Source organism: Protomyctophum parallelum, assembly GCF_964188405.1.
Source record: "Protomyctophum parallelum genome assembly, chromosome: 14".
NCBI lineage: Eukaryota > Metazoa > Chordata > Actinopteri > Myctophiformes > Myctophidae > Protomyctophum > Protomyctophum parallelum.
In genome coordinates this window covers 50,105,743-50,249,921 of record NC_139709.1, presented here as the reverse complement: position 1 = coordinate 50,249,921, position 144,179 = coordinate 50,105,743, and the positions used below count along the sequence as shown (strand labels likewise).

Genomic DNA, 144,179 nt, shown 5'->3' with positions numbered 1-144,179 from the left:
TTAGTGCACAACGTCCCTAGACCAGCTGACTAAGGTTTAGTGCATAAAGTCCCTAGACCAGCTGACTAAGGTTTAGTGCACAACGTCCCTAGACCAGCTGACTAAGGTTTAGTGCATAAAGTCCCTAGACCAGCTGACTAAGGTTTAGTGCACAACGTCCCTAGACCAGCTGACTAAGGTTTAGTGCACAACGTCCCTAGACCAGCTGACTAAGGTTTAGTGCATAAAGTCCCTAGACCAGCTGACTAAGGTTTAGTGCCTAAAGTCCCTAGACCAACTAAGGTTTAGTACACAGAGTCCCTAGAAATACAACTAAATGTGTAATATGAAGTGAAATAAACCAGAATATATATATCCATGATATGCACAATACTATGGCAACAGTAATTCTACAATGACAGTCCAATTAATAATTAATGGTATACTTGTACCATGTGACCACAGAAAATATGTGCTTGTGATTGGCTAACGAATGTCTGTTAATATTTTATAATTGTGTACACGACAGTTGCAGGACACTTCTATAGTCGTCTACCAGGCGATCCTACCCTTTAATTCCAAACGATTATTTCGGAGGTTATTATTTCTCATTCAGAAGAAATAACCCAAAAAGAGTTTAAATTCCTTTGTGTGCAAAATCCCAGAATTCCGGTGTTTTATACCATTCCTAAGGTCCACAAGAATCCCACACAACCTCCTGGGCGCCCCATAGTGTCAGGCATCGATTCTCTAACCTCTAATATCTCTGCTTTTGTAGATTATTTTATCAGACCTATAGCCTAAGAGCTCCCTTCTTTTGTAAAAGATACTGGTCATTTAATTGCAATGTTGGAGTCCCTGGCCCCACTACCCTCAGATTGTATATTGGTGACTTTTGTTGTGGAAGCGCTATACACAAATGTTCCACATGATGGAGGCATTCAGGCTCTTGAGCATTTCTTAGAGTCACAGTGCTCCTTCTACACCATAAAGTCATAGCATCACCACCCTCGCTGAGTTGGTGACGTTAACCCACAATTATTTTTGTTTCAGGATGAATTTGTCCTACAGAGGAAACAAGTGTAATGCTTGTTTGGGTCGTCCACTCACAGTCTTTATATTGAGTTGTGCTTCAATTGTACTGTAATTCTGCAAACTGTTATATATTTCAATCCATCAATCAATCAATATATACATGATTTGAAGATGCCTGAGAATTTGACATCTAAGGCCCAATTACATTTCTTGTGGGTATCCAGTCATTATGACAAATATAGACAGAGCAGATCAGAGGCAGGAACGTAGGGACACGCAGCTAGCCAGTCCCGGTGCTGGAGGCGGTACAGTCAATAGAATTTCAGTAATAGTACGGCAGATAAGCAAACCTATTGTGCATTTTATGACTAAAGCATGAAACTTTCAGCATATCATCTACACACCTAAAGGTTTGTTTTCAGACGTGGAACCACTTCTGAGTTGATGGCTGTAAGTCGTTAGAGGCTGTACACATACTGTACACATATCGGGTTGTCAAAAACATGCATTTTTCCCTTTTTTGCAGGCACAAAGACAGTATATCAATAAGAAGAGTTATGGAACCCACTAGTCATCATCAAATTGCTTTAATAGGTTAAATTAACAGTAGGAGATATGTCAATTGGGTTTCATGGGTCATTAGGTCACACAAACACCTCACATAAACACAGACACAAAAATCGGATTTTCAACCATTTGTGTTCAATTGGATTGAGCATTTGACATCTCTTCTTTTATGACTAAAGCATGAAACTTTCTACAGTGTTTCTATATACTATGAAGTTTGTTTTCAGACGTGGAACCACTTCTGAGTTGATGTCTGTAACTTGTTAGAGGCTGTACACATATCGGGTTGTCAAAAACATGCATTTTTCCCTTTTTTGCAGGCACAAAGACAGTATATCAATAAGAAGAGTTCTGGAACCCACTAGTCATCATCAAATTGCTTTAATAGGTTAAATTAACAGTAGAAGATATGTCAATTGGGTTTCATGGGTCATTAGGTCACACAAACACCTCACATAAACACAGACACAAAAATCGGATTTTCAACCTTTTGTGTTCAATTGGATTGAGCATTTGACATCTCTTCTTAACATATCCTATTTGCAGTAAAGAGTGTCTACCATGCAATGACATTATTAGAGAGGCCTAACAGTCTCCTGAGCATGAACAAAGGGCAGTACACTTGAGGGCAGACTTTTTGCACTTGCATCGCTTCGTGCACCCTTTCTTGCAACCACAATGTATCAGTTCATAGCAGCTCTGTGAGGCTTCTGGAAGGGTGGACCACAGTGGCTGCCATCCCAATTTTTCTTTCACCCAGCCCCAATCAGAAGGGCTAGGCTGGATGAAGGGAATGGCATAGAAGCCACATTGATGACCAACAGTGCACAGTGGCACAAGTCCTGTCGAGTAAGATACAATCAAACCAAACTGCAGCGACGGCGGAAGTCTCTTTTGGCCTTGGTGAACATGATCCTGGATGGGGCCAACATCAAACACCAGACTCAGCTTCTGGAAAAAGGAACTTCTACCGCTGCTCTTTCAATCTCACAGCTGTTGGTTTTCAGTGTCAAACATACACGAGCAGAAAAGTCATCACGTACAGTACGTCACAACCGTAACCGTGAAACTCCACTTCCTCTGTATGTGGCAATGAAAGTCCATGCTGTCACACGCAATAGAGGGCTAATTGACACTCTCTTCAGTCTGGGTATGTGTGTGGCATATGATCGCCTGCTGCAGGTGTCAGCTGACATTGCCAATGGAGTCTGCCAGCGTTTCATAACCGTGAAACTCCACTTCCTCTGTATGTGGCAATGAAAGTCCATGCTGTCACACGCAATAGAGGGTTATTGCGTGTGCTGCTCTGATGAGGTCCATTGAATGTCTTATCATGGCAGCAGAGTTTGCGTTGTCCAGGAATAAAGGCAATAGTGCATTGATGGCTGCAGGGGGGATTACTGTCTGCTGGATGTGAGCATGATAGGCAGACCATGACACCCAGGTTGCCTGGTTGGTTTCTGGATCATCCAAGGCTGCCTTCACAGTTCTCAACCACCCATCTTCTTCTTCTCTTGTTCTTGCTATCAAGACTTTGATACTGGGCCTTTTACTGGAGGGGCTCTGAAGGTCTTTGTCTCCGAGAAACTGGTGGCACATTGGTGTAGGCTTGTGGCAGTGGCATGAATGACCTAGTGGATAGAGTGGACTGGTTAATCACAAGCACACCACGGGGTGCTGCATCAAGGAGATCCCAGTGCCATAAAAGGAGTCCTTTGCTGTTCCAGAGCTCGGATTGTTGTCCTCCGCAGCTGTTGTGAAGAGTCCATTGCGCATTTCTTGCGGGCACACAACATCTTCTGCCATGAAACGCTGGCAGACTCGATTGGCAATGTCAGCTGACACCTGCAGCAGGCGATCATATGCCACACACATACCCAGACTGAAGAGAGTGTCAATTAGCCCTCTATTGTGTGTGACAGCATGGACTTTCATTGCCACATACAGAGGAAGTGGAGTTCCACGGTTACGGTTGTGACGTACTGTAGGCCTACCTGATGACTTTTCTGCTCGTGTATGTTTGACACTGTTGAAAACCAACAGCTGTGAGATTGAAAGAGCAGCGGTAGAAGTTCCTTTTCCAGAACTGAGTCTGGTGTTTGATGTTGGCCCCATCCAGGATCATGTTCACCAAGGCCAAAAGAGATGTAGGTACAGACTCCTTCTGACAGTTAGGATGGAATGAGCCATCAAAGTTTAACTTCTTGGAAAACATCTCTCTCCGTACCACTTGTGCTGCTCTCACTAAATGCATGGCGTCACGGTAGTGATCACAGGCCTTCTTTTTTTTTATATATATTTATTTATTCAGGGAGGTGTACAAAGTTAGTTTCACATAGTCATTGTTGTTGGTGACATTCCCGCCCTTTTTTCTTTTTTTTTGTGCAACCCTTCCCCTTGGGCTGGGCAGAGTGACCAAAAGTGGTCACGGTTGCTCAGCCCACCCTCCCGTTCACCCTCCCACCCTCCCATGGGTCACAGGGGAGGCAGAACACAAGGACCAAAATAAATGTAAATACAACACAATAAGGAGAAAACAAATAGTAAAGTAAGCAAGGTAAACAAAAAAGAACAACGAATGAACAAAATAGAAAATAAATAAAAAACTAAAAAATAATAAAGGAACGTGACAGACAAAAAATAAGATACAAACATTATAATATAGCCTACTGCATACCTCCCTGGGACGTTGAAATTGATGCTGGGCAGTTAAATAAAATAGATAAAATTACGACTGATCGCTCGGGAGTGTTACCAAGCTGTTGAAGTATGTTATGAAGGGCTGCCATCTAGTATGGAATTTCCCGATTGAGCCTCTAGTTTTGAATTTGAATTTTTCGAGCTTTATGAAAAACATCACGTCTACCAGCCAGGTGGATATAGGTGGGGGGGAAGGGGATTTCCACATGAGCAGAATCCTCCTTCTTGCCAAAAGGGAGGTGAATGCGATTACATCTGCATGGGTGGATTGAAGGATTAGTGTGTCACTGGGGACCCCAAAGATGGCTATGCGAGGGCATGGTTGGATGTCCAGTGCCAGGACATCTGATAGGATTTTAAAGAAAGAGACCCAAAATATATATAGTTTAGGGCAAAAAAAGAACATATGACTAAGATCAGCAGGGGCGTGGTTACATCGGTCACATCTGTTGTTCACATTAGGATATATCTCTGCTAGTCGGGCTTTGGAGTAATGGATCCTGTGGAGGACTTTAAACTGTATAAGACTCAATCGTGCACACGAAGTGGAAGAATTAACCCTTTCAATTGCCTTACCCCACCAATTGTCCGAGAAGGTTGTGTTAATTTCATTCTCACAGGCGGCTCTGTTCTTAATTGTATTTGTATTACTGTTGAGGGATGTAATGCTAGTGTAAATATTAGAGATGAGTGAGTTCTGATTGGGGTTAAGTTTTAGTATTTTTTCCCATGGTTGAAAAGTTGGTAATGATGGGAAACAGGGAAATTGTGTGGAGATATAGTGTCGCACCTGAAAGTAGCGAAACAGGTGTGTACTTGGAAGGTTGTATTTATTTGATAAAAGTGCAAAGCTAGAAAATATATTGTCATGATAAAGATCTTGGAAACTAGTGATTCCTTTTAGTTTCCACAGTAAAAATGAAGCGTCTAAAACAGAGGGGGGGAATCTGTGATTATTAGTGATAGGACCTAGAATGGAAGCAGAACTGAATTTGAAGTGTCGCCGAAACTGGAACCAAATTTTTAATGAGGTTAGGACAACCTGGTTTTTTGTAAACTGAGATAGAGATATTGGGTAAGGTGAACACAGTAAGGCCGGGAGGGATGTAGAGATACAGGAGTTGGCTTCAGTCGGGTGCCAGGAAGTATTGATATCATGTAACCAGTAGAGTGTTTTTTGGATATTTGCAGCCCAGTAATAATGCATAAAATTTGGGAGAGCGAGGCCTCCTTCTGCCTTGCTTTCCTGTAGTGCATTTTTACTGATTCTGGGATGCTTCCCTGCCCAAATGAATGTTGTAATCAGTTTGTTTAGCGATTGAAAAAAAGATTTGGGTAGATATAACGGAATAGTTTGAAATAAGTACAAAAATTTAGGCAGGATGGACATTTTAATAACGTTAATACGACCCGTTAGTGTTAGAGGAAGGTTCTTCCATCTCTGAAAATCTGAATTTGTTTGAGACATTAACGGTGTAAAGTTAGCAGAGAGTAGAGCCGACTGGGAGCGAGTAACATGGACCCCTAAGTATTTAAATCCTGACTGGGTGATCTTAAAAGGTAAGTTAAGTTGTTGAAGTTGGGAATCAGTTATGTTAAGGGGGAAGCATTCGCTTTTTTGGAGATTGAGTTTGTAGCCTGAGAAAGAGCTAAAGTCATGTAAGATGGAAATAATATTGGGAATCGCAACAGTAGGGTTTGTGATATACAGATGTATGTACAGGCCTTCTTGAGAGCATCTCCGATATCATCCTGAAATGTTAATAGTGTGTCCCTTCCTTGTGTACAAGCCGTTAAATCAGGTAACTGAGACATAAGCCGGTTCTTCAGTCTGGTTGTGTGGACACGATAATCTACTGTAGCACCGAGCTGTTTAAGTCGTTCTTGGTACAGTTTACCCAGGTTTGCCAGTTTGAATACTGGGGCGCAGTCATCACCTTATACTTTCCTCCATAAAGGCCAATAACTCTGCGAAAGCAATACCATGCACCTGAGTCTCTTCCTCATGTCCATCCTTTGAATGAGCCTGTCTTGATTTGTTGTAGAGCATCCGGAGGCAGTTTCGATGATACTTTGCCTCGAGGGCTATCATGTCCCCAGGTGCAAGTTTGCCTAGTAACTCAGTGTCTTCCGTTTCCAAAGCAGCTTGTCTAACATTGAAGTCCAACTGTTTTGTTGAAGCCTCATGTACGTAGCACTTTTCTGAGTTTTTTTTTTTTTTTAGAGCCTGCTAACTTGTTGCAGAAGAAGCACACCCTGTCCTTAGTACAGACATGGCTGTCAGTGTCAGTAGACCGAGTGTGAACTTTGGGTACTACAGACTGTTTCACCTCTTCTGGCAACTTCCGCCGTCGCTGCAGTTTGGTTTGATTGTATCTTACTCGACAGGACTTGTGCCAATGTGCCCTGTTGGTCATCAATGTGGCTTCTATGCCATTCCCTTCATCCAGCCTAGCCCTTCTGATTGGGGTGAAAGAAGAATTGGGATGGCAGCCACTGTGGACCACCCTTCCAGAAGCCTCACAGAGCTGCTATGAACTGATACATTGTGGTTGTAAGAAAGGGTGCACGAAGCGATGCAAGTGCAAAAATTCTGCCCTTTGTTCATGCTCAGGAGACTGTTAGGCCTCTCTAATAATGTCATTGCATTGTAGACACTCTTTACTGCAAATAGGATATGTTAAGAAGAGATGTCAAATGCTCAATCCAATTGAAAATCCGATTTTTGTGTCTGTGTTTATGTGAGGTGTTTGTGTGACCTAATGACCCATGAAACCCAATTGACATATCTTCTACTGTTAGTTTAACCTACTAAAGCAATTTGATGACTAGTGGGTTCCAGAACTCTTCTTATTGATATACTGTCTTTGTGCCTGCAAAAAAGGGAAAAATGCATGTTTTTGGCAACCCAATATGTGTACAGCCTCTAACGAGTTACAGACATCAACTCAGAAGTGGTTCCACGTCTGAAAACAAACTTCATAGTATATAGAAACACTGTAGAAAGTTTCATGCTTTAGTCATAAAAGAAGAGATGTCAAATGCTCAATCCAATTGAACACAAATGGTTGAAAATCCGATTTTTGTGTCTGTGTTTATGTGAGGTGTTTGTGTGACCTAATGACCCATGAAACCCAATTGACATATCTTCTACTGTTAATTTAACCTATTAAAGCAATTTGATGATGACTAGTGGGTTCCAGAACTCTTCTTATTGATATACTGTCTTTGTGCCTGCAAAAAAGGGAAAAATGCATGTTTTTGACAACCCGATATGTGTACAGCCTCTAACGAGTTACAGACATCAACTCAGAAGTGGTTCCACGTCTGAAAACAAACTTCATAGTATATAGAAACACTGTAGAAAGTTTCATGCTTTAGTCATAAAATGCACAATACCTTCCATATGATGAGCCTATCTGCCGCAGTCCGAATTTCAGAAACTTTATGGAGGGTGCCGAGAGGGGCTAACCATGGACCAGAGCTAAGTCCTGACTCTGGTCACTCCTAGGGCTACTCCTACGGTACGTGATATTTTTTTGGTTAAAACAAAAAGTGTTTTGTTAAATCACTTCATGCGTTTCAAATGTAGTTCTACACCTGCCATGTTGGGGACACACGGGTGTATCAGTTTGTCTGATTGTAGAACATAGTTTTATCATGCCAATCAGACACATTTGAAACACCTGTGTTGATCCCAATATTGCAGGCGTAAGACCACATTTGAAACTCATGAATATTCGGATAGTGGCCATAATCATTGCTATAGACTAGAGTGTTTGTTCAGTAACAGGGGTCTCCCTGTCTCTCCAGCTCTTTAATAAACAGAAAATACATTTCTCGTTTCAGCCAATCAAGAGAGAGTAGCCATTTATCAGCTTAATTTTTAATGTTCAAGTTCCAATGCTCTCTGCTCAATTCTTTGTCACTTTAGAATTACACTTGTTTAATCTGTAAATTGTGTGTGTGTGTATATATCTTTTTTTATATTGTAATCAACACTGTACAACAGGCTCCAGTAAGGCCTGCCACTAACTCAACATCCGGGGGGGTCACTCCCTGGAGTTCTTTTGTCTTCCACTCCGCAGTTCCGTGGACCATGGAGCCAACTGACTGTCGAGTGTGACCGTGCCTCTTCACAGAGCCCATCAGCCCACGTTGGCCGGCCTGCAGCCTTGGGCCTCGTCCAGGCGGTCCAGCATGCAGCCTCGGGCATCGTTCAGCTCTCCACCAGCCGGTCTGACACGTTCTGGAAGCATGGTGTGGAAATGGCTGACCAATAGCATGCAAAGACCCAGCCAGAGACATCGTGGATGAGGCTTGGGACTACTAGCCCCTTTCGGGACCCTCGGTTACCTTTTCTGTAATTTAGACGGCGGTACCCTAGGGTCCCTTGAAAGTTAATCCACTCTCAAATAGACGGAGTGCTGATGAGATGTTTCAAAGATGTATAGAGTAGCAGGAGAGCGTGGAAACGTGTGCGAAGCGTTAATCGCAACTCCTCTATTAGGCTCTGGGCTCAGACATTTTAGAAACACAGTTTTAAAGAGGAAACTGTTTCAGAACATGATGAATGGGGATTCATGAGATAATGATTATCTCTGACTTGTCGAGGACTGCAATCCTCTTCAAGATCCAATTCTGATTTCTGAAAAAAGTTGGGAAGAGAGAATTTCAGAGAAGCGGCAACGCCGATTAACGCTCATTCGCACACGTTCCCGCGGTCTCCTACTGCTACTCTGCATCTAAACATCTCAAACACACTCAAGCGGTGTCCGTGACCAGACAGTGGTACAGCTGCGTCTATTTGAGAGTGGATTAACTTTCAAGGGACCCTAACTTACGGTACCCGCCGTCCAAAATACAGAAAAGGTAACCGAGGGTCCCGAAAGGGGCTAGCTTGTACTGACTCCTGAGGCTTTGTGGCCTTGGCTTGCCCTTTACTGAATGCTGTACAGAACAGACTCTGCAACAGGCCCATACTGTCATACACCTTTGCATTTACTGGCATGTCTCAACATTAGGGCCGGGACTAATTGCGATTAATTACGATTAATTAACTACAGAAAAATTAATGCATTCCAAAAATTTACGCATTTTTATCGCACTATTTTCTTCATCGCGGAACGTTGTCACTGGACAGTTTTCAGACGGACCTGCGCACCAAGTGTCCGTGTCCTCTTCAGACAATAACACCACCAGAAACAGCAGACAGTTCACCAGACTGGGGGAAGCCGCTGAGATCACTTTGCTTGTCCCCGTGGATTGGAAATAGGATTTAAAAGGCTATCCGATGGTAGCGTGGATTACAGCACAGTTGTGTGCAATTATTCAATAAAGAATTATTACCCCTATTACTACAAAAACAATGTTGTATTGCTTAAACTTATGTATTCACTATTCCTTGATTCACTAGTATACCAAAATCCATTTGAAAAAATTGCTTTCTCACTGTTCTCGGGTCAAATAATGATATGCGATTAAAATGCGATTAATCTAGATTAATTAATCGCAAAGCCTCTGATTAATTAGATTTTTTTTTTTAATCGAGTCCCAGCTCTACTCAACATGGAACAAGATTAAAGGGTTAGTTAGTTTTTTTTTTTTACTTTAAGCTGTGTAGATAATACCTGCCATTAGTGGTCGCATTAATTGATTGATAAAAATAAATTTGTTTTCCAAGATGACAAGCAGCTCTTAAGGACCTCTGCTACAGGTTGGTTTGGTGCCTTTTCAGCAGGAAGTGGATCTTGGAGGCATAGATCTTGTGCCTCCACATGTGCTAGGCCTCACAGAGAAACTTGACACTGTATCTCTACTCTATAGGGTTTAACTTTTAACATCAAGTAATAATAGTCAGAGAAAACGAATAAATAAAACCCCCTCTCTCTCCACAGAGCAGCAGAACGGAACAGTATTCTGACCAGTATTGCATCAACAAAAAAAAGTAATGTCTGTCTGTTTGCCTGTCTGTTTTCTGCACTAACTAGTTTGTCCGCAGGTTTCTACTGACGGAGTCTTGCGTGCTGATCATCGTCACCAGTCAGTTGGCCTCGCGTCTGGTGGGCTAGCTTGAGGTGCCCTTCAACCCTGTGATGGTCACTGGCCTTGGCGTCTTGCGGGGCCAGGCTCTAGGTTGCGTCTTGCAACGTCTGCCTATGGGGCGTCTGGGTGTGGTAAGAGGTAAAGTACTCGCCCACCACTGCAGCATTAACTACGGTGCCTCCAACTTGGCCTGTTGCTCCATCAAACACAACCTGTTCTGTGCAGGTGGATGAGGAGCAGTTTACTACATCAGCAGTGGGAAGGAGGAGCCAAGCTGATGTGTGGACTGGGGAGGAGGCGTGGCCATCCAGCCCACCGTGTTTGGAGACTTCCATGACAACATGACCATCGCTGGGGCAGACATTTTTATTTCATACCTTACACATATAGAATTGTATGGATTAATACAGAATGCTTTTATTAGTAGCCTACTTTCATGGGAGGATTACATTTTGTGTAAAGTTTAAGCACTTGAACTTCTATGAGAGAATTCGATTGTATTTTAAGGTTAGGCACTTGGAGCCAGTTGCACCACCTCAAACTAAGTTCAAACTTAGTCTAGTTATAGCTTAATGGCTTGACTTAAAAGCCATATTTAGACCTGAGGATGATTCTACAAATGCCTTCTAAATCCTGACAGTTTTCTGAAAAACCCATGTTTCTATGTCAGTGGTTCTCAAACTATTTCATGTCAAGGACCTCCAGAATTATCTGTATTTGGCCGCTGACCCCCATCTGAAAATTATGTAGTTCCAGGGACACCCCCAGAAGCAAAGGTTTGAATTAAAACGTTTGCTCTGAAAGAACATATAGTCAAAGATTTTTTGCCACATTTTCACAATTTTTCAAAAATGGCAGATCTACAAGCTCGTATTGCGGCAGATCTGCTATTTTCCAATAGCTAAAGTATAACATAATGCTTAAAACACCAAAAGGGGTTCCCATCCAAAATGGATTAATGGGAAGTCAATTTCTTCAAGTACATTGAGGCCCAGACACATAAGGGTCTATTCATTGGGTACCTAAACAGAATCATTAAAAAAAACACCTGTGTGAAGTAAGGGGCGCTCTTATCATTATACATCAGCTCATGAACAACTGAATTGATGTGATTGGAAAGCCGATTTGCTAGTCTACATATTTACATACTTGATTTGACATCTATGCATGTGCACGTTTGTAATTGTGTATCTATCTCATGTCGTCAAAGCATTTTACTGCATGTGCATACAGTATATGTAATAGTTTGTTTTAGATTTTTGATTTTAGATTTTTGATCTATGTCCACTATATGAGTACCATGATGCATTAAGTGCCTTATTTTCTGGGTGGTTAGGTGGGGTGGGAGCGGCCAGCTTGGGAGAGCTTTCTGTTTTGTTTTGTAACGTATGCATGGATGTACTTGTTGTAACGTTTCTGTCTAATGTATTGCTCTGTATTTGCTGTATGTTGCTGGACCCCCTCGAAAACGAGATGATACATCTCAAGGGGATATCCTTTCTCAATAAAGGTTCATATATATATATGACTTAAATTTCCCCTTCAAAGGCATTTAATGTTTGTGTTGCCACAAATTTATGTCATATTTGAGGCACATTATGACCTCATTTCTCCTTTCATTGAACTGAATACAGTATGTGATTGGTTAGCCGATTTGCTCGTCTACATACATTATCGTTGCTGTTGGGAGGAAACCTCATAACGTTTTACATTATTTAATAAGTGTAAAACGTTATGAGGTTTCCTCCCAGTAATATAATTTAATAACAAAACACTAATAGTGTTCTGTTATTAAATTATATTGTGATCAATTCAGGTGCCAGTGGTGGAATGTAAGTAGGCACATTTAATTTGTACTATTATTGGGCACAATGTATTTCTACTTTACTGAGTATTTTACTTCTACTCCACAGCCACTACATCTCGGAGGCAAATTGTAACTGCTGTAATTTGTTTTGTATTTAATTTCAGTTTTTGTTCATATATGCAAGAAGTTAAGAACTATTCAATGTATGTCAAAGTTGGGCCGGAAGTGCCATTGTTTTGGCCGTCTGGTGTCGGTATAGACATAGGTGCACACCTGTCACTTGACAAATGTTTTGTATGTATTTTCTTTAATTTATGATTAGCCTATGTGCTGTATTAGGTTTATGCCATGTTAGTCTCAGCATTTGTGTATTTTTGTGTTACCAGTTCAACGTTGGTTTCAATAAATCCAGCAGAACAACTGATTCATTTTTTAACAAGAGCTGAGGGAGTGATACAAATGATCTTAATTGTTTGAAAACTTTAGTTATAGCTACTTTGTAGATTTTGATTATTAGCTCTGATCAGATCTTCAATCTCACTTCGGCTACTTTTACTCAAGTAAATTTTGATGACTGGACTCTTACTTTAACAGAGTATTTCTACAATCTGGTTGGTACTTTTACTTCGTAAAACATGTGAGTACATTTTCCACCACTGTATAGGAGCAGGAGGCATCTTTCATGATACAGAATGTGGGGAAGCAGTAATTGCTCACAGTAATTGCCCATAGACCAGAGCCAGGGGGTGCACTGGAGACCTTCGGTTTCCCAGACGGCCTCTTTACCCATTCACCATTTTGATCATTCCACATGCGGCACATTGGTCACAGTGTCAATTCTATTCAACCCTATACTGTAGTTAACTTGTTTCTCAAACCATTTAATGTTAAAAGTCCATAGATTTGGCTGCCACATGACGTCACTTGGCTGCCACATGATGTAATAACGAAAGCCAGATGTCGGAGGGAATAGCACCCCTCAAAAACTAGGGTGCCAAAATAATTCTAATCATGTGGATCAACATGGGAACATTGTGGCTCCAGCGTGCATCTGAGACTTGATGTCGCCAGCCGCTGATGGTGTCGTCTATATGGACTATATCTCTGCTGTCGGGAGGAAACTCCAAAATGTTCATTTTTCAGGAAATTAAGAACCTTCATTTTGAAAACAAAGCAATACTGCCTCAAAGTTGGTGTGACTTTATATATTGTCAATGACTTCCATGAGAGGGGGAGAGGTGGTGGAGTTAGTTGCTTTAGCAGACATTTTGAGGGTCCAATTTAGTTAAGTGGTTTTGTCCAAAGCACTTTTTTACTACTTTCCATTTGTTCAATATTGGTCCCCCATATTTTCAACATGTTCTTTGGTGGAAGAATGCAGAGACAAGGTAAGAATGTAAACAGATCATACCGGGCATTATTAAGACCCTACATATTGTTTGAAGTTCACATTGACAAAGGAATGAGTATTCACCAGCTCTTTAGTAGGCCTAAACTAAAACAGAAATTATGTCCAACTCTGCTTGGGAGTGATACATGGTGCAGTAACTGCACAGGTCCAGTAGGTGGAAACAATGTTCTATTTAAAGAGAAGGTATGGGGAATGAGTATTGTTGTCACTATTGTTTTGTTTTTAGTTGATGTAGCATAATATGGGGTCATATTTCATGCTTCGTTTCATGTCCACATCAGCTGCAAACATATTCTATTTCTATGTTCTCACTAGAGCAGTGGTTTTCAACCAGTGGTCCAGGGACCACTTGAGGAGATAAAAAGTGTTTTCTCTTCATAGCCAAAATATTGCAATAGAATAATTAACTTTCACTGTTGAAAGTAATACTATAGGAATATAATATATCTGACTACATTGTTTCTATAAAATATGAATATGAAGTATGCAAAGGTAAATTTTAGATTCATTGTAGCCTACACTACACGTACAGTATCACATGCTGTTCTCATTCAGCCCAGTCATTTCAAGTTCATGTCACTTCAGTGGATCGATGTATGGCGCGCCGTCCTGAGGATAAAGCATGAGTAAGTAAGCCTACCGTTAACTATTTTATGGCAGACTTTGGACAAATAACAGAGGTTGAATGATGATGCTTAATATTGGGGGAAGGGGTCATACGTCATATTCTTGGCATCTGATGGCATAGATATGCAAGCTTCACCGTCACTCCTCGGTGCTATAGTAGGCACTTTATTAAAGAACGTGATAGACTCCAGGTGGACTTCATTGGCTTAGAAAGGGGGCCTTGCCTGTGTTCTAGTGGAATGGATATGAAGTCCGTCAACGCGTTAGTGTTTGGCAGAGGAGAGAAAGACCCACTAACAGCCCAGATCAGACTGTCAGAGGCGTGGATGGTGATGCTGAAACTGCGATAAAAGTGCCTTGTTGTGACCACGACTACTGCACAGCCCCTGAACCTGCCGCTGTTGGCCTGGCATCGAGTGAGAGGGATGAGATGAAGGATGAAATCACTCGACTGAAGAAACGGGTGGAGGACTTGAAGTTGTCACTGAAATGTAGGTTTGGGCTACATCGATTTGAAGGCTGACTCACAGATTAGAAACTTCACAAGGTGAGAATGACTTGCATAAAGGCTAAAGCATACCAATTTCATAATTATGCATTATTAATTTATGTAAATGTCATTACATGAAAGTGTATACCTTGCTCATCATCAAATCAAATCATCATCATCAAACTATAATTAACTCAATGTCTGAATGAATGTCTGTCTGTGTCAGAAACACTGTCGTAGCTCCTGCACCAATCACTCTCACTTTTCACACAGGCATTGAGCATAATATTATGGAGGTCGTAAGCGCCTTTTTCCATTTCACAAATGTAACATTAATAATTACTTTATTAGTTAATTAAAATGCGCAACCTCCGCCTCCGCGACACCTGCATCACAGGCCACCGTTCTCGCTGTTACCCCACTGGCATGCTTCCTCTAGCTACCGCCGCAACACAACAAACAGTGGCCTATACAATGTTGCGCCGCATACATCAGGCAGGTTCCACAGCTTAATGCACACGTTGCCTTGGCTTCCACCACTTCCGAAGTTCCGAGCCTGTGTGTGTGTGTGTGTGTGTGTGTGTGTGTGCGTGTGCGTGTGCGTGTGCGTGTGTGTGTGCGTGTGTGTGTGTGCGCGTGCTACGCCAGGCCCTGGAAATAAATCCCAATGCATTTTTCCCATAGACATTTCAAAACGTATTTTTTTAAAGACCTTATAAGCCAAAGACAAAGCCAACTCGAGTTGTGACAAATCATGACAACAAACAAATAATTTGGACCAAACAAATAATTACAAAGAAGAAAAACAACAAAAATGTGTTGTAACCTGCCGTTTTCTTCTTTTTCTAATTATTTGTTCGGCCTGACAAATTGTGTTTGTTGTCATGATTTGTCACAACTCGAGTTGGCTTAAATTTGTACGAGGCTTAAAAGGTTTTTAAATAAATACTGTTTGAAATGTCTATGAGGAAAATGAACGGGGAATCATTTCCTGGGCCCTGGTAGGGGCGGGACTGCGACGCTCTAGTATTCAATTTATCAACAAAACCGAAAAATGGTTAAAACACTAAAGTAAACAGGGATACAACTGCTGTCCTGTGCAGTTAGGTAGTAGGTAGAAGTATACGGTTATACCAACCCTATACTATATGAAAAAAAAATATATATATAAATATATATATATATTAATGCTGGGCCGTTATCAGCGTTAACGTGCTGCGTTAACGCGACAAAAAAATTATCGCCATTAATCTATTCTCAAAGTTGGGTCTGGGAGCTGGGTCTGCATTGACTGCATGAAGCGAGCAAACTAGGAATTTCACTTTGATAGTTTTACCTGGCGGAATTACTCTGTGGGAGGGAGAAGTCCTAACCTAACAGGGACAAGGTGAAATAAATTACTCTGAGAGCGGGGTGGTAACAAATCCTAACCTAACCGGACACAGGTGAAATTAATGAACAGTGCGGCGTGCCACATCAAACGTCAGCATGCAGGACTCTGTGAACCCGGGTTTGCTTCAGGGGAAATTTCTTTACAAGAAGCTTCCCAATGGAAACCTCGGTGCAATCCGCAGTAAATAAAGGAAATGAAGCAAACAATGTGCAGTGCAGTGTAATTAATAGTATTATAGCCTACAGAATATTCTGTCTGTCTGTGCGTGCCGTAAACATGGAGTGCTGTCACTGTGTGGGGACTGGAACTTTCATCTCAATAAACTGTAAACATAGAGGCATCTCCAGCCTCCGGCCCGCTGCCTGCCGCCTGGCTGCTGCTCGTTGTACGACGTTGTTGTTGTTGCTGTTATGAGAACTATGAATGTCACAGTGTTCACTGTCAAAGTGTTGTTTTATAATAATTATTATAATAATTATAATAAACTTTTTTTTTTTTTTTTTTTTAAAGCAAAGCAACTAAATAAATCTCCTACAAACTTTTTTAACACCAAGCAGGAAGTGTGACCAGTGTTGCCAGGTTGTGTGGTTGCGTGAAAGAAATAAGCAGCTAGGTCCATGGATTTGATTGATTAACAGTTTGCAGAATTACAATACATTTCAAGCACAAACTCAATACAAAGACTGTTAACTGTGAGTGGACGACAACAAGACCACTCGCCCCGTTTTTGTTTTCCTCCCAGAATTTTCCCCAGTGAGGGGTGGGCTGGACTTTGAATTTCTCTAACTATAAACTTTCATGACAGCAGAACAGCCTAAGTACAAATATAATTTATGAAAAGCTAGTACAGTGAAGTCTGTTCACAGATTGTTCTAGGATATGTGGGGATTATCTGACGAGGTACCATTTGAGTGGGCAAAACCTTACATAATACTAAATTGTTTATAGGGTCCATATAAGTAAAATAATATGGCCTTTCCACAGGAGTATCTTTTTATATTTTTCCAAAAAGAATACAAACAGCCAATAGCATAATTACAAAGTTATCCCCCTCACTGGGGAAAATTCCGGGAGGAAAAACGGGCAAGCACCGGGGCGAGTGGTCCAGTATTCGAGTGGACGACCCAATAAAGCATTACACTTGTTTACAACAGGGTCCACCTTGTTCAATTCATCATAACATTTAGAGACGTACAAATATACACTGATATTTAAAAAATAAGGAAATCATCCAAAAACAATCCCAAAAAGATGCGACTAATATGATAATTGAAAATATCTAATACCCCAACATTTTGATTTTGGAAAATATCCGATCTACAAGCTCACAACGCGTCGCGATGTGAGCTTGTAGATCGATATTTTCCAAAAACAAAATCTTGGGGGGTAAAAAGAACTAGCCATGGGGAAAAAAACGAACACATTTTGTGGAATATTTTAATACATTTAATGTGGAGGTACTTGACATGGAAATGTATGAGAATCACTGTTTTAAACAACATTATAGGAAACAAGACTAAATAAACAACTACACTTTAGAAACAAGACCCCCAAAAAAATACACTTTAGAAACAAGACCCAAATAAACAACTACACTTTAGAAACAAGACCAAATAAACAACTACACTTTAGAAACAAGACCAAATAGACAACTACACTTTAGAAACAAGACCAAATAGACAACTACACTTTAGAAACAAGACCAAAATAAACAACTACACTTTAGAAACAAGACCAAATAAACAACTACACTTTAGAAACAAGACCCAAATAAACAACTACACTTTAGAAACAAGACCAAATAGACAACTACACTTTAGAAACAAGACCAAATAGACAACTACACTTTATAAACAAGACAAAATAGACAACTACACTTTAGAAACTAGACCAAATAAACAACTACACTTTAGAAACAAGACCAAATAGACAACTACACTTTAGAAACAAGACCAAATAAACAACTACACTTTAGAAACAAGACCAAATAAACAACTACACTTTAGAAACAAGACCAAATAAACAACTACACTTTAGAAACAAGAACCAAATAAACAACTACACTTTAGAAACTAGACCACGATTCAAATGAGCCCACCCCCGTCCAAAACGGTAGAGAAATGACAGAGTTACCATTTGGGAGGCCCTGGGGGTCCCTGGGGGTCCCCGAACCTTGAGACCCCCAAAGACGCCCCCAGGAAGTGAAAAAAAAAAACTATAAAAAAAAAAGAAAATGTCATCCCCTCCAAAAAATATATATTTCCCCTTTAAAAACATTTTCATCTCCTAAATTTTTTTTGTCATCCCCTCAAAACAATATATCTTTCCCCTTTAAAAACATTTTCATCTCCTAAAAAAAATTTGTCATCCCCTCCAAAAGAAATATCTTTCCACTTTAAAAACATTTTCATCTCCTAAAAAAAAAAGTCACAGCCTTGATTTATTTTTGTCACCCCCTCCAAAATTGTCATCCCCTCCAAAAAAAATATCTTTCCCCTTTCAAAACATTTTCATCTCCTAAATTTTTTTTGTCATCCCCTCAAAACAATATATCTTTCCCCTTTAAAAACATTTTCATCTCCTAAAAAAAAATTGTCATCCCCTCCAAAAGAAATATCTTTCTACTTTAAAAACATTTTCATCTCCTAAAAAAAAAAGTCACAGCCTTGATTTATTTTTGTCACCCCGTCCAAAATTGTCATCCCCTCCAAAAAAAATATCTTTCCCCTTTCAAAACATTTCCATCTCCTAAAAGAAAAATGTTATAGCCTTGTTTTTTTTCTGCCAACATCTAAAATGTTTTTCCATACCAGAAAACATAAACCACCATCTCTTAACCCATTCTGAACGGGCACCCATTTTGGTGTTGGCATCATGTTATGCTTTAGCTATTGAAAAATAGCAGATCTACAAGCTCGTATCGCGCCACCGAGTGGCGCGATACGAGCTTGTAGGTCTGCTATTTTTTTTAAATCGAAGAACGACTGACGTAGAAACATAGCTTTTTCAGAAAACTGTCAGGATGTAGAAGACGTTTATAGAATCTGATCTCAGGTCAGAATGGGTTAAATAATCTACCTAGGAATGTCCCCTAAGGGGTTCCGTACTTTAGAAACAAGACCAAATAAACAACTACACTTTAGAAACAGGACCAAATAAACAACTACACTTTAGAAACAAAAGCCGCAACCATCTATAATTTACAGGCAACTTTAAAGGAAAAAACAAGCCCAAAGTCGCTTATAATAAACGGACATGGCAACAGTGAGTGTGACCAGAGCAAAGCAGTCACATGACCGTGTGGAGAACATAGAGCTGGATTATGATAGATCGACCACGACGCACAGTATAAACAAATCACACCTGTGTGAAGTGAGAGGCACTGTTATCATATATATCATATATGTATATATATATATATATATATATATATACATATGTATACATAAACATATCATACTGTATACATATACACTGCCTGCCTGCCTGCCTGTCTGTCTGTCTGTCTGTCTGTCTGTCTGTCTGCCTGTCTGCCTGTCTGCCTGTCTGAATATGTCTGTCTGCCTGCCTGTCTGCCTGCCTCATGTCTGCCCGGGGCTAATCTTGTGAACCGTTGCAATGATCAGTGAAAATTCCTTGGCCTTCGCTGCCTGCCAGTAAAACATAGAAGTGCTCTCAGTGGCCAGACGCAAATCTGCGAAGACCGTACGGTGGACTCCATGTTGCTCTCTGGAAGGACAGAAGACCATTCTCAGAATCCATTCTCTTCGGATCTAATAGTAATCTCAGCAAGGCAGGTGGCTTCTTGGTTAGAGTGGGTGACAATAGTATCACACGAAAAGATGAAATTACCTACCTAGGTTCCATCCTGGAGGCTAATCTTTCCGGTGATAAAATGGCCACCAACGTAATCAAAAAAGTCAATCAAAGAACAAGATTCCTTTACAGGATCTCCTCACTGGTCAACAAAAACACCTTGAAGACCTTAACAGGAGCCCTCGTACAAGGTTTCTTTGACTATGCATCCACCTCTTGGTACCACAGCACCTCCTCCTGTCTACATGTCGAAGTGTCCTTGAGCAAAGACACTGAACCCCAAATTGCTCCCGATGTGCTGGTTGGTGCCTTGCATGGCTTCTGCTGCAATCGGTGTATGAATGGGTGAATGTAATGCACAGTCTATATGTAAAGGTGTATGAATGTGTGTGTGAATGGCTGAATGTAATGCACAGTCTATGTAAAGGTGTATGAATGTGTGTGTGTGTGTGAATGGATGAATGTAATGCACAATCTATGTAAAGGTGTATGAATGTGTGTGTGAATGGGTGAATGTAATGCACAGTCTATGTAAAGGTGTGTGAATGTGTGTGTGAATGGGTGAATGTAATGCACAATCTATGTAAAGGTGTGTGAATGTGTGTGTGAATGGGTGAATGTAATGCACAATATATGTAAAGGTGTATGAATGTGTGTGTGAATGGCTGAATGTAATGCACAGTCTATGTAAAGTTGTATGAATGTGTGTGTGAATGGGTGAATGTAATGCACAGTATATGTAAAGGTGTATGAATGTGTGTGTGAATGGGTGAATGTAATGCACAATCTATGTAAAGGTGTATGAATGTGTGTGTGAATGGGTGAATGTAATGCACAATCTATGTAAAGGTGTATGCATGTGTGTGTGAATGGGTGAATGTAATGCACAATCTATGTAAAGTTGTATGAATGTGTGTGTGAATGGGTGAATGTAATGTGCAGTCTATGTAAAGGTGTGTGAATGTGTGTGTGTGAATGGGTGAATGTAATGCACAATCTATGTAAAGTTGTATGAATGTGTGTGTGAATGGGTGAATGTAATGCACAGTCTATGTAAAGGTGTGTGAATGTGTGTGTGAATGGGTGAATGTAATGCACAATCTATGTAAAGGTGTATGCATGTGTGTGTGTGAATGGGTGAATGTAATGCACAATCTATGTAAAGGTGTATGAATGTGTGTGTGAATGGTTGAATGTAATGCACAATCTATGTAAAGGTGTATGAATGTGTGTGTGAATGGGTGAATGTAATGTACAATCTCTGTAAAGGTGTGTGTGTGTGTGTGTGTGTGTGTGTGTGTGTGTGTGTGTGTGTGTGTGTGTGTGTGTGTGTGTGTGTGTGTGTGTGTGTGTGTGTGTGTGTGTGTGTGTGTGTGAATGGGTTAATGTAATGCACAATCTATGTAAAGGTGTGTGAATGTGTGTGTGAATGGGTGAATGTAATGTACAATCTCTGTAAAGGTGTGTGTGTGTGTGAATGGGTGAATGTAATGCACATTCTATGTAAAGCGCCTTGGATAAAGGCGCTATATAAATGCACCATTTACAGTGCAGACAGACGTAGGGTGACCAGATGTCCCCCTTGGCGTGGGACAGTCCCTCGTTGCCAGGACTTTTCAGGCGTCCCACAGATTGAGACCATGTCCCACAATGTGACTGACAGGCATCAGTGTTCAAATGCCCTAATAGTTTAGTCCCCTAATAGTTGGCTTTCTGTTGTAAAGCTCTCATTGCCTCTTTCCTGCAAAATGTAGCCTACTATTAAGTGAAATCTGTTAAAATAACATGAGAAATATCCCCTAGGCTGTACGGTACCAAGTCAGCCCATGATACTACCCATGACCAGAATTTGCATTTAAAACCAAACCAAAGTGAGATCAGAGTGGTTTAATAATAAAATGATAGGCATTATTATAGGCCTATGGTAGAATATGACATCAACGCATTTGAGTAATAAGTTGCTAACCACGCCTCCCCCCCCGCCCCTGGTCATCCTAAAAGGGCATCAGCAGCTACAGAACAACAACAGGTATAAGTGCTTGTCTTTGAAGTCTATGAAACAGCAGTGCAGGGTGACAGGTTTGAACATGTATTCTCAGTTGAGATTCTGGTTGGTTTACAATGGCTGTTGCTGTGTCACCCCTCCCCTCCCCTCCACCCCCCCCCCCCTCTCTCTCTCTCTGTCACCCCTCCCCTCCCCCCCCCCCCCCTCTCTCTCTCTCTCTCTGTCACCCCTCCCCTCCCCTCCCCCCCCCCTCTCTCTCTCTCTCTCTCTCTGTCACCCCTCCCCTCCCCCCCCTCTCTCTCTCTCTCTCTCTCTCACCCCTCTCTCTCTCTCTCTCTGTCACCCCTCCCCCCCCTCTCTCTCTCCTCTCTCTGTCACCCCTCCTCCTCCCCCTCGGCCCCTCCCCCCCCTCTCTCTCTCTCTCTCTCTCTCTCTCCCTCCATACAGTTAGGCTCCCATCTGTGCTGACAGACAGACATCAAGACATTCTCCTGTGACTGAACAACACAACAGACACAACAGACCTCCTGAGACACCGGCTGACACTGTAAGGTAGGACAACAAACTATAGATCTAATAAATGTATAGATACCTGTTTGCACTGTAAGGACAACAAACTATAGATCTAGTGAATGTAAACTTGTACACTGAGTTGACCCACATCACTTTAGTTTAGTGTGGATGACATTTGAACTCATTAAGGACTGAATCCATGTTGGCTAAAGTTACAGATTATAGACCAATATGTGGCTCTTTAGCCCATTTCGGGCGGGAACCCCTTTTGGTGTTAGCATGTTATGCTTTAGCTATTGAAAAATAGCAGACCTACACTTTTCTTTAGAAAAATTGAAGAACCACTGACATATAGAAACATAGCTTTTTCAGAAAACTGTCAGGATGTAGAAGACCTTTTTAGAATCTGATCTCAGGTGAAAATGGGGAATCCATGTTGGGTAAAGTTCTACAGATCATAGAGCAACATGTGTGGGCTCTTTTTGGAAGTTTTTCCATAAAACTTATAGACCGATTCCGTACCGGTTTCATGGTCGCAGCCTACGTATTTCCTGTAGGCGGACTCGACGTAGCTGCGGGGGTAAAACCCTCACCAGGCGCACCTCTTCCACTACAGTGAACGGCAGAGTGACTGATGTTAGTTTGCCTCAAACTTTACTCCTTTACCTGCTTTTTTACTAACACTAACATTACAAAGATGCCCAGAACATCGAGATGAACCTGTGTAGTTTATGGCTGCTCCAACAGTAGTGGCAACATAAAAAATAAAAAAAACGGAATGTCAAAATATCCACCGTTGTGGCTGAGACCAGAGCCATTGAGTAATGGTTGAGACAAAGCAGTGAAGGGTCCTGAAAGATACATAATTTCAGTCTTACCCAATACCCAATCTTTCTGTTTTATGAACACAAGGCAGCTGTATTTTATACCTCATACTAAGCATTTAAAGTATGAGGTATAAAGTACAGCAGCCTTGTGTTAATAAAACAGAAATATTTGGTATTGGGTAAGACTGGCGTTATGTATCTTTCACTGCTTCTTCTCAACCATTACTCAATGGCTCTGGTCTCCGCCATCGCGGTGGATATTAGACATTCCGTTTTTATTTTATTTTTATGTTGCCACTACTGTTGGAGCAGCCATAAACTACACAGGTTCATCTCGATGTTCTGGGCATCTTTGTAATGTTAGTGTTAGTAAAAAAGCAGGTAAAGGAGTAAAGTTTGAGGCAAACTAACATCAGTCACTCTGCCGTTCACTGTAGTGGAAGAGGTGCGCCTGGTGAGGGTTTTACTCCCGCAGCTATGTCGAGTCCGCCTACAGGAAATACGTAGGCTGCGACCATGAAACCGGTACGGAATCGGTCTATAGAAGCCATTTTTCTCCTACTTTACTTTCACTTCTGTCATGTTGTCGTTGCTGAACAAGATGTGCAGCAGCCTTCTTTGTGACTGTGTTCACTTCCTGTTGAGCCATGATGTTCTCCCTCGGTGATCACATCCTGTTGCGCTGTTCTCTCTACACAGAGCTACAGTTACATCATGTACTACCCCCCCCCCTCCCAGTGCGTGTGCGTGTGTGTGTGTGCGTGTGTGTGTGCGTGCGTGCGTGCGTCCGTGCGGCCTTGTGAGGCAGATTCTAAAGTGGAAGCCCAAACCACACTTGCTACAACATGCAAGGGTCACTGTGGTTGCAACGAGATGCAACTATGTGTAACTCCTCTCGACAGGGACCCCCATCTGAAAATAGGTTGTTCCAGGGACCCCCATCTGAAAATAGGTTGTTCCAGGGACCCCCATCTGAAAATATGTTGTTCCAGGGACCCCCATCTGATAATATGTTGTTCCAGGGACCCCCCATCTGAAAATATGTTGTTCCAGGGACCCCCATCTGATAATATGTTGTTCCAGGGACACCCATCTGAAAATATGTTGTTCCAGGGACCCCCCATCTGAAAATATGTTGTTCCAGGGACCCCCCCCCATCTGATATGTTTTTCCAGGGACCCCCATCTGATAATATGTTGTTCCAGGGACCCCCATCTGATAATATGTTGTTCCAGGGCCCCCCATCTGATAATATGTTGTTCCAGGGACCCCTCCATCTGTAAATATGTTGTTCCAGGGACCCCCATCTGAAAATATGTTGTTCCAGGGACCCCCATCTGATAATATGTTAATTGTTCCAGGGACCCCCATCTGAAAATAGGTTGTTCCAGGGACCCCCATCTGAAAATATGTTGTTCCAGGGACCCCCATCTGATACTATGTTGTTCCAGGGACCCCCATCTGAAAATATGTTGTTCCAGGGACCCCCCATCTGAAAATATGTTGTTCCAGGGACCCCCCTCCCCATCTGATATGTTGTTCCAGGGACCCCCATCTGATAATATGTTGTTCCAGGGCCCCCCATCTGATAATATGTTGTTCCAGGGACCCCTCCATCTGTAAATATGTTGTTCCAGGGACCCCCATCTGAAAATATGTTGTTCCAGGGACCCCCATCTGATAATATGTTAATTGTTCCAGGGACCCCCATCTGAAAATAGGTTGTTCCAGGGACCCCCATCTGATAATATGTTGTTCCAGGGCCCCCCATCTGATAATATGTTGTTCCAGGGCCCCCCATCTGATAATATGTTAATTGTTCCAGGGACCCCCATCTGAAAATAGGTTGTTCCAGGGACCCCCATCTGATAATATGTTGTTCCAGGGCCCCCCATCTGATAATATGTTGTTCCAGGGACCCCCATCTGATAATATGTTGTTCCAGGGACACCCATCTGAAAATATGTTGTTCCAGGGACCCCCATCCAGGGATCTACAAGCTCGTAGAACTACGAGCATGTAGATCTGCTATTTTTCAACAGCTAAAGTACATAATGCTTAAAACACCAGAAGGGGTTAACTCTGTATAAGTGTATTATTATTATTATTATTATTATTATTATTACATGGCTACCTAACATAAATTAATACATTGACCCAAAACACAACAAAAAAAGTATTCCATAATTTGCGCTGGCTGCATCTGGCCAGCTGCAGGGCTGGAGCACGTGTAGACAATATGGAGGTTATGCTATGCATGAATATTCATGGTTCTCATAACTTTAAATGTGTCAAAAGGAACTTAGTCTGCTATAAAGTACTATAAATATACTGTATTTGAATGATAGAATGATATAGTTTGGACACTTGGACACATACATTTTCCTGTACTTTGTCTCCCTCTAGATTTCGGTGAGAGATGGCAGAGAGTGGCAAAGGGCCAATTGGAGACGACAGTCTGGAGGACTGGGAATTCATGGGCTCAGGGAGCTTTGGGTTGGTCCTTAAGGCCACACACAAGCTCCTGGGCAAAGTGGCCATAAAGCTGCTTAATCATGATGACAGGTATGATGACAATGAGCTACATAATGTATCTATTGATAATTATCTTCATTCACACTATTATTTTATTCATGATCTTAGTCAGTTTTACATAATTATAACATTATATATTATTATAACATTTTGGGTTCTAACTGCTGTCTTTCCCCTCCTAAACTGACCCCGTACTGCAGCTCTGGTACGTTGTATGCTGCCTTGTGTCTCGAGGCAAGACACATGGAAGATGCAGAGCAGTTTGTTCCCAGGGTCTATGGGATGTACCGCGGCCGGCCCCCCATGATGGGCAGAGAGATGCAGGGTATAGTGATGGAGCTGATGGAGGGAGGCTGCCTGGAGTCCTTTCTGCTCACCAAGGTCTTTATAATTCAACTGAAACTAACTAAATAACCACAACTAAAACTGAAAACGCATCTTCGTCAACTGAACTAAATCAAAACTAGAATAAAAAAACAAAGACGTTAACTAACTGAAAGTGTGTTTACAAATTGTTTGAAATGATAGACACAATGTCCTTAGTTTTAGTTTTTTTCCTTTACATTTTTTAAATCTTTTTGGTGGTTCCCAAACTGTGGTGCGTGCACCCCTTGTGGTGCGCATTAATAATAATAATAATATATACGATTTATATAGCGCTTTTCTAGGTACCCAAAGTCGCTTTACAGAAAGAAGTACAGACATATGTATTAGAAAACAAATTAAAAGGTTTAAAAGGTTAAAAACTAGAAATAAAAATCAAAAGAGGAGCAAACAAGAAGGGTGTGTGTGTGTGTGTGTGTGTGTGTGTGTGTGTGTGTGTGTGTGGGGGGGGGGGGTTATGTAGGGAAAGCCAGTTTGAAAAGGTGCGTTTTGAGTGTGCTTTTGAACATTTCGAAGGTGGGGGCAGCTCTGATGTGGGTTGGGAGTGAGTTCCAAAGAGAAGGGGCAGCCACTGCGAAGGCCCTGTCTCCCCATGTCCGTTTGTTGGATCTGTGGGGTTCCAGTTGGTTGGCAGTGCTTGACCTGAGGGAGCGGGAGGGGACATGGCGGTTGATGAGTTCAGAGACTTAGAGGGGGGCCTGGTTGTTGAGGGTTTTGTAGGTGATGGTGAGTATTTTGAATTCAATTCTGGACTTGACTGGGAGCCAGTGGAGTTCGCGGAGGATGGGTGTGATGTGGTCCCTGGATCTGGTTCTGGTGAGTAGGTGGGCGGCGGAATTTTGAACATATTGTAGTTTTTTGAGGACCTTGGTGGTGACGCCATACAGGAGGCTATTGCAGTAGTCGAGTCTGGATGTGATGAAGGCATGAATGAGTGTTTCAGCGGCCGTGTGGGATAGCTTGGGACGAAGGCGGGCAATGTTACGGAGGTGGAAAAAGGCGGTTTTGGTGATCTGGTTGACATGGGGCTGGAAGGAGAGGGTGGGGTCAAGGATGACACCAAGGTTGCGGACTCGGGTGGAGGGGGTGACAGTGGAGCCATCAATGGTGAGGGAGAAGTCATGGGAGGAGCGGGTGAGTGAGTCAGGGCCAATGATGAGGATTTCAGATTTATTGCAGTTGAGTTTTAGGAAGTTTGTTTGCATCCATGTTTTGATGTCAGTCAGGCAGGAGGTGAGAGTGGAGTGGGTGATGGCGGTGATGGTTTTGGCAGGGAGATACAGTTGAGTGTCATCGGCATAACAGTGGAAGCGGAGACCATGAGTGCGGAGTATCTGGCCAAGGGGGAGCATGTAGAGGATGAAGAGGAGGGGACCAAGTACTGAACCTTGGGGGACGCCGTGGGTGACAGGTGACGTGAGTGATTGGCAGTTATTGATGGAAATAAAATGCTGTCTGTCAGTGAGATATGATTGGAACCAGGAGAGGGCAGTGTCAGTGATTCCGAGGGTGGATTTGAGGCGTGAGATGAGTATGGAGTGGTGAATGGTGTCGAAGGCGGCACTGAGGTCAAGGAGGATGAGGATGTTGAGTGAACCGGTGTCAGCAGATAGCAGGAGATCGTTGGTGACTCTGAGGAGGGCAGTTTCAGTGCTGTGTTTGGTGCGGAAGCCGGATTGAAATTGTTCATATAGGTGGTTTGTTTCCAGGTATGCAGTGATTTGGTTTGTGACGACTCGTTCCAGAATTTTTGACAGAAATGGGAGGTTTGAGATGGGCCGATAGTTATTGGGGGAGTCAGGGTCGAGGTGTGATGGATCGATGTGATGGAGGCAAGTGGAGGCAAGTTTTAGGGAAGGGGGAACGAAACAGGAGATGGAGATGGCGTCAGAGAGGGATACGGAGAGAGACAAGGGTTTGATGGATTTTAACTTCCGGAACTTTATGGTGCGTTTTAGCTTCTCGTGGGGGGTGGGGGTGTCAATGTGGAAGTCTATGGCAAAGTGATCTGAGATGGTGGCACCAACATTGGTGCTAGATATTTGGCTGATACTGGAGTTGGTGGAGCAGACTAGGTCAAGGGTATGGCCTTTAACATGGGTGGGGAAATCGATGTGTTGAGTGAAATTGAACAGTGTCAGGATGTCCATAAATTCGGAAGCAGCTGTGCAAGTGGATTTTTCCACATGGAAATTGAAGTCACCCAGGAGTGTGACAGATGGGGATATGGAACACAGTTGTGTGAGAAATCCTGATAGGTCGGAGAGAAAAGATGGGTTGGGCTTAATATGACTGCGATGACCAGGGGTTTGGGGCCGGATAGTTTGAAAGTGAGGGATTCGAATGATGGTGGGGCCTGGATGGGGATTTTGGTTAATTTGATGTTAAGCCGGTGGATGACAGCAATACCACCACCGGCACGTCCGTCCAGGCGAGGATTGTCCATATAGGAATAGCCGGAGGGGGTAGATTTGTTAAGTGTGATGTATTCCTGAGGTTTTTGCCAGGTTTCAGTGATGAATATAAAATCCAGATGTAGTTATTGATAATGGATTCCTTGAGGTTGAGAGAACGGGAGTTAAACAGTGCGCATTTGAGATGAGATGGTATGCAAGAACCTTCTAGGGGGTGCGTGACATGAAAAGGCTAATGGTGGTGCTATGGTTTTATTTAAAATATATAAACATATTGTGGCAAGTAGGCCTATATGTATAATATAGCCTATGCTGCATTATATATGCCATATTCAGGTTCATATTATGTGCATATAGGAAATATATGTCTCTATATAGCTTATGCAATTTTTATTTCCATGTGGGGGTGCGTCAGCTAGGTCAGGAGGTAACAGGGGGTGCATGGCCAGAAAAGTTTGGGAACCACTGCCCTAGTACACGACAGGCCTACTTACTCTGACCGTTATGAATCCTGCTGCTGGGGGTGGATAATAACAAAGAACTAAAGCTAACACTAAATCCAAAACTATTCTTAACCTTTCTACAGACCCAGTCTAAACCTCCACCCTGGCCCCTGGCGTTCCGTCTAGCCCACCAGGTGGCACTAGCCATGGACTTCCTCCACTGTAAGAAGAACCTTGTGCACATGGACCTGAAACCAGCCAATATCCTGCTGGATGCCGACTTCAATGCCAAGGTACACAATATACAATAATTATACATCCAGCAGAACTAAATGTCAGGGAGGGACTAGTGGAGAAGAGATCCAGTAGAACTAAATGTCAGGGAGGGACTAGTGGAGGAGAGATCAAGTAGAACTAAATGTCAGGGAGGGACTAGTGGAGAAGAGATCCAGTAGAACTAAATGTCAGGGAGGGACTAGTGGAGAAGAGATCCAGTAGAACTAAATGTCAGGGAGGGACTAGTGGAGAAGAGATCCAGTAGAACTAAATGTCAGGGAGGGACTAGTGGAGAAGAGATCCAGTAGAACTAAATGTTAGGGAGGGACTAGTGGAGAAGAGATCCAGTAAAACTAAACGTGAGGGAAGAGATCCAGTGAAACTAAATGTCAGGGAGGGACTAGTGGAGAAGAGATCAAACATTTCACGTGACTAAAATCTGACAAAAACTAAATGAAACTGTATTCAAAGGACTGGCTAAAACTAAATCCAAATTTGCTCTTGAAATGAACAGTTCTCGTCACTGCATGTCCCGCTTAAACAACATCATAAACGCCTCCTCTTTCTGTCAACAGATAGCAGATTTTGGCCTGTCTACGGTGACCAACAGTGTCAAGTCGACCAACCATACAAACAAAGGAGGCACTGCCTCCTACACCCCCCCTGAGGGTTTTGGACCGACATACCGCCGTGTTCGCTCCTACGATGTTTACAGGTGACTAACTATATCTAGATACTTACCACCATGTTCACTATGATGTTACAGGTGAATTCTGTTGCTACTACATCAGTCATAAATACAATGAAGTTTTTATAGTGTGAAAACCTCTTTCTAATGCTTGGATGTTTCCCGTCTTTTTATTAGCTACGGCATACTTCTCTGGACCATTCTCACTGGAGAGAGTCCCTATCCAGCTGGTAAACTATTTGCGCGCGCACACACACACACGCACGCACGCACGCACGCACGCACGCACGCACGCACGCACGCACACACACACACACACACACACACACACACACACACACACACACACACACACACACACACACACACACACACACACACACACACACACACACACACACACACGTAATAAAATGTTCCTCTATTTTATGTAGGGGTGGGTCGGACCATGTTGGAGTTCCACATTTGCGAGAGGGGAGCGAGACCAGATCTTTGTAAAATCGATGTCCAGAAAGCAGCTGGATTAGAAGATCTGGTGGAGCTCATGCAGAGATGCTGGGACTCTGAGCCCAACAAGAGGCCTTCGTTTGCAGGTAAATCTATTCATGCAGAGATGCTGGGACTCTGAGCCCAACAAGAGACCTTCGTTTGCAGGTAAATCTATTCATGCAGATGCTGGGACTCTGAGCCCAACAAGAGACCTTCGTTTGCAGATAAATCTACCTGTCACTGCACCAGTGAGAAGGTCTATTGAAATCACAAAAGATTATTCTTTGCACTAATGAAAAGCGTTTTTGTTTTTGAGGCACTAAACTTACTCGAAAAGTTGCGCAGCTTTTTGCACACACATCACAAGTTTGTGCTTGAAGCCCCACAATACATGTATGAAGATCGGTACACACCTGTATTATGTCCACACTTACAAAAACGTCTCTTGGCGTCATGACCGAAACCAAACAGGAAGTCAGCCATTTTGAATTTATTGTCATTCTGTTAACCTGACTCCGCCAGATGGTGGCAGTATTGAGTTCACCGGTTCCCTCCTCCTGCCTCCATCTGGTCTCTCTCAAGCAGAAACGATGAACCCGTAAGCAGCGGGACAATAATTTTGAGTTGTAGTCTTGTTAGGTTGTTTACATTTGCGCTGTGTCACAGCTTCAATACGTCATAAGTCTCACGTTGATCCCGCCTCTAGCGCCCGCAACTCTTAAATACGTGAGGACTTGGCCTGGGCTGGCCTAGCGGTCCAGGCACCCTAGGGTGGTATTCAGCGTGTCGAGGGTTCAAGTCCTGAGCCCGGCGACCTTTGCTACGTGTCTTCCCGCATCTTTGTCCCCCTTTCCTGTCAAACTACTGTAAAACCTATCAATAACTTTAGGCAAAAGGCTCCCAATAATATCTTATAAAAAAAGTGATTCTTTCATGTTTTTTCATTTCAGTATGCGTTGAAGTGACAAGTTGTGTTTTTTCAAGACATGAGGAGGGAATCTCTGCTGCCTGTGACCTCCTGAATCCCCCTCCTTCTGTTTCTGCTCCTCCTGGTGCTCCAGGGCTCACCATCAGAAAGGCCTTTTTAAAACGTGAGTCCATGTTGATACACAGCTTTTACACAGTGGAACTGTTTGGATATCAGTATACAATGTACATAGTCAAATACCAGCTCAGCCTTAAAGACGTAATTAAATAAAGAGAGAGAGAGAGAGAGAGAGAGAGAGAGAGAGAGAGAGAGAGAGAGAGAGAGAGAGAGAGAGAGAGAGAGAGAGAGAGAGAGAGAGCGAGAGAGCGCAAGAGAGAGAAAGACACAACTGCCTACAGCTGCTATAGCTACACGCACGCGCAATGAGACAGTTTTTACAAGTTATGTTGTGACGTGGAAACGTGTCCACGCTTGTCAGTCTTTACACACACACACACACAAAGTTTGTTGTGACGTTGAAACGTGCGCATGCGTCAGTCAATTTCATCATGTGTACATACTGTTTTCTCTAACAGATTCCTCTCCTCTGTCATTGGATCCAAACACAGCGAAGAGAACCCTCGTCCTGTCAGAGAACAACAGGAAGGTGACTGAAACAGATGTAGACCAACCTTATGCAGATAATCCTCTGAGATTTACCTCTAGGTCTAATGTGTTGAGTAAAGAATGTATATCTGAACCGCGTTACTTTGAAGTGGAATGGAGTGGAAAGTGGGTTGGTATAGCAGTGTGTCAGGATGACATCAACAGAAAGAATTGGGGTCCATCATGCTTTGGATCCACTCCTCAGTCATCGATGTTATATTACTCTGATTGTTATAAACGCTACATGTCCAATCACAACAACATTGACACTGAAGTGTCAGGAACTGTTCCCTCCACAAGGGGGAGCCACAGGGTGGGGGTGTATGTAGATCCACCAGCAGGTGTTGTGTGTTTCTACCATGTGTGTGGAAACACAATGAGTCTCCTTCATACAGAGAGGATGACCTTCACACGACCTCTGTATGCAGGGATATATGTTGTTGCTGCTACAGCAGAGGTCTGTGAGATCTGGTAAACATGTTGAACCCAGGGGGGCAGTCAGACAGATATTTTGTGAATCGTACCAAAACCTAACGTTCTCATGGAAGACAGTTGACTGGCCCTTAAATAGGCTACCCGCTGCTATAGGCCTATTATTGTTATATATCATTGACCTAAATGGCGTTATATCATTATCAACAATGATAGTGTGATTTATTAAAAAAGGGTTATTCTTATGTCTTTTTCATAAATTGCTTTGGACATGTGGAAAACGTAGTTAAACATGTGACACATTAGGCCTATAGTTAATACTTTACCTGGATAACATCATCTTTTCGTTTTGACATGAAATAATAATCCTGTACAGTCACCATGTAGCGTTTGGTTTCATTAGCGTGATTGTGACAAAAAAGCCTGCAGCTGCTGCTGCCCTCAGAGCATACATGAACGGTAAAGATACCAAGGATTGGACAGTGCTATACGCAACATGGAAGTAACACTGACTCGAAGCCGTTTATAAATCACAGTCAGTGAACAGACGAGTCAACTTTTCACCGCCGTTTGGTGTGTCGTCGTCACCGTCGTCCGTCCGCCCCCCGCCGCATAATCAGAAGCGGGAAAACTTGGAATTCCCCTCTCGCGTACCACTAGTGGCACGTGTCCTGCGGACCGGCACTGGTCCGCATACCGGTGGTTGGGAACCTCAGCTGAGCGGGTTCTCCAGGGCTCTGTACAATTTAGGCATTTAGCAGACGCTCTTAATCCAGAGCGACTTACATTAAGCAAGAACAAAAAAGCATGGGAATACATCACATAAAAAGCATTTATCATGCAACATGCGTAAGCTAAGAACGTAACAGTGGAATATCTATATAATGAAACTATACATATAAACTATACATATATATACTATACTATGCTATACATAATGTACTATGACGTGCTAGGACTACCTACAATGCAATTATAGTGCTGTCTACATAACATGCTATACAGACGCTATAAGTCTGTATCAAATGCTATCTAAGTCTACTCTGTACTTGGAACTGTCTAGGAAAATGTGTAATTTCCTTCGTTTTTAAAGCGGGTTTTGGCAGGTTTAGTTTAGATTTGGTGAAAATGCTAAATTCAGATTTTTTTAAGTTTTAGTTTAAGTTTTTATGTAATGTATTGGTGCCACGATCAGGGGCATTCAAAAAAGCAAAATAAATAAAATACAATAAAATATCAGATCAGCCTCGTTTGACATCTTTTTTTTCTGTGTTTAAATGTTGAAAAAATTAATATTTTATTTAAGGTTTAGCATTATTGATTGATTTATCATGGAGATAACGATATAAATTATTATTAAGCCTATTAAACTCACAAATTCATACAGCTTATTTACATAAAGTATATACACTTGGAGGTACAGCATTGTGTAAACAAAGTCTATACAGTGGGAGGTACAGCATTGTGTAAACATAAAGTATACAGTTGGAGGAGGTACAGCATTGTGTAAACATAAAGTATATACAGTTGGAGCATTGCATTGTTTGATACATGTTGGGAATAAAGTATTTTTAACAAATAGCAGCATATCTTTCCTCTAGATATACAACATAAAAAGAGACTCAAATTAAAGATAAAGCAGAGGAAAACAAAAACAATCCTCAGGAGCTCTGGAAGCTGCTAAACAACCACGGCTGCGGTCAGAAACTAAAACCAGGTTTGCAAACATAATCAAATCGAACGACACCCTCATCACTGGCAAGCTTGACGTAGCCAACTACTTAAACATCTTCTTCACAAACATTGCCACAACCTGGTTAACAAACTGCCCTCCCACTCTGGGCGTTTTGGTGTAGAGCACATCAAAGCCTCCTAGGTGTTTGTAAAGATGATTTTAAGCTGACAATGGTAACAACTGAGGAGGTACTTAAAAAACTGAGTGCCCTTCAACCCCACAAGGCCACTGGCCATGACAATATTCCCTCTACATTTCTCAGAGACTCAGCCATAGCTCCAATCCACCGGCTCTTTTAAGAGCCACCAAATGTGTTATTTGAACAGAAATTATTCATTTGATATAGACTAGCCATGCACTTTAAACTAACATGACTTAGTTGATGTAACTCCCTCAAGTGGTTTCCTCATACTGATTTATTTGAAAGCTTCTAATCAATCCTCCTAATCCACCGTGAAAACTAAACTATGACAAAATACACCCATGTTACAATTAACATAAAACGACAGCATGTACGGTAGAGGCAAACATTTTACGTAACTTTATATAACTGCCTTTATAAAATCGCAGAGAGAACTTGATTTTGTTAGAGAACACTTTCACCTCTATGAGCAGGTCGCGGGGGCCAAGCTAAACAGACCAAAACGGAATGTATTTGGATAGGAGAGGAGGATCGGAGGCCGGCCCTGCTCATGGAGGTGAAAGAGGAAATGAAAATACTTGGCATTTTCTTTGCTAATAGGGACTGTGCTAAAAATAATTGGGACAGAAAATAAACTGAAATACATGCCGAAGTTGAAAAATGGAAAGTTAGGGACACAACTTATAAATCGAGAATAGGGATTGTAAAAACATTTATTTTATCAAAGTTATTGTTCCTGGCCACCATTTTTCCGCCACCTGAGAAGTGCATAACAAGAATTAATAGGATGTGTGTACGTTTGATTTGGGGAAACAACCGGGAGGTTACCAAAAGGATTTTTATGTTTAAAAGTGTCAAAGAGGGAGGCCTTGGCGCAATGGACGTCGGCAGCAAAATAATGATTGCATTCTGTAAAAATGTGGCTAGGGGCATTCTGTGTGGAGCAGCTTGGGTAGGAGACCTCAAAACATGGAGAAAACAGAGGGGCAGGGGCAGACTGTCACTGCCATACTATAAATTGGCATATGGGGATTTCACCACAAAACATAGCAATTTAAATATTAACTGGGGAACCCAATCAAATAAAATAATATATAATTTAATAAGTAATAAGATATATGGAGGTATGGTACGTTTTAAACACTGCTCCTTTGAAGAAAGTAAAAACCTAGTAAATAATTTTAACAGCGGCCTCGTCACTGGAAACATGCAGGACGTTATGTGGCTAACTGCCCACGGTAGACTTCCAACTAGAGCAGTGGTTAAATGGAGTTGCTTTGTGACCACAACGGAATGCCCCATGCCAGACTGTGAAGAGCTAGAGACCATATGGCACTTGCTCATCGACTGCAATAGGTCAAAAGCAATCTGGAGCAAGATGCACGATATAGGCCTGAGGGTGCCATGCCACAGAGACATTTTGTACGGTATTTTTAACTGCGGAAAAGAAAATTATGATATATTTTGGGTTTGTATTAGCGTGACAATTTTTAAGATTTGGAAGACTCGGTGCAAAATGTCAATGGACAACGTGGTAATTGACGCAAACACTGTTTTTAAACATATTAAAACCGAACTTAAAAGGAAAAAAACAATGGACCTGAAGAGACTGCACACGCACCTAAACTGGCCCACCTTGGCACTGTAGTAATTCTAGAACAGCCCAGACAAATAGTAATATCCTGATGTGACCCCCGGTTGCGTCTACATGTTTTATACTTTTAAATGTTCATGCTGAGTGTGTGGCTCTGGGGGTCTTGCTGCATGCCAGCGGATAGACACACATGGCACCAAAGCATGGTGCTATTTGTTGGCGGGTGGCGAGGCCTTCAGAACAGCACATGCAGGTGCAGGCATTTGGGCGTTAGGGGGTGCTGCGGATAGTACACATGGCACCAAAGCATGGTGCTGTTCGCTCGCGCTCTCTGGCGCCTAGGTGTCTGTGCTTTTTGATGTATGTATTATGTATTATGATGTATGTATTTGATGTGATGTATTTATATGATGACAAGCAGCATATTATCTGTATGGATCTCTAAACGTTGATATATGAAATGTGATGACTTGTAACTTTGTGGAAATTTAATAAAATACTTAGAAAAAAAAAAAAGCAAACATTTTACCAAAGTAAAATACAGACAGAAACGAACAACATACCCGGTTGGCTGCGCGCAAAACAAAAGGGGTATCTCTTCAGTCTTCAGGACCTTATAACCCTTCTTATGACTTTAGTTAGACATGCAGGGCTGTATTTTGCGTGTCTTAAGTACCAGGTCTTATTCCCTAACTTGAGTAAACTAAAGACCTGGAGGCGTGATCAATGCCATTTGGCTATTCTGAGTGGCCAAAGAGCATTGATCACGCCTCCAGGTCTTTAGTTTACTCAAGTTAGGGAATAAGACCTGGTACTTAAGACACACAAAATACAGCCCGCAGTCTCTTGTGACCTTTTAACTTTAAAAGTCTTTGTGTGCGCAGTGTGAAACGGAGCTTCTGCACCTTGCTGCTTCTAGATGCTTGTTGCTTGATTGCTTATACAAAAGTCCTGTGTACCCCATTAACATGAGAGCAAACCAAACGAGATACAGAACATGACTTTGACTCTTCAAAATAAAAGCATTACAACAACTTGACACAAAAATAATAATGTTTTAAACATAAATGTGACTTAAACTATGAACTTCTTAATTATGAACTTAGACCCTTTAGAAATATAAAAAACAATTATGAATTTATTTTAGCCTTATTATGAACTTGGTCATAGAGAAATAAAGAAAAATATATTACTCATAAATAATCCTGCTTCATTTCGACTGAACAAACTCCAAAGGCTCTTTTAAGAGCCACCCAACTGTTTCTATATTAGTCATTTCCAATATCCCCGTCAAAGTAAGCTCACTTTATAAGGGCATCGCTATTACGCTTCCTAGTTCATAATACATACTTTAAATGTATGTTGTCACAGTCTGACCATGTCTCCATTACCCTTCCTAGTTCATAAAACATACCATACTTTAAATGTATCTTGTCACAGTCTGACTGTCTGCATTACCAGCAGTGTTTTATTAATGTCTTTGTTCTGATGTAATTAAAAGTTGGCCTAATTTAATTCGATAATTGATTCTCATTCGTGTGCTCAATTGATCCTGTAAACATGTGGGGGCTAAATACATTTATGCTACATGTACACAAGGTTTTATTTTTCATTGATCCTGTCAGTGTGCCAAAAAATGCAGCTCGTCTTCTATAAGCATGAGCATTTAAATCACAATGATAGATGTTTAAACATACTGCACCTTAACTTGGGTGGATAACATTCTACTTGAATCTACACATATTGAAGCTATATGCAATTGAAATATGAATCTATACATGTCCACAAGCCCCTTCATAAACATAAGACATCCATTCTGTTGCTTATTAATTAAACAATGCCCATTACTTATTACCCAATGTATGACTGGTTTATCTGCGAGACTGTGATATCCTTCTAGTATCAGAATAAACGCTTTCTTGGAAAAGATGGGTGGTCCTTAAAAGGACCGTTGTGTTTAGAGCAGACAGAACGGTTTACTTGGAGCTGGTGTACTTGGTCACAGCCTTGGTGCCTTCAGACACGGCGTGCTTGGCCAGCTCACCGGGGAGCAGCAGGCGGACGGCGGTCTGAATCTCCCTGGATGAGATGGTGCGGCGCTTGTTGTAGTTAGCCAGTTTGGAGGCTTCACCGGCGATGCGCTCGAAGATGTCGTTGACGAAGGAGTTCATGATGCCCATGGCCTTGGAAGAGATACCGGTGTCGGGGTGGACCTGCTTCAGGACCTTGTAGGCCTACACGTAGATGGCGTAGCTCTGCTTCCTGGACTTTCTGCGCTTCTTGCCGCCCTTCGCGGCGGTCTTGGTGACGGCTTTCTTGGAGCCTTTCTTGGGCGCTGGTTTCGCTACTTCAGGCATCGTGGTTGTATTCAATAGAACAGTTCAGATGCAGTGAAGAGGTCTGAGGGTGCTCTCTCTCGTACCACTATTTATACAGAGCCAATGCAAATGAAGTGTGTGGCTCCCAGCATATGATTGGCTTATCCTGCCACAAAGAGTGAGTCTTTGGGTGCGTTCGGAAATGCGCACCGGGAGCGCACTCGCCTATTAGTTTGCATTGCACAGTGCGCTCAGTGCGCTATTTCCGAACGCGCCCTTTGTTTTCTGTCGGGTGCTCTATTGTCCTCATTGTGAGGGACATTCATTTCATGGTAAATGTATCATTTAAAGCCCCTTTTTATCATAATGTGTTTTGTTTTGTTTTTGCATTGATCCTCCTTTATGACACGCACATTTCCCCATGATAAAGGTATATCTATATCTGCATATTCATTGAGACACCATATTCCCTGCGTTAGTATAATATAATAATAAGTTAATGAATTGTTACTATTATGACTTCTAAAGCCAGAATAGAGAGCTCAGAGCTGGCAGGTGTGTTCTTATGTCATTCCTAGCCTGTTTATAAAACAATGAAAGATGATGGTTCTCATCACTCCAGGGAAACACTGTATTCTGAATATTGTACATGTCCAGGCCTCAGGTCCTACCTGACAGAAACCGACCTGCTGAAACCAGGAACCGGATTAACTACTACATGTTCTTTATTGGCACCAAATTTCATTCATCCCGAGAGCTTAACCAGAAGTAATAGAAACTGTTGTTTTGATAGTTGTTTTTAGCCACTCCTATAATGTTTGTTTTTAGTTCAATGTTTGTTTTAAAAACGCCATTGACAATAAAGATAATTTAATGTTTGTTTTGTCAACGTTTGTTTCACATCATTACATCACCTAATCATAGCAACATGAGTTAGATGATAAGAGCGCCCCTGACTTCACACGGGTGTGATTTTTAATATACAGAGCGGTCCTCTTGTCTGGAATTATAAGAAACATCTAAATGCATAGTTATGCAATGATGTTTCCCAATACATTTGAGACTACTGTCTTCTTAACCTCTATATTTGGAAGGTTGAACTGAGTTGGCTTTGTACTTGTTCTCCTCCACCCCGTCTGCTCTTAATTCCCTGTAGGTCTACATCTGCTTTAATGTGTTGCACTGTCAGCTTGTAGATCTGCCATTATATTCTCTATCTAAACTATTGTATTCGTTACCCGTGTTCAACAACAGTCTTATTGTAACACCACATGAAATAGACGAACAAGTTAGCTCAATAGACTATAATATTTGGTAATACTCTTTAAATATAAAGATTAAATATCAAATCAACCCGGCCCCGGTACATGAAAGTTATCAAAACTACAATTAAAGATATATTATCCATTACTATACAAATCCAAGGCAAAGAACTCTGTAGAGAAAATATGGGTGGCTCTTAAAAGAGCCTTTGGGTTGTTGGTAGATCAAGTCAGCATCATTAACCTCCGAAGCCGTACAGAGTGCGTCCCTGTCTCTTCAGAGCATAGACAACATCCATGGCGGTCACGGTCTTTCTCTTGGCGTGCTCGGTGTAGGTGACGGCGTCACGGATCACGTTCTCCAGGAACACCTTGAGGACACCGCGGGTCTCCTCGTAGATCAGACCGGAGATGCGCTTCACGCCGCCACGGCGAGCCAGACGGCGGATAGCAGGCTTGGTGATTCCCTGGATGTTATCACGAAGAACCTTGCGATGGCGCTTGGCGCCACCTTTTCCAAGACCTTTTCCTCCCTTGCCTCGACCTGACATTTTGAGCAGTAGTGTAGTTGAAGATAGAAAATTTAATGACTTTGAGAGCTCAGAGCCTTGCCTTTTTATGTGTGTTCTGAGGACGTAAGGGAGGACTGGCAAAGAGAGAGCTACGTGGGCGTTGCCAATGTGCACCCCCCCCCCCACACACACACACACACACTCCTCCCCCATGGTCACATCACCCATTTGTTTTTACAGTAATATTGCTATTCAACTCTATAATCATATAATTGCTGTTATTTTTGGTCAATATCTTTGCCACTCCAATATTGCTTTCCCTGTTTTTATTAGTTTTATTCCTTGGCATTATTATTATTATTATAATGGGTTTGTATAGGAAGGGGGCGGGGCAGATACAATTAATATCAAATATCTAAATTCTTCATCAAGCAACTTAGGAACTTCCCTTTACATAAAACTGAGTAGATGATGAAATGACCAAAAGTTTTTCTGAAAGTGAAATATCCCTTGAACTCCTCTATAGCATATACAGTAAATGCTGTTAATTTAAAGCATATTCAATGTTTTGTCAATCCAAGAGACTGATACAATATTGTAGGCCTATATGTGCATTTGCTGTTACCATTTGTACAGCATTAATAACTCCATGACTTGCTTATTTGAGATGATGTAGAGGTGGTTACTATTTATAATAATGTGTGTGATGTGGAGCTATATGCCCACTATTCAATGGTCATTTTGAACCAAACAGTGATTTATGGTAAATGTAGCACAATTTGTTTTGTGAGAGAAATGGCCAGATTATAATACAGGTCAGCTGCCTTCCTGTCCTGCAGAAATGTTTAACTAATACATAATCAGTTTGTCTCATCTCTTTATGAACCATTTGTGATATTTGACTATTAGTAAACAAACTGGTTATTATTCCAGTGCAATGCTGTATAAAGTGAGGATACTCTTATAGAACAACCATTCTGACCTGAGATCAGATTCATACGAGGTTTCCACTGGACACACACTGGTCTGATGAACCCATTCTGACCTGAGATCAGATTATAAAAATGTCAGTCGTTCTTCGATTTTTCAAAAATAGCAGACCTACAAGCTCGTATGAGCTTGTAGATCTGCTATTTTTCAATAGCTAAAGCATAACATGATGCTAACACCAAAATGGGTTCCCGTTCAGAATGGGTTAAAAGCATAGACTGTAAAAAATATGGACAAAGCGTTCGCCGGGTCTAACATGGACGTAAAATGAAGCCTGTTATTCCTGCACTGTAAGTCGCCATCTTTCTAGATCCGTTTGGTACCAGCTGGCCATTGGCTGGCTCCGTTTTGGACCAGCTGGCCATTGGCTGCCCAGACAACGAGGCGGGACTTCCCCCCCTTCTTCTCCGTTGGTTTTTATTTTGACTCGAGTGGGAGGGGAATCCCGATCATAGACTGTAATGGTAGCCACGCCCCTCAGAACATACGCGATGTTTTTTTTTCTTTATGGTCATTTTTTTAATTAATGGGACCATCATTTTCCAAAAAGAATATTATGACATTAGAAATGAGACTTTAAACTAGTGACTGGAAGCAGAAAGTATTCATGACCATGTTTATTAAGGTAATACAGTCTAGGTGAAGTTGGGCCAAAATACATGGGCCTCTATGGAGCTATGGGGCTTTTTGGGTCCAGTCCAGCGCCACAACAGGCCATTATTATGAACTACCGATTTCAAATGAGGCTTCACGAAATATCTGGCTGACTGCCCCCCTGGTTAAAAGAGCCTTTGGTGGGTATACAGATGTAGCAGTTTACTTATTTTTGGGTGCTGCCTTGGGTTTGGCAACCTTCTTGGCTGGAGTGGGCTTCTTAGCCACTTTCTTGGGGCTCTTGGTGGCCTTCTAGCTACTACTTTCTTAGCAGCAGGCTTGCACACACACACGAAAAAATACTACTTATAAGTAACCCTTTCTCAACAGTGATATCAAAGTACATTATAGTAGTAATGGCAGTGCATATTTAGGTGAGGTGACTTCGAGACAAGCTTGGGGACACGCCAGGTGTCATTTCACCTTTACTTTAATCAGAAAACCAAAATAAATCATATTGCTGAATCATGTTGTAACCAGGATGTCAAAAATGCATAATTTAAATAGTTCAGTAAAACCAAATTAATATTCATGCAAAAATGGTGGCACCGGGATAGTTTACCAGGCTAGCAGAATGGTACATTGATTCTATATTTTACGAGGCAGCTATGTAGAAATAGATAGACCAACAGTAGACCCTTAGCATTAGCCAAAACAATTCAAAAGTAAGTTTAGGAGTAGCCGCCGCCACCTCCACCGTAGCTTCCATCTCCTCCACCAACCTCAATCTCCACCGTTCTTGTCACTGGCGTCCACGACCTGCACAAATATGAGTGGGGGAGAAAATAAAGTCAACATGACATTGATTAAGAATAAATGTGCCAGAGATGGGAAATCCAAATTCAATGATTTGGGGGTAAAAAGCCCATCACTACCTCTTTTCCTTGAGCCATGGCCACGACCTCTGCCACCACCTCCGGAACCACCTCTGGAACGTTCCCCAGCACAAACATGGATCTCACTGCCTTCAAACTCCTGCCATTGTGTCAATAGTATGTACATTAGTACAGCTAACCATTGTCAGTTGTGTAGTATTCGGTGCAGTACCGCGTTGTGTCACCAGGCCACCAAGTGCCTTACAAAATGGCTTCCATCAAACCATCTGTGATATATCATCAACTCACCATTCCATCCATGTTATTAATTGCTTCCATTGCATGCTCTGCCGAATCCAGTGCGTAGTTTAACTGTAGACACAAAGTGTAAAAAGAACATTGAAGAGAATTGAAAAAAATATATACAAGATGAATAAAAGCATGAATGTGAATGGATTTGTGGTTGCCCATATGGATCGCAAGTCGACCGTTTACCATCGACAAGGTTTCCGTATGTGGAGAAACGATTCTTCAACGATTCTTCTGTGGTGACGTTGCTCAGCCCATGAATGAACAGCACATTACAATCCTCTGACTCAGTTTGTCTAAAGAGAACAAAAAAACGGTCACATTTCTGACTCAACCCTTTCCATTGTGTGAAATGTGCTCTAAATAAGCAGATAAAGCTCTGTTATAATCCTGATGTGGGAACACAACCTGACAGAAATCAGAAAGGGACAAAATAGTCTGCCTACTTACCCTACAATCAGCAGAGAGGAGATCAGAACAGCTGTATAACAGCTGAAGAGTGGGAAAGCAGCAGGACCAGATAACATCCCAGCAGAAGGCATAAAGGCAGAGAGCACTGTGAGCTTGTTGCAGCCACTCTTAAAAATGATCTGGAAAGAGGGCCTTAAGTTATTAACATTAAGCTCCCAAAGAAAGGAGACCTGTGCAACTGCAACAACTATAGAGGGATCAACCGGACCTACTCTGTGGCAGGGGAAGTACTAGCCCTGGAACATGACTGCCATGATAATTATCATGACAGTCATGCAGTAACTTTGCCCTGTTTTTTGCAGTCGCTGCATTTACAAGATTTCCGTATATATAAACATTCAGATTTCAAATATAAAGTACTCACAAAGTGTCCCACGGGTGTTAGTTAGTAGCAGCGCGAGCGATTAGAATTGCTGCGTCCCGCGTTGTTTAATAAAAAGCATTTTTGTCCGAGCTCTCCGGCTACTTTTTTCAAACGGGGTTCGTTTGGGAAATCCACAGTTGCACACCGGGAGCGCACTCGCCTATTAGTCTGTATTGGCAGGGCGGTCAGCGTACATATATCGAACACACCGAGTGCCACCCTCCTCCCGACCGATAGGGGCGCGTAGTTGAAAGCCAATGGCAAAATAACACCTCGGATAAAAATGCTTTTTATTAAACAACGCGGGATGCAGAAATTCTAATCGCTGGCGCTGCTACTAACTAACACCCGTGGGACACTTTGTGAGTACTTTATATTTGAAATGCGAATGTTTATATATTTTTATTATTTGTAAATGTAGCGTCTGCAAAGACCAGGGTGAAGTTGCGTCATGACTCTCGTATGAATACGAGAGTCATGTTTACAGGGCTAGGGAAGTACGTGCTAAATGGAGCTCTCCTGGTAAGAATGAAGGACACATAGGATGTGACGGTTTCCGGTTCAACCGGAACGATCCGGTTTCATCTAGTAAACCGGATTAATTTATTTAAACCGACCGAACCGTATTTTTATGTTTGCCGACGGAAGCGGTCGCAACGCTCGCCGCGGTGCTCAGGCTCACTGCTGGCTGCCTGTTGTAGCCTGCAGAGCGGCCAGCAGCCCAGCACACACACAACAGGTGTCAGGTTTCAAGTGAATGGGGGCAGGGGGGTGGAGCTGGGTGGACCACGCAGTGTTGTTTGTTTACAATAAAGTTTCAATAGTCACTGTACAATAATTTTTGTCATGTTGCACACAATCAATTTGGTCATAGCAGCCGCCTGTAGAAACCCCTCATCTCCCGAAGCAGCAGCCCACAGAGACCGCACAGCGAGAATGCTATAGCATTGCAAGAAGCTAAGGCTTAGCTGCTAAGCTAACACAACACCAGCCATGGTGGTGGTGATGTTAGCTAACTTAGCTAATAGCTTAGCGTAGCTTGCTGCTGCTTGGCAGTTCCTTCATCTCTGCCTGTAATTTCTTATTTTGTTACCCCGACACCGGCGCTGCAAAAACAGACAGATCTACAAGCTCTACAATCTCAACTACAATCTCAACTCTTAAACTCCTGCTAGTCCCACTCCGCTTAACTCCAGGCTGCATGAACAGTGCTCGAGCGCTCAGTTTCTGCCCCCTCAATGTCGCAAATCTGGGAATCTTCAATGGCTCTTCTGCACAGCGCAGCAGTAGCTTTGCGTTAGTCAAAACTAAACAGACAGCGAGACGAGCATGTCGACCGTAGCAATGAATGGAGAGACTTATTTGGAATGATTAAATCCATTATTGGCCTGGAGAAAGTTACAGCCGCGCTGCCTCCTCCTCCTCCCTGGCACATTAGCCATGTGCTATATGACGTTTTGTTTACCCTGCGACAGGGGCGAGGGGTTTCTCGTCAGCGAAAAGTCAAGCGGCCAGTGGCTTTAAACAGTAGGTACAGTTGCTCACATTTGGACTGGACACTGGACACGACAGCGATATGTTTTGGACTCTCATGGACCCTATATATCTGGCCTGCCGCCTGGTGCAGATGCATCACGATGCGTTGCCGTTAATTGTTTAATACAAATACAATGCTTAAATAATTGATCCCAAGTAGGCAAGAAAACACTATGGCTTGTTTCCATTTGTGTGAGCATTGAGAAATAAAGACAAATGTGTTAAATCTGTCACTTTGTTGTTCAAATTATGGTCTTTACACCGCTATGGAAAAAAACGAAAATGACTCAAGTGCGCCCTCCAGTGTCCAAAGTCGGTTTTACCGTTTCGGTCGGTTTTTTATTCAATATCGACCCGGTTTTGTAATTTTCAAACCGTCACATCCGACCACCACCTAAGGGACCATGCAGCAAGGAATAAATGTCTCATGTGTCGACCAGATTGCCACTCTTTGCATATTAATCATAGAGCAGGCATTAAACTCCCCACTCTGTCAAATGCCTTCTTGTAGTTGTAAAGTTGATAGAGTGCCCACTAAGCTAGTGAACGTCAACAGCTATTCTGGAATGGCCTGTAGATCGATACACGATGGACAGCTAACAAACCAATTTGAAAAGCAGACCAGGGTCAGAAAAGGGTTGTCCCATTCCTGTTTGACAGAACAAAATAAAGAAATAATGGAATCTGACATTATGGACACAGCTAGATGACTTAGAGTCTAAGTCATCTAGCTGTGTCCATAAAGTCTTAGACGACCTGGCACTACTTTCACTTAGTCACATTCTTGAAAGAAAATGGGGGGGAAAAAAATCAATATTACTATAATGCATTTAGTAAATTATGGTCTCATTAATTTTTTTAATTAATTTGAAATAGGGTATGTTTGTGTTTCTACTGGTTCTACCAAGTGAAGACCTGGCCACCCCAACTGCATTCATTTCACTGCATTAGTTTGCATTTCAGACTGGATATAGAAACATGAAGGATTTGAAATTGAGGCGTGGACATACGCCATCCCATTATTTTTGTGCGGCCTATGGTTCGAATCACCTGCGTCATGGAAGATGTTCCTCGACATGAAAATGTTTGAGAACCGCTGGTTTAACAACATTTGGAAGCAAGCCCAAATAAGCACACTCACGGAACGCAAAGCAGACGTGTACACTAATTACCTTTAGTTGGTTTTCAGAAGAGACTGCAGTGATGATAAGGTCTTGCTGCTGCTTGGTGAGGGAACTGGAATCAGGAAATGCTCTGCTTTTGACTGCAACCTATTCAAATAGACTCAGTGGGCGGGGCCAGTCCCATGCATTCCACAGAAGGCAAGATAGGTGGGCACTATACGGACATCTGGGCACCATAGTTGTCCAGTTGCCCAGTTATCTCTCCCCCTAGGTGACCAGTTCTCCAAGTGCCCTGTTATGCACCTTCGTCTAGGGTGAAGGGATATAACATAATGTGCGAGGAGACAGGGTTGAAAATAACTTTAGTTTATTTGTAGTAGCTCTTTTTTGTTCATTAGCAGAGACAAAGTTTACATTTCTTGTTCTGAGGAGCTCGAGGAGTTGACCCCGTAGTTGAACCTGGTTGACGCGCTGTTTAAATGCCATACTGTTTGTTCTGTGTGTCAGCCCCACAATGCGATAATAAACACACAGGCAGGCAGCTCTTGCCTTTGACACGTTTATTTCCAAGCAGTGAGTAGTAGTACGGCATCAGTATCTGCGATTTCAAAATGAAACAATAATCAGTATAGACACAAACAAGGAATATTCTCTGACAGGCATTTCTCCACACAGCATTTGACAGTGGTAGCATACCTGCGGTCGAAACCATTTGCCCCTTCCGGGTCAATCCTCCCTCTCACCATACCCGTGAACTTGATACTTAAAGGACCACTTCACCACTTTTCAACCTATCTTCATATAATAGGTCCTCACTAATAATCATGAAAAAATGGCGCAATTTTTTTCTACTCGGTCTGTGTCTCATAGGAGGGCTGTGGGCAGTTCATAAACCGTCTTCCAGTGACATCATCGATGGGGAATACAAGCTAATAGAAACTGCAGGCTTTCTAGTCCTGAAAAGTTGCAATGCGAAAATGGAAGCCATCGTTTTCACGATAATGAAAATCTAAACATTTTTGTAAAAAAATCTTGTTTAAAAGAAATCTGCCTAATGATGATGTCACTGGAAGACGGTTTCTAAACTGCCCACACAGCCCTCCTATATGAGACACAGACTGAGTAGAAAAAAATCGTGCCATTTTATCATGATTATTAGTGAGGACCTATTATATGAAGATAGGTTGAAAAGTGGTGAAGTGGTCCTTTAACCCATTCTGACCGGGCACCCATTTTGGTGTTAGCATCATGTTATGCTTTATCTATTTAAAAATAGCAGATCTACAAGCTCATATCGCGCCACCGAGTGGCGCGATACAAGCTTGTAGGTCTGTTATTTTATCAGACCAGTGTGTGTCCAGTGGAAACCTCGTTATGAATCTGATCTCAGGTCAGAATGGGTTAAGTAAACAACAGCGCCACGCCAAGGTTACATGAATGTGCTTGACCTTGGTACTCATTTGGCCCTTACATCATGCTTTAAGTAGCATGTGACGTGTCAAACTAGGGGGTTTTCATTATGCTGAATCCATTCCAAGCATTATTTTTGCACAACAAACAGTCCTCGGACTTAACGGCCTTACACAAAAGTGATGATGTCAGCACTTTGGGCAAGTGGCTCTGGTCGTTTCAAGCCCAATGAGTGTTTTATTTTGCAAAACGAATGCTTGGAATGGATTCAGCATCATGAAAACCCCCTAGTTTGACATGTCACATGCTACTTAAAGCATGATGAAATGTTGAATGTTTTGCCTTCTATAGGTTGTTAATGGTATTGTCACATATTTAAATTGTGAAAATTGCTCAACATATGCAAGTTAGCATCCAACAGTTTCTACATGCTGGGGGACCCATACTCAACATTTCTAACATAAAACCTTGTGTACTCAACATGTCCTGCTTCACAATGGGGTTCTATGGGCTGGCAAGTATAGACTAAAGTGCAGTTGTCCAGGTGCCCACTCATTAAAAATCACACCCGTGTGAACCGAGTGGTGCAACTCCCCCCTCTCTCTCTCTCTCTCATTAGCAGGCAACAGTGCAGTACTCTCTCTCTCTCTGCATGGCACAACAGCGCCCCTATTGGTACTCATACATAGGTGAACAACTGAACACATGTGTACACAGACATTGCTGGTTGTATGACTGGTTGCACCACTAAAAAAAAAAGTGCCCACATATCCCTTGTGTGTGTGTGTGTAAACATGCACACTTCTGCTTTCCAAGCACAGAAGAGTAGAATGAATCAATAAAAATGCATCAACACATAGGTGTACAGTTGTACACGGACATTGCTGGTTGTACCACTCAAAAAAAGTGCCCACATATCCCGTGTGTGTGTGCCATTCAGTCATTATTTTGTTGCTTATGAATTAATGGTTACATTGTTATTCAGATTAGTGTGAGACTACTGACATGGACTAACCGGTTTAGCTGACAGGCTCTGTAATGGCCATTTGCTGCCTTATACTATTTGAATAATCTCTTCTTGGAAAAGATTGGGTGGTCCTTAAAAGGACCGTTGTGTTTTAATAGCAGACAATGCAGTTTACTTGGAGCTGGTGTACTTGGTCACAGCCTTGGTGCCTTCAGACACGGCGTGCTTGGCCAGCTCACCGGGGAGCAGCAGGCGGACGGCAGTCTGAATCTCCCTGGATGAGATGGTGCGGCGCTTGTTGTAGTTAGCCAGTTTGGAGGCTTCACCGGCGATGCGCTCGAAGATGTCGTTGACGAAGGAGTTCATGATGCCCATACACTTTGCCTACACATCAGTTGGCGTGTCAAGTGGTCAGTGTGCAATTTCATAGCATATCAAGCTAGACTTTAGAATCAATAAAATACTTTAACCAATCTGTAAAATTGCAGCCTCATCCTTAAATTAGGGGAAATGAGCCCATAGGCAACTAGGAGCTACTGTACCAGCATCTTGGCAAAATATCTTTAGGAATAATTTCACAGACATGGGACCACTCCAAAGTTAAAGACAAAATTACCCAAGTAGTATGACAAATTACTTTATTACAAAAAACATTTAAAAGCTCAACAGAACAACTTCAAACGGAACAAACATTTGTAACAGCACAGGCGTTCTCCAGGGCTGCTCAGCGGCGACGGGAGCCTGATGCTTTAGGCAGACGTGACACTCGCTCCTCCTCCACAGCAGCCTGCAGAGCCTCCACAGCAGCTACATGGTGACAGAGGAAAACACAGTTATGAAATCATACCTTGATCAACTACAGCATCAAAAGTAGCAGATCTGCAAGCTCGAAACGCAGCAGAGACGTGTTGCTTGCCATGTTTTTACATTTGAATACTGAAAACAGTTTGACACATTAGGGGCGCGTTCGGAAATAACGCACCGGAGCCCACTCGCCCATTAGTCTGCATCGCACAGTGCGCCATTTCCGAACGTGCCCCAGGTTTCCACCCGACAGACATGTCAGTTTGAATTTGTCTGTGCCTCGACCTTTTTGTGTTTAGTCTTTATTTTCTAGCAAAGACGAGAAATGATAGCATTCAGTGAGCCAATGTTGATATGGTGCGATAAAGTTGCTACACCCTCAGTCATGTTGGGCAGATACTAGACCAGCTTAAGACCACCGAGCGGCGAGCTCGAGCAGTGCCGTTGAGTCACACGGGGAAGAAAAATAAACAAACGTGTGAACCTACCACATTCCGTGCTACAAAGACAAACACACAAGCTGTGCATAGGAGGGGCTGGTGCCCCTCAATCATGTGAACCCTAGCATCCTTATTCTGGGGGAATTAGCAATGTCCTTGCAGAGATTTAGTTTAAAGCAAGGGCAAAGTAAAACACCAACTCATATCCACTAAGAAGTATATAGGTTTTCAATGGCACAGTACCAGTGACACTGCCGGGTTCCCTTCTGATTTTGGTGACCGCCAACCGCCCCCCACTCCCCCCCCTACCATATACTTCCTACTTCAGCAAACAATATCACTGCCGTCAGATAGAAACCTAATTTGTTACAAAATTGTTACCTTCAGGAAATGGTAAGACAAAAACTAAACAAAAAAAACTGTTCCAAGGAGCCAATATAGGTCACAAGCTCTACTTTTTATAAGACCAACTGACAAAAACAAGAGTATTTAAATGACAAGATCACAATACTTTGCTACTTTTGCATGTTCTAGGACCAGCATTAATTCCCCCCCCATAAAACAGAAGTTGAAATATGGATACAAGGTTTCTGTCAGACAGCAACGATATGCCCTCACTAGCCCATTCATGAGAAAAATGAATTTTTGGCCGTCACCATGGCTTGCATATGCAATGCTTTTGGTCACAAGAAGTATCATGACACTCAATCTAAAGAGTGCAATAAATAACTCCAACCTTGCAGACTGCTGGAATATTCCTGCACACGTCTCGAGTAGTCCAGCAGATCAGGGAGGGCAACCGCCACGTCATATGAGATGTGCTTCATTGGTTCAAGAACCTCACTGGCTCTCTGAGACACTTGACTAAATCTCTGGAAAACAATCAAATCAAGATGCAATTTTATGAACCATACGCATCCCTCTTCTTGATCAAGATGCGATTTTATGAGCCATACGAGTCCCTCTTCTGGACATACAATTAACGATTGATAACATTGGCAAAAATTGCATTATGAGCTTAGGCATTTTGGGAGAGAATTGGTAATGGAAAAGAGGGGAAAGTATACCCAGGTCACCTAACATGTATTTAGAATTCCAACGGCCAAATTCCAACGCAGCTATGACTTGAAGCGTCAAACACCAAGCCGGAAACCGTCTCAAAAAGTAACAAGGACATGTAATTAGTCAAGGGAAATTCTACCTGTATCTCGCCCTGGACCTTGTCCTCTAGCTCCGTCACCAGGGCGTAGGGGTCAGACTGGATCGAGTCCTGCAGAGGAAAACAATCAATGAAATGTCAGAGACTAGTATGACTTATTATTTCAGTCAGGATATCTGGGAGCCGTGTCCAATCTGACCTCCTCCTCCTCTTCCTCTTCCTCTGATGAGGAGCTGCCGTTTATGGGTTTTGCTGCATTGGCAGGTCGCGGGGCCTTGGGACCGTTCAACTCCTTCACCCTAATAGAAATTACAAGAAAACCCAATCAAGAGGTGAATTGCATCTGCATGGACATTCTCTGTATATGCATGGTAAGGGTCAGGTGTAACGATACGCATTACAATACATGGTTGGTGACACAATAAACGTCTACCTGTCCGCATAGCGCAGCGTATTCATGGTGTAGTCACATGAAGCCATGCTTGGAGACAACAGTGCGATCTGGCGAGAAGGAGGAAAGGTGCCGGTACGTTATTATTCATGTTTAACCAACTGAGCACCAGTCATTTGCATGGTTTTAAAGCATTTTTCATCCGTCAGGTCTTTACTTTTCTCCAATCTGTTGGAGAAAGACCCAAATACCAGTGCATTTGTAATTTTGTAGGTTGTGGGCACTTCCACGTAGAGAAGTCCTAGGCCAACATAATTGCTAGCCTATGGTGCTTTATAGAGCCTATACAAAACTTCTAGCCAGGAGTAATTTCTAGCATACATTTTTATTGCTGCCACCATTATCGACAGTCATCATTTGCAAAAACAAAGTGGCCCCGATTCCTTTGTCTGCGTATTGTAAATAAGTCTGTTATTTATAGAAAATTTAAATCCATTTGCAAAAACAAAGTAGGAACTAACAGTGACTGTTTTATTTTTTGTAGAGTAAACCGCAGTAGGAGAAATGGTGCAACAGTCATGACTTTTGCACAATTATTTCTTTATCACGTGTCTCAATGGCATATTGTAGTCGTGCATGTTATTACTGAAGGAAGGTTGCCTTTTGCATTGATTGACATGCACCTAAATATTTAAAACGCATTGCTTTTACTAAATGTATTTATTCCGAAACACACTGGATGCCAGTAGGCATTTTAATGGTTCCATGTTTGTATACATACCATGCAGGTCCTGGACTTCTCACCAATGAAGGAGTCTCTGAGTACCTTCGTCAAGGTGCTCAGTCTGAACGGCACATGGTCCCCGTTCCTCCCCAAGGAGCGAATGCATTCCTGTGGGAGTGAGAGAAACACTATTCATTAAGAGCCCAGAGTACAAATTACTGGAGAAAAAAAAGTTACAATAAATAGAGTGCATGTGTAACTAATATATATATTGAGCATCAATATTTTGAAGTGCATTTTAGAATAGTCTACCGTATTTTGCAGCTCATGGATTCATAATAATATCCGATCACTGCCTTTAGAGGTCACTAAAGGACAACTGAGATATGTCAGCTTTAACTCAGCTTTTAAAACAGTAAGCCGTCAAGAAATAACTTCTGGGGAACTCCGATCAGAGTCTGCCATACCTTTGTACGGAAGTAAAATAGGGTTGGCTAGTTATGTTGCATATTTAGATTATTAATCTGCTTTAGTTAACATGAATGTTATTTAACATGAATGTTATTTAGTAAAATATTCATATAATTTCCAAAACTGTCACTTCTCAGTCAGCATTCAAACTCTGTGAGTGTGTAGATCTATTTTTGAGTGGTGCAACCACTCAAAAATAGAACAGCAATGTCCGTGTCCGCCCATGTATGTGACGTTAATGAGGCTAAATGAGCACGAGTATGACTATTAGTACCAGTAGGGGCGCTGTTGTGCCAGAAACAGAGAGAGATCGTTTTTATATCCATACCTTCAGGGCCAGCAGGCTGCGGTTGATCTCATTAGTTTCCATCATCGTGGCACGGTCGTTGCTGCTGACGTCCGAGCCCCGCTCGTTCCCAGCCAGGTCGATCAGAGAGAACTTTCCGTGCAAGGTCCGTGCGCGGTTGTTGCATCGCAGGACAATCTGGAGGATGGCGTGGGAGCGGGACGAGTTGGCATTCGCAGACGTCTGGCCAGACGTCCTATAGGAGTGACAGAAGAGAACAGTCTGTCTGTGTCGGCTTAGCTTTTACCCATTTATTTGTAACTTTAGCTGTTGAAAAATAGCCATTAAAAAAAAAAAAAAAAAAAAATCTGGGAAAAAGGTGCAAATATTTGAAAATTTCTCAGTGAACATTTTTAACTCAAATATTTGCTTCTGGGGTGCCTGGAAAATATATATTTTCAGATGGGGGTCTGTGGCCAAATAAAGATAATTCAGTTGGTCCTTGACATGTATCGGTGCACTGGTGCTCAAACCTTTTCATTTTTCAGAAAACGGTCAGGATTTGGAAGACATTTTGTAGACTATGGTCTCAGGTCTTAATGGGTTAAAAATGGAAGTAGATTGGCTTGTAGATCTGCCATTGTTGAAAACAAAGCCTTCACAAACATGGGGGACATTGTTCAGCATTAATATACTGTAGCCTACCTGCAAGCACTGCCGACTTCTATGATCTTGATGACGTCCTCCGCTGCAGAGACACCCACTTCCTGCAGGCCGACCACCTGAACCTGCTGCCGATCATCCTCCAGAACACGCAGTTGGGTCTTGTCGTTCAATAAATCATAGACCTGAAATGACAAAACACAAGTTCACTCGATCCTACCAGAACACTTTGTCATGTTGTATTCTAATTGGTGGGGAAGTGTGGACCAAATGAACCATTACATGGCTTTGTTTAATGCTTTATTCCGATTGGTCAATCGCTTAATTAAGCAGTCTGTTATTTCTGGATAATGACCGCTCCGCTCTATAACAGACCAATGACTAATACCCTCGGAGCACCAGCTGCGCCCCACTGATTTACTGCCGTTTCCAACATGACAGCCATGTAAACACACACACACACAATGTCATTTGCAGCTAAACATTGCTCTAAAAAGTCTGAAAATATTTGAGTGAGAAATAGACGAAGCAGTACCCGAAAATGGATTCCATTTGATCAACTCACTTCCTCGTTTTCCGACAGTGCTCCAGCCCTGCAGCTGGGCACGGAGTTCCAGCCAGATATTATCGCTTTTAATTTGTATCTTTTGTGGTGAAGCACTGATCAATTCTGGTTGTTAAAATGTGCTATATAAATAATAGGTTGATTTCTGCCGATATACAGAGGACCACAATGGAAACAACCCTAGGCCCAAAGCCTCTTAATATAGTATTTAATAAATAGCTTCTCATTCAGTAGTCATTCAGTTGTGAAAACAGACACTTGGAAAAGAGTACACAGAAGTAAAGATTTTACAACAAATTTGATTAGGCTTTTGTTCTAGAAAAGTTTGATTTATATTGAAGGAAAAATGTAAATCTATCAATGAGTTCATTTACTATTTTTGCTGGTGAAAACCAATTCAATAATCTGGATCATTTTGAGACAGTTCCGATATGGCATTTTTCTGGCCAATTATCAGTAGGGTTGCACGGTATCGTAATCAGATTATATCGTAGTGATAATTGGTCACCAACAAAATTGTACAATTTCTGGACAGTCAGAAACCGGTCGACCAATGGCATCACCAGTAGGCAGGTTTGGCAAGTATAATTTCATTTCAGCATACCAACTTCCCAGAAGACAATGACTTTGGAGGCTCCAAGTTAATACAAACTGCATAGAGCACCGAAGTCTGACGTCACTTTCAGTAGAGGGCGTCAGTCCCCAGGTTCATGTATTTGTTTAGTTGCATTGAAATCCCCATTGAGGCGATTTTAGATCGCCTCATATAACAACTGTGTTTGAAAAATAAACATGTCACCTCGGCCGCTTCACTCATGGATATGAAGAATCAACTGACTGAGAGAAAACGCTAATGTTACTGCTATTGAATTAGTTAGATTTTCGCTAGAAGCAGACTATCATATATGAGTGACTGACTGTTGCAAACGATACAGAGACACCTCCCTGACAATAACGCAGAGACAGCTTGTTTATTTTTGGACCACAACACTTATAGTAGACGATATTAAGATCACCCCATGTTTTTCTCCATAGAGAAATTACTTCCGCGAACCAGGGGAATCGTCGGGATGAGCGAGTTACGTCAGGACTTCGGTGCTCTATTGTGTCCATACTTAGCCCACCAATAAGTGAAACAGCGCGAGTAGACAGACACTGTGTCATCTTATTAATGAGCATTGAGGGCCGATACAAAGATTAGGTTGAAAATGTAAGTGATCGCTACACATTTGGGTACAACAGCACATGTTTATTAGATTAATAGTTTTCATACCTTGCCATTGTAGATCTCAAAGAAGGAGACGTATGGACAGAGATCCAAGTGGGCATACCTCCGGCTGGTAATTAGGCTGAACACATCGTGGGCTGTGTAAGGGACAACATTTTTTTTAAGTTGACCCATTTCTGCCCCATATAGCAGATCTACAAGCTCACAGCGCAATGTGAACAGTCAGCGATATTCAGCTAAGAATCAGATTTTCAGTGAAGCTAGGGAACCCCATCAACAAAATATACAGGATTAAGTGGTTTAACACCCAACTAGCCTAGTGGGGGTCACATGGATTAAAGCAATAAAAAAGAAATCTGATTACTGAAAGATGTTGCTAGTAAGTCCTAGTGTCCAAACCAATCGGTTTGTGAATTAGCACCTTTTCATAAACAATTAGCATAATTATGTTTTGGTAACATGCCATAGTCAACCAGTTGAAGATTGACCTTTGCTTACATGAGCTCATTAGGAACATTGAAGTTGCATTTATTCCAAGTTTTAATGCAAAATAATTAAAACCAGCAATGAGCCATCTACAAGCATACAATGTGTGGTGCCGCGATGCATTTTATGCTTGACTGCGACCTTTAATCCATGAGGTAGCCATTTTTAAGACATGGTTTTTGGTATGGAAATTGTATGAGTATGGTTTACCTGCCAAGGCATAGATGCCTTTAGTGCTGTTCTGGCGCTTCCCAGAGAAGTCACCTCCCATGGTCTGGAAATAAGTAAAGTGACATACCATAAGCACATGGTACATTTTAACTACTGCATTAGTAGGCTCAGATTCAACCCATAGTGCATCAAATGTGTGATCTTGTGTTCTCCGGCACTATGAACAGACACACTTACATGGGTCTTTCCACTGCCCGTTTGTCCATACGCAAAGCAAGTTGCCATGGCACCATCAAAGATCGACTGGACCAGGGGTTTGGCTGTGAACCTATGGGGGGGGGGATATAATTAACCCATTCTGACCTGAGATCAGATTCATACGAGGTTTCCGCCGGACACACACTGGTCTGATGAACCCATTCTGACCTGAGATCAGATTCTAAAAATGTCAGTCGTTCTTCGATTTTTCAATAGCTAAAGCATAACATGATGCCAACACCAAAATGGGTGCCCGGTCAGAATGGGTTAATACTGTCCTTTTAACCACTTCTGCTGAATGTTGGCCCAGAACAGGGATGATTCCAGTGGTTAATTGCAGTCTAAAAGGGAAATAGGTCCCACAAAGTCACAATACCTGAGCATAGTAGTGATGCACCGAATATTCGGCCACAGAAAATATTCGGCAGAAAATGCATTTTCGGCCAATTCGATTTCGGCCCGAATAGGCAGGAAAAAAAATATATATATATCACAGAATAGTGTATGCAATGAATGCATTCAAAAGAGCTGGATAAATGTTTTATGGACCCATAATAGTGATTATTATTTAAGTTTTGCCATAAATCAGGTAGGATTAAGGTTAAGGTAAAACCATGGTAGGAAAAAAATATATATACAATATTAATCATATTCGGATAGTCGTTTTCGGCCAACTTTTTCTATATTCGGTTTCGGCCAAGAATTTCCCTTTCGGTGCATCCCTAGAGCATAGAGTAGGGAACTGCTAAGATCTAAAGGCCTCGTCTGGTGCATTTCAAACTGAAAGGTAATTCAGACCAATGAAAGTCATCTGCAAGATTCTGCTTAAAAACGCATGCTGTCGTATGGAGCATGAGCTGGTCTTTTGTTTCACCTCATGGCAAGAGTGAAAAATAAATGAATAAATTAGACCGTCCGTGGCTGTATACAGTAGAACATTGGGGTTTGAGAAGCACTGGAGTAAAGAAATAGGCCACAGGATTACCTGTAGACCATGTCATTAGTGGCGCTCTCGTCAAAGGAGTAATCAAAGTGAAACTCCTGATTCTCCAGGTACTTTGTGAGGTCCACCTTGGTCTTGGGTTCGTGGACCAGCACAGTTCCATTGCCGGGCACAGACACTACATCAATCTCCCTTCTAGCCAGTTCTGGGAATATGACAGATCAGGGAAAATAAATAATCAGCCGTCAAGTGAAAACCTCATGTCGCAGTAACATTTGTTAAGTACTCATTTAAAGTCATACTGTATGGGACATGCATTTTAGTGTAATATTCTGTTTTGGCAACACCTCATGGCTCCGCAGGGTAGAGGATACCAACAATGATTTACTCCATTCCATGAGGTTGCCTACAGCGACCTCATAGGAACAAAGTATAGGATGTAAGTGGTAAAGGTCAGAAACATGGGAGCACCGAGATGACCAAGAGATATAGCACATTTAGTAGTGTACAATTTATTCCAAGCAAAACTGATGACAGGTTTTGATTAGGGATGGGTATCGTTTGGATTTTTGCGAATCCGGTACAGATTCCGGTTCTGCTTATCGATTCCGGTTCTTAACGGTTCCTTATTTCGGTTTCAAAATGGTATGAGATCAAATGTTTGTTTAACAAAAAAGCTCAATGTCAATTTAAGACGAAGTATAATGAATAGTATTACATCCTCTCCTTTATTGAGCCATTTGTGGATAATAGTGATTATTTAATTTAAATATAATATCTATTCTGTATAATACAAGTGTTCCTCCTTTTTAGTGTTGTGGGCTTTTTCTCTTATTATCAATAACAAATAAAAGCATGTCTGAGATCTGAGAGCAACACACACGATTGGCTGGGAAAATTAGCATCGCTAATGAAGTGGGGGGGGGAGGGGCAGCGCTACTAACAGAAATGTGCATTGCAAACTGGCAAGCTCTAAACTGACTGGGCCTCTGAACCCTACGCCATGTACACACACACACACGGGGGGGGGGGGGGTGCGCATTCGAAGTGAGTGCACCAACGCTTTCTCTCTCCTCTCTCGTCTCATGTTGATTCAATGCTGCGCACGTATGCAGTGAAGACTCAGGCAAGGCGCAAGATTCCTGTCCCCTCTTAAAAGTTTCCTCCCATAAACTTCACAAAAATGCAGAGATAGCTCCGCCTCTGCAAGCCACAAGACGTCGCTGATGCAACACGTGTGGGCTTGTAGATCAGCTCTGTTCCCTGCGCGTCTATTAAGGGAAGAAAATAAAGAAATATCGTGTGACTGCGTGTTTGTGGGAACCGATAGACGTTCGGTTCGGTACATACTTGGTCCCGAGGTTCGGGACCCACCCCTAGTTTTGATAACATGTTTCTTCTTTAAACATTGTTGAATGGCCCGCTTACCTTTATTGTTTAATGGCCGCTTGCGGATGCACACGCATAACTTTTGATCTTCTACCTGTACAAAGAAATTAAGATCAGAATTGAGAAACTGAGATCAGCGATAAGCCATCAAAGATGTGCTAAGCTGACATACTAGGTCGTAGGTAGGGCTACAAAATATGGAACATAATCCATTAAAATGCACGCACAGTTGCACACCTGGGTTCTATGTGAGCAGCAAACTGGATCATATTCTCACAAAATTGATACAGCATGCACCCATTGAGCAAAAAAACCAAAACAAATTAACATCTTACTTCATCCATAGGTTTGGGAGGGTTCATGTCCAGGGTCTCTCTGAACTCCTGGATCATGTCATAAAACCTCTGGTTGGGCCGGGAGACCTCTCCAAACTGCAGGAAACAAATGGGAATTAAACCAAAGGACAAATGGAGTCTACCAGCACGCCTCAGACCTAAATCTGCCAGTCCAGTGAGTCACAGTAGCAGGGACAACAGTTGCAGAAGGCATAGCCACTGGAGCAGCTTTGACATTTTTTTTTCAGGTGCTACAAGAAATGACTGACGTGACAATCTTGCGCTCAGAGGAATTACCAAATTTGAGTCCAGCTACTTTCACCTGCAACTACTGTGGTTAAATAAAATATATACACATGCTTGTGCTCAAGGGAGGGCAAAACATTCCCGAGATTCCTTGCGAAGCCCCGCGGAAGCATGCGTCACAGAGCGCATGTTCGGGTCTGTAAGTCCCGGAAAAGATGCTTGGCCAGTAATCACTTGAGTGGCAGTGTGACAACGTGCCTTCCACAGTTCCCGTTGTACTTCCTCTCCCAGTGGAAATTCTTCCACCCCTCCTTCAACACACACTGCTACAACGGCCAATGAGGCATCTATTTCTTTTTAAATATCTATGGGGTCTGAAGAGGTGAGTTTTCAGATTAAGGCATTGTAGGGTTAGCTCAGACTTTGAAGACAAGTGTAGCGACCTCTTATCCCTTTAACATGTTACTAGCCTAGCCTTAGACGATTGACTGGATTCCTTTGGCACAATTCCTAGGCAATTTGTCTCACCTTCCCCTTCTTGGTTTGAGCATCGGGGGGCTTCATTACACCAGACCGTTTGTTGGGTTTGATTTTATCCTTTGGAGCCATGGATGCTCTTGGGCCTGTGTGCAGAATATGCAACATTAGGGTCAGTTAAAAAAAAAATATATATATATAGTCCTTTGCCAAGAAACATTTTCTTGTTTAACACAATGGTTCATAGCCAGTTGTAGTTTAGCTAGTGGACAGTGAATATGATTCCACCCCCAATCCTGACCTTTGACCATGTTGTTTACAATGTCCTGGGCCTCGTCGTTCTCCTTCGCCTCCTCACGGGGACGATTATAGCCGCCGGCATCCTTCCTCACCTTTTTGGTGGCCACTAAGGAGAGAGAGATAAGAGTTAGTTATAAATGTACAGATGCATGTTAGTCTTATGTAGCCAGATCAGGGGGTGAAGTAAATACCAACCAGTTCCAGTTGAGGGGAGGGCAGAGTTTGGATGAGTTGGCTCTACGGATGTGGATTGAAGTGGCGCCACAAGCATACACGTTTTCCTTGTCGAAGGCCTGGAAACTAAAGAAGTGAAATGCAAGTCAAACAGCAAGCCGAGTTGTGATAGTAATGATTGAACTTGACTTTTACACAATGTGGGAAAGGAGATTATTCCAAAGTAAACTACAGCATGCACTTGGGGAGAGAAACAAAGACTTTGTGCTGGAACGGCAGTCTACAGTAAGTGTCATCAGAATGTCAGAGCTCCATCACAGATTTAACAGTCTGGTTAAATCGGCAGGGCTGCCCTTAAAGACTGACATGCACCCCAACCGAAAAGTGAAAGGCTAAGCTCAGCAGGTATTAAAAGACTGAAACAAAAAGCACATTAAATCCCATTTGGTGATCATTACGTTATCAATTGAAGAGAAATTAACAGTTTTCACATTAACACATCTAAATATAATAATAGCTTATGGCCAACTCTGGCACATTTATGCCCTACCAACAGTCATTAAGGCATGTGAATCCCTTGACTCCTTCAAAACCGCTCTCAAAGGGCACCTACGGATGGCTGCAATTCGAAACTGGCCTCTGTAAAATCTGAATCTGAATGCTTAAGGTGATTGTCAGCTTTACAAAGAGAAACATGTATACCTGTCTGTTCAGCCACAACGGCTGCTGGAACAGAGGCTTTTGTTTTTAAAAATAAAGAAATTTGGGAGAAAACAGTCAATATATATACAAATGCCAAAATGGATGTGAAGCAGAAGTGTAGTGAAAATCAATTTGCATACCAGTTGGAGGAGCAGGAATCCTGGACGAGGGCAGGCGGCTAAGGTATTTCTGCAAAGGGAAAGAAAAGAGACAGGTGTACAGTTATCATGACACTATGAGCTCATGCAACAAGCCATATCACTCATGGACAACTTAATCCATATAGTGGTCCTCATTAATGCTCATGATAAGTACCCATTTGTTTCTACTTCGTGTTTCATAGCAGCGATTTAACAGACCACCATTAGGCAGTTTTTTTCCCCCAGCAAACAATTTCAATGTTTTAGATCAAGTACAATGGATTCCATTACAGCATGCCAACTTTCCAGTAATATAAACTAGAAAGCATGAGTTTCTATTAGATTAATCATCGATTATGTCTCTGGTAAGCAGGTTTTTGACGTGTCTAGTCCTCCGAGCCACAGTAGACAAAATTATTATGAAAATTAGTGAGGACCAATTATATGAAGCACACACCTATGAATGCAGTTTCAGGGAGGGGGGGGGGGGGGGGGTACATATCAGCACAAACAAGGCTAGGGACATCTCCAGTGCAGGCCACCAATCAGTTTCACGTTACGGGAAAAGCCAAAATTGTCAATATATTGATTGCATGGAAACCGTGTTCACTTGCCTTGTCTTTGGACGGAGTCTCTTTCACAACCAAAGAGGTGAGGTGAAGCAGCAGCTCCTTGTTGTGGGCGTTCAGGTCTTCAAAATCCACCTGTACACCACAGATGAACATGGGTAGAGGTTAGGCAGGGTTTCTGTGAAACATTTGTCAACCAAGGGTGAATACTTGTTGACCTGGCCGACTTAACAAATCCATAAACACTTAAACACCAAGAGAAAAAACATGGTTAATGTTGGACAGGCAGTATACTGTAGTTCGTTAACCCATTAAGACCAGGAAAAGCTATACGGTTGTAGTTATTCCCATTTTTTTTTAACAATCCTGTTGCTATACAGAAACATCTAAATGACACTGATGCTTTCCCAGTTTTAATATTTTGGAATTTTCCAAAAGAAAGTTAGGATTTAGAAGGCGTTTTTCAAATTGGCCTCAGGTCTAAATTAGTCGTTATAGTGGACTTGATGGGCTATAAGGTTGCCATATAAATTACATCTGGCTTTGACACTTGCCTCCTTCCTTTTGGCTGCATTCCTCTCCATCCACTCAACCATAACCGTGCCTTTGGCTTCATCCACAGACATCACCACTGAAGAATGAACTCGGCCTGGTTGCATATAGATTCATGAAATGGGTATGATGAACATACATTTCATACAGTGGAGTTAAAAATTCCAGAGATGGTCAACTGGATGATTCACTCACTAAGAAGACATAGGTTTATCATGGCAAAGATATTACAGTAGACTCAAACTCAGGAATATGTTCTTTAATAGTAATACCATGTCATATTCAATCATTGTGGAACATATGTCTTCAGTCGTTTTTTTCCTGGCTTACACAAGTCTATCACATAGCCTACCCAAAGCCTATAATAAACTCATACAAATCATGCTTCAGGTGTGAGACGTAGGCTACTACTACTTGGGAAGGGCTGAATACTAATAGCCGCTACCGAGGAAGGCATAGCCTATAGCTGAACAATTTGCTGAGTGAACAGTTGACGATAAAATACCCATTTTAAAAGAAATGACATGGACTGACCATTGCTCCTGCTTATGTTCACAGTCTCGCCGAGCAGACTCCCAACAATATGTGCCTCCATTTCTTCGAGGTAAGTATATTTCTGCCTGCGCCGAAAACACTGTAAAGTAACAAACAGTCGTTAGCCGAACATGACTTTTTGCGACATTAAACTTACAATGAACATTTTAGCCATGCATCATGGCCTTTATCCAGATCGACTGTCAGACTGTTGGAATAAGCATGATTCCTGTCAAAGTTCTCCACGTCGCATTGGAGTGCCGAGAGAACAACATCTAGTGGTGCCTCGAATAAACTAGACACCGCAGACAAAATATTGCATTTGTCTAAACAACTGCATGGCCATCTAAATAACATTAACATTTGGTCAAGAAAACAAGAACAGCATTGGATTACCGTACTTAACACTAATAGTATTTTTTTGCAACAAAAACACACCTGTTTGCCTGCGTTTCGTTTGAATCAAAGTAAGTATGTATCAAACCGTTCTTCTTCTTTGGCATTTTATCAGCATTTGGAACACCAGATTGGTCGAATAACAGGAAGTTGTCATGATCAGACTGCATGATGGCGTTTGGTTTGACTGGGGCAAATTCAATCAATATAATGATTGATTGATTGATTACTTTCAGCTTGCAGAAAAAAGCACAGGAATTTAAAACCCAAGAAAGCCTACGGCTTGTTTCCAACTTTCCACTGTGGTCCTTTATTCAATATGATTATTTCAATTTGAAATTATGTTATGTTATTAATTAATAATATAAAGACCCACAAGCCCATGCAAACCACATAGTCCTACGGAATTAATTTTGATTTTGGATTTAATAGGCAGAATTATCAACATAAAGCATTGTTTTTCTTTTTGTATTCAATGAAGCAGTAATTGTGCAATATCATGCTTCACCACACTGTGGTAGTGTCGGAACATTTTTACACCATGGATGAACTCCAAACACAAGCGCACGGTGCCGCAAGCCCGCAACCATCACAGTCAGACGGTCCACGTCCACATGCTGAATATCCTAGGTTTCCCAGTGTGCATCATCTCAAACAGTATGTTTCTGGAGTGTTATTTTTTACTTCATGTCTTCTGGAATCTTCTGCCCGGCTGCTGTCATCTGTGGTAGTCGTAGACATCCAGCAGAGCATGAGGGGCCTCGATGCTCCCAACAAACCCAGAAGCAGTGCTACCCAATTAATTACCAAACCTTTTGGGGATGTGATGTATTTTAAGGTTAGCCAATGGAATACAATGGACAGTCGTAGCCTATAGGCCTATGTATTATGTACCAACTACCAAGTAGACCTCTGCCAGTGGTTTTCAACCAGTGGAAAGTACTCTTCAAATAAAGCCTCGGCTTCAGGCTACACCTTTTTGGTTACATATAAATTATATGTTTAAAGCACTGGCTGTGAATAAAGGACATGTTTTTTGTAAGTGATGCAAAGTGTCATGAATGGCGGACTCATCTTCTCATCTTCAAAGTGCTGTCCCATTCCTTTCACAACAATTTGGAGCTCTTGCAGCCTCTCACTGGTCAACAAAAACATGCATCTTGAAGACCTTAACAGGAGCCCTCGTACAAGGTTTCTTTGACTATGCATGCATGCACCTCTTGGTACCACAGCACCTCAAAGGCCCTTAAAACAAGGCTCCAGACCTCCCAAAACAAACTGGTCAGGCTCCTACTTGGCCTCACCCCCCGAACCCACCTCACCCCTGCCCACTTTGACAGGCTGGGATGGCTTAGGGTCGACGACAGAGTACAGCATCTTGCAATGGGTCTGGTCCACAAGATTCGATACACCACCAAGATACCCATGTACCTGTCTAAATACTTCCTTAGTGTAAACGAAGTCCACACCCACAACACCAGAGGGAGTACAACAAACCATGTACAACCCAGATTCGGCACAAACAAGGGACTAAATTATTTTCGCTCCTATGCCACCAAAATGTGGAACGCCCTACCAACAGTCATTAAGACATGTGAATCCCTTGACTCCTTCAAAACCGCTCTCAAAGGGCACCTACGGATGGCTGCAATTCGAAACTGGCCTCTGTAAAATCTGAATCCCCCCCCCCCCCCACCCCATTTCCCCTCACTGTATATGTATCTTTTCCCTTTTTGCTTCCTATATGATGAATTCCTGTTCTGTTCTTTAGCTACATAGAAGTGTCTATTTGTATGTCTCTAAATGTTTTGATGAATTGAACAATGTGGACCCTGTTGTAAACAAGTGTAATGCTTAATTGGGTCGTCCACTCACAGTTAACAGTCTTTGTATTGAGTTTGTGCTTAAAATGTACTGTAAAATTCTACAAACTGTTAATAAATATTTCAATCAATCAATCAATCAATGCTTCCATACCAGAGAAGATATTCCATTCCCTGCAGCACTACCTGCATGGGCATACTGCCACCTACCGCACGGCTTGGGTATGTCACGGTTGGAGAGTAGACCTCTAAGGTGTTGGCCTATGAAGTCACTTTCCAGAGCCATCACTTTAGCTAAAGCCAAATTCCAATACCCAAAATCTCAGCCACTCGCTCACTCCCACTCAGTCACTACAGCATGGCAAAGTATGGTGAAATTGGTGACCTGCCGAAATATGTTACCATCCTGTGGACTTCACACAACTACATGGAGGTCTTTAAATATGTGGCCTGAATACCGCTAGGTTGAACTTTGCTAATGAACAAACTGCAACGATTTTCATTCGGACACTGCATTATGTGATGTCTGCAAGATTTTCACATATTTCAGCAGGTCACCAATTTCACCGTAACACCACCATGCTGGAGTGAGCGAGTGTGAGTGAGCGAGTGGCCGAGATTTGGGGTATTGGAATTTGGCTTAAGGATCCATTTGAATTGAATGTGATTTGCTTTTTCATTCTGTCATAGAATTAGACCTAGAATGCCTGTGATCATTTAATTATACTTCGTAAATACTGTACATACTGTATGTAACAACAAGAGCCGTTCTAGGGCTATCATAGAATGAGTAGATGAAATGTAAATACCATTGCATTGTTTATTTATTTTTGTCTCAAAAAATGCATTAATGACCTGAAGATTAAAAAGTATTTATCTTTTTTTATTTTCATTTTCACAATTGCAATAGCATTTTAATATTGTCCACTAAATTAGCAGACAATTTTATGAAAATGTAAAATCTAATTATCATTTATTTATCATTTTATTTCTGTCATAGAATGAGCACACCTGGAGATGAAATGTAAATGCTATTGCATTTTAGATGTATTTTTGTCTGAAAAAAGTGTTAATGACCTTAAAATGAAAAAGCATTCTCTTATTTCAATTGACTTTTCGTATACTTGCCATTTAATTTGAATTTTGGCACCTTTTGGCTTCCATACCTCGGAGGGTGTCGGTAGGCCAATCAGAGGCAGGCGGGGTGTTTACATGTCCATGCTCGGACGAAGATTCATGCATCTCCAGTTACTAGAACTAGACTGTCACATATTTATTATTAGTATTTATTGTTATTGTTCCACACAGACAGACAGAGACCATGTCAGTCACTGTATCAGAGCTGCTGAAAGCATACCTCAAATGCGGACTGTCACCGCGGAGCGAGCTGGAACTATTGGAGCTTTTCAACAGAGAGATGATGTCGCCCAGAGGCTTTCCAACGGAACACAGAGAGATGGAGAGACTGCTGGAAGCCATGCTGAAGCCCGTCCTCAAGTTACACAGAGTAACAGGTTGGTCTAACCGTTGAGAACTTAAGTTATGACTGAATGGTGGTGAACAAAACTAGCCTCGGAATGGAAACCCAGACGTTTTTATTTCCAGGGAGGAGGGGAAAAAGTCTGGGTCCGAGCGAGTCCACTTCAATTCGGCATAGAGTAGCGCAAACCTCGGTCTCTTTCTGCTGATTTCTGATCGTCTGCACCTTTGCTAAATTGACGCACACACGCACTCCCCCCCCCCCCCCCCCCCTCTCTCTCTCTCTCTCTCTCTGTCGCTCTAATTAATTAGAAATGCTATTCATTATTAAATGTACTGTCCGTAGACTAATGCATGTCAAACTGGGGGGGTCCTTGAAATTAAACGGGTTGAAAATCACTGCTAGAGACATAAAAAACTTCTCTTATGGGGGTCCCTGGCATATATTTTCAAATTGGGGTCCGCGGGCTAATTAATGTCAATTTGGGGGTCCTTGACATGAAGAAGTTTGGGAACCACTGCCATAGAAAGCATAGGTGGACCCCCAGGCTGGTGAATAACAGACTGCAGGAGAGGAATAGCAACGTTTGAAGAAATGCATGTTTATTTAGAAAGAGTGCAGGATAATGGACAGCTTGGAGCTTTACAATACATTTCAATACATGTATGAATTGCAAAAGTGTGTGTGTGAGTGTGTGTGTGTGTGTGTGTGTGTGTGTGTTTTAAGTGTAAATATCACACCCGTGTGAAGTGAGGGGCGCTCTTAAGATCTTATGATCATACATCAAATTCCATGCTCAACCAATGCAATCATCACAAATGTACAATGCGTGTCCTCACTTTTCCGTCTTCACTTTTCTGCCCTCAATTTTTTGTCTTCAACCTGTAAAGCTGGTCATAGGAGGGGGCTAACGCCCCTCAAAATACAGGAGTGAAGGACTTTTTACAGGGGCCAGTTTTGAATTGCAGCCGCCCCGTGCTGTTTAGCGGTTTTGAAGGAGGCCAGGGATTCACATTTCTTAAGCTGGTGTATGTGCTGGACAATGGTACTCTCCAATCATAATTCTGAATATCTTCAAAAGAGAGACAGATTTGGTGGGTTTCAGACCACCGTGCATGAGAGTCTGAGATCGTGCATGTGTATCTGTCGAGTGATTGTACACCCCTCCAACTCTCCAAGATAGGTGGTGTGTGCGCTTAACTGTAGTGTGTGTGTGTGTGTGTGTGTGTGTGTGTGTGTGCGTGGTATGTCAGTATATCTCACAAAAGCCTATTGCAGGGGTCCTCAACTAGAAATGATGAAGGTCCACAATTTTTTTTGGAATAAGACCGAGGTCCGGTCCCATGCGCGGCGTCCTTCGGAGAGCGGGGCTCTATGCCCGTTTAGTATGGTCAAGCCAAGCTTATACAAATCAGATCCCCTTCCACCCAACCAATAATGGGGTGCAGAGTGCAGGCCCGGAGTGGAACTCCAAATCAGGCCGGGAGTTATACGCACTGGCAGGCCACACTGTGCGCGCGCATAGCGCGCGCCAGAATTTTGGAGGCCCTTGGGGGACATTTTGGAGGCCTTTCCAGCAATTTCACATGAGAAATGTACCATCTGATGTTATTTATATTATTAACTTAAAAAAAGTGGTCCGCAAAGAGGTGGTCCGCGGTCCGGTCGCGGACCGCGGTCCGCCAGTTGAGTACCCCTGGCCTATTGTCTTGTTTACATTTCACATGTTTATTGCTTTTCCGTGTGCCAGGACTCGTCGGTCTCCAAAACAATGTAGAAAATATAGCGTTGCAGTCCCGCCCCCTACCAGGGCCCAGGAAATGACTCCCCGTTCATTTTCCTTAGGCCTATAGACATTTCAGAGAAGGAGGAGAGACCCGTACACCGCCACTTGCTGGTTCAAGAGTTTTTTATTTAGATAAGAGTCGTAGCAACGTTTCGGCCTTCTTCAGGCATAGTTTAAGAATTGGCTGACATTCATTAAATACACAACTGTAGGGTTAGACAACCAATCAAATTGAATATATTAATCATTCATCAGATAGCAGCTGTGAAAAACCCAGCCATGTGACTTAAGGTGCAGTACTTCTGTAGAACATTCCTAGAATATTATTGAAAGTCACCAATTGCAACAATACAGGGAATAATATCAAAGTCGTGCCACAAACGCAACGTACAATTTATAAGTAAATTAATATCAAAATAAGGTTATACTCATACCCATACTCAAACAAGAGTGGACATGAAGTATAAAAAAACCACACATAGTGCTTGTGGCACCCCACTGGACAAGAATTTCAAATCAATAATGAAATGAATACATTTTATGGATTACATACAGCATAACATTTAATAATAGCTCATCATTCAGCCCTTTTGGGTGGAGGGTTTGCAATGTGTGTATCCAGTAAACAACCCACCTCAAACCCTAACCTAACCATAACAAGCTAGTCCGAGGTGCGGACGCATGTCGAACCAATATCCTGTTGCCTCCTGGCAACAGGATATTCACGGTCATTTCTTCGAATAGAGCTCTTCACTCTTCACTCATTCTCTGTTTTAACTGTCTAGTAGTTTCACCGATATTTGCTAAACCACAGGGACATCTGATCATGTATACCACATGGGTTGAGACCCAAGTTATAATGCTGTTAATCTTCTTTGTAATTATTAGTTTCTGCCCAAAATGTTGTTTGTTGTCATGATTTGTCACAACTCGAGTTGTCTTTGTCTGCGGCGTAAACGTCTTTTAAATAAATACTTTTTGAAAAGTCTAAGGAGAAAATTAACGGGGGAATTCACTTCTGGATCTCACGTCGTCATGAAAGGGGGGCGGGACTGCGACGCTCTATAAAATTAACACACAATCTCTCAGGAAGGCGTGCATTCAGTTCCACAAAAAAAAAACTACATTTGGAAGAATATTTGTGTGAAAACTTAAGTGCAAACTTATTATTGTTTCAGAGGCTGAACTGAGAGAGATGGACTCGGGACGCAGACTGCTGGAGGAAGCCATGTTGAATCCTGTCGTAAAGTTACACGGAATAGGTATGTGCTGCTTCATTGATCCATTGATTGAAAACTTGATTAACAGTTTGCATGGACAAGCATGGGGAAGAACGGTACAAATCAAGGTCTGCTAAAAAAATATGTATCCAAGCAAGAATTACTTTTCAATGAGTCAACATTTTGTTTTAACCAAGTTTGAACTTCCAATCGGTTATGGGTCAATAAGAGATAAGATAAGATAATATCTAAATATGGAATCAAGCAACTCGCAGGAGTTAAGGTTGGTCGATGGGACGAATATGTCGGCAATCGTGGATTGGATTGGAGTACATCGCCGAATATTTCTATTATGTGATTTTCTTTCTTTCTTTTCTGTGACTTTGTAACAGAAAAGGTGTGACGATCGCAGGGGTGCCTAAACGTAAACATTTTTTTTCTCCAGAAAGCCACACATAACCAAATATTGATAACCAGTGCACATACTGTACATGCAGCACTACAGGGCTGCATAGTGCATGTACTGTACATGCAACAGTGCCAGGGTTTCCTGCACAATGTTGTTGGCATGGCGCTGCGCCATGCTTGAAATAAATCGTGCCATGCCAAGCTGTTTTTTTTTTTTTTGAGGCCAGGGGCCTAGTGAATCATGGTGTGTGTGTGATATGAAATGTCCAGTACCTCCCCAGTGCCTCCCCAAGTGCCACCCCAGTGTCTGCCCTGCAGTGTCTGCCCAGCAGTGTCTGCCCAGTGTCTGCAAAGTGCCTCCCCAGTGTCCCCCTGAGTGTCTCCCAGTGCCTCCCCAGTGTCTCCCCAGTGTCCCCCCGAGTGCCTCCCCAGTGTCTCCCCAGTGCCTCAGTGTCCCCCTGAGTGCCTCCCCAGTGTCCCCCTGAGTGTCTCCCCAGTGCCTCCCCAGTGCCTCCCAGTGTCCCCCTGAGTGCCTCCCCAGTGTCCCTCTGAGTGTCTCCCCAGTGTCTCCCCAGTGCCTCAGTGTCCCCCTGAGTGCCTCCCCAGTGTCCCCCTGAGTGTCTCCCCAGTGCCTCCCAGTGTCCCCCTGAGTGCCTCCCCAGTGTCTCCCAAGTGCCTCCCCAGTGTCCCCCTGAGTGCCTCCCAGTGTCCCCCTGAGTGCCTCCCCAGTGTCTCCCAAGTGCCTCCCCAGTGTCCCCCTGAGTGCCTCCCAGTGTCCCCCTGAGTGCCTCCCCAGTGCCTCCCCAGTGTCCTCCTGAGTGTCTCCCCAGTGTCCTCCTGAGTGTCTCCCCAGTGCCTCCCAGTGTCCCCCTGAGGTGTCTCCCCAGTGTCTCCCCAGTGCCTCCCAGTGTCCCCCTGAGTGCCTCCCCAGTGCCTCCCTGAGTGCCTCCCCAGTGCCTCCCCAGTGTCCCCTCAGTGCCTCCCCAGTGTCCCCCTGAGTGCCTCCCCAGTGCCTCCCCAGTGTCCCCCTCAGTGCCTCCCCAGTGTCCCCCTGAGTGCCTCCCCAGTGTCTCCCCAGCGTCACCCATTGTCCCCCCAGTGCCTCCCCAGTGTCTCCAATAGCAATACAAGAGCAATAATACAAATTAATCTTAATTTATTAATCTAATTATTTGCTCTCATCCAGTGCCTCCCCAAGTGCCACCCCAGTGTCTGCCCTGCAGTGTCTGCCCAGTGTCTGCAAAGTGCCTCCCCAGTGTCCCCCTGAGTGCCTCCCCAGTGTCTCCCCAGTGCCTCAGTGTCCCCCTGAGTGCCTCCCCAGTGTCCCCCTGAGTGTCTCCCCAGTGCCTCCCTGAGTGCCTCCCCAGTGCCTCCCTGAGTGCCTCCCCAGTGTCCCCTCAGTGCCTCCCCAGTGTCCCCCTGAGTGCCTCCCCAGTGTCCCCCTCAGTGCCTCCCCAGTGTCCCCCTGAGTGCCTCCCCAGTGTCTCCCCAGCGTCACCCATTGTCCCCCCAGTGCCTCCCCAGTGTCTCCAATAGCAATACAAGAGCAATAATACAAATTAATCTTAATTTATTAATCTAATTATTTGCTCTCATCCAGTGCCTCCCCAAGTGCCACCCCAGTGTCTGCCCTGCAGTGTCTGCCCAGTGTCTGCAAAGTGCCTCCCCAGTGTCCCCCTGAGTGCCTCCCCAGTGTCTCCCCAGTGCCTCAGTGTCCCCCTGAGTGCCTCCCCAGTGTCCCCCTGAGTGTCTCCCCAGTGCCTCCCTGAGTGCCTCCCCAGTGCCTCCCTGAGTGCCTCCCCAGTGTCCCCTCAGTGCCTCCCCAGTGTCCCCCTGAGTGCCTCCCCAGTGTCCCCCTCAGTCCCTCCCCAGTGTCCCCCTGAGTGCCTCCCCAGTGTCTCCCCAGCGTCACCCATTGTCCCCCCAGTGCCTCCCCAGTGTCTCCAATAGCAATACAAGAGCAATAATACAAATTAATCTTAATTTATTAATTAATTATTTGCTCTCATCCAGTGCCTCCCCAAGTGCCACCCCAGTGTCTGCCCTGCAGTGTCTGCCCAGTGTCTGCAAAGTGCCTCCCCAGTGTCCCCCTGAGTGCCTCCCCAGTGTCTCCCCAGTGCCCCAGTGTCCCCCTGAGTGCCTCCCCAGTGTCCCCCTGAGTGTCTCCCCAGTTAAAGTGCCTCCCCAGTGCCTCCCTGAGTGCCTCCCAGTGTCCCCCTGAGTGCCTCCCAGTGTCCCCCTGAGTGCCTCCCCAGTGCCTCCCCAGTGTCCTCCTGAGTGTCTCCCCAGTGTCCTCCTGAGTGTCTCCCCAGTGCCTCCCAGTGTCCCCCTGAGTTGCCTCCCCAGTGTCTCCCCAGTGTCTCCCCAGTGCCTCCCAGTGTCCCCCTGAGTGCCTCCCCAGTGCCTCCCTGAGTGCCTCCCCAGTGTCTCCCCAGTGCCTCCCCAGTGTCCCCTCAGTGCCTCCCCAGTGTCCCCCTGAGTGCCTTCCCAGTGTCTCCCCAGTGCCTGCCCAGCGTCACCCATTGTCCCCCCAGTGCCTCCCCAGTGTCTCCAATAGCAATACAAGAGCAATAATACAAATTAATCTTAATTTATTAATCTAATTATTTGCTCTCATCCAGTGCTAATGAAAAAATGTAATAAAATCCTATATATATATATTTTTTTTTCTTCTTTTTGCTTGAGGCAGGCGGGCCACATAAAATGACGGCCCCCAAACTACGGCGGGCTGTAGTTTGGGGACCCCTTATAATCAGCTGTGGAACAAATCAGTCCCCGACTCGCCAAATCTCCAATGGCCTGAAAGTTACTGTTGCCGTCCTGAATTCTGTATTGTGCATGGAACAGACTCTGACATATATATATAAATAATATATTTTTTTTATGATTAATTATCTCCCCACATCCTAGATGTGTTTCCTGACCATCTACCTGTGAAGAAACTTACCTACTGTGATCAGGCTGGGGGAAACATCTCAACAAGCAAGAGACTCAAAATACACCAGAGAGCTCACACAGGAGAGAAACCCTATCACTGTGATCAGTGTGGGAAAGGTTCAGCCGCAGACATACTCTCAAACTACACCTGAGAATCCATACAGGAGAGAAACCCTTTCACTGTGATCAGTGTGGGAAAGGGTTCAGTGAGGGAGGGACTCTCAAAAAGCACCAGAGAATCCATACAGGAGAGAAACCCTATCACTGTGATCAGTGTGGGACAAGGTTCAGCCGCAGAGCTCATCTCAAACTACACCAGAGAATCCATACAGGAGAGAAACCCTATCACTGTGACCAGTGTGGGAGAGGGTTCAGCCGCGAAGATCCTCTCAAACTACACCAGAGAATCCATACAGGAGAGAAACCCTATCACTGTGACCAGTGTGGGAGAGGGTTCAGCCGCGAAGGTCCTCTCAAACTACACCAGAGAATCCACACAGGAGAGAAACCCTATCACTGTGATCAGTGTGGGAAAGGGTTCAGTGAGGGAGGGGCTCTCAATAAGCACCAGAGAATCCATACAGGAGAGAAACCCTATCACTGTGATCAGTGTGGGAAAGGGTTCAGCCGCAGAGATAATCTCAAACAACACCAGAGAATCCATACAGGAGAGAAACCCTATCACTGTGACCAGTGTGGGAAAGGGTTCAGCCGCAGACATACTCTCAAACTACACCTGAGAATCCATACAGGAGAGAAACCCTTTCACTGTGATCAGTGAGGGAGGGACTCTCAAAAAGCACCAGAGAATCCATACAGGAGAGAAACCCTATCAATGTGGGACAAGGTTCAGCCGCAGACATACTCTCAAACTACACCAGAGAATCCATACAGGAGAGAAACCCTATCACTGTGATCAGTGTGGGAAAGGGTTCAGTGAGGGAGGGACTCTCAAAAAGCACCAGAGAATCCATACAGGAGAGAAACCCTATCACTGTGATCAGTGTGGGACAAGGTTCAGCCGCAGAGCTCATCTCAAACTACACCAGAGAATCCATACAGGAGAGAAACCCTATCACTGTGACCAGTGTGGGAGAGGGTTCAGCCGCGAAGGTCCTCTCAAACTACACCAGAGAATCAACACAGGAGAGAAACCCTATCACTGTGATCAGTGTGGGAAAGGGTTCAGTGAGGGAGGGGCTCTCAATAAGCACCAGAGAATCCATACAGGAGAGAAACCCTATCACTGTGATCAGTGTGGGAAAGGGTTCAGCCGCAGAGATCATCTCAAACAACACCAGAGAATCCATACAGGAGAGAAACCCTATCACTGTGACCAGTGTGGGAGAGGGTTCAGCCGCGAAGGTCCTCTCAAACAACACCAGAGAATCCATACAGGAGAGAAACCCTATCACTGTGATCAGTGTGGGAAAGGGTTCACTGCGGGAGGGTCTCTCAAAAAGCACCAGAGAATCCATACAGGAGAGAAGCCCTACCACTGATCAGGGTGGGAAAAGGTTCAGTCATAGATGATCAGAGAAACACAGGAGACAAGCACCATAATGTAACCAATGTGGTAAAGGGTTCAGCATGAGCTCCAGAGAATCTATACAGGGGTTCTAAATTAGCCGTGGCTAGAAACCCTTTTCAAAAAGTATTTATTTAACCCATTTTGACCTGAGATCAGATTCTAAAAATGTCTTCTACATCCTGACAGTTTTCTGAAAAAGTTATGTTTCTATGTCAGTGGTTCTTCGATTTTTCTAAAATAGCAGACCTACAAGCTTCGTGTCTCAATGGGGGTCTCAATGTCTCTCATCTCTAGCAAATGGAAAATACATTTTTGGGTCGGGATACCAACTTTATCCATTCAGAAGAGAGGGGGGGGGGGGGGGAGAAAAGGTTCTATTTTGTTTTACTTTTATCATTGTTCTTATTTTTTCAATTTCAGTTAAGTTTGTATTTGTTGTTAAAGTGTTGTTATTTGTATTTTCCCATAGTTTTTTGGGGTGAGATTGGTGAGAATAGCCTATACTGTAGATCTGCTCTTTTCAATGTGTTCAAATTGTTGTTTAAAAAGAGAAATTGAAATATAATTTTTAGTTTTGTGAACACACACAAAGAGCTTGTACCATATGATGTGACAATAAATGTAAACTTAGAAATGACGTTGACTATTGTGTAATAATTATCACTTATGCAGAAAACCTGTTCCAACAGAACAACCAGCTCTCTGTTTCAGGAAATATGTCAGTTCAGTATGTTCATACATCCATCCATCTTCAACCACTTATCCGTAGTCGAGTCACGGGGGGCAACAGCTCCACCAGAGTGCTCCAGACTTCCTTCTCCAGAGCAACATTATTGGCTTCCTTCTGGGAGATCCCGAGGCGTTACGTCTGTAGTAGTTGTGCTTGTGTTTAGTGCACCAAGTCCCTAGACCAGCTGACTACGGTTTAGTGCACAACGTCCCTAGACCAGCTGACTAAGGTTTAGTGCACAACGTCCCTACCAGCTGACTAAGGTTTAGTGCACAAAGTTCCTAGACCAGCTGACTAAGGTTTAGTGCACAACGTCCCTAGACCAGCTGACTAAGGTTTAGTGCACAACGTCCCTAGACCAGCTGACTAAGGTTTAGTGCATAAAGTCCCTAGACCAGCTGACTAAGGTTTAGTGCACAACGTCCCTAGACCAGCAGACTAAGGTTTAGTGCACAACGTCCCTAGACCAGCTGACTAAGGTTTAGTGCATAAAGTCCCTAGACCAGCTGACTAAGGTTTAGTGCACAACGTCCCTAGACCAGCTGACTAAGGTTTAGTGCACAACGTCCCTAGACCAGCTGACTAAGGTTTAGTGCATAAAGTCCCTAGACCAGCTGACTAAGGTTTAGTGCCTAAAGTCCCTAGACCAACTAAGGTTTAGTACACAGAGTCCCTAGAAATACAACTAAATGTGTAATATGAAGTGAAATAAACCAGAATATATATATCCATGATATGCACAATACTATGGCAACAGTAATTCTACAATGACAGTCCAATTAATAATTAATGGTATACTTGTACCATGTGACCACAGAAAATATGTGCTTGTGATTGGCTAACGAATGTCTGTTAATATTGTATAATTGTGTACACGACAGTTGCAGGACACTTCTATAGTCGTCTACCAGGCGATCCTACCCTTTAATTCCAAACGATTATTTCAGAGGTTATTATTTCTCATTCAGAAGAAATAACCCAAAAAGAGTTTAAATTCCTTTGTGTGCAAAATCCCAGAATTCCGGTGTTTTATACCATTCCTAAGGTCCACAAGAATCCCACACAACCTCCTGGGCGCCCCATAGTGTCAGGCATCGATTCTCTAACCTCTAATATCTCTGCTTTTGTAGATTATTTTATCAGACCTATAGCCTAAGAGCTCCCTTCTTTTGTAAAAGATACTGGTCATTTAATTGCAATGTTGGAGTCCCTGGCCCCACTACCCTCAGATTGTATATTGGTGACTTTTGTTGTGGAAGCGCTATACACAAATGTTCCACATGATGGAGGCATTCAGGCTCTTGAGCATTTCTTAGAGTCACAGTGCTCCTTCTACAGAATCTACACCATAAAGTCATAGCATCACCACCCTCGCTGAGTTGGTGACGTTAACCCACAATTATTTTATGTTTCAGGATGAATTTGTCCTACAGAGGAAACAAGTGTAATGCTTGTTTGGGTCGTCCACTCACAGTTAACAGTCTTTATATTGAGTTGTGCTTCAATTGTACTGTAATTCTGCAAACTGTTATATATTTCAATCCATCAATCAATCAATATATACATGATTTGAAGATGCCTGAGAATTTGACATCTAAGGCCCAATTACATTTCTTGTGGGTATCCAGTCATTATGACAAATATAGACAGAGCAGATCAGAGGCAGGAACGTAGGGACGCGCAGCTAGCCAGTCCCGGTGCTGGAGGCGGTACAATGGGAAGTCAATAGAATTTCAGTAAAGTAAAGTCCGAATTTCAGAAACTTTACGGAGGGTGCCGAGAGGGGCTAACCATGGACCAGAGCTAAGTCCTGACTCTGGTCACTCCTAGGGCTACTCCTACGGTAGGCCTACGTGATATTTTTTTGGTTAAAACAAAAAGTGTTTTGTTAAATCACTTCATGCGTTTCAAATGTAGTTCTACACCTGCCATGTTGGGGACACACGGGTGTATCGTTTTGTCTGATTGTAGAACATAGTTTTATCATGCCAATCAGACACATTTGAAACACCTGTGTTGATCCCAATATTGCAGGCGTAAGACCACATTTGAAACTCATGAATATTCGGATAGTGGCCATAATCATTGCTAGGGGAGACGGGGGTAATGTGAGACACTGGGTAATGTGAGACACCCCCTGTATCACAAGACCACAAGACATTTGTGTCATGTGACCATTATATGTTGAAGCCCCTCCCATTTCCTACCTGCCATGGAGGAGAGGACCTTATTGTGCTGTGGTAAGCATGTTTTTTTCACAAAAATATGTTTTTTGCATGTAAAAGTAAATTTTCTTGTCGTCGACATAATCAGCTGTTGTGTCAAAGCAAATTAATTCAGGTAGAAAAACTTAAATCATACACGTTGATGAACTACCATCATATACATCCATGAGATTGCTGCTAGCTGAAGATTAGCCTGAATTGCTAAAAGAGGTCCTGTTTACCAAAATGTGGGTGTGGGGTAAAGTGAGACAAATGCTCTGGGGTAAAGCGAGACACTGTCTCACATTACCCCACCATGAGGCACAAGTTAAGTTCAGTCTTAAACATATTTTAATCTAATATTACATTGCATATGTTTTATTTTCTATGTCATAAACATTGTAGGAAATGCCAAGATACACCAGAAAGACAACCTGGGGTGGAACCGCCCTCGTAGAGATGGAGAAGGCAGCCGCTGAGAGCAAGGCAGAAAAGAAGATAATACACCAGAAATATATGCACAATTGCACAAATGATCAGAAGAATCCTGGGAAACACGAAAGCATGGGAGAGACCCACATTTGCTATAAAGGAAAACGATGTGGCACATGTTCTGAAATGTGATGTGGCGAAGAAGCTGCCACAACCTAAACAGCGTGGAGGAACCACACAGAGAGAGCAAATCCTCACCTTTAGAAACCAGTGACTTCCAGGAAAGTCTGGATGGCAACCGAGGAAGGTCAGTGACGCTGGAGAGACAGCTGACCTCCAGGAAAGACTGGCGGGGTAACAGGGGCCAGCAGCCCCTGTCGCAGCACTCGCAAGAGGGCACCAAGCAAGCTACAGAACGTACAAATAAGCAATACCCCCAGAGTCTCCCGAGAGGAGGGGAGGAAGGGAGACTCGATAGGACAGATTCAACGACAACAACAATGCCAGTGACACAGACTCAGAGAAGGCTTCTTTGACTCAAATACACCAGAGTAAGGCTAAGTGTGGACACTGGACAAGGATGAACACATGCACACCGCACAGACGAACAGTCTGGTGAGATGTAGGAGAACCCTATAGGCATGAGGCAAACCATAGTCCTAGAGACCTCAGTGCCTGCAGTCCCCCAAGAACACACAAGGCCGAGGGAGCCTCCTGTTGGTTCAGGCATGACAGAAAGGACAGTGGGCGGATCTTCGGGGGGTTCCCTGGGCGAGCTGGTCGCTGGGGTGTGGTCAGCACTGGTTTGCTGCACCTGGCCAGAAGGTCACTACGTTCCCTGTTGGCCGGGTGTGGCCAATGCTATAGCTGGTTTCACCTCAGTGATGGCTGTGCCCGGGGCGCCCCTCCACAGATTTGTCTATAGCTGGGGGCCTGGAGGAGAGGGGCAGTGACTTGGCCAAATCACTGCTGACCCGCCAACTGGAGAGTGTAGTTGTTGAGGGTTGAAACACTCTAAGACATTTGGAGACCACCTGATGACCTCTCTTCCAGGCCAAGGCTTCATCCATTAGAAATGGATTATAATCACATCGTTGATGTATTTACAAACTGTAACCTTCAGGGCTGGAATGTAGAGTAGGCCTAGTTGTAGCTGTAGCTGTTCTAGCTGGTTCTGATGGTGCTGAGCCCCTACTAGCCTGCTCTAAGGGTCAAGTGTTCCGAACCCAATTGCTGTCTACTATGCTAAAGTGACACAGATACATTCCCGGTCTTAATGGGTTAAATGGGGGGAAACTTCGACCGAGAGAAACGTTTATCTCTTTTAGCAAGTGTTGCTTTTTGTAGAGATGTGAATTGTGTGCGTGTGTGTTGTGTTTTAATCATTTGAATGTTAATTAAAACATTTTGAATTACAGAATGTTGTCTTTGATTCTGTTCAGACTTACTTTCAAGTGTTTAGAAAGATAATGTGGTTAATGACCAATTCCCATGATTCTGTTACTAGTCTGACATTAGTTTTGGAATGTGTGGTTGTCAAGCTAGCTGTCAGTGTTCTAACTGTTAAAATAAGTGTTTTTATGGTAGTTTTAAAGTGAAAAGAATAAGTGGTTCACTTTACCCCATTGATTTTGCTGGTCTGTCTCACTTTACCCCAGCCCTGGGGTAAAGTGAGACACCTGACCACTTTTTTTAAAACAATCATATTTTCACTGCCCTTTGTCTTGGATTCATTCTAATCATTTCCATTTTTAGGAAACATCCCAAATGAATGGGAAATATGTAAATTTGACTGATATATCATTTTAGCTCGCCTACAGGGGAGCAAATGTAAAAAGTGTCTCACATTACCCCCGTCTCCCCTATAGACTAGAGTGTTTGTTCAGTAACAGGGGTCTCCCTGTCTCTCCAGCTCTTTAATAAACAGAAAATACATTTCTCGTTTCAGCCAATCAAGAGAGAGTAGCCATTTATCAGCTTAATTTTTTAATGTTCAAGTTCCAATGCTGTCTGCTCAATTCTTTGTCACTTTAGAATTACACTTGTTTAATCTGTAAATTGTGTGTGTGTGTGTATATATCTTTTTTTATATTGTAATCAACACTGTACAACAGGCTTCAGTAAGGCCTGCCACTAACTCAACATCCGGGGGGGTCACTCCCTGGAGTTCTTTTGTCTTCCACTCCGCAGTTCCGTGGACCATGGAGCCAACTGACTGTCGAGTGTGACCGTGCCTCTTCACAGAGCCCATCAGCCCACGTTGGCCGGCCTGCAGCCTTGGGCCTCGTCCAGGCGGTCCAGCATGCAGCCTCAGGCATCGTTCAGCTCTCCACCAGCCGGTCTGACACGTTCTGGAAGCATGGTGTGGAAATGGTTGACCAATAGCATGCAAAGACCCAGCCAGAGACATCGTGGATGAGGCTTGGGACTACTAGCCCCTTTCGGGACCCTCGGTTACCTTTTCTGTAATTTAGACGGCGGTACCCTAGGGTCCCTTGAAAGTTAATCCACTCTCAAATAGACGGAGTGCTGATGAGATGTTTCAAAGATGTATAGAGTAGCAGGAGAGCGTGGAAACGTGTGCGAAGCGTTAATCGCAACTCCTCTATTGGCTCTGGGCTCAGACATTTTAGAAACACAGTTTTAAAGAGGAAACTGTTTCAGAACATGATGAATGGGGATTCATGAGATAATGATTATCTCTGACTTGTCGAGGACTGCAATCCTCTTCAAGATCCAATTCTGATTTCTGAAAAAAAGTTGGGAAGAGAGAATTTCAGAGAAGCGGCAACGCCGATTAACGCTCATTCGCACACGTTCCCGCGGTCTCCTACTGCTACTCTGCATCTAAACATCTCAAACACACTCAAGCGGTGTCCGTGACCAGACAGTGGTACAGCTGCGTCTATTTGAGAGTGGATTAACTTTCAAGGGACCCTAATTTACGGTACCCGCCGTCCAAAATACAGAAAAGGTAACCGAGGGTCCCGAAAGGGGCTAGCTTGTACTGACTCCTGAGGCTTTGTGGCCTTGGCTTGCCCTTTACTGAATGCTGTACAGAACAGACTCTAACAGGCCCATACTGTCATACACCTTTGCATTTACTGGCATGTCTCAACATTAGGGCCGGGACTAATTGCGATTAATTACGATTAATTAACTACAGAAGAATTAATGCATTCAAAAAATTAACGAATTTTTATCGCGGAACGTTGTCACTGGACAGTTTTGAGACGGACCTGCGCACCAAGTGTCCGTGTCCTCTTCAGACAATAACACCACCAGAAACCGCAGACAGTTCACCAGACTGGGGGAAGCCGCTGAGATCACTTTGCTTGTCCCCGTGGATTGGAAATAGGATTTAAAAGGCTATCCGATGGTAGCGTGGATTACAGCACAGTTGTGTGCAATTATTCAATAAAGAATTATTACCCCTATTACTACAAAAACAATGTTGTATTGCTTAAACTTATGTATTCACTATTCCTTGATTCACTAGTATACCAAAATCCATTTGAAAAAATTGCTTTCTCACTGTTCTCGGGTCAAATAATGATATGCGATTAAAATGCGATTAATCTAGATTAATTAATCGCAAAGCCTCTGATTAATTAGATACATTTTTTTAATCGAGTCCCAGCTCTACTCAACATGGAACAAGATTAAAGGGTTAGTTAGTTGTTTTTTTTTTACTTTAAGCTGTGTAGATAATACCTGCCATTAGTGGTCGCATTAATTGATTGATAAAAATAAATTTGTTTTCCAAGATGACAAGCAGCTCTTAAGGACCTCTGCTACAGGTTGGTTTGGTGCCTTTTCAGCAGGAAGTGGATCTTGGAGGCATAGATCTTGTTCCTCCACATGTGCTAGGCCTCACAGAGAAACTTGACACTGTATCTCTACTCTATAGGGTTTAACTTTTAACATCAAGTAATAATAGTCGGAGAAAACGAATAAATAAAACCCCCTTTCTCTCCACAGAGCAGCAGAACGGAGCAGTATTCTGACCAGTATTGCATCAACAAAAAAAAGTAATGTCTGTCTGTTTGCCTGTCTGTTTTCTGCACTAACTAGTTTGCCCGCAGGTTTCTACTGACGGAGTCTTGCGTGCTGATCATCGTCACCAGTCAGTTGGCCTCGCGTCTGGTGGGCTAGCTTGAGGTGCCCTTCAACCCTGTGATGGTCACTGGCCTTGGCGTCTTGCGGGGCCAGGCTCTAGGTTGCGTCTTGCAACGTCTGCCTATGGGGCGTCTGGGTGTGGTAAGAGGTAAAGTACTCGCCCACCACTGCAGCATTAACTACGGTGCCTCCAACTTGGCCTGTTGCTCCATCAAACACAACCTGTTCTGTGCAGGTGGATGAGGAGCAGTTTACTACATCAGCAGTGGGAAGGAGGAGCCAAGCTGATGTGTGGACTGGGGAGGAGGCGTGGCCATCCAGCCCACCGTGTTTGGAGACTTCCATGACAACATGACCATCGCTGGGGCAGACATTTTTATTTCATACCTTACACATATAGAATTGTATGGATTAATACAGAATGCTTTTATTAGTAGCCTACTTTCATGGGAGGATTACATTTTGTGTAAAGTTTAAGCACTTGAACTTCTATGAGAGAATTCGATTGTATTTTAAGGTTAGGCACTTGGAGCCAGTTGCACCACCTCAAACTAAGTTCAAACTTAGTCTAGTTATAGCTTAATGGCTTGACTTAAAAGCCATATTTAGACCTGAGGATGATTCTACAAATGCCTTCTAAATCCTGACAGTTTTCTGAAAAACCCATGTTTCTATGTCAGTGGTTCTCAAACTATTTCATGTCAAGGACCTCCAGAATTATCTGTATTTGGCCGCTGACCCCCATCTGAAAATTATGTAGTTCCAGGGACACCCCCAGAAGCAAAGGTTTGAATTAAAACGTTTGCTCTGAAAGAACATATAGTCAAAGATTTTTCGCCACATTTTCACAATTTTTCAAAAATGGCAGATCTACAAGCTCGTATTGCGGCAGATCTGCTATTTTCCAATAGCTAAAGTATAACATAATGCTTAAAACACCAAAAGGGGTTTCCGTCCAAAATGGATTAATGGGAAGTCAATTTCTTCAAGTACACTGAGGCCCAGACACATAAGGGTCTATTCATTGGGTACCTAAACTAAATCATTAAAAAAAACACCTGTGTGAAGTAAGGGGCGCTCTTATCATTATACATCAGCTCATGAACAACTGAATTGATATGATTGGTTAGCCGATTTGCTAGTCTACATATTTACATACTTGATTTGACATCTATGCATGTGCACGTTTGTAATTGTGTATCTATCTCATGTCGTCAAAGCATTTTACTGCATGTGCATACAGTATATGTAATAGTTTGTTTTAGATTTTAGATTTTAGATTTTTGATCTATGTCCACTATATGAGTACCATGATGCATTAAGTGCCTTATTTTCTGGGTGGTTAGGTGGGGTGGGAGCGGCCAGCTTGGGAGAGCTTTCTGTTTTGTTTTGTAACGTATGCATGGATGTACTTGTTGTAACGTTTCTGTCTAATGTATTGCTCTGTATTTGCTGTATGTTGCTGGACCCCCTCGAAAACGAGATGATACATCTCAAGGGGATATCCTTTCTCAATAAAGGTTCATATATATATATGACTTCAATTTCCCCTTCAAAGGCATTTAATGTTTGTGTTGCCACAAATTTATGTCATATTTGAGGCACATTATGACCTCATTTCTCCTTTCATTGAACTGAATACAGTATGTGATTGGTTAGCCGATTTGCTCGTCTACATACATTATCGTTGCTGTTGGGAGGAAACCTCATAACGTTTTACACTTATTTAATAAGTGTAAAACGTTATGAGGTTTCCTCCCAGTAATATAATTTAATAACAAAACACTAATAGTGTTCTGTTATTAAATTATATTGTGATCAATTCAGGTGCCAGTGGTGGAATGTAAGTAGGCACATTTAATTTGTACTATTATTGGGCACAATGTATTTCTGCTGTAATTGTAACAAATTGTAACTGCTGTAATTTGTTTTGTATTTAATTTCAGTTTTTGTTCATATATGCAAGAAGTTAAGAACTATTCAATGTATGTCAAAGTTGGGCCGGAAGTGCCATTGTTTTGGCCGTCTGGTGTCGGTATAGACATAGGTGCACACCTGTCACTTGACAAATGTTTTGTATGTATTTTCTTTAATTTATGATTAGCCTATGTGCTGTATTAGGTTTATGCCATGTTAGTCTCAGCATTTGTGTATTTTTGTGTTACCAGTTCAACGTTGGTTTCAATAAATCCAGCAGAACAACTGATTCATTTTTTAACAAGAGCTGAGGGAGTGATACAAATGATCTTAATTGTTTGAAAACTTTAGTTATAGCTACTTTGTAGATTTTGATTATTAGCTCTGATCAGATCTTCAATCTCACTTCGGCTACTTTTACTCAAGTAAATTTTGATGACTGGACTCTTACTTTAACAGAGTATTTCTACAATCTGGTTGGTACTTTTACTTCGTAAAACATGTGAGTACATTTTCCACCACTGTATAGGAGCAGGAGGCATCTTTCATGATACAGAATGTGGGGAAGCAGTAATTGCTCACAGTAATTGCCCATAGACCAGAGCCAGGGGGTGCACTGGAGACCTTCGGTTTCCCAGACGGCCTCTTTACCCATTCACCATTTTGATCATTCCACATGCGGCACATTGGTCACAGTGTCAATTCTATTCAACCCTATACTGTAGTTAACTTGTTTCTCAAACCATTTAATGTTAAAAGTCCATAGATTTGGCTGCCACATGACGTCACTTGGCTGCCACATGATGTAATAACGAAAGCCAGATGTCGGAGGGAATAGCACCCCTCAAAAACTAGGGTGCCAAAATAATTCTAATCATGTGGATCAACATGGGAACATTGTGGCTCCAGCGTGCATCTGAGACTTGATGTCGCCAGCCGCTGATGGTGTCGTCTATATGGACTATATCTCTGCTGTCGGGAGGAAACTCCAAAATGTTCATTTTTCAGGAAATTAAGAACCTTCATTTTGAAAACAAAGCAATACTGCCTCAAAGTTGGTGTGACTTTATATATTGTCAATGACTTCCATGAGAGGGGGAGAGGTGGTGGAGTTAGTTGCTTTAGCAGACATTTTGAGGGTCCAATTTAGTTAAGTGGTTTTGTCCAAAGCACTTTTTTACTACTTTCCATTTGTTCAATATTGGTCCCCCATATTTTCAACATGTTCTTTGGTGGAAGAATGCAGAGACAAGGTAAGAATGTAAACAGATCATACCGGGCATTATTAAGACCCTACATATTGTTTGAAGTTCACATTGACAAAGGAATGAGTATTCACCAGCTCTTTAGTAGGCCTAAACTAAAACTGAAATTATGTCCAACTCTGCTTGGGAGTGATACATGGTGCAGTAACTGCACAGGTCCAGTAGGTGGAAACAATGTTCTATTTAAAGAGAAGGTATGGGGAATGAGGATTGTTGTCACTATTGTTTTGTTTTTAGTTGATGTAGCATAATATGGGGTCATATTTCATGTTTCGTTTCATGTCCACATCAGCTGCAAACATATTCTATTTCTATGTTCTCACTAGAGCAGTGGTTTTCAACCAGTGGTCCAGGGACCACTTGAGGAGATAAAAAGTGTTTTCTCTTCATAGCCAAAATATTGTAATATAATAATTAACTTTCACTGTTGAAGAAATACTATATGAATATAATATATCTGACTACATTTTTTTCTATAAAATATGAATATGAAGTATGCAAAGGTACATTTTAGATTAATTGTACACTACACGTAGGCCTACAGTATCACATGCTGTTCTCATTCAGCCCAGTTATTTCAAGTTCATGTCACTTCAGTGGATCGATGTATGGCGCGCCGTCCTGAGGATAAAGCATGAGTAAGTAGCCTACCGTTAACTATTTTATGGCAGACTTTGGACAAATAACAGAGGTTGAATGATGATGCTTAATATTGGGGGAAGGGGTCATACGTCATATTCTTGGCATCTGATGGCATAGATATGCAAGCTTCACCGTCACTCCTCGGTGCTATAGTAGGCACTTTATTAAAGAACGTGATAGACTCCAGGTGGACTTCATTGGCTTAGAAAGGGGGCCTTGCCTGTGTTCTAGTGGAATGGATATGAAGTCCGTCAACGCGTTAGTGTTTGGCAGAGGAGAGAAAGACCCACTAACAGCCCAGATCAGACTGTCAGAGGCGTGGATGGTGATGCTGAAACTGCGATAAAAGTGCCTTGTTGTGACCACGACTACTGCACAGCCCCTGAACCTGCCGCTGTTGGCCTGGCATCGAGTGAGAGGGATGAGATGAAGGATGAAATCACTCGACTGAAGAAACGGGTGGAGGACTTGAAGTTGTCACTGAAATGTAGGTTTGGGCTACATCGATTTGAAGGCTGACTCACAGATTAGAAACTTCACAAGGTGAGAATGACTTGCATAAAGGCTAAAGCATACCAATTTCATAATTATGCATTATTAATTTATGTAAATGTCATTACATGAAAGTGTATACCTTGCTCATCATCAAATCAAATCATCATCATCAAACTATAATTAACTCAATGTCTGAATGAATGTCTGTCTGTGTCAGAAACACTGTCGTAGCTCCTGCACCAATCACTCTCACTTTTCACACAGGCATTGAGCATAATATTATGGAGGTCGTAAGCGCCTTTTTCCATTTCACAAATGTAACATTAATAATTACTTTATTAGTTAATTAAAATGCGCAACCTCCGCCTCCGCGACACCTGCATCACAGGCCACCGTTCTCGCTGTTACCCCACTGGCATGCTTCCTCTAGCTACCGCCGCAACACAACAAACAGTGGCCTATACAATTTTGCGCCGCATGCATCAGGCAGGTTCCACAGCTTAATGCACACGTTGCCTTGGCTTCCACCACTTCCGAAGTTCCGAGCCTGTGTGTGTGTGTGTGTGTGTGTGTGTGTGTGGCATCTGACTCAACCAACACCAACCCCAACATACCATGCATGTCCTCCTTCTCTCCTCTTTCCCCAGACGAGGTTCTACAACTAGTAACATCCTCTAGACCTACCACTTGTCCTCTTGACCCTGTCCCGTCTCCAATCTTCCAGACCATCGCACCTGATCTGCTCCCCTTCATCACCTCCATCATCAACACCTCAGTAACCTCAGGCTGCGTCCCATCTGCCCTCAAGTCAGCCAGAGTAACACCACTCCTCAAAAAACCAACCCTTGACTCCTCAGATGTCAAGAACTACAGACCGGTATCACTCCTTTCATTTATTTCTAAAACCATTGAACGTGTCGTCTCCAACCAGCTCTCTCTCCATCTCTCACAGAACAACCTGCTGGATCCCAACCAGTCCGGATTCAAGAAAGCCCACTCCACAGAAACTGCCCTGCTGGCAGTCACAGAAGCACTGCATGCTGCCCAAGCTGCTTCCCACTCTGCAGTACTGATTCTCCTAGACCTATCAGCAGCATTTGACACAGTGAACCACCAGCTGCTCCTAGACACCCTAGCGGAGCTAGGCATCGGTGGAACGGCACTAAAGTGGTTCTCCTCCTACCTCACCGACCGGACCTACCAGGTTTCCTGGAAAGGTCTGTTATCATCCCCCCGAACCCTCCAAACTGGGGTCCCACAGGGATCTGTACTTGGTCCCCTCCTTTTCTCACTGTACACTAAATCCCTTGGCACTATCATCTCTGCTCACAATATATCCTATCACTGCTACGCCGATGACACACAGCTGTTCCTATCCTTTCCCCCCTCTGCCACTCAGGTGGAAGAGCGCATCACTGCATGCCTGGCTGACATCTCACAGTGGATGTCCTCCAACCACCTCAAGCTGAACCCAGACAAGACTGAGCTTCTCTTCTTCCCAGCTAAGTCCTGCCCTATGCGGGAGCTAACTATTTCCGTAGACAACGCCCTGGTAACGTCTGTCCCAACAGCCAGGAATCTTGGTGTTGTCCTGGATAGTCAGCTCTCGTTCAAAGCTCACATCACAGCTGTCACTCGATCATGTAGGTTCACACTCTATAACATACGACGAATTAGACCGTTCCTCACCCAGGAATCAGCCCAGCTCCTAATCCAGACAACAGTCTTGTCAAAACTCGAGTATTGTAACTCCCTCCTTACTGGCCTACCAGCATGTGCACTTAAGCCTCTCCAGCTGATCCAAAATGCAGCAGCTCGCTTGGTCTTCAACCAGCCAAAATTCTCACATGTCTCCCCCCTGCTCCGCTCCCTCCACTGGCTCCCGGTCGCTGCCCGCACAGAATACAAAACTCTGATGCTGGCATTCAAAGCAACCAAAGGTATGGCTCCCCCATATCTTACAAGTATGATTGAACCCTACAAACCCTCCCGCGCACTCAGATCAGCCAACGCAGGGAAACTGGAAGTACCCTCACTAAAAACGCCGGGCCAACGCTCCACACGTCCCAAACTCTTCTCCCTTCTGGCTCCAAAACTGTGGAATGCACTTCCCATTGCAGTCAGAACTGCAGCATCACTCCCAATCTTCCGCCGTAGCCTGAAAACCCACCTTTTCAGACTCCATCATGGCCCATAGCACTTACCCTAACCCCTTAGATAGCATTTCTGTTGGCTTAGATAGCATTTGACACAGACTTATAGCATGTTATGTAGACAGCACTATAATTGTATTGTATATAGTTATAGCACGCCATAGTACATATGTATAGCATAGTAGTAAATATGTATAGTTTATATGTATAGTGTATGTATAGTTTCATTATATAGATATTCCACTGTTACTTTCTTAGCTTACGCATGTTTCATGATATTGATAAATGCTTTTATGTGATGTATTCCCATGCTTTTGTTCTTGCTTAAATGTAAGTCGCTCTGGATTAAGAGCGTCTGCTAAATGCCTAAATTGTAAATTGTAAATTGTACTACACTTTAGAAACAAGACCAAATAAACAACTACACTTTAGAAACAAGACCAAATAAACAACTACACTTTAGAAACAAGACCAAATAGACAACTACACTTTAGAAACAAGACCAAATAGACAACTACACTTTAGAAACAAGACAAAATAGACAACTACACTTTAGAAACTAGACCAAATAAACAACTACACTTTAGAAACAAGACCAAATAGACAACTACACTTTAGAAACAAGACCAAATAAACAACTACACTTTAGAAACAAGACCAAATAAACAACTACACTTTAGAAACAAGACCAAATAAACAACTACACTTTAGAAACAAGAACCAAACTAGATAAAGTGCCAATCGGCACAGGTCTCCACCAGGATTCTTCCTCAGCCTAGTGGGAATATGCATGCACAGTTTCATTGCAATCGGACGCTGCGTTGAGGAGTTGTGGCCATTTGCTACTCCTGAAAACTGTAGGAGCCAATCGTGGCCAATCAGGATGGAATATGAGAAATCAAACAAACCTGTCTTGATCACATGACTATGGAGATCATGTGTAGCGATTTGCGTGAAATTGGGATAAAATCTGAAGGAGTAATAATAGAAAATGTGTTTTACATATGTCGGCCTCCTGGTGGCGCTATAAAGAGCAGATGTGAAAAATTCCAGACAAAGGTTTTTCCTTGGCCTCTAGGGAGTTGGCATACAAAGTTATCCACAGATCCGTGCAGTTAGAGGTAAAAACACTTTTTGGCCAGTTATAGCGCCACCTTGAGGCTGAGTTGAAATTGTTCATGTGGCATTTTGTCCTCAGCCTAGTGGGAATGTGGGTGCACAATTTCACGGAAATCACGCGATGTGTTCATGATTTGCAGTATTTTGTTTGAAACTGAGCACTCCTGTGAACTTTGGAAGCCAATCTTAACCAATCAGGATGGAGTGTGAGAAATCTGAAAGACCGGTTTCGTTGAATGGCTGTAGAGAGACTGTGTACCAATTTGCGTGATGTTTGGACAAAATCTGTAGGTGTACTGTGCAAAAACTTGTTTTGCACAAAGCGGCCTCCTGGTGGCGCTATAACAGGCCGTTCTGGAAAGTTTGGGGCAGAGGTTCATCGTTGGCATCAGGGAGTGTGTGTGCAAAATTTGGCATTGACCGGGTTAACGGTGGCCGAGATTAGCTGCTAACGGACGGACGGACGGACGGACGGACGGACAGACGGACGGACACACGGACGGACGGACGGAGTGCAAAACATACTCTCCCCCTAGGCCTTCGGCCTGGTGGAGACAATAAACAACTACACTTTAGAAACTAGACCAAATAGACAACTACACTTTAGAAACAAGACCAAATAAACAAACAAGACCAAATAAACAATTACACTTTAGAAACAAGACCAAATAAACAACTACACTTTAGAAACAAGACCAAATAAACAACTACACTTTAGAAACAGGACCAAATAAACAACTACACTTTAGAAACAAAAGCTGCAACCATCTATAATTTACAGGCAACTTTAAAGGAAAAAACAAGCCCAAAGTCGCTTATAATAAACGGACATGGCAACAGTGAGTGTGACCAGAGAAAAGCAGTCACATGACCGTGTGGAGAACATAGAGCTAGATTATGATAGATCGACCACGACGCACAGTATAAACAAATCACACCCGTGTGAAGTGAGAGGCACTGTTATCATATATATCATATATGTATATATATATATATATATACATATACATATCATACTGTATAGATATACACTGCCTGCCTGCCTGCCTGTCTGTCTGTCTGTCTGTCTGCCTGTCTGTCTGTCTGTCTGTCTGTCTGTCTGCCTGCCTGTCTGCCTGCCTCATGTCTGCCCGGGGCTAATCTTGTGAACCGTTGCAATGATCAGTGAAAATTCCTTGGCCTTCGCTCGCCTGCCAGTAAAACATAGAAGTGCTCTCAGTGGCCAGACGCAAATCTGCGAAGACCGTACGGTGGACTCCATGTTGCTCTCTGGTAGGACAGAAGACCATTCTCAGAATCCATTCTCTTCGGATCTAATAGTAATCTCAGCAAGGCTTCTTTGTTAGAGTGGGTGACAATAGTATCACACGAAAAGATGAAATTACCTACCTAGGTTCCATCCTGGAGGCTAATCTTTCCGGTGATAAAATGGCCACCAACGTAATCAAAAAAGTCAATCAAAGAACAAGCTTCCTTTACAGGATCTCCTCACTGGTCAACAAAAACACCTTGAAGACCTTAACAGGAGCCCTCGTACAAGGTTTCTTTGACTATGCATCCACTTCTTGGTACCACAGCACCTCAAAGGCCCTTAAAACAAGGCTCCAGACCTCCCAAAACAAACTGGTCAGGCTCCTACTTGGCCTCACCCCCCGAACCCACCTCACCCCTGCCCACTTTGACAGGCTGGGATGGCTTAGGGTCGACGACAGAGTACAGCATCTTGCAATGGGTCTGGTCCACAAGATTCAATACACCACCAAGATACCCATGTACCTGTCCAAATACTTCCTTAATGAAAACGAAGTCCACACCCACAACACCAGAGGGAGTGCAACAAACCATGTACAACCCAGATTCGGCACAAACAAGGGACTACATTATTTTCGCTCCTATGCCACCAAAATGTGGAACGCCCTACCAACAGTCATTAAGACATGTGAATCCCTTGACTCCTTCAAAACCGCTCTCAAAGGGCACCTACGGATGGCTGCAATTCGAAACTGGCCTCTGTAAAATCTGAACTCCATGTTGCTCCTGGACTAAGGGCCAGGGGGAAGGGGGAATTGAGCAAGGGCCCAATTCCACTATACATTTCAGAGGCAAATATTGTATTTTTAATCCACTACATTTGTTTGAAACCTTTAGTCACTTTTCTTTGCAGATTATTATTAGAAAATATACATTAACCACATCAGCTCCATATACATTTGAAAATAGCAGATCTTTCTTTTTCCGTTTTTGGCTTTCTGCCTTGATTGATAGTTAGGGGCGACTGTGGCTCAGGAGGTAGAGCAGGTCGTCCAATCAGGGCTCAGGAGGTAGAGCAGGTCGTCCAATGATCCATGGGTCGGCGCCTCGGCGGTTCGAATCCTGGCTCCTCCTCCTGTCTACATGTCGAAGTGTCCTTGAGCAAAGACACTGAACCCCAAATTGCTCCCGATGTGCTGGTTGGTGCCTTGCATGGCTTCTGCTGCAATCGGTGTATGAATGGGTGAATGTAATGCACAGTCTATATGTAAAGGTGTATGAATGTGTGTGTGAATGGCTGAATGTAATGCACAGTCTATGTAAAGGTGTATGAATGTGTGTGTGAATGGATGAATGTAATGCACAATCTATGTAAAGGTGTATGAATGTGTGTGTGAATGGGTGAATGTAATGCACAGTCTATGTAAAGGTGTGTGAATGTGTGTGTGAATGGGTGAATGTAATGCACAATCTATGTAAAGGTGTGTGAATGTGTGTGTGAATGGGTGAATGTAATGCACAATCTATGTAAAGGTGTATGAATGTGTGTGTGAATGGCTGAATGTAATGCACAGTCTATGTAAAGTTGTATGAATGTGTGTGTGAATGGGTGAATGTAATGCACAGTCTATGTAAAGGTGTATGAATGTCTGTGTGAATGGGTGAATGTAATGCACAGTCTATGTAAAGTTGTATGAATGTGTGTGTGAATGGGTGAATGTAATGCACAGTCTATGTAAAGGTGTATGAATGTGTGTGTGAATGGGTGAATGTAATGCACAGTCTATGTAAAGGTGTGTGAATGTGTGTGTGAATGGGTGAATGTAATGCACAATCTATGTAAAGTTGTATGAATGTGTGTGTGAATGGGTGAATGTAATGCACAGTCTATGTAAAGGTGTGTGAATGTGTGTGTGAATGGGTGAATGTAATGCACAATCTATGTAATGTATGAATGTGTGTGTGAATGGGTGAATGTAATGCACAGTCTATGTAAAGGTGTGTGAATGTGTGTGTGAATGGGTGAATGTAATGCACAATCTATGTAAAGGTGTGTGAATGTGTGTGTGAATGGGTGAATGTAATGCACAATCTATGTAAAGGTGTATGAATGTGTGTGTGAATGGGTGAATGTAATGCACAATCTATGTAAAGGTGTATGAATGTGTGTGTGAATGGTTGAATGTAATGCACAATCTATGTAAAGGTGTATGAATGTGTGTGTGAATGGGTGAATGTAATGTACAATCTCTGTAAAGGTGTGTGTGTGTGTGTGTGTGTGTGTGTGTGTGTGTGTGTGTGTGTGTGTGTGTGTGTGTGTGTGTGTGTGTGTGTGTGTGTGTGTGTGTGTGTGTGAATGGGTGAATGTAATGCACAATCTATGTAAAGGTGTGTGAATGTGTGTGTGAATGGGTGAATGTAATGTACAATCTCTGTAAAGGTGTTGTGTGTGTGTGTGTGTGTGTGTGTGTGTGTGTGTGTGTGTGTGAATGGGTGAATGTAATGCACATTATATGTAAAGCGCCTTGGATAAAGGCGCTATATAAATGCACCATTTACAGTGCAGACAGACGTAGGGTGACCAGATGTCCCCCTTGGCGTGGACAGTGCCTCGTTGCCAGGACTTTTCAGGCGTCCCACAGATTGAGACCATGTCTCAACAGGTATAAGTGCTTGTCTTTGAATGTCTATGAAACAGCAGTGCAGGGTGACAGGTTTGAACATGTATTCTCAGTTGAGATTCTGGTTGGTTACAATGGCTGTTGCTGTGTCACCCTCCCCTCCCCTCCCCCCCCCCCCCCCCCCTCTCTCTCTCTCTCTCTCTCTCTCTGTCACCCCTCCCCTCCCCTCCCCCCCCTCTCTCTCTCTTCTCTCTCTCTCTCACCCCTCTCTCCCCCCCTCTCTCTCTCTCTCTCTCTCTCTCTCTCTCTCTGTCACCCCTCCCCCCCCCTCTCTCTCTCTTCTCTCTCTCTCTCTCTCTCTCTCTCTCTCTCTCTCTCTCTCTCTCTCTCTCTCTCTCTGTCTCTCTCTCTCTCTCTCTCTCTCTCTCTCTGTCACCCCTCCTCCTCCCCCCCCCCCCCCCTCTCTCTCTCTCTCTCTCTCTCCTCCATACAGTTAGGCTCCCATCTGTGCTGACAGACAGACATCAAGACATTCTCCTGTGACTGAACAACACAACAGACACAACAGACCTCCTGAGACACCGGCTGACACTGTAAGGTAGGACAACAAACTATAGATCTAATAAATGTATAGATACCTGTTTGCACTGTAAGGACAACAAACTATAGAGCTAGTGAATGTAAACTTGTACACTGAGTTGACCCACATCACTTTAGTTTGGTGTTGATGACATTTTAACTCATTAAGGACTGAATCCATGTTGGCTAAAGTTACAGATTATAGACCAATATGTGGCTCTTTAGCCCATTTCGGGCGGGAACCCCTTTTGGTGTTAGCATTATGTTATGCTTTAGCTATTGAAAAATAGCAGACCTACAAAAAATTTTAGAAAAATTGAAGAACCACTGACATATAGAAACATAGCTTTTTCAGAAAACTGTCAGGATGTAGAAGACCTTTTTAGAATCTGATCTCAGGTGAAAATGGGGAATCCATGTTGGGTAAAGTTCTACAGATCATAGAGCAACATGTGTGGGCTCTTTTTGGAAGTTTTTCCATAAAACTTATAGAAGCCATTTTTCTCCTACTTTACTTTCACTTCTGTCATGTTGTCGTTGCTGAACAAGATGTGCAGCAGCCTTCTTTGTGACTGTGTTCACTTCCTGTTGAGCCATGATGTTGTCCCTCGGTGATCACATCCTGTTGCGCTGTTCTCTCTACACAGAGCTACAGTTACATCATGTACTACCCCCCCCCCCCCCCCCCCCCCAGTGCGTGTGTGCGTGTGTGTGTGTGCGTGTGTGCGTGCGTGCGTGCGTGCGGCCTTGTGAGGCAGATTCTAAAGTGGAAGCCCAAACCACACTTGCTACAACATGCAAGGGTCACTGTGGTTGCAACGAGATGCAACTATGTGTAACTCCTCTCGACAGGGACCCCCCCCCCATCTGATATGTTGTTCCAGGGACCCCCATCTGATAATATGTTAATTGTTCCAGGGACCCCCATCTGAAAATAGGTTGTTCCAGGGACCCCCATCTGAAAATATGTTGTTCCAGGGACCCCCATCTGATAATATGTTGTTCCAGGGACCCCCATCTGAAAATATGTTGTTCCAGGGACCCCCCCATCTGAAAATATGTTGTTCCAGGGACCCCCCCCCATCTGATATGTTGTTCCAGGGACCCCCATCTGATAATATGTTGTTCCAGGGACCCCTCCATCTGTAAATATGTTGTTCCAGGGACCCCCATCTGAAAATATGTTGTTCCAGGGACCCCCATCTGATAATATGTTAATTGTTCCAGGGACCCCCATCTGAAAATAGGTTGTTCCAGGGACCCCCATCTGAAAATATGTTGTTCCAGGGACCCCCATCTGATAATATGTTGTTCCAGGGACCCCCATCTGATAATATGTTGTTCCAGGGACCCCTCCATCTGTAAATATGTTGTTCCAGGGATCCCCATCTGAAAATATGTTGTTCCAGGGACCCCCATCTGATAATATGTTAATTGTTCCAGGGACCCCCATCTGAAAATAGGTTATTCCAGGGACCCCCATCTGATAATATGTTGTTCCAGGGCCCCCCATCTGATAATATGTTAATTGTTCCAGGGACCCCAATCTGAAAATAGGTTGTTCCAGGGACCCCCATCTGATAATATGTTGTTCCAGGGCCCCCCATCTGATAATATGTTGTTCCAGGGCCCCCCATCTGATAATATGTTGTTCCAGGGACCCCTCCATCTGTAAATATGTTGTTCCAGGGATCCCCATCTGAAAATATGTTGTTCCAGGGACCCCCATCTGATAATATGTTAATTGTTCCAGGGACCCCCATCTGAAAATAGGTTATTCCAGGGACCCCCATCTGATAATATGTTGTTCCAGGGCCCCCCATCTGATAATATGTTGTTCCAGGGACCCCTCCATCTGTAAATATGTTGTTCCAGGGACCCCCATCTGAAAATATGTTGTTCCAGGGACCCCCATCTGATAATATGTTAATTGTTCCAGGGACCCCCATCTGAAAATAGGTTATTCCAGTGACCCCCATCTGATAATATGTTGTTCCAGGGCCCCCCATCTGATATGTTGTTCCAGGGACCCCCATCTGATAATATGTTGTTCCAGGGACCCCTCCATCTGTAAATATGTTGTTCAGGGACCCCCATCTGAAAATATGTTGTTCCAGGGACCCCCATCTGATAATATGTTAATTGTTCCAGGGACCCCCATCTGAAAATAGGTTGTTCCAGGGACCCCCATCTGATAATATGTTGTTCCAGGGCCCCCCATCTGATAATATGTTGTTCCAGGGCCCCCCATCTGATAATATGTTGTTCCAGGGACACCTCCATCTGTAAATATGTTGTTCCAGGGACCCCCATCTGAAAATATGTTGTTCCAGGGACCCCCATCTGATAATATGTTGTTCCAGGGACCCCCATCTGATAATATGTTAATTGTTCCAGGGACCCCCATCTGAAAATAGGTTGTTCCAGGGACCCCCATCTGATAATATGTTGTTCCAGGGCCCCCCATCTGATAATATGTTGTTCCAGGGCCCCCCATCTGATAATATGTTGTTCCAGGGACCCCTCCATCTGTAAATATGTTGTTCCAGGGATCCCCATCTGAAAATATGTTGTTCCAGGGACCCCCATCTGATAATATGTTAATTGTTCCAGGGACCCCCATCTGAAAATAGGTTATTCCAGGGACCCCCATCTGATAATATGTTGTTCCAGGGCCCCCCATCTGATAATATGTTGTTCCAGGGACCCCTCCATCTGTAAATATGTTGTTCCAGGGACCCCCATCTGAAAATATGTTGTTCCAGGGACCCCCAACTGATAATATGTTAATTGTTCCAGGGACCCCCATCTGAAAATAGGTTATTCCAGGGACCCCCATCTGATAATATGTTGTTCCAGGGCCCCCCATCTGATATGTTGTTCCAGGGACCCCCATCTGATAATATGTTGTTCCAGGGACCCCTCCATCTGTAAATATGTTGTTCCAGGGACCCCCATCTGAAAATATGTTGTTCCAGGGACCCCCATCTGATAATATGTTGTTCCAGGGACCCCCATCTGATAATATGTTAATTGTTCCAGGGACCCCCATCTGAAAATAGGTTGTTCCAGGGACCCCCATCTGATAATATGTTGTTCCAGGGCCCCCCATCTGATAATATGTTGTTCCAGGGCCCCCCATCTGATAATATGTTGTTCCAGGGACCCCTCCATCTGTAAATATGTTGTTCCAGGGACCCCCATCTGAAAATATGTTGTTCCAGGGACCCCCATCTGATAATATGTTGTTCCAGGGACCCCCATCTGATAATATGTAGTTCCAGGGACCCCCCATCTGATAATATGTTGTTCCAGTGCGTGTAGATCTGCTATTTTTGAAAAAATCGTTAAAATGTGGCGCAAATCTTTGAATATATATTCTTTCAGAGCAACCGTTTTTTTTATGCGATTAAGCGAGAAAGCAAGATGCGATTAAGCAAGAATATATATTAAAAGATTTGCGCCACATTTTAACGATTCATTTAAAATATAGCAGATCTACAAGCTCGTAGAACTACGAGCATGTAGATCTGCTATTTTTCAACAGCTAAAGTACATAATGCTTAAAACACCAGAAGGGGTTAACTCTGTATAAGTGTATTATTATTATTATTATTATTACATGGCTACCTAACATAATTTAATACATTGACCCAAACACAACAAAAAAGTATTCCATAATTTGCGCTGGCTGCATCTGGCCAGCTGCAGGCTGGAGCACGTGTAGACAATATGGAGGTTATGCTATGCATGAATATTCATGGTTCTCATAACTTTAAATGTGTCAAAAGGAACTTAGTCTGCTATAAAGTACTATAAATATACTGTATTTGAATGATAGAATGATATAGTTTGGACACTTGGACACATACATTTTCCTGTACTTTGTCTCCCTCTAGATTTCGGTGAGAGATGGCAGAGAGTGGCAAAGGGCCAATTGGAGACGACAGTCTGGAGGACTGGGAATTCATGGCTCAGGGAGCTTTGGGTTGGTCCTTAAGGCCACACACAAGCTCCTGGGCAAAGTGGCCATAAAGCTGCTTAATCATGATGACAGGTATGATGACAATGAGCTACATAATGTATCTATTGATAATTATCTTCATTCACACTATTATTTTATTCATGATCTTAGTCAGTTTTACATAATTATAACATTATATATTATTATAACATTTTGGGTTCTAACTGCTGTCTTTCCCCCTCCTAAACTGACCCCGTACTGCAGCTCTGGTACGTTGTATGCTGCCTTGTGTCTCGAAGCAAGACACATGGAAGATGCAGAGCAGTTTGTTCCCAGGGTCTATGGATGTACCGCGGCCGGCCCCCCATGATGGGCAAAGAGAAGCAGGGTATAGTGATGGAGCTGATGGAGGGAGGCTGCCTGGAGTCCTTTCTGCTCACCAAGGTCTTTATAATTCAACTGAAACTAACTAAATAACCACAACTAAAACTGAAAACGCATCTTCGTCAACTGAACTAAATCAAAACTAGAATAAAAAAACAAAGACGTTAAATAACTGAAAGTGTGTTTACAAATTGTTTGAAATGATAGACACAATGTCCTTTGTTTTAGTTTTTTCCTTTACATTTTTTAAATTTTTTTGGTGGTTCCCAAACTGTGGTGCGTGCACCCCTTGTGGTGCGCATTAATAATAATAATAATATATACGATTTATATAGCGCTTTTCTAGGTACCCAAAGTCGCTTTACAGAAAGAAGTACAGACATATGTATTAGAAAACAAATTAAAAGGTTTAAAAAGGTTAAAAACTAGAAATAAAAATCAAAAGAGGAGCAAACAAGAAGGGTGTGTGTGTGTGGGGGGGGGGGGGGGGGGGGGTTATGTAGGGAAAGCCAGTTTGAAAAGGTGCGTTTTGAGTGTGCTTTTGAACATTTCAGCTCTGATGTGGGTTGGAGTGAGTTCCAAAGAGAAGGGGCAGCCACTGCGAAGGCCCTGTCTCCCCATGTCCGTTTGTTGGATCTGTGGGGTTCCAGTTGGTTGGCAGTGCTTGACCTGAGGGAGCGGGAGGGGACATGGCGGTAGATGAGTTCAGAGACTTAGAGGGGGCCTGGTTGTTGAGGGTTTTGTAGGTGATGGTGAGTATTTTGAATTCAATTCTGGACTTGACTGGGAGCCAGTGGAGTTCGCGGAGGATGGGTGTGATGTGGTCCCTGGATCTGGTTCTGGTGAGTAGGTGGGCGGCGGAATTTTGAACATATTGTAGTTTTTTGAGGACCCTTGGTGGTGACGCCATACAGGAGGCTATTGCAGTAGTCGAGTCTGGATGTGATGAAGGCATGAATGAGTGTTTCAGCGGCCGTGTGGATAGCTTGGGACGAAGGCGGGCAATGTTACGGAGGTGGAAAAAGGCGGTTTTGGTGATCTGGTTGACATGGGGCTGGAAGGAGAGGGTGGGGTCAAGGATGACACCAAGGTTGCGGACTCGGGTGGAGGGGTGACAGTGGAGCCATCAATGGTGAGGGAGAAGTCATGGGAGGAGCGGGGTGAGTGAGTCAGGGCCAATGATGAGGATTTCAGATTTATTGCAGTTGAGTTTTAGGAAGTTTGTTTGCATCCATGTTTTGATGTCAGTCAGGCAGGAGGTGAGAGTGGAGTGGGTGATGGCGGTGATGGTTTTGGCGGGGAGATACAGTTGAGTGTCATCGGCATAACAGTGGAAGCGGAGACCATGAGTGCGGAGTATCTGGCCAGGGGGAGCATGTAGAGATGAAGAGGAGGGGACCAAGTACTGAACCTTGGGGGACGCCGTGGGTGACAGGTGATGTGAGTGATTGGCAGTTATTGATGGAAATAAAATGCTGTCTGTCAGTGAGATATGATTGGAACCAGGAGAGGGCAGTGTCAGTGATTCCGAGGGTGGATTTGAGGCGTGAGATGAGTATGGAGTGGTGAATGGTGTCGAAGGCGGCACTGAGGTCAAGGAGGATGAGGATGTTGAGTGAACCGGTGTCAGCAGATAGCAGGAGATCGTTGGTGACTCTGAGGAGGGCAGTTTCAGTGCTGTGTTTGGTGCGGAAGCCGGATTGAAATTGTTCATATAGGTGGTTTGTTTCCAGGTATGCAGTGATTTGGTTTGTGACGACTCGTTCCAGAATTTTTGACAGAAATGGGAGGTTTGAGATGGGCCGATAGTTATTGGGGTAGTCAGGGTCGAGGTGTGATGGATCGATGTGATGGAGGCAAGTGGAGGCAAGTTTTAGGGAAGGGGTAACGAAACAGGAGATGGAGATGGCGTCAGAGAGGGATACGGAGAGAGACAAGGGTTTGATGGATTTTAACTTCCGGAACTTTATGGTGCGTTTTAGCTTCTCGTGGGGGGTGGGGGTGTCAATGTGGAAGTCTATGGCAAAGTGATCTGAGATGGTGGCACCAAAATTGGTGCTAGATATTTGGCTGATACTGGAGTTGGTGGAGCAGACTAGGTCGAGGGTATGGCCTTTAACATGGGTGGGGAAATCGATGTGTTGAGTGAAATTGAACAGTGTCAGGATGTCCATAAATTCGGAAGCAGCTGTGCAAGTGGATTTTTCCACGTGGAAATTGAAGTCACCCAGGAGTGTGACAGATGGGGATATGGAACACAGTTGTGTGAGAAATCCTGATAGGTCGGAGAGAAAAGATGGGTTGGGCTTAATATGACTGCGATGACCAGGGGTTTGGGGCCGGATAGTTTGAAAGTGAGGGATTCGAATGATGGTGGGGCCTGGATGGGGATTTTGGTTAATTTGATGTTAAGCCGGTGGATGACAGCAATACCACCACCGGCACGTCCGTCCAGGCGAGGATTGCCCATATAGGAATAGCCGGAGGGGGTAGATTTGTTAAGTGTGATGTATTCCTGAGGTTTTTGCCAGGTTTCAGTGATGAATATAAAATCCAGATGTAGTTATTGATAATGGATTCCTTGAGGTTGAGAGAACGGGAGTTAAACAGTGCGCATTTGAGATGAGATGGTATGCAAGAACCTTCTAGGGGGTGCGTGACATGAAAAGGCTAATGGTGGTGCTATGGTTTTATTTAAAATATATAAACATATTGTGGCAAGTAGGCCTATATGTATAATATAGCCTATGCTGCATTATATATGCCATATTCAGGTTCATATTATGTGCATATAGGAAATATATGTCTCTATATAGCTTATGCAATTTTTATTTCCATGTGGGGGTGCGTCAGCTAGGTCAGGAGGTAACAGGGGGTGCATGGCCAGAAAAGTTTGGGAACCACTGCCCTAGTACACGACAGGCCTACTTACTCTGACCGTTATGAATCCTGCTGCTGGGGGTGGATAATAACAAAGAACTAAAGCTAACACTAAATCCAAAACTATTCTTAACCTTTCTACAGACCCAGTCTAAACCTCCACCCTGGCCCCTGGCGTTCCGTCTAGCCCACCAGGTGGCGCTAGCCATGGACTTCCTCCACTGTAAGAAGAACCTTGTGCACATGGACCTGAAACCAGCCAATATCCTGCTGGATGCCGACTTCAATGCCAAGGTACACAATATACAATAATTATACATCCAGCAGAACTAAATGTCAGGGAGGGACTAGTGGAGAAGAGATCCAGTAGAACTAAATGTCAGGGAGGGACTAGTGGAGGAGAGATCAAGTAGAACTAAATGTCAGGGAGGGACTAGTGGAGAAGAGATCCAGTAGAACTAAATGTCAGGGAGGGACTAGTGGAGAAGAGATCCAGTAGAACTAAATGTCAGGGAGGGACTAGTGGAGAAGAGATCCAGTAGAACTAAATGTCAGGGAGGGACTAGTGGAGAAGAGATTTTGGCCTGTCTACGGTGACCAACAGTGTCAAGTCGACCAACCATACAAACAAAGGAGGCACTGCCTCCTACACCCCCCCTGAGGGTTTTGGACCGACATACCGCCGTGTTCGCTCCTACGATGTTTACAGGTGACTAACTATATCTAGATACATACCACCATGTTCACTATGATGTTTACAGGTGACTAACTATATCTAGATACTTACCACCATGTTCACTATGATGTTACAGGTGAATTCTGTTGCTACTACATCAGTCATAAATACAATGAAGTTTTTATAGTGTGAAAACCTCTTTCTAATGCTTGGATGTTTCCCGTCTTTTTATTAGCTACGGCATACTTCTCTGGACCATTCTCACTGGAGAGAGTCCCTATCCAGCTGGTAAACTATTTGCGCGCGCACACACACACACACACACACACACACACGCACGCACGCACACACACACACACACACACGTAATAAAATGTTCCTCTATTTTATGTAGGGGTGGGTCGGACCATGTTGGAGTTCCACATTTGCGAGAGGGGAGCGAGACCAGATCTTTGTAAAATCGATGTCCAGAAAGCAGCTGGATTAGAAGATCTAGTGGAGCTCATGCAGAGATGCTGGGACTCTGAGCCCAACAAGAGGCCTTCGTTTGCAGGTAAATCTATTCATGCAGAGATGCTGGGACTCTGAGCCCAACAAGAGACCTTCGTTTGCAGGTAAATCTATTCATGCAGATGCTGGGACTCTGAGCCCAACAAGAGACCTTCGTTTGCAGATAAATCTACCTGTCACTGCACCAGTGAGAAGGTCTATTGAAATCACAAAAGATTATTCTTTGCACTAATGAAAAGCGTTTTTGTTTTTGAGGCACTAAACGTACTCGAAAAGTTGCGCAGCTTTTTGCACACACATCACAAGTTTGTGCTTGAAGCCCCACAATACATGTATGAAGATCGGTACACACCTGTATTATGTCCACACTTACAAAAACGTCTCTTGGCGTCATGACCGAAACCAAACAGGAAGTCAGCCATTTTGAATTTATTGTCATTCTGTTAACCTGACTCCGCCAGATGGTGGCAGTATTGAGTTCACCGGTTCCCTCCTCCTGCCTCCATCTGGTCTCTCTCAAGCAGAAACGATGAACCCGTAAGCAGCGGGACAATAATTTTGAGTTGTAGTCTTGTTAGGTTGTTTACATTTGCGCTGTGTCACAGCTTCAATACGTCATAAGTCTCACGTTGATCCCGCCTCTAGCGCCCGCAACTCTTAAATACGTGAGGACTTGGCCTGGGCTGGCCTAGCGGTCCAGGCACCCTAGGGTGGTATTCAGCGTGTCGAGGGTTCAAGTCCTGAGCCCGGCGACCTTTGCTACGTGTCTTCCCGCATCTTTGTCCCCCTTTCCTGTCAAACTACTGTAAAACCTATCAATAACTTTAGGCAAAAGGCTCCCAATAATATCTTATAAAAAAAGTGATTCTTTCATGTTTTTTCATTTCAGTATGCGTTGAAGTGACAAGTTGTGTTTTTTCAAGACATGAGGAGGGAATCTCTGCTGCCTGTGACCTCCTGAATCCCCCTCCTTCTGTTTCTGCTCCTCCTGGTGCTCCAGGGCTCACCATCAGAAAGGCCTTTTTAAAACGTGAGTCCATGTTGATACACAGCTTTTACACAGTGGAACTGTTTGGATATCAGTATACAATGTACATAGTCAAATACCAGCTCAGCCTTAAAGACGTAATTAAATAAAGAGAGAGAGAGAGAGAGAGAGAGAGCGCGAGAGAGAGAAAGACACAACTGCCTACAGCTGCTATAGCTACACGCAACGCGCACTGAGACAGTTTTTACAAGTTATGTTGTGACGTGGAAACGTGTCCACGCTTGTCAGTCTTTACACACACACACACACACACAAAGTTTGTTGTGACGTTGAAACGTGCGCATGCGTCAGTCAATTTCATCATGTGTACATACTGTGTTTTCTCTAACAGATTCCTCTCCTCTGTCATTGGATCCAAACACAGCGAAGAGAACCCTCGTCCTGTCAGAGAACAACAGGAAGGTGACTGATACAGATGTAGACCAACCTTACGCAGATAATCCTCTGAGATTTACCTCTAGGTCTAATGTGTTGAGTAAAGAATGTATATCTGAACCGCGTTACTTTGAAGTGGAATGGAGTGGAAAGTGGGTTGGTATAGCAGTGTGTCAGGATGACATCAACAGAAAGGATTGGGGTCCATCATGCTTTGGATCCACTCCTCAGTCATCGATGTTATATTACTCTGATTGTTATAAACGCTACATGTCCAATCACAACAACATTGACACTGAAGTGTCAGGAACTGTTCCCTCCACAAGGGGGAGCCACAGGGTGGGGGTGTATGTAGATCCACCAGCAGGTGTTGTGTGTTTCTACCATGTGTGTGGAAACACAATGAGTCTCCTTCATACAGAGAGGATGACCTTCACACGACCTCTGTATGCAGGGGTATATGTTGTTGCTGCTACAGCAGAGGTCTGTGAGATCTGGTAAACATGTTGAACCCAGGGGGGCAGTCAGACAGATATTTTGTGAAGCCACAAGGAAATCGGGATTTCCTGAAAGTTCATATAATGGCCTGTTGTGGCGCTGTCATTGGACCCAAAAAACCCCATAGAAGTCCATGTATTTGGGCCCAACTTCACCTAGACTGTATTACCTTAATAAACATGGTAATTAATACTTTTTGCTTCCAGTCACTAGTTTAAAGTCTAATTTCTAATGTCATAATATTCTTTTTGGAAAATTATGGTCCCATTTATAAAGAAATTACCATAAAGTCGCGCATGTTCTGAGGGGCGTGGCTACCGTTACAGTCTATGAACGGGATCCCCCACCCACTCGAGTCAAAATAAAAACCAACGAAGAAGAAGGGGGGAAGTCCCGCCTCGTTGTCTGGGCCAGCCAATGGGCCAGCTGGGCCCAAACGGATCTAGAAAGATGGCGACTTCCATTGCAAGGAATTTTTGGCTTCATTTTACGTTCATGTTAGATCCGGGGAACGCTTTGTCCATATTTTTTACAGTCTATGGTTGAACCCCTAGGGGTTCCCAACCTTTATATTGTCACGGACCGGCTGACAGTTCATAAAATGTTCAAGGACCGGCGGGGGGGGGGGGGGGGGGGGGGGGGGGTCATCGTACCAAAACCTAACGTTCTCATGGAAGACAGTTGACTGGCCCTTAAATAGGCTACCCGCTGCTATAGGCCTATTATTGTTATATATCATTGACCTAAATGGCGTTATATCATTATCAACAATGATAGTGTGATTTATTAAAAAAGGGTTATTCTTATGTCTTTTTCATAAATTGCTTTGGACATGTGGAAAACTTAGTTAAACATGTGACACATTAGGCCTATAGGTAATACTTTACCTGGATAACATCATCTTTTCGTTTTGACATGAAATAATAATCCTGTACAGTCACCATGTAGCGTTTGGTTTCATTAGCGTGATTGTGACAAAAAAGCCTGCAGCTGCTGCTGCCCTCAGAGCATACATGAACGGTAAAGATAGCAAGGATTGGACAGTGCTATACGCAACATGGAAGTAACACTGACTCGAAGCCGTTTATAAATCACAGTCAGTGAACAGACGAGTCAACTTTTCACCGCCGTTTGGTGTGTCGTCGTCACCGTCGTCCGTCCGCCCCCCCGCCGCATAATCAGAAGCGGGAAAACTTGGAATTCCCCTCTCGCGTACCACTAGTGGCACGTGTCCCGCGGACCGGCACTGGTCCGCGTACCGGTGGTTGGGAACCTCAGCTGAGCGGGTTCTCCAGGGCTCTGTACAATTTAGGCATTTAGCAGACGCTCTTAATCCAGAGCGACTTACATTAAGCAAGAACAAAAAAGCATGGGAATACATCACATAAAAAGCATTTATCATGCAACATGCGTAAGCTAAGAACGTAACAGTGGAATATCTATATAATGAAACTATACATACATATATATATACTATACTATGTTATACATATGTACTATGACGTGCTAGGACTACCTACAATGCAATTATAGTGCTGTCTACATAACATGCTATACAGACGCTATAAGTCTGTATCAAATGCTATCTAAGTCTACTCTGTACTTGGAACTGTCTAGGAAAATGTGTAATTTCCTTCGTTTTTAAAGCGGGTTTTGGCAGGTTTAGTTTAGATTTGGTGAAAATGCTAAATTCAGATTTTTTATTTTTTTAACTAGTTTAAGTTTTTATGTAATGTATTGGTGCCACGATCAGGGGCATTCAAAAAAGCAAAATAAATAAAATACAATAAAATATCAGATCAGCCTCGTTTGACATCTTTTTTTTCTGTGTTTAAATGTTGAAAAAATAAATATTTTATTTAAGGTTTAGCATTATTGATTGATTTATCATGGAGATAACGACATAAATTATTATTAAGCCTATTAAACTCACAAATTCATACAGCTTATTTACATAAAGTATATACACTTGGAGGTACAGCATTGTGTAAACAAAGTCTATACAGTGGGAGGTACAGCATTGTGTAAACATAAAGTATACAGTTGGAGGAGGTACAGCATTGTGTAAACATAAAGTATATACAGTTGGAGCATTGCATTGTTTGATACATGTTGGGAATAAAGTATTTTTAACAAATAGCAGCATATCTTTCCTCTAGATATACAACATAAAAAGAGACTCAAATTAAAGATAAAGCAGAGGAAAACAAAAACAATCCTCAGGAGCTCTGGAAGCTACTAAACAACCACAGCTGCGGTCAGAAACTAAAACCAGGTTTGCAAACATAATCAAATCGAACGACACCCTCATCACTGGCAAGCTTGACGTAGCCAACTACTTAAACATCTTCTTCACAAACATTGCCACAACCTGGTTAACAAACTGCCCTCCCACTCTGGGCGTTTTGGTGTAGAGCACATCAAAGCCTCCTAGGTGTTTGTAAAGATGATTTTAAGCTGACAATGGTAACAACTGAGGAGGTACTTAAAAAACGGAGTGCCCTTCAACCCCACAAGGCCACTGGCCATGACAATATTCCCTCTACATTTCTCAGAGACTCAGCCATAGCTCCAATCCACCGGCTCTTTTAAGAGCCACCAAATGTGTTATTTGAACAGAAATTATTAATTTGATATAGACTAGCCATGCACTTTAAACTAACATGACTTAGTTGATGTAACTCCCTCAAGTGGTTTCCTCATACTGATTTATTTGAAAGCTTCTAATCAATCCTCCTAATCCACCGTGAAAACTAAACTAAGACAAAATACACCCATGTTACAATTAACATAAAACGACAGCATGTACGGTAGAGGCAAACATTTTACATAACTTTATATAATTGCCTTTATAAAATCGCAGAGAGAACTTGATTTTGTTAGAGAACAAATGAGCAGGTCGCGGGGGCCAAGCTAAACGAGACCAAAACGGAATGTATTTGGATAGGAGAGGAGGATCGGAGGCCGGCCCTGCTCATGGAGGTGAAAGAGGAAATGAAAATACTTGGCATTTTCTTTGCTAATAGGGACTGTGCTAAAAATAATTGGGACAGAAAAGAAACTGAAATACATGCCGAAGTTGAAAAATGGAAAGTTAGGGACACAACTTATAAATCGAGAATAGGGATTGTAAAAACATTTATTTTATCAAAGTTATTGTTCCTGGCCACCATTTTTCCGCCACCTGAGAAGTGCATAACAATAATTAATAGGATGTGTGTACGTTTGATTTGGGGAAACAACCGGGAGGTTACCAAAAGGATTTTTATGTTTAAAAGTGTGAAAGAGGGAGGCCTTGGCGCAATGGACGTCGGCAGCAAAATAATGATTGCATTCTGTAAAAATGTGGCTAGGGGCATTCTGTGTGGAGCAGCTTGGGTAGGAGACCTCAAAACATGGAGAAAACAGAGGGGCAGGGGCAGACTGTCACTGCCATACTATAAAATGGGGATTTCACCACAAAACATAGCAATTTAAATATTAACTGGGGAACCCAATCAAATAAAATAATATATAATTTAATAAGTAATAAGATATATGGAGGTATGGTACGTTTTAAACACTGCTCCTTTGAAGAAAGTAAAAACCTAGTAAATAATTTTAACAGCGGCCTCGTCACTGGAAACATGCAGGACGTTATGTGGCTAACTGCCCACGGTAGACTTCCAACTAGAGCAGTGGTTAAATGGAGTTGCTTTGTGACCACAACGGAATGCCCCATGCCAGACTGTGAAGAGCTAGAGACCATATTATGGCACTTGCTCATCGACTGCAATAGGTCAAAAGCAATCTGGAGCAAGATGCACGATATAGGCCTGAGGGTGCCATGCCACAGAGACATTTTGTACGGTATTTTTAACTGCGGAAAAGAAAATTATGATATATTTTGGGTTTGTATTAGCGTGACAATTTTTAAGATTTGGAAGACTCGGTGCAAAATGTCAATGGACAACGTGGTAATTGACGCAAACACTGTTTTTAAACATATTAAAACCGAACTTAAAAGGAAAAAAACAATGGACCTGAAGAGACTGCACACACACCTAAACTGGCCCACCTTGGCACTGTAGTAATTCTAGAACAGCCCAGACAAATAGTAATATCCTGATGTGACTCCCGGTTGCGTCTACATGTTTTATACTTTTAAATGTTCATGCTGAGTGTGTGGCTCTGGGGGTCTTGCTGCATGCCAGCGGATAGACACACATGGCACCAAAGCATGGTGCTATTTGTTGGCGGGTGGCGAGACCTTCAGAACAGCACATGCAGGTGCAGGCATTTGGGCGTTAGGGGGTGCTGCGGATAGTACACATGGCACCAAAGCATGGTGCTGTTCGCTCGCGCTCTCTGGCGCCTAGGTGTCTGTGCTTTTTGATGTATGTATTATGTATTATGATGTATGTATTTGATGTGATGTATTTATATGATGACAAGCAGCATATTATCTGTATGGATCTCTAAACGTTGATATATGAAATGTGATGACTTGTAACTTTGTGGAAATTTAATAAAATACTTAGAAAAAAAAAAAAGCTAACATTTTACCAAAGTAAAATACAGACAGAAACGAACAACATACCCGGTTGGCTGCGCGCAAAACAAAAGGGGTATCTCTTCAGTCTTCAGGACCTTATAACCCTTCTTATGACTTTAGTTAGACATGCAGTCTCTTGTGACCTTTTAACTTTAAAAGTCTTTGTGTGCGCAGTGTGAAACGGAGCTTCTGCACCTTGCTGCTTCTAGATGCTTGTTGCTTGTTTGCTTATACAAAAGTCCTGTGTATCCCATTAACATGAGAGCAAACCAAACGAGATACAGAACATGACTTTGACTCTTCAAAATAAAAGCATTACAACAACTTGACACAAAAATAATAATAATAATGTTTTAAACATAAATGTGACTTAAACTATGAACTTCTTAATTATGAACTTAGACCTTTTAGAAATATAAAAAACAATTATGAATTTATTTTAGCCTTATTATGAACTTGGTCATAGAGAAATAAAGAAAATTATATTACTCATAAATAATCCTGCTTCATTTCGACTGAACAAACTCCAAAGGCTCTTTTAAGAGCCACCCAACTGTTTCTATATTAGTCAATTCCAATATCCCCGTCAAAGTAAGCTCACTTTATAAGGGCATCGCTATTACGCTTCCTAGTTCATAATACATACTTTAAATGTATCTTGTCACAGTCTGACAATGTCTCCATTACCCTTCCTAGTTCATAAAACATACCATACTTTAAATGTATCTTGTCAAAGTCTGACTGTCTGCATTACCAGCAGTGTTTTATTAATGTCTTTGTTCTGATGTAATTAAAAGTTGGCCTAATTTAATTCGTTAATTGATTCTCATTCGTGTGCTCAATTGATCCTGTAAACATGTGGGGGCTAAATACATGTACGCTATATGTACACAATGTTTTATTTTTCATTGATCCTGTCAGTGTGCCAAAAAATGCAGCTCGTCTTCTATAAGCATGAGCATTTAAATCACAATGATAGATGTATAAACATACTGCACCTTAACTTGGGTGGATAACATTCTACTTTAATCTACACATGCTTGAAGCTATATGCAATTGAAATATGAATCTATACATGTCCACAAGCCCCTTCATAAACATAAGACATCCATTCTGTTGCTTATTAATTAAACAATGCCCATTACTTCTTCTAGTATCAGGATAAACGCTTTCTTGGAAAAGATGGGTGGTCCTTAAAAGGACCGTTGTGTTTAGAGCAGACAGAACGGTTTACTTTGAGCTGGTGTACTTGGTCACAGCCTTGGTGCCTTCAGACACGGCGTGCTTGGCCAGCTCACCGGGGAGCAGCAGGCGGACGGCGGTCTGAATCTCCCTGGATGAGATGGTGCGGCGCTTGTAGTTAGCCAGTTTGGAGGCTTCACCGGCGATGCGCTCGAAGATGTCGTTGACGAAGGAGTTCATGATGCCCATGGCCTTGGAAGAGATACCGGTGTCAGGGTGGACCTGCTTCAGGACCTTGTACACGTAGATGGCGTAGCTCTGCTTCCTGGACTTTCTGCGCTTCTTGCCGCCCTTCGCGGCGGTCTTGGTGACGGCTTTCTTGGAGCCTTTCTTGGGCGCTGGTTTCGCTACTTCAGGCACCGTGGTTGTATTCAATAGAACAGTTCCGATGCAGCGAAGAGGTCTGAGGGTGCTCTCTCTCGTACCACTATTTATACAGAGCCAATGCAAATGAAGTGTGTGGCTCCCAGCATATGATTGGCTTATCCTGCCACAAAGAGTGAGTAAAGGGTGCGTTCGGAAATGCGCACCGGGAGCGCACTCGCCTATTAGTTTGCATTGCACAGTGCGCTCAGTGCGCTATTTCCGAACGCGCCCTTTGTTTTCTGTCGGGTGCTCTATTGTCCTCATTGTGAGGGGCTAAATATACATTCATTTCATGGTAAATGTATAATTTAAAGCCCCTTTTTATCATAATGTGTTTTGTTTTTGCATTGATCCTCCTTTATGACACGCACATTTCCCCATGATAAAGGTATATCTATATCTGCATATTCATTGAGACACCATATTCCCAGCGTTAGTATAATATAATAATAAGTTAATGAATTGTTACTATTATGATAATAATTCTGCTCCTCTGTGCTTCTAAAGCCAAAATAGAGAGCTCAGAGCTGGCAGGTGTGTTCTTATGTAATTCCTAGCCTGTTTATAAAACAATGAAAGATGATGGTTCTCATCACTCCAGGGAAACACTGTATTCTGAATATTGTACATGTCCAGGCCTCAGGTCCTACCTGACAGAAACCGGCCTGCTGAAACCAGGAACCGGATTAACTACTACATGTTCTTTATTGGCACCAAATTTCATTCATCCCGAGAGCTTAACCAGAAGTAATAGAAACTGTTGTTTTGATAGTTGTTTTTAGCCACTCCTATAATGTTTGTTTTTAGTTCAATGTTTGTTTTAAAAACGCTATTGACAATAAAGATAATTTAATGTTTGTTTTGTCAACGTTTGTTTCACATCATTACATCACCTAATCATAGCAACATGAGTTAGATGATAAGAGCGCCCCTGACTTCACACGGGTGTGATTTTTAACATACAGAGCGGTCCTCTTGTCTGGAATTATAAGAAACATCTAAATGCATAGTTATGCAATGATGTTTCCCAATACATTTGAGACTGTCTTCTTAACCTCTATATTTGGAAGGTTGAACTGAGTTGGCTTTGCACTTGTTCTCCTCCACCCCGTCTGCTCTTAATTCCCTGTAGGTCTACATCTGCTTTAATGTGTTGCACTGTCAGCTTGTAGATCTGCCATTATATTCTCTATCTAAACTATTGTATTCGTTACCCGTGTTCAACAACAGTCTTATTGTAACACCACATGAAATAGACGAACAAGTTAGCTCAATAGACTATAATATTTGGTAATACTCTTTAAAGATAAAGATTAAATATCAAATCAACCCGGCCCCGGTACATGAAAGTTATCAAAACTACAATTAAAGATATATTATCCATTACTATACAAATCCAAGGCAAAGAACTCTGTAGAGAAAATATGGGTGGCTCTTAAAAGAGCCTTTGGGTTGTTGGTAGATCAAGTCAGCATCATTAACCTCCGAAGCCGTACAGAGTGCGTCCCTGTCTCTTCAGAGCATAGACAACATCCATGGCAGTCACGGTCTTTCTCTTGGCGTGCTCGGTGTAGGTGACGGCGTCACGGATCACGTTCTCCAGGAACACCTTGAGGACACCGCGGGTCTCCTCGTAGATCAGACCGGAGATGCGCTTCACGCCGCCACGGCGAGCCAGACGGCGGATGGCGGGCTTGGTGATTCCCTGGATGTTATCACGAAGAACCTTGCGATGGCGCTTGGCGCCACCTTTTCCAAGACCTTTTCCTCCCTTGCTTTTTATATATACTTTATTGAAAATTATTCAGGGTTTACAGTTTATGCAAAATTACAAATACACATACACATAAGTTACAAAAATATAAAAATATATAAATCAATGCATTTCAATACAAAAGTTTTTTTTTTTTTTTTTTTTCTTTTTTTTTCTTTTTTACAATGTTAGTAGGTGCCATGGTGTCAGTTTCTTTTTTCGTGTGTCAAGAGTTCTTTGTCTTTTTAGTTCAGTTTGGATTTGTTTGAAGACCACCTCTCCCGAGATGGTCTCCTGGTGAATTACCATGGCACACCTGGTTTTCCACAGTTTGTTTACAACAGTGCAAATCACATACCAGTAAAAATCTTGTTCCACAGCAGACATTCTTTCCTCGAACACCCCATACATGGCAGCATTATAGTTGATCTTAAGTTTAAAACCAATTTGTGGCATTTTCCCCCATACAAAGCTAGACCTTTGGCAGTCCACTAGCAGGTGTTCAACTGTCTCGTCTGCACCACAATTTAAAATTGGGCATTTAATGGTTCTAACGAAGCAGCTCCATTTTACAACTGCTCGTACAGCTAGTCTTCTCACGGAGACCAGCCACATGACGTCTCTGTTCTTTTCAGAGATATTTTTACTACTAGAATTTTTAATACACACCCGCTTTTGATTTTCATCCAGATATTTGTAGGGAAAAATGCCACCATATAAGTCATCACATATCTTACCATATATACATTTACTAGTCATAGCAGTCCAGTCAATATTTAAATGTGCAGAGTTTGACATCAAATCACCATACATGACTTTAAAGTACGGAAAGGAGCTTCTTGCCCGACCCTTCTTTTTGGTCCAGCTCAGAGCCTCCCCTATCCACATAGCCCTCCTTTTAAAGCCAGCTGCTACATTTTTACAAAAAGAAATTTTCAGTTTAAGTCCTAAGTCCACAGCCCCAAGGCCTCCATTATTTCTACTCTTATATAATAAGTTTCTCTTTGTAACTTCCCTAGTGGTTCCCCATAAGAAATTGACTAGTGTTTTATTTATGTATTTCAGTGTCTGGTCCTTGGGAGGGAAAATAGTCGCCAAAAATAGCAGTCTTGCCAAGACATATGTCTTAATAATTATAATCTTTGTTCTATAACAGCAAGATTTGTTTTCCCATTTTTCTAAGTCCTCCTTTATTTCTTTATTTTTATTATCCCAGTTCTGTTCATAACTGCCATTATTACTAAACTTTACCCCGAGGACTGTCATTGTTTCCGTGTCCTTTATATTTAGATTTGGCTTTGCCTCACCCCTCCCGAACCAGACACCTTCAGTTTTATCATGGTTTAACCTGGAACCTGAGATCTCTTCGTAAAGTGCCAAGTGCTCATGTACAAAGTCTAATTCATTCTTGTTTTTAATTATGATGGTGATATCGTCAGCATAGGCCAAAACAACGACCCTCTCTCCACCACTAGTTTTTATACCTGTGAGTCTTTTATCATTCTTGATCTTGTTTAATAACGGATTAATAGCTAAAATATAAAGTGCAGCGGACAGGGGGCACCCTTGTTTTACACCCCTCTTAATTTCAAATGTCTCTGTTAGAACACCATTTACATTAACTTGCACTGTGGACTTGGCGTACAACAATTTGATCAAATTAATAAAATCATGATGAAAACCGTATACCTTTAAGACCTCCCACAAATACTCTCTGGATATAAAATCAAACGCCTTTTTTTGATCTAAGCTTATAATAAAGAAACCCTCATTTGTATACCCACTTGTTATATCCCTTAAAATACCTAAGTTATCCCACATCAACCTTCCCTTAATAGCACATGTCTGTTCTTTTTCAACAAGTTTTTCCAAGTCTGTATTTAATCGATTAACTATTATTTTTGCAAGTATTTTATAGTCAACATTCATTAACGTAACATGTCTCCAATTATCTAAGTTATATGAAGACCCTTTTTTATATATAAGCGATATAACACCATGGTAGAAGGATGAATGCATTTTGCCTTCCTTGATCCCATCATTATATACAGAGGTTAGCATATGTACTAATTCGTTTGTGCAGGAGAGATATAACTCATTAGGCAGGCCATCGGGGCCTGGGGATTTACCCTTACTCAACTGGACAATTGCGTCCCTCACCTCCTGATTGGTGATTTCCCCACCCGTAGAGTTACGGCCAACCTCCCTCAAATCAACGGAATCAAGGAAAGCATGCAATTTATATTCATCAATCGTAGTTTTTTGGTACATTTTTTCACAAAGCTTCCTAACAGTTTCTCTTTTCATCTTCTCATCTTCTACCATATCACCATTTTCATTTAAAATCGCACTGACATGTTTACTTTGGAGTTTCTTTTTATGCATATTAATAAGCCAAAGTGCATTGCTGGACGCATTTGTGTCACCCATGCCTGCCTGTAGGCGGAGGCCCTGGGAGACATCATTTAATTTGGCCAATTCAGATTCCATTTCAGTTAGTTTATCATTATCCTCATCCGTTCTATTTGCCTTAGTTTTTAGATTTATATAATCAGCCATTAATATACTGTATATTTCGTTTAGCTCTTGATTCAATCTTTTACATTTGTATTTAAAGTAGTATCTTAGTCTATCTTTAGTGATTTCCCATAAATCAACATATGAGTTAGTCAAGACATTTAAGCTTTTGGCAATAACCACTTCTTTTTTTAACTCTGTAAGCACATCATTATTATTTAAACAGTTCACATTTAATTTCCAAAACCCCTTCTTTTCTGTCTTGCCAAACCTCAAGAGAACTACTACTGCTAAGTGATCTGAATTGACCAAGACACGTGTCTTATAGTATATAGGGATAATATCATCATTTACATATATACGGTCTATCCTCGTCTTGACATTAGTGTCAAAGCGAGTATAGCCGACCTCAGTTGGATGCAACATCCTAAAAACGTCACTCACTCCACAAGATTCGCTCATTGCTTTAAGAGCAATACCTTCCCTATTGCGAGCCCGGGCATTCAAGTGTTGAGCCGAAATCCTGTCGTTATCATCGGTGTATGCATTAAAATCTCCACATAGTATGGTAAAAAAACCAACTGTTAATAACTCATATAATTTCTTAAACATTCGTACTTTCGTTGCTGCATCCGGAGGAGTATACACATTTATAATTCTCATTTTTAAGTTTTGATAAAAACAATCTACTAATAAGATTCTCCCTGGAATAATTTCTCTTGCTCTTATAATTTCAGCTTTACTCTTAAAAAATATGCCTATACCATCAGCCTTATCTGTGCCAATAGATATAATTGAAGTGCCCTTTTCCCACTTTAACGTTACGTCTGCAATGTCCTCCTGAGCAGTTAGCCGCAGCTCTTGTGCGCATATAATATCATATGTAGTGTTGTGTAATATGCCCATTTTCATCCTTCTATTTTCCATCGACTTGATACCTCTCACGTTACAAGTGACGATAGAGAGTGTAGACATTATAATATTAAGTTAAGTAAAGGCATTCATTTCCTTTTGTATCTTTTGTCAAGTTCATTCGCCAGAGGCGACGTGAGTCGCTTCTGTTTGGCACTCACTTGTTGTGGAGCTCTCGGTGTTTCTTCCTCTGTAGCAGCGAGGGTGAGCTCCCCTCCACTAAACGCCATCTCGCTGCTTCTTGAGTTGCCACTACTCAGCTCGTCGCTTGCCGAGTCATACTCGGACTCATCGCCTCGCTCCTCCTGCTGTTGCTCACCGGTCCCCCCCTCATCCCCCACGCCTGAGGAATCAGACCAGGCCGGAAGCAGCTCGTTGACAGCCCTCTCTAGTTGTCTGACAGCCTCCTCCGTCTCCTCCGCTGCTGCGATCTCTGGAAGACAGGGAGCAGTAGCCTCTCTGGCTCTTTCTGCCACCGCTCTCATGTTGGCTGCGGCGAAACTGCCGTTCCCACGTCCTCTTCCTCTTCCTCTCATAGGCTCAGCTTGTTGTTGGAAAGCACACGCTGCCATCTCACCAGTCACCCGCCGCTGGATCGCCGTTATCTCCTCCTCCGCACAGACCGGACCTGCCTCCTCCCCCGGTACCTCGTCTCCCGGGATCACCAGTAGTGCAGGCTCGGTGCGGCTCTGCCCACTGTCAGCCGACAGTGGGGTGCTGGCGTCAGCCGGTGGCGGCGGTCTGGTGCGCCTCAGTAGACCGATGACTCGGTTCTGCTGCTCCTCGGCTCGCTCTTTCCTCTCTGCTCGTGCCTTGTTGCTGTAGGACTGAGGGCACTGGAAGAAAGAGTGCCCCCTCTCTCCACACAGACTGCATTCAGCGTCATTGGAACATTCTTTGGCTTTGTGGCCCAAAATCCCACATCTCCAGCACTTCACCTGCGTGCATTCTCGGACCTGGTGCTCCGTGCTGTTGCACACAAAACACCGCGTCTGCTGCCCAGGGTAATAAATCCGCCCGTTGTATGGGCCCAGGGAAATAGAGCTTGGCAGTGACAAACGTTGATTTTTTTCGTCACGTTTGAGTTCAACCTTGTACTTCCGTACACCATACCAGATCCCGAACTCGTCGACTGGCTTGTATGGCTGCTCTTTGATATAACAGTACCGTTTTAGGTACAGATCCACATCATGGTCTGAGACCCGGCCGGTCCAGAACTTCACCACAACGTTCACTGTCCCTATATTGACTGAGGATTCAATGGACCAGCCTTTCCATGCATCCCGCAGTTTGTCAGTCTCATACTGCTCCAGGAAGCGACGGAGTGTCGACTCCTGGTAGAAACATAGCTCAAACTCCCGTCGGTTTGGCAAAGCAATAAATGAATAGATGTCCTTGGCACAGACTAAGTTCGATTTGAACAAAAGTTCTTTGCCGACAAACTCCCTTGTCGGGAGCTCCGCCTCACCAGTGAACTTGAGCCTTGCCCAGTTATTAACGAACTGGGAGGCAAAGGACGCCATAGCTAGGGCATAGCTAGGGCTCGCTTTTTGCGCGAGCAGCGCGACCAAACATTTTCCTACCTTGCCTTAACCTGACATTTTCAGTAGTAAAGTAGTAAATAGTAAGTAGTAAAGTAGTAAATAGTAAGTAGTAAAGTAGTAAATAATTAAAGACAGAAAATTCCTCCCTTGCCTCGACCTGACATTTTGAGCAGTAACGTAGTTGAAGATAGAAAATTGAATGACTTTGAGAGCTCAGAGCCTTGCCTTTTTATGTGTGTTCTGAGGACGTAAGGGAGGACTGGCAAAGAGAGAGCTACGTGGGCGTTGCCAATGTGCACCGCCCCCCCCCCCCCCCCCCACACACACACACACACACACATACTCCTCCCCCTTGGTCACATCACCCATTTGTTTTTACAGTAATATTGCTATTCAACTCTATAATCATATAATTAAGGGACCAAGAAGACACGCAGTGACTTTGGTCACTTCTTGTTTTTGTAGTTTTTTTTCTTCTTCCGCCAAAAATAGCTGTTCTGACTGAACCGTGCAGTCGCTTTTCGTGAAACTCGGCAATCTGGTAGAGGCCCATGCCAAACGGTGACTATGTGAAGCCCATGACCATTGGCCAAATGGTGGCGCTATAGCACTGAAAATTGAAAATTAAGTTAAAATGCAAACTTTGAATGTGCATATCTCATGAACCGTTATACCGTTGGCAATGACACTTTGATTCACATATTTGTCTCCTCATGCCGAACAACTTCCATATGCTGACTTTTGACCTCTGACCTTTAGATTACCCACCATTTTGAATTATATGAAAACCATTTAAAATGTATCTCCTCCCAGAATCTTTGATCAAAATGCACAAAAACGTCTACACTTGAACTTTGGACTTATACGAACAAAAAATCGTAACAGATTTATTTTAAGTGAAAAAATGAAGTTTTTATGAGCCAATAAAAAAATTCTGTTTTGTGAAACCTCTCATGCAACCAATACGTCTTCCAAATACGGTTGGCAGAGCTAATACCTATACTGCATGTCACTGTATAGAATGAGTCAACTGACAGAGTCTGCTTAGCTCAGTCGGTAGAGCTCTCACCTTTGGACCACAGGGTCACTGGTTCAAATCCGGGTGGTGACAACTGAGCCTGTGATTCTTATTTGTGCATATTGTTCTCTCTCTCTCTCTCTCTCTCTCTCTCTCTCTGTCTCTCTCTCTCTCTCCATCTCTCTCCATCTCTCCATCTCTATATATCTCTCTCTCTCTAATAGAGATACTAGTAACTGTAATAGAGTAATAAGTCTAATAGTGTAATAAGTGTATTTAGTGTAATAGTGTAATGAGTGTAATAGTAGTGCAATAGTGTAATAGTGAAATTGTGTATTAAGTCTAAATTTGTAATAGTGTAATAAGTGTAATAGTAGTGTAATAGTGTAATAAGTGTAATAGTGTAATAGTAGTGTAATAGTGTAATAAGTGTAATAGTGTAATAAGTGTAATAGTGTAATAAGTGTAATAGTGGTGTAATAGTGTAATAAGTGTAATAGTAGTGTAATAGTGTAATAAGTTTAATAGTGTAATAGTAGTGTAATAGTGTAATATAAGTGTAATAGTGTAATAGTGTAATAAGTGTAACAGTGCAATAGTGTAATAGTGTAATAAGTGTATTCTGTCTTCTCTCTCTCTCTCTCCACCCCGCCCTCTCTCTGTCTCTCTCTCTCTCTGTCTCCACCCTCTCTCTCTGTCTCCACCCTCTCTCTCTGTCTCCACCCTCTCTCTCTCTCTCTCTCTCTCTCTCTCTCCACACTCTCTGTCCTCTCTCTGTCTCCACACTCTGTCCTCTCTCTGTCTCCACACTCTCTGTCCCTGTCTCCACACTCTGTCCTCTCTGTCTCTCTCGCTCTCTCTCCACTCTCTCTGACTCCACACTCTCTGTCCTCTCTCTCTCTCTGTCTCTCTCTCTCTCTCTCTATCTCCTTGGTCCCGCCTTATCGCTGCTTGCAGCTATATTTGCTGTTATTTTTGGTCAATATCTTTGCCACTCCAATATTGCTTTCCCTGTTTTTATTGGTTTTATTCCTTGGCATTATTATTATTATAATGGGTTTGTATAGGAAGGGGGCGGGGCAGATACAATTAATATCAAATATCGAAATTCTTCATCAAGCAACTTAGGAACTGCCCTTTACATAAAACTGAGTAGATGATGAAATGACCAAAAGTTTTTCTGAAAGTGAAATATCCCTTGAACTCCTCTATAGCATATACAGTAAATGCTGTTAATTTAAAGCATATTCAATGTTTTGTCAATCCAAGAGACTGATACAATATTGTAGGCCTATATGTGCATTTGCTGTTACCATTTGTACAGCATTAATAACTCCATGACTTGCTTATTTGAGATGATGTAGAGGTGGTTACCATTTATAATAATGTGTGTGACGTGGAGCTATATGCCCACTATTCAATGGTCATTTTGAACCAAACAGTGATTTATGGTAAATGTAGCACAATTTGTTTTGTGAGAGAAATGGCCAGATTATAATACAGGTCAGCTGCCTTCCTGTCCTGCATAAATGTTTAACTAATACATAATCAGTTTGTCTCATCTCTTTATGAACCATTTGTGATATTTGACTATTAGTAAACAAACTGTGCAATGCTGTATAAATTGAGGATACTCTTATAGAACAACCATTCTGACCTGAGATCAGATTCATACGAGGTTTCCACTGGACACACACTGGTCTGATGAACCCATTCTGACCTGAGATCAGATTATAAAAATGTCAGTCGTTCTTCGATTTTACAAAAATAGCTAAAGCATAACATGATGCTAACACCAAAATGGGTTCCCGTTCAGAATGGGTTAAAAGAGCCTTTGGTGGGTATACAGATGTAGCAGTTTACTTATTTTTGGGTGCTGCCTTGGGTTTGGCAACCTTCTTGGCTGGAGTGGGCTTCTTAGCCACTTTCTTAATCACGTATGCAGGCCAGATACAGAGATGCTACATCTGCCAGTCCAGATTTCACCAGGTGAAAGAATGTGACATCGTGAAGTGCTGGAAATGTGGTATGACTGGCCACAAGGGGAAGGAGTGTACTAGTGCCGGAGTCTGTGGCCTGTGCAATGAAGTGGGGCACACTTTCTTCACCTGCCCACAATCGTACAGCAACAGAGCAAAGCAGCGGCAGCAGCAAGCTACATAAACAATCCCGGAGCCAGAGGCAGCAGCAGCAGGAGAGACGCCAGCACCCGACAGCCACGTCAGCCAGCAGAGACCGACACAGGACATCCCGTCAGATGACAGCCAGCTGACGTCACCTGACAGCCAGCTGACGGCAGCTGCAGCACCACTCGAGGGGAGGCGGAGACCAGAAGAAGAGGAGACTCCGCCCGCTGACAGCAGCCAGCAGATCTCAGCTCCAGCAGCACCCAAGGAGAGGCAGAGACCAGCGGATAAAGAACCGGCATCTGAAAGGCAGCAACAGCGCACGAAGGCCACCACCAGCGGGCAGAAAAAGCCAGCGAGCAAGCCCGCAGCAACGCCGAGGAAACGGCCACCGAGCGCAGCTTCAACGGGGGAGGCATCGACATCGCGGACGGACGCAGCGGCTGCTGTGTCATCTCTACTTCCAGGGGGAGCAGACGCTGTGCCAACATCATCTTCAGCTCCAGCGTAGCCCTGGAACATGACTGCCATGATAATTATCATGACAGTCATGCAGTAACTTTGCCCTGTTTTTTGCAGTCGCAGCATTTACAAGATTTCCGTATATTTAAACATTCAGATTTCAAATATAAAGTACTCACAAAGTGTCCCACGGGTGTTAGTTAGTAGCAGCGCGAGCGATTAGAATTGCTGCGTCCCGTGTTCTTTAATAAAAAGCATTTTTGTCCGAGCTCTCCGGCTACTTTTTTCAAACGGGGTTCGTTTGGGAAATCCACAGTTGCACACCGGGAGCGCACTCGCCTATTAGTCTGTATTGGCAGGGCGGTCAGCGTACCTATATCGAACACACCGAGTGCCACCCTCCTCCCAACCGATAGGGGCGCGTAGTTGAAAGCCAATGGCAAAATAACACCTCGGATAAAAATGCTTTTTATTAAACAACGCGGGATGCAGAAATTCTAATCGCTGGCGCTGCTACTAACTAACACCCGTGGGAAACTTTGTGAGTACTTTATATTTGAAATGCGAATGTTTATATATTTTAATTATTTGTAAATGTAGCGTCTGCAAAGACCAGGGTGAAGTTGCGTCATGACTCTCGTATGAATACGAGAGTCATGTTTACATGGCTAGCTCCAGCGCAGCTTCCCCCTGACGACGCGCAGCCATCAGATCAGGACATGGAGAGTGCTACGCAGGTCAGTCTTCCCAGCTATCAAGTGCCGAATGATGCAGACGCAGAGGACAGAATAAACGACATTTTGCGGGATTTAGAGACTAACGAAGGTCAAACCGCTCTCGAAGACGCGATTGATATTTTGTGCGGATCACAGTCTGAGGAGCGGGGCCCTGTACCCACCTTGTTGGTGTCCACAGATTATAGAGCAATATTCTGCTCTGTCCATGACACTGTCCATGGTGCTGAATCTCTCATCTCAGAACAGAGACTGCATTTGAAAGCTTAGTTTATTTACACCTCTAGTGTTTTTAACTTGTGGCTTTTAAGTACATTTAATATTGAGATGTTAATTTTTGTTCCACACATTGTTTGTTGTGTTATTTACAAGATGGTTTGGCCTCCATCAAATTGTTGCATGTGTCGTAGAGAATTGTAGTTGAATAGGTTTACATGATGAAGCAGCATGACTGTTGTACTTTTAAGTACCTTTATAGCCTATGTCTGAATGGCCATTGATGTTGATGCAATCAGGAGTCCTTGCCACACCTTAGCTTTTCTTGAATTGACTTGCCAAACTTGTCAATACAGTACATGTTTGTGAAAATCAACTTAGTTAATATTAATAAATAATATATTTATTTGTACATAATATGCATGGTGAATGTGAATACAGGTAAAGTGGGGACACTTATATTTTCTCATTTACGGCACATGTAATATTGTGTTATGACAGTTACACCTGGCCCAAAGTCAAAATCAGTAACTCCCACAAACATTCTGGAAGACACAGACTGGATCTGGCAAAATGCTTGGGAACACTTGTGATTACCTGGACATGGCTGTTGTTTGTCCATGCAGTTGATTATATTATACAAAATAGCACTGACATTTACATTACTTTATATGATCGTTATCTAATGCACACCATAGGACAAGAATGTTTAGCAGCTAATTTGCCTATTTGTTGGCACAGGTCTATTCAAGCTGATTTGAGAAAAAATATGTTTTTCACTCAAGCCCTAAGCAACAAAATATGCTCATCAATAAGTAGAATAAACAAATCTCTGCTGACTGAAATGCTAAACATCCATTACTGTGGCAAACACATCGTGACTTAACGCCCTCATAAACAAAATGTAGCAGGCCAAAACCGTTCAGAGATACTGTGGCGGGCCTCACCTGCAAACCCCTTCACCGCAGAGGCCCACGGCTTTGACGCAGAACCTCACAGAACTACTGCCTCTACCGCAAAGGGCCCCTCGACGGAGACGGCACCAGGGGGACCCAGAGCGGACCACCCCACAGATCACACCGAGTGAGGGAGGCGATGGGAGCCGAACAACAGTCCCATGGTTGTGCCTGACTCCGATCCCACCTCGTACATGGAAGCCCATCAGACACCCCAACACCAATCAAAAGATCGAGAAGTGGAACCTGGACGCAAAGAAAAAGACTCTCATCATCGGGGACTCAAACTTGAGTAACATCCCACCTTTCACACAGACCGACTTGCAGATCGAAAGTTATCCAGGAGCAAAGTTCCAGCATGCTGTGGAGCTACTCAAGAAAGTGAAACCCAACACCCAGGTCCAAAAAGTTGTTCTATCGTTCGGGATCAACGAGCGTTCCCGGCGTACAATGACCACAGCACAAAAGGCCATGGAATTGTCAGTGGCAACGGCCCAAACAGCTTTCCCGGCAGCAGAAATCATTGTCCCCCTGGTCACCTTCTCTGAGCGCCTGGAGCAGAGTGAGAAGAGGATCATGTGGGACCTGAACGCCACCATTACAGCCCAGAACCACCTCCCCAAACTCCAAGAGCGGGACTTCAAAACCGGGAGAGACAACAACCACTGGACAGCTGAGACAGGGAGAAAGCTGCTAGACCATTGGCTAGCCCATTTAAACTGAGAGCTCAAGACCCCCCCCCCCCCCCCCCCCCGGCCCTTTTAAGGGCCACTTCCACTCCTTTTGCTGTGACCTTGCCGTGGTGGAGTGGCTTAGTGATTCAGTGACCCTGGAACCTATCGTGGTGGCGGTTGACCTGTGGTTTAACCAGCACCGGATTGGTCACGGGAGAGAGTCCAAACTAACAACAGCAATATCCCTTTCTGTATTTGGTGTTTCACCAACCAAGTCACAGCTCCACTGTACAATATTTCTTTGCAATGCTGTCAGTAGTCAATTTAGTCAGGAAATATGACACAATATGAATGAAAAGGTGAAATATAATGTGATTAATAATGTTACATACACATAAGTAGAATGTTCACAAAAAATATGCAATGCTATACAAAATACAATGCAACATACTATTCTACTGCAGGTCTTGAACTGTATTCATAATATTAACATTAACATTTTTTCCAGTCCGACTTAGAGAATAGCATTGATCATTTCAGGTGCATATTGTACATAAACCATGTTCTTAATGTGTTAGAAATGTCTGAAATGTGTTTTATTTTTATATCATGAAAATATTACCTGAGAGAAAAAAGGGGATAAAATACACGTTCTGTCCTATTCATTCAATACTGCTTTAAGAGCAGGATCGAGAGTCTGATGTTCAAGGCTTAAACACAAGTAGCACATAAGCTAATAGTCAGGGGATATTAATAAAATCTGGGAATACATTTCGTACCAAGAATTTTCTTCACCAATGTGTTTGTAAAGGTGTCTACTAACATATCCCACATTGGTTTCTACTCAACCACCCTAGGGGAACTTTTGACAGCTGCTGAAAGTTGGGGTACCATACAACAGGCAAAATGTTCTAAATTTCATTATGCTTTGCAAGTGATTATTTTTCTAAGTGTTGCATTTTGGAAGCACTCGTTTCTGTTAACGGGTCGTGCAGCTGCCTCTTGCATTATGTGCAAATTCGAAACAGGTGGAATGCAGGGCCGTTCAGTGACATACGACGAGTGCTTCCAAACTCCAGCACTTAGAAAAATAATCACTTGCAGAGGATGTCTTGACAGAAAGTAGCTCATATCATCTCTACGGTGGATTTTTATTAAAAACAAGCTCGTCAGATTGAAAGAGGATAATTCAAGCTTGGACTACAGCTGCAATCTTGGTGAGTTTAACGTTGTTTAAGACAAGCAGATCGCAAACCAAAAAAGATGAGTGGGGAGTCAATGGAGGGTATTGCAACTCTAGATTCATCCCATTATAAAAAAAATCTAGAGTTGCAAATTGCGGCTAGGCTGATGGGGGCTGATTTTGGAATCACATGATTTTTGCCATCTGATTTCTCCATCAGTTCATTCACAGCACCTGTGCAAATGAAATGCTTTTCTATATAAAGACTCTTTGTATAAAGTTTGTCTCTGTTTGTTCAGTCAGTCAGTCACAATGCCAAAACTTTGTTCAGCAGCTATACTAATAAAAACAAATCTGTCTTTTCTTTCCCAAAGGATGCAGACAGGTACTGAGGTAAGTAATAAATGACCACTGTCACATTATACAAGCTGTAGACCTGAATGAACTATGAATGGTGTTCCATAACAGGGGTTACACATGAACATGCTAAACACACTATATAGTGTCTATAGTGGTATGGTATACCTTATATGCTAAATAAAAGGCCCTGCTACAATGTTGAACAGAAACAGGAGCACATCCTGCATAAGACTGAATAATACGTGTTTACTTTGCCCAATAGCAATGCACTTTCAAACATTTCAAGCATTTATTTTATTGAATTAAGAAAATGCACAAATGCACATGATGAGCAAAGAAAGACACGATACATTAAATACAGCCATATATAGTACCATACCATCTTATCTAATTATATAGGAGAAAGAGACAGGAGACATTAAATACAGCCATAGTACCATACCATCTTATCTAATTCTATAGGAGAAAGAGATGGCTGGTAAACATCAGACGTCCCATCTCCAGATGCCCTCAGAAAAAGGAGGCTACGGACTACGGAGTCTGTGAAGACCACTTTGAAAATGACATGATTGTCCAAAAGGTACATGCCAAAATTCACACCCATATATCAAACAATCATTCTTTGGGGGAATGGAATAGTGCAACATGAATATTAGTGTTAAGATAAGAGGTCCTCATGTGAAAATTGTTTTGCAGAATGTGAGAAAACGTCTCACAGACATTGCCACACCAACATTAAATTGCGCTGATCCTCCACCATCAGCTTCTGGTAGACGTGTGCTACGTGGACTCCTCCATAGCATTGCTCTCCTTTTCTTTCTAGTATAGATTATATAAATGCAAGTTACAACCGTGGCAGTATTTCATTTTTAAACCAAGGACACGACACCAGCCACAGACCAATCTGATTTCAATGCTCCTTTCTTAACAATAGCAACAGCCAGAACTTGCACTGGAAACGGAGCGAAGAGTTGTGCTTGAACAAAAACTCAACCAAGAACTACAGGAGAAAAGAAGCATGAGAGTACAGCTCCATCGAGAAAAGGCCAGAAAAAAGAGACTGCAAGCCAAACTCAAATGCCTTAAAGCACAGTAAGAATTCCTTTACAGTAGGGCGTGTGTGTGTGTGTGTGTGTGTGTGTGTGTGTGTGTGTGTGTGTGTGTGTGTGAACTTTCCTCCTATCTTAAAAAAAAAAACCTTGTTCCCCCCCCCCCCCCCCCTCAAGGCTTTTAGCTGAAAAGGCTACTGCAAAAAAGAAGAATGAATGAATAGTTTATTTCGATCTTTCAGAGAATTTAAGCACTGGGGAGGCACTGGGGAGACACTGAGGACTGGGGAGGCACTCAGGGGGACACTGGGGAGGCACTTGGCGGACACTGGGCAGACACTGGGCAGACACTGGGGAGGTACTGGACATTTCATATCACACACACACCATGATTCACTAGCCCCCTAAAAAAAGAAAGCCAAGCATGGCACGATTCATTTCAAGCATGGTGCGGTGCCATGCCAATAACATTGTGCAGGAAACCTTGAGCTCTCCTCCCTGGCCTCTGTCTGTGTGTTAGGCTGCACAACAGTGACACTTGGTGGTGACAATATGCTACTAATGTGCTCGGACACACACACACACACACACACACACACACACACACACACACACACACACACACACACACACACACACACACACACACACACACACACACACACACACACACACACACACACATAGCTGTCTATAGGAGTGGTTGCACCACATAGCTAAGCTTTGGTTCTCTCTACATACAGCATGTACAGCATTTTCTGCATCAGCATGTACACTAGCCGCAATTTGCAACTCTAGATTTCTTTACAATGGGATGAATCCCATTGTAAAAAAATCTAGAGTTGCAAATTGCGGCTAGACATTACCGAGGCTTCCAAATATTAACACAAGTATAGTTTACATCTGTAGCCTGCAAGCTGTATAATAGCATCCTTAAGACGCTGGTACTTAAGCACCTTGGTAAGGAATGCCTCTTCCAGACTGTGGTCAAATGTACATTCCCCTTCCAAAATGGTCACTTCTCTACTGTCCTCATTAACAACAACAATATCTGGTGTATTAGCTGTGACATCTGAAAAAGCATAATTTTCATTATTGGACATGGCACACACACACACACACACACACACACACACACACACACACACACACACACACACACACACACACACACACACACACACACACATCTATATAAAGACTCTTTGTATAAAGTTTGTCTCTGTTTGTTCAGTCAGTCACAATGCCAAAACTTTGTTCAGCAGCTATACTAATAAAAACAAATCTGTCTTTTCTTTCCCAAAGGATGCAGACAGGTACTGAGGTAAGTAATAAATGACCACTGTCACATTATACAAGCTGTAGACCTGAATGAACTATGAATGGTGTTCCATAACAGGGGTTACACATGAACATGCTAAACACACTATATAGTGTCTATAGTGGTATGGTATACCTTATATGCTAAATAAAAGGCCCTGCTACAATGTTGAACAGAAACAGGAGCACATCCTGCATAAGACTGAATAATACGTGTTTACTTTGCCCAATAGCAATGCACTTTCAAACATTTCAAGCATTTATTTTATTGAATTAAGAAAATGCACAAATGCACATGATGAGCAAAGAAAGACACGATACATTAAATACAGCCATATATAGTACCATACCATCTTATCTAATTCTATAGGAGAAAGAGACAGGAGACATTAAATACAGCCATAGTACCATACCATCTTATCTAATTCTATAGGAGAAAGAGATGGCTGGTAAACATCAGACGTCCCATCTCCAGATGCCCTCAGAAAAAGGAGGCTACGGACTACGGAGTCTGTGAAGACCACTTTGAAAATGACATGATTGTCCAAAAGGTACATGCCAAAATTCACACCCATATATCAAACAATCATTCTTTGGGGGAATGGAATAGTGCAACATGAATATTAGTGTTAAGATAAGAGGTCCTCATGAAAGAAGAAAACGTCTCACAGACATTGCCACACCAACATTAAATTGCGCTGATCCTCCACCATCAGCTTCTGGTAGACGTGTGCTACGTGGACTCCTCCATAGCATTGCTCTCCTTTTCTTTCTAGTATAGATTATATAAATGCAAGTTACAACCGTGGCAGTATTTTATTTTTAAACCAAGGACACAACACCAGCCACAGACCAATCTGGGAACCCAGAGCCAATCAAGAACCAATACACGAAGAAGTACTGATTGAGGTATGGTGGTAAATAAGTCAATTTGAAATACTAAACATTGCCATTTAATCGTGGTCACACATGTCATTTTGTAAGGTGGATTTCAATGCTCCTTTCTTAACAATAGCAACAGCCAGAACTTGCACTGGAAACGGAGCGAAGAGTTGTGCTTGAACAAAAACTCAACCAAGAACTACAGGAGAAAAGAAGCATGAGAGTACAGCTCCATCGAGAAAAGGCCAGAAAAAAGAGCCAAACTGCAAGCCAAACTCAAATGCCTTAAAGCACAGTAAGAATTCCTTTACAGTAGGGCGTGTGTGTGGGTGTGTGTGTGTGTGTGTGTGTGTGTGTGTGTGTGTGTGTGTGTGTGTGTGTGTGTGTGTGTGTGTGTGTGTGTGTGTGAACTTTCCTCCTATCTTAAAAAATAAGATAAACCCCCCCCCCCCCCCCCCCCCCCCCCTCAAGGCTTTTAGCTGAAAAGGCTACTGCAAAAAAGAAGAATGAATGAATAGTTTATTTCGATCTTTCAGAGAATTTAAGCACTGGGGAGGCACTGGGGAGACACTGAGGACTGGGGAGGCACTCAGGGGGACACTGGGGAGGCACTTGGCGGACACTGGGCAGACACTGGGCAGACACTGGGGTGGCACTGGGGAGGTACTGGACATTTCATATCACACACACACCATGATTCACTAGCCCCCTAAAAAAAGAAAGCCAAGCATGGCACGATTCATTTCAAGCATGGTGCGGTGCCATGCCAATAACATTGTGCAGGAAACCTTGAGCTCTCCTCCCTGGCCTCTGTCTGTGTGTTAGGCTGCACAACAGTGACACTTAGTGGTGACAATATGCTACTAATGTGCTCGGACACAGGGATGGACACGGACACACACACACACACACACACACACACACACACACACACACACACACACACACACACACACACATAGCTGTCTATAGGAGTGGTTGCACCACATAGCTAAGCTTTGGTTCTCTCTACATACAGCATGTACAGCATTTTCTGCATCAGCATGTACACTAGCCGCAATTTGCAACTCTAGATTTCTTTACAATGGGATGAATCCCATTGTAAAAAAATCTAGAGTTGCAAATTGCGGCTAGACATTACCGAGGCTTCCAAATATTAACACAAGTATAGTTTACATCTGTAGCCTGCAAGCTGTATAATAGCATCCTTAAGACGCTGGTACTTAAGCACCTTGGTAAGGAATGCCTCTTCCAGACTGTGGACAAATGTACATTCCACTTCCAAAATGGTCACTTCTCTACTGTCCTCATTAACAACAACAATATCTGGTGTATTAGCTGTGACATCTGAAAAAGCATAATTTTCATTATTGTGCATGGACATGGCACACACACACACACACACACACACACACACACACACACACACACACACACACACACACACACACACACACACACACACACACACACACTATTTTAATTATTCCTTTAATCCTTCTTTACTTGTAACAATGAAAATGTAGAATCTTGAAATATACAGAGCAGCACGAATCAGACTGCACAGCCAGACTACAGCGAGTCATCACTCACCAACCATATAGTTGAGTCACAGACTAAGGTTCTGTGACCATCCTCTGGCAAGGATGTTTTGATGATTGATTTGACCTCTATGGACCCTTTATAAAAGATTTAGCCCCCAGGTCCCTCGCAAAAATCCCGGCATTTTTTGCTAGAGGGCCAAATTCAAAATGTCGTCCGGCGCCATAGCCAAAAATGAACTTTTGATCTAGATGACCTAGAATCATGTATGAAGACACTTTTCTATACAAGTCAAGCATGAGGATTCCAAATCTGACACCATTTTAATCATAAGACCTCGTTTTGGCCCCAAAATTCAAGATGTACAGTGAAAACATTACTTTTGAATAGGAAAGCAATCTATTTGGGGGCTGTAGTTTTTACAGACACAAAACACATGTGTCAGAGCATTCTGTGTCACTGGTTTCTGAATCATCAGATTCAGATGACTCCACCCTCCTCTGTGCATCATCCTCCTCCTCCACCTCCTCATCCTCCTCCTCACTCTCAACCTCGTCCTCTTCAACTGGCCCTGTTGCAGGTATCACAAAATGCATGCTCTTTGCGTTTTTACTGGGAGATCATCCTGTGTCCTCATCACTCTGATCAAGGCAGAGAACCCAGACAAGTACCATGACATCTTGTCCTTTCTTGGTCCTTTCCATACACAGTGTGTGATGATGAGTGCCATCAACAAGCGCTACAAGGGGGAGAGAGAGCGAGTGCATTTTCTGGCAGCGGCATTAGCCGCGGAACACCCGCGGCAGGTACAGTAGTGTTTCTCGGCGGCATCAGGCCGACACTCTACCCCAATCCCTAAATCTAACCCTAACCACAAGCATGACGCAACGCATGGCATCAGCCGCGGATGTTGCCTTCCTTCGTACTAATTTCACTCAGTCCATCACAGGTAACCATTATTCCAATATGGCCTAGGACATGTGGATTGAATGTACAATGAACAAGCGCAGCAAAATTAAGTCAGGCTGGCTCTCCATCCTCAAAAAGCAGCTGCTGGTGCACTCCAGAAATGTTAAAAATTTGGCCCACATAAGATAGCCCCTTAGATAGCATTTCTGTAGACTTAGATAGCATTTGATACAGACTTATAGCATATTATGTAGACAGCACTATAATTGCATTGTATGTAGTCATAGCACGTCATAGTACATATGTATAGCATAGTAGTATAGATGTATAGTTTATATGTATAGCTTCATTATATAGATATTCCACTGTTACTTTCTTAGCTTACACATGTTTCTTGATAAATGTTTTTATGTGATGTATTCCCATGCTTTTTTGTTCTTGCTTAATGTAAGTCGCTCTGGATTAAGAGCGTCTGCTAAATGCCTAAATTGTAAATTGTAAATTGGAACACAACACCCGAAAAGAAGCCAAGAGGAAGCACACGGAAAGTGGCCCAAATGGGCATGATCTGGAGGATGGCAACTCCATCAGCGGAAGATCGAGATCAAGAAGGCAACCCATACAAGTGGTTGGACTATGTCCACAAGGTGTAATCCATCATCCTTGTGATGCTCACCGTATCATGTGTGAATGACCCATACAATGCAGCATACTCAACTAAAGATGCTGAGCGAGACCTGTGTGTAAGTGTAAGGCACATGTTAATGTGGCAGGATGGACGTGCAATGACACGGCCCATCTCCCATCCTTGTTGGATGGAGTGTGGATGGAGTCACAGCCATCCTCCGCCCACTTATTAGTGGGCTGATTGGTAACGTTATAATGGCAGTGCGGTTCCTTTGCTAGTCAGCTGGCCCGTCGGGCTACAGCGTGGGGTTGTGCATATTGGTGCAGGTATGTTTATTTGCTTATGCTTATGCTTATTGTTTAACCGATATCTGGCATTTGATAGTTTGACCATGAACTTGACTATGACCGCTTGTCTCTTTAGCTTTGGGCTACGCTCTGCAGGCACTCACTCCTGTTGGAGTCTTGTGCTGGGTGTGCGGTGTAGCTTCACCACGCCACCCAGGTACGTGGTTTATCCTCCTACTCTGCAGTATTTCATTTGGTGTCTTTGACGCCACGGGAATGTAAACATGGGCTGTTGTTGTTGTTATTCCAGTGGTTTCCCAACCGGCTTCCGCTGCGTGAGGCACTACGTCGGTGCGCATTGTCCCTCATTAACGTGGTAGGTTCCATTGAGCTCTCACTGTTCTTGCCTCTGTGAATTGTAGTTTTAAGTGTTAGTTTAACATGGCCGTTTGTGCTTTTAGGGCCAGCACCACACCTGCTGCTTTGCTGGGGATTATTTATGGGGAATATCCACAAGCTTCCCTGTTCCACACAGTCCCTCCCCACTCCTTCCACAACGGTCCGGTCGGGAATCGACCACACAGCCACTGGCTGGATATGCCACCAGGGGGTCGCCAGTATTGCTTGATTTATTATATTATTATTATTATTATTATTTAGTTGTGTTTATGTTATTGGAAGGCTCATCAGGCATATAAGCCCCGGGGAGTGATATGATTTTAATATATTCCTCTATGAAGTGTGGAATGGAATACAAGCATTACATCTGAACCTCATTGTTGTCTTAATCCTACCTTTTATCCATTCTTAATATTATTGCTGAAATGTGTAATGAATGAATTGCTAATTAAACCATTTTTGTACCTTTGTAACAACGTTTCTGCCTGCCCTTTATCCATTGTATAACGAATCTGTGTTGGGGAGTCATTCAGTGCTCCGGATGTTCAGTATTATATTCTAGTAAATATCTCCTGGGGCGCAACTCCCCAGGTGGCGTAGTTGGCTATAGGTTAATTCAGACCATCCTGTCACATTAACAACACGTACATGAAATTGAATGACACCTTTCCCTCTGCCAAAGCATTCAAAACACTACTGTGTAGTGTCAGTAACAATGAGTGGTTGCAAAAATGAATGTGAATGCAGCGATTGTCAACTGTATGCTGTTGGCCCACATTGCATCAACTTGTCAACACAACAACCGATGGAAGACTACAGCATTGAGCAGTCTGAAGCTCACACCATCCTCTTCACTGTTTATGCAGGCTGTGATGCCAACTCAGGCTTCTATGGCAAAGGAAAATCATCAGTGTATGACAAGGTGGTAAAGATCTCTGTGGCACAGCAGCAGCTCTCACGGTGTGGAGATAGCCTTGACCTTGAGAAGGAGGTAGAACAATAGTTCTTTGCATATACAGGACAGGTAATCTATGGAGACAAGAAGCCTGTGCTGCCAAGTAGAAGATAATGAAGAAAAAATAATGAATCGGTCTCCCTCCAGATGGAGATAGCCTACGCCCTACGCCAACTACTTGGTGTATCTAGTGCTCCACCCCACACTGAAGCACCACTCAGACAGATTGAGAGTTGGTGGGTGGTCGCTGTCGTCCTGTCTTCCACCTGCGGCCTGCTCTCCCAACACTCCTACCAGTTGAAGATGACGAGGAAGTTGAGAGTGAGGAGGTGGAGGATGAGGAGGATGAGGAGGAGGATGATGCACAGAGGAGGAGGGTGGAGTCACCTGAATCTGATGATTCAGAAACCAGTGACAGAATGCTATCTGACACATATGTGTTAGGCTATGTGTCTGTAAAAATTACAACCCCCAAATAGATTGCTTTCCTATTCAAAAGTAATGTTTTCACTCCACTGGATGGCGGCCATCTTGAATTCCGGGGCCAAAACGAGGTCTTATGATTAAAATTGTGTCAAATGTGGAACCCTCATGGTTGACTTGTATGGAAAAGTGTCTTCATACATGATTCTAGGTCATCTAGAGATCAAAAGTTCATTTTTGGCTATGGCGCCGGACGTCATTTTGAATTTGGCCCTCTAGCAAAAAATGCCGGGATTTTTGCGAGGGACCTGGGAGCTAAATCTTTTATAAAGGGTCCATAGAGGTAAAATCAATCATCAAAACATCCTTGCCAGAGGATGGTCACATAACCTTAGTCTGTGACTCAACTAATAGATGATTATTGATTACAAACTGCAGCAAGCAGCAGCAGTACTGTTAGCCTGGCCGCTATAGCCAGGGTGGCTCAGCCTGCAAGTTTAAATTTTTAACAGTTTATGTACATGATTGCTGCTGCCGCAGTTCATCCTTACGCATTTTATTTATCTTTTTGTCATTTCCTGAAGGATAAAGTCGCTTCATGATTGAAGATTGATGAGTGATAGATCCGTGTGTTGTTAGCATACCATAAAACTATTTTGATACGATTCATTAGTCTGCGATGGTTTACAATTCAAGGTAACTGCTATGCTTCCATACCAGAGAAGATATTCCATTCCCTGCATGGGCATACTGCCACCTACTGCACGGCTTGGGTATGTCACGGTTGGAGAGTAGACCTCTAAGGTGTCGGCCTATGACGTCACTTTCCAGAGCCATCACTTTAGCTAAAGCCAAATTCCAATACCCAAAATCTCAGCCACTCGCTCACTCCCACTCGGACCCGGTCACTACAGCATGGCAAAGTATGGTGAAATTGGTGACCTGCCGAAATATGTTACCATCCTGTGGACTTCACACAACTACATGGAGGTCTTTAAATATGTGGCCTGAATACCGCTAGGTTGAACTTTGCTAATGAACAAACTGCAACGATTTTCATTCGGACACTGCATTATGTGATGTCTGCAAGATTTTCACATATTTCAGCAGGTCACCAATTTCACCGTAACACCACCATGCTGGAGTGAGCGAGTGTGAGTGAGCAAGTTGCCGAGATTTGGGGTATTGGAATTTGGCTTAAGGATCCATTTGAATTGAATGTGATTTGCTTTTTCATTCTGTCATAGAATTAGACCTAGAATGCCTGTGATCATTTAATTATACTTCGTAAATACTGTACATACTGTATGTAACAACAAGAGCCGTTCTAGGGCTATCATAGAATGAGTAGATGAAATGTAAATACCATTGCATTGTTTATTTATTTTTGTCTCAAAAAATGCATTAATGACCTGAAGATTAAAAAGTATTTATCTTTTTTTATTTTCATTTTCACAATTGCAATAGCATTTTAATATTGTCCACTAAATTAGCAGACAATTTTATGAAAATGTAAAATCTAATTATCATTTATTTATCATTTTATTTCTGTCATAGAATGAGCACACCTGGAGATGAAATGTAAATGCTATTGCATTTTAGATGTATTTTTGTCTGAAAAAAGTGTTAATGACCTTAAAATGAAAAAGCATTCTCTTATTTCAATGGACTTTTCGTATACTTGCCATTTAATTTGAATTTTGGCACCTTTTGGCTTCCATAACTCGGAGGGTGTCGGTAGGCCAATCAGAGGCAGGCGGGGTGTTTACATGTCCATGCTCGGACGAAGATTCACGCATCTCCAGTTACGCATACCTCAAATGCGGACTGTCACCGCGGAGCGAGCTGGAACTACTGGAGCTTTTCAACAGAGAGATTTTGTCGGCCAGAGGCTTTCCAACGGAACACAGAGAGATGGAGAGACTGCTGGAAGCCATGCTGAAGCCCGTCCTCAAGTTACACAGAGTAACAGGTTGGTCTAACCGTTGAGAACTTATGACTGAATGGTGGTGAACAAAACTAGCCTCGGAATGGAAACCCAGACGTTTTTATTTCCAGGGAGGAGGGAAAAAAGTCTGGGTCCGAGCGAGTCCACTTCAATTCGGCGCAAACCTCGGTCTCTTTCTGCTGATTTCTGATCGTCTGCACCTTTGCTAAATTGACGCACACACGCACCTCCTCCCCCCCCCCCCCCCCCCCTCTCTCTCTCTGTCGCTCTAATTAATTAGAAATGCTATTCATTATTAAATGTACTGTCCGTAGACTAATGCATGTCAAACTGGGGGGGTCCTTGAAATTAAACGGGTTGAAAATCACTGCTAGAGACATAAAAAACTTCTCTTATGGGGGTCCCTGGCATATATTTTCAAATGGGGGTCCGCGGGCTAATTAATGTCAATTTGGGGGTCCTTGACATGAAGAAGTTTGGGAACCACTGCCATAGAAAGCATAGGTGGACCCCCAGGCTGGTGAATAACAGACTGCAGGAGAGGAATAGCAACGTTTGAAGAAATGCATGTTTATTTAGAAAGAGTGCAGGATAATGGACAGCTTGGAGCTTTACAATACATTTCAATACATGTATGAATTGCAAAGTGTGTGTGTGTGTGTGTGTGTGTGTGTGTGTGTGTGTGTGTGTGTGTGTGTGTGTGTGTGTTTTAAGTGTAAATATCACACCCGTGTGAAGTGAGGGGCGCTCTTAAGATCTTATGATCATACATCAAATTCCATGCTCAACCAATGCAATCATCACAAATGTACAATGCGTGTCCTCACTTTTCCGTCTTCACTTTTCTGCCCTCAATTTTTTGTCTTCAACCTGTAAAGCTGGTCATAGGAGGGGGCTAACGCCCCTCAAAATTACAGGAGTGAAGGACTTTTTACAGGGGCCAGTTTGGAATTGCAGCCGCCCCGTGCTGTTTAGCGGTTTTGAAGGAGGCCAGGGATTCACATTTCTTAAGCTGGTGTATGTGCTGGACAATGGTACTCTCCGATCATAATTCTGAATATCTTCAAAAGAGAGACAGATTTGGTGGGTTTCAGACCACCGTGCATGAGAGTCTGAGATCGTGCATGTGTATCTGTCGAGTGATTGTACACCCCTCCAACTCTCCAAGATAGGTGGTGTGTGCGCTTAACTGTAGTGTGTGTGTGTGTGTGTGTGTGTGTGTGTGTGTGTGTGTGTGTGTGTGTGTGTGTGCGTGGTGTGTCAGTATATCTCACAAAAGCCTATTGTCTTGTTTACATTTCACATGTTTATTGCTTTTCCGTGTGCCAGGACTCGTCGGTCTCCAAAACAATGTAGAAAATATAGCGTTGCAGTCCCGCCCCCTACTAGGGCCCAGGAAATGACTCCCCGTTCATTTTCCTTAGGCCTATAGACATTTCAGAGAAGGAGGAGAGACCCGTACACCGCCACTTGCTGGTTCAAGAGTTTTTTATTTAGATAAGAGTCGTAGCAACGTTTCGGCCTTCTTCAGGCATAGTTTAAGAATTGGCTGACATTCATTAAATACACAACAGTAGGGTTAGACAACCAATCAAATTGAATATATTAATCATTCATCAGATAGCAGCTGTGAAAAACCCAGTCATGTGACTTAAGGTGCAGTACTTCTGTAGAACATTCCTAGAATATTATTGAAAGTCACCAATTGCAACAATACAGGGAATAATATCAAAGTCGTGCCACAAACGCAACGTACAATTTATAAGTAAATTAATATCAAAATAAGGTTATACTCATACCCATACTCAAACAAGAGTGGACATGAAGTATAAAAAAACCACACATAGTGCTTGTGGCACCCCACTGGACAAGAATTTCAAATCAATAATGAAATGAATACATTTTATGGATTACATACAGCATAACATTTAATAATAGCTCATCATTCAGCCCTTTTGGGTGGAGGGTTTGCAATGTGTGTATCCAGTAAGCCTTGCGTTGTTTGAGAAGGCCATCATGGTTCCCACCTCTTGCTGGTAGTCTGTTGATTGATTGATTGAAATATTTATTAACAGTTTGTAGAATTTACAGTACATTTTAAGCACAAACTCAATACAAAGACTGTTAACTGTGAGTGGACGACCCAATTAAGCATTACACTTGTTTACAACAGGGTCCACATTGTTCAATTCATCAAAACATTTAGAGACATACAAATAGACACTTCTATGTAGCTAAAGAACAGAAACAGGAATTCATCATATAGGAAGCAAAAAGGGAAAAGATACATATACAGTGAGGGGAAATGGGGTGGGGGGGGGATTCAGATTTTACAGAGGCCAGTTTCGAATTGCAGCCATCCGTAGGTGCCCTTTGAGAGCGGTTTTGAAGGAGTCAAGGGATTCACATGTCTTAATGACTGTTGGTAGGGCGTTCCACATTTTGGTGGCATAGGAGGGAAAAGAATTTAGTCCCTATACCAATAAAGTGAAAAGTGGAGATGTCATGTTTAAGATCATTGAAATTAATGGCAACAGGGGGTGCATGCATTTGGTCCGACATACCATTGGTCCGGAAAACGACAACCCACCTCAAACCCTAACCTAACCATAACAAGCTAGTCCGAGGTGCGGACGCATGTCGAACCAATATCCTGTAGCCTCCTGGCAACAGGATATTGGTTCGACGGTTATTCACGGTCATTTATTCGAATAGAGCTCTTCACTCTTCACTCATTCTCTGTTTTAACTGTCTAGTAGTTTCACCGATATGTTGTTTGTTGTCATGATTTGTCACAACTCGAGTTGTCTTTGTCTGCGGCGAAAACGTCTTTTAAATAAATACTTTTTGAAAAGTCTAAGGAGAAAATTAACGGGGGAATTCACTTCTGGATCTCACGTCGTCATGAAAGGGGGGCGGGACTGCGACGCTCTATAAAATTAACACACAATCTCTCAGGAAGGCGTGCATTCAGTTCCACAAAAATAAAACTACATTTGGAAGAATATTTGTGTGAAAACTTAAGTGCAAACTTAATTATTGTTTCAGAGGCTGAACTGAGAGAGATGGACTCGGGACGCAGACTGCTGGAGGAAGCCATGTTGAATCCTGTCGTAAAGTTACACGGAATAGGTATGTGCTGCTTCATTGATCCATTGATTGAAAACTTGATTAACAGTTTGCATGGACAAGCATGGGGAAGAACGATACAAATCAAGGTCTGCTAAAAAAATATGTATCCAAGCAAGAATGACTTTTCAATGAGTCAACATTTAGTTTTAACCAAGTTTGAACTTCCAATCGGTTATGGGTCAATAAGAGATAAGATAAGATAAATATGGAATCTAAATATGGAATCAAGCAACTCGCAGGAGTTAAGGTTGGTCGATGGGACGAATATGTCGGCAATCGTGGATTGGATTGGAGTACATCGCTGAATATTTCTATTATGTGATTTTCTTTCTTTCTTTTCTGTGACTTTGTAACAGAAAAGGTGTGACGATCGCAGGGGTGCCTAAACGTAAACATTATTTTTTTTCCAGAAAGCCACACATAACCAAATATTAATAACCAGTGCACGTACTGTACATGCAGCACTACAGGGCTGCATAGTGCATGTACTGTACATGCAGCAGTGCCAGGGTTTCCTGCACAATGTTGTTGGCATTGCGCTGCGCCATGCTTGAAATAAATCGTGCCATGCCAAGCTGTTTTTTTTTTTTTTTTAGGCAAGGGGCCTAGTGAATCATGGTGTGTGTGTGATATGAAATGTTCAGTACATCCCCAGTGCCTCCCCAAGTGCCACCCCAGTGTCTGCCCAGTGTCTGCAAAGTGCCTCCCCAGTGTCCCCCTGAGTGCCTCCCCAGTGTCTCCCAGTGCCTCCCCAGTGTCTCCCCAGTGTCCCCCCGAGTGCCTCCCCAGTGTCTCCCCAGTGCCTCAGTGTCCCCCTGAGTGCCTCCCCAGTGTCCCCCTGAGTGTCTCCCCAGTGTCCCCCTGAGTGCCTCCCCAGTGTCCCCCTGAGTGTCTCCCCAGTGTCTCCCCAGTGCCTCAGTGTCCCCCTGAGTGCCTCCCCAGTGTCCCCCTGAGTGTCTCCCCAGTGCCTCCCATTGTCCCCCTGAGTGCCTCCCCAGTGTCTCCCAAGTGCCTCCCCAGTGTCTCCCCAGTGTCCCCCTGAGTGCCTCCCAGTGTCCCCCTGAGTGCCTCCCCAGTGTCTCCCAAGTGCCTCCCCAGTGTCCCCTGAGTGCCTCCCAGTGTCCCCCTGAGTGCCTCCCCAGTGTCCTCCTGAGTGTCTCCCCAGTGTCCTCCTGAGTGTCTCCCCAGTGCCTCCCAGTGTCCCCCTGAGGTGTCTACCCAGTGCCTCCCAGTGTCCCCCTGAGTGCCTCCCCAGTGCCTCCCTGAGTGCCTCCCCAGTGCCTCCCCAGTGCCCCCTCAGTGCCTCCCCAGTGTCCCCCTGAGTGCCTCCCCAGTGTCTCCCCAGCGTCACCCATTGTCCCCCCAGTGCCTCCCCAGTGTCTCCAATAGCAATACAAGAGCAATAATACAAATGAATCTTAATTTATTAATCTAATTATTTGCTCTCATCCAGTGCCTCCCCAAGTGCCACCCCAGTGTCTGCCCTGCAGTGTCTGCCCAGTGTCTGCAAAGTGCCTCCCCAGTGTCCCCCTGAGTGCCTCCCCAGTGTCTCCCCAGTGCCTCAGTGTCCCCCTGAGTGCCTCCCCAGTGTCCCCCTGAGTGTCTCCCCAGTGCCTCCCCAGTGCCTCCCTGAGTGCCTCCCAGTGTCCCCCTGAGTGCCTCCCAGTGTCCCCATGAGTGCCTCCCCAGTGCCTCCCCAGTGTCCTCCTGAGTGTCTCCCAAGTGTCCTCCTGAGTGTCTCCCCAGTGCCTCCCAGTGTCCCCCTGAGTTGCCTCCCCAGTGTCTCCCCAGTGCCTCCCCAGTGCCTCCCAGTGTCCCCCTGAGTGCCTCCCCAGTGCCTCCCTGAGTGCCTCCCCAGTGTCTCCCCAGTGTCCCCTCAGTGCCTCCCCAGTGTCCCCCTGAGTGTCTCCCCAGTGCCTCCCCAGTGCCTCCCTGAGTGCCTCCCAGTGTCCCCCTGAGTGCCTCCCATTGTCCCCCCAGTGCCTCCCCAGTGTCTCCAATAGCAATACAAGAGCAATAATACAAATTCATCTTAATTTATTAATCTAATTATTTGCTCTCATCCAGTGCTAATGAAAAAATTAAATAAAATCCTATATAAATTTATTTATTTTTCTTCTTTTTGCTTGAGGCAGGCGGGCCACATAAAATGACGGCCCCCAAACTACGGCGGGCTGTAGTTTGGGGACCCCTTACAATCAGCTGTGGAACAAATCAGTCCCCGACTCGCCAAATCTCCAATGGCCAATCGGGGCCTGAAAGTTACTGTTGCCGTCCTGAATTCTGTATTGTGCATGGAACAGACTCTGACATATATATATAAATAATATATATTTTTTATGATTAATTATCTCCCCACATCCTAGATGTGTTTCCTGACCATCTACCTGTGAAGAAACTTACCTACTGTGAGCAGGATGGGGGAAACATCTCAACAAGCAAGAGACTCAAAATACACCAGAGAGCTCACACAGGAGAGAAACCCTATCACTGTGATCAGTGTGGGAAAGGGTTCAGCCGCAGACATACTCTCAAACTACACCTGAGAATCCATACAGGAGAGAAACCCTATCACTGTGATCAGTGTGGGAAAGGGTTCAGTGAGGGAGGGACTCTCAAAGAGCACCAGAGAATCCATACAGGAGAGAAACCCTATAACTGTGATCAATGTGGGACAAGGTTCAGCCGCAGACATACTCTCAAACTACACCAGAGAATCCATACAGGAGAGAAACCCTATCACTGTGATCAGTGTGGGAAAGGGTTCAGTGAGGGAGGGACTCTCAAAAAGCACCAGAGAATCCATACAGGAGAGAAACCCTATCATTGTGATCAGTGTGGGACAAGGTTCAGCCGCAGAGCTCATCTCAAACGACACCAGAGAATCCATACAGGAGAGAAACCCTATCACTGTGATCAGTGTGGGACAAGGTTCAGCCACAGAGATACTCTCAAACTACACCAGAGAATCCATACAGGAGAGAAACCCTATCACTGTGATGAGTGTGGGAGAGGGTTCAGCCGTGAAGGTCCTCTCAAACTACACCAGAGAATCCACACAGGAGAGAAACCCTATCACTGATCAGTGTGGGAAAGGGTTCAGCCGCAGAGATAATCTCAAACTACACCAGAGAATCCATACAGGAGAGAAACCCTATCACTGTGACCAGTGTGGGAGAGGGTTCAGCCGCGAAGGTCATCTCAAACTACACCAGAGAATCCATACAGGAGAGAAACCCTATCACTGTGATCAGTGTGGGAGAGGGTTCACTGTGGGAGGGTCTCTCAAAAAGCACCAGAGAATCCATACAGGAGAGAAGCCCTACCACTGTGATCAGGTTGGGAAAAGGTTCAGTCATAGATGATCAGAGAAAACACAGGAGACAAGCACTATAATGTAACCAATGTGGTAAAGGGTTCAGCATGAGCTCCAGAGAATCTATACAGGGGTTCTAAATTAGCCATGGCTAGAAACCCTTTTCAAAAAGTATTTATTTAACCCATTTTGACCTGAGATCAGATTCTAAAAATGTCTTCTACATCCTGACAGTTTTCTGAAAAAGTTATGTTTCTATGTCAGTGGTTCTTCGATTTTTCTAAAATAGCAGACCTACAAGCTTGGTGTCTCAATGGGGGTCTCAATGTCTCTCATCTCTAGCAAATGGAAAATACATTTTTGGGTCGGGATACCAACTTTATCCAATCAGAAGAGATGGGGGGGGGGGGGGGGGGGGGAGAAAAGGTTCTATTTTGTTTTACTTTTATCATTGTTCTTATTTTTTCAATTTCAGTTAAGTTTGTATTTGTTGTTAAAGTGTTGTTATTTGTATTTTCCCATAGTTTTTTGGGGTGAGATTGGTGAGAATAGCCTATACTGTAGATCTGCTATTTTCAATGTGTTCAAATTGTTGTTTAAAAAGAGAAATTGAAATATAATTTTTAGTTTTGTGAACACACACAAAGAGCTTGTACCATATGATGTGACAATAAATGTAAACTTAGAAATGACGTTGACTATTGTGTAATAATTATCACTTATGCAGAAAACCTGTTCCAGTCTGTTTCAGGAAATATGTCAGTTCAGTATGTTCATACATCCATCCATCTTCAACCACTTATCCGTAGTCGAGTCACGGGGGGCAACAGCTCCACCAGAGTGCTCCAGACTTCCCTCTCCAGAGCAACATTATTGGCTTCCTTCTGGGAGATCCCGAGGCGTTACAAGGCCAGTGAGTTGAGGTGTTTCCTCCAACTGCGCCTTGGTCTGCCCCGGGAGGTCTCTTCCCAGTGGGACGTGCCTCGAGGACCTCCCTAGGGAGACGCCCGAGAGGCATCCTAACCAGATGCCCCGAACCACCTAAGCTGGCTCCTTTCCAGGAGAAGGAGCAGCGACTCTACTCCGAGACTCTCTCGTGTGACTGAACTTCTCACCCTAGTTCAGTATATTGCCACAGGAAAGGGTGGCTACTGGTGATCATTTAAATAAGCACTTTCATATAACTGGTCCTCACTCATTCTCATAAGATGCTACCATTCTTGTCTACTCCATTTGTGCCTCATTGGTGGGACAGTTCAGAAACCTGCCTAGTACCAGGGTATTCATCAGTGACTTCAAACAAGACAAACCATATTTTTTTTTGTTGAATGCTTAATTGACTACATAGTCGGTATCATGTCAGGTAGATTTGTTTCCAATGGGTTTTCCGTCTGTAGTAGTTGTGCTTGTGTTTAGTGCACCAAGTCCCTAGACCAGCTGACTACGGTTTAGTGCACAACGTCCCTAGACCAGCTGACTAAGGTTTAGTGCACAACGTCCCTAGACCAGCTGACTAAGGTTTAGTGCACAAAGTTCCTAGACCAGCTGACTAAGGTTTAGTGCACAAAGTCCCTAGACCAGCTGACTAAGGTTTAGTGCACAACGTCCCTAGACCAGCTGACTAAGGTTTAGTGCACAACGTCCCTAGACCAGCTGACTAAGGTTTAGTGCATAAAGTCCCTAGACCAACTAAGGTTTAGTCCACAGAGTCCCCAGAAATACAACTAAATGTGTAATATGAAGTGAAATAAACCGGAATATATATATCCATGATATGCACAATACTATGGCAACAGTAATTCTACAATGACAGTCCAATTAATAATTAATGGTATACTTGTACCATGTGACCACAGAAAATATGTGCTTGTGATTGGCTAACGAATGTCTGTTAATATTGTATAATTGTTCTCAATAAGGCTGACTATATCTCAGAGTGTACACGACAGTTGCAGGACACTTCTATAGTCGTCTACCAGGCGATCCTACCCTTCAATTCCAAACGATTATTTCTGAGGTTATTATTTCTCATTCAGAAGAAATAACCCAAAAAGAGTTTAAATTCCTTTGTGTGCAAAATCCCAGAATTCCGGTGTTTTATACCATTCCTAAGGTCCACAAGAATCCCACACAACCTCCTGGGCGCCCAGGATGTCAGGCATCGATTCTCTAACCTCTAATATCTCTGCTTTTGTAGATTATTTTATCAGACCTATAGCCTAAGAGCTCCCTTCTTTTGTAAAAGATACTGGTCATTTAATTGCAATGTTGGAGTCCCTGGCCCCACTACCCTCAGATTGTATATTGGTGACTTTTGTTGTGGAAGCGCTATACACAAATGTTCCACATGATGGAGGCATTCAGGCTCTTGAGCATTTCTTAGAGTCACAGTGCTCCTTCTACACCATAAAGTCATAGCATCACCACCCTCGCTGAGTTGGTGACGTTAACCCACAATTATTTTATGTTTCAGGATGAATTTGTCCTACAGAGGAAACAAGTGTAATGCTTGTTTGGGTCGTCCACTCACAGTTAACAGTCTTTATATTGAGTTGTGCTTCAATTGTACTGTAATTCTGCAAACTGTTATATATTTCAATCAATCAATATATACATGATTTGAAGATGCCTGAGAATTTGACATCTAAGGCCCAATTACATTGGGTATCCAGTCATTATGACAAAATATA

General features: G+C 43.1%; 6 protein-coding genes and 1 long non-coding RNA gene across 7 annotated transcripts; 2 read left to right on the top strand and 5 right to left on the bottom strand.

Moving 5' to 3' along the window:
* Nucleotides 1-25,906: 25,906 nt before the first annotated feature.
* Nucleotides 25,907-102,285, top strand: LOC310870334 (receptor-interacting serine/threonine-protein kinase 2-like). Its single transcript, XM_083781517.1, has 6 exons — nt 25,907-26,131; nt 29,135-29,284; nt 29,843-29,982; nt 30,133-30,185; nt 30,467-30,609; nt 102,225-102,285. The coding sequence occupies exons 1-5, from the start codon at nt 25,994-25,996 to the stop codon at nt 30,520-30,522; spliced, it is 537 nt and encodes a 178-aa protein (XP_083637643.1). The 5' UTR covers nt 25,907-25,993; the 3' UTR covers nt 30,523-30,609; nt 102,225-102,285.
* LOC310871379 (histone H2B 1/2-like) lies at nt 37,897-38,151 on the bottom strand (the record flags this gene model as incomplete). The annotated part of the gene is made up of 1 exon (XM_083782864.1): nt 37,897-38,151. A coding segment is annotated over one exon (255 nt), but the record flags the coding sequence as incomplete, so codon positions are not given.
* On the bottom strand, nt 39,740-40,051 carry LOC310870854 (histone H4; the record flags this gene model as incomplete). Its single annotated transcript, XM_083782199.1, has 1 exon — nt 39,740-40,051. The coding sequence occupies one exon, from the start codon at nt 40,049-40,051 to the stop codon at nt 39,740-39,742; it is 312 nt and encodes a 103-aa protein (XP_083638325.1).
* On the bottom strand, nt 51,345-59,400 carry LOC310871378 (kinesin-like protein KIF2C; the record flags this gene model as incomplete). The annotated part of the gene is made up of 11 exons (XM_083782863.1): nt 51,345-51,556; nt 52,228-52,338; nt 52,970-53,183; nt 53,633-53,775; nt 55,429-55,520; nt 56,080-56,143; nt 56,278-56,368; nt 57,284-57,446; nt 58,670-58,724; nt 58,966-59,061; nt 59,392-59,400. The coding sequence occupies 11 exons, from the start codon at nt 59,398-59,400 to the stop codon at nt 51,485-51,487; spliced, it is 1,110 nt and encodes a 369-aa protein (XP_083638989.1). The 3' UTR covers nt 51,345-51,484.
* Nucleotides 59,740-60,254, bottom strand: LOC310870091. Its single transcript, XR_014570208.1, has 3 exons — nt 60,184-60,254; nt 59,990-60,094; nt 59,740-59,834 (listed from the first exon to the last, which is right to left on the bottom strand). It is a non-coding gene; the product is annotated as an uncharacterized lncRNA (long non-coding RNA).
* LOC310871377 (receptor-interacting serine/threonine-protein kinase 4-like) lies at nt 98,077-101,963 on the top strand (the record flags this gene model as incomplete). The annotated part of the gene is made up of 3 exons (XM_083782862.1): nt 98,077-98,175; nt 101,140-101,289; nt 101,907-101,963. 3 exons carry the CDS (start codon nt 98,077-98,079, stop codon nt 101,961-101,963), a joined length of 306 nt encoding a protein of 101 aa, XP_083638988.1.
* Nucleotides 102,286-109,866: 7,581 nt separating the features above from the next.
* On the bottom strand, nt 109,867-110,972 carry LOC310871376 (histone H2B-like; the record flags this gene model as incomplete). Its single annotated transcript, XM_083782861.1, has 2 exons — nt 109,867-110,305; nt 110,959-110,972. The coding sequence occupies 2 exons, from the start codon at nt 110,970-110,972 to the stop codon at nt 109,867-109,869; spliced, it is 453 nt and encodes a 150-aa protein (XP_083638987.1).
* Between the last annotated feature and the right edge of the window lie 33,207 nt (nt 110,973-144,179).

Coding starts and splice junctions, on each gene's coding strand:
- LOC310870334 (XM_083781517.1), top strand. CDS start 25,994: ATGGAAGATGCAGAGCAGTTTGTTCCCAGGGTCTATGGGATGTACCGC. Junction 29,285..29,842: donor ATGCCGACTTCAATGCCAAG/GTACACAATATA, acceptor TTCTGTCAACAG/ATAGCAGATTTTGGCCTGTC. Junction 30,186..30,466: donor AGAGAGTCCCTATCCAGCTG/GTAAACTATTTG, acceptor ATCGATGTCCAG/AAAGCAGCTGGATTAGAAGA.